This window comes from Rattus norvegicus, chromosome 19, assembly GCF_036323735.1.
Source record: "Rattus norvegicus strain BN/NHsdMcwi chromosome 19, GRCr8, whole genome shotgun sequence".
NCBI classification, from domain to species: Eukaryota; Metazoa; Chordata; class Mammalia; order Rodentia; family Muridae; genus Rattus; species Rattus norvegicus.
In genome coordinates, this window is record NC_086037.1 from 41633920 (window position 1) to 41741260 (window position 107341).

At 45.2% G+C, this 107341-nt stretch overlaps 3 protein-coding genes across 7 annotated transcripts; 1 reads left to right on the forward strand and 2 right to left on the reverse strand.

The window, feature by feature from the left end:
* Positions 1–10824: 10824 nt before the first annotated feature.
* Mgat4d (MGAT4 family, member D) lies at positions 10825–47664 on the reverse strand. 2 transcript variants are annotated; one of them, NM_001025666.1, is made up of 11 exons: positions 47497–47664; positions 42107–42262; positions 40986–41123; positions 38226–38359; positions 36180–36226; positions 31898–32002; positions 28783–28858; positions 26437–26551; positions 25559–25689; positions 15139–15246; positions 10825–10996 (listed from the first exon to the last, which is right to left on the reverse strand). In NM_001025666.1, the coding sequence occupies exons 1-11, from the start codon at positions 47588–47590 to the stop codon at positions 10982–10984; spliced, it is 1119 nt and encodes a 372-aa protein (NP_001020837.1). In that variant the 5' UTR covers positions 47591–47664; the 3' UTR covers positions 10825–10981. The 2 variants fall into 2 exon arrangements, with proteins under 2 accessions (NP_001020837.1, XP_063134029.1); XM_063277959.1 differs by lacking the exon at positions 47497–47664 and adding an exon at positions 46915–47223.
* Positions 47665–56793: 9129 nt separating this feature from the next.
* Positions 56794–76275, forward strand: Elmod2 (ELMO domain containing 2). 4 transcript variants are annotated; one of them, XM_006255303.5, is made up of 9 exons: positions 56794–56941; positions 58099–58246; positions 59950–59978; positions 65536–65633; positions 66615–66744; positions 69395–69528; positions 71090–71158; positions 71910–72026; positions 72347–75782. In XM_006255303.5, the coding sequence occupies exons 2-9, from the start codon at positions 58105–58107 to the stop codon at positions 72360–72362; spliced, it is 735 nt and encodes a 244-aa protein (XP_006255365.1). In that variant the 5' UTR covers positions 56794–56941; positions 58099–58104; the 3' UTR covers positions 72363–75782.
* Positions 76276–79430: 3155 nt separating this feature from the next.
* Positions 79431–87502, reverse strand: Ucp1 (uncoupling protein 1). The gene is made up of 6 exons (NM_012682.2): positions 87196–87502; positions 86336–86534; positions 83531–83731; positions 83338–83439; positions 82052–82232; positions 79431–79639 (listed from the first exon to the last, which is right to left on the reverse strand). The coding sequence occupies exons 1-6, from the start codon at positions 87319–87321 to the stop codon at positions 79525–79527; spliced, it is 924 nt and encodes a 307-aa protein (NP_036814.1). The 5' UTR covers positions 87322–87502; the 3' UTR covers positions 79431–79524.
* Positions 87503–107341: the final 19839 nt, after the last annotated feature.

The window sequence follows — 107341 nt, forward strand, 5'->3', positions numbered from 1 at the left end:
TTTGTATCATATTAATTTGTATGGCCGAATTGAGTCTCTGTAAACGTTCTGTTTTCTGTCCATATTTGTTCACAGTCTGACCCTTGATTTAGGATCTGCCATTTTTTTTTTTTGCTTGACTAAATTTTACTGTGGTTTCAACACAGTAACTTTAACTGTCTTCATTCCTTATTAGGCAAAAGCAATATATATATATTTTTTTTTGTTCTTTTTTTCGGAGCTGGGGACCGAACCCAGGGCCTTGCGCTTCCTAGGCAAGCGCTCTACCGCTGAGCTAAATCCCCAGCCCAAAAGCAATATATTTTTAAAAAAGCGTACACACCTCCCTCCAAGAATCCATGCTAAGATTGTGTTTTATCCAATCACCGTGCTCAGTTACTATGGTACCCAAATTGTTTAGCTGAAGGGAGTGTGAAGTGGAGGTGCTAAGGGTTCTTTGGAAAGTCAGTTGGATGGAGTCTTGCTGGGACAGACCTGTGAAGGAAGGTTTTATTAAAACGGACACAGGTGTAAAAGACTGAGGCTGACTCCAGACGGAACGTTTCACTGAAGCAGACATAGGAGAGAGGATGCTCTGCTAAAGCAAACACGTGAAGGGACACATGATGAAGGATTTTTCCCTCATGACTTACATTTAGTTGAGCTGTATCTGTCAAGACTCCGTAGAGAGAAACACACCAGAGAATCATTGGTAGTGTGTTGTAGCTTTTTGTTGCTTTTGTGGACTTGGGCTGACTGCCAGAGTGATGTTGGCTGAGACAGACGCACATGCAGAGGTGAGACCCGTGGAGGACACATGATGTTTAGAGGGAACATATAAAAGTACTCGAACAGTGACGAGGCTTGCTTATAGAGCTAGCTGTGCAACATTTGTTGGTTTCGAGTCCTCGTTGATCTTTGCTTGGTTGAGAGAGGACTAGTCAGAACTTTTCTTGGCATTTCTCTTGGTCCCTCCTGCTGATTTGAGCCAAGGCTGAGGCCTAGCAGTCTCCACTAGGTTGTGTCACTGCTGTTGCTAACCTGACTCCACCAAACTGGACGGCTGATGTATCTGTGAAGTGTTCGAGAGTGGATCGAGCTGCCACTACTGACCTATGAATTCAACTGCCCATTTCTAGACAACACAGACAGGAGTTCTCCAAAGAACTTTTCTAATTGGTTTATTTTCCCTGTGTCTTTTTTTCTATTACCTCTAGGGTGATGGGGAGGTTAAAGGGTTTAAGAGCCATCATTAAAAATAAGCTTTGAAAAGTTAAAGTTACAGAGTCATCTTCTGGTTACTTCTGGTGGCCTTTGGACATGATCCTATTGTCTCTTAATTGGTCCTTTAAAATGTGCTTTAGATGCAATTTGCTTATGCAAACATCAACACAACAACAACAACAACAACAACACATACTTCCAAAAGCTCTCTTGACCTCATCTCTAGAATCATAGACCTGTGAAATTGCTAGAAACAGCCTAAACAGTCCCCTGCTCTTTAGCCTCATCCACATGCCTAAATCCAAAGATTGCCTCTCCTCGTTGCTTTGTGGTGTCTCCTTGTACTGATGGACAGCTGTTTACAAATCTACTTTTTAAATGGACATTTTTGGATAGTTTCCAGTTCAGGACCATTGTAAATAAAGATGCTGTGGGCATTCCTAGACAAGCCGTGGCCCGTAAGACAGAGGTTCTCCTTCCTCTTCAGTAGCTATAAGCAGAGTGGGTGAGATGCCTGGGATATCTGTGAAGGAAGCTGCTATGTGTTACAGTGTGGCTGTGTGATTTTAAGATCCCGCCAGCAATAAGCAAGAGTTCTGGTTGCTCCACTGTTGTTAAGGTCAATCTTTAATCTGAGCCTTTTGGGTGGCTGATCCACAGTGTCTCGGTTGTTTATAAGCACTGTGTAGCTGTCTAATATGTTACATATGTATCCTGTCAGTTGAATTGTCTCGTTCTTGAGGTTTGGTCTTTTGCTGTGTATTATAACACTAAGTGCGGGCCCCCAAGACCTGGTTGACCCAGAGATAAGAGGGTCTGCTGCAGGTAGACCCAGGTGAAGCTATGTGACCTTACCCCCAAGCTATTTCTGATTGGTAAATAAAGATGCTGACAGCTAATAATAGCTGGGCAGAACAGACATAGGTGTGGTTTAGGATTCCCAAACCGAGAGGGGGGAGGGGGAGAGGGGGAGAGGGGTGAATGAAGGAAGGGGGCACAATGGGTTAGGAGTAAAGAAAGCATAGCCCTGAGCTAGCCAATTAGAGTTAAGAGCAGACCAAAAGAAACATAGTAATAACTTGGGGTTATTGATAGGATATAGATTTTTTTTAATAGCACAGAGGGTCGATATCTGCTGATTCAGGCTTATTGTAAATAATAAAAGTTGTGTCTCTTTTATCCAGGAACTAAATGATCAAAGGTGAGGTAGAAATCCTGGATTGGGATTAAACATTTCTACAACATCTTGTATTTTCACAGGGATTGTAGGAGAGGAAGTTGTTAAAGAAGTACCCGTCCATTGCGAGATCGCCTTTTGTTTTCTGCAGGGTCATGGGGGCTTTTCTATGAGGCTCTGCCCTGAGCTCGCTCTCCGACCTCTTTCATGTCTGCATGGAAACCATGTTGAGTTTTTTTCAAATATCTTGACAGTGTCTATGAAAATAACAAAGTGCTTTTTCTGAAACCAGTTTATTCAATGTAATAACAGGTTTCCTAATAGGTCTCTAGGGCTCATACACCCTAGACATAAACACCAAGACATGATTCTCTGTGGTCTTGGTGAAGCTTGGACAGTTAATATTGCACGGAGGAATTTTAGATCCGTTAGCATTTGTTGGTACAGCATTTGTTGGTATACAGTGTGTGTGTGTGCGCGTTGTGTGTGATTATTATCCAGATTACTGCTATTCTTACACCATAAAAGAATTTGGAAATTTGCTATGATCTGAAACAATTTAGAAATAGTGGAATATAACTGTTTGGGTTTTGAAGCTTTGCCTTCCTTGTGGAGATCCTTGGGTTCAGTACTCGGTGCCAAAAAAATATACATCTGGTCGAACTCTCTTACGTAAGGGTGGGATCACGTGCTTTGTGCTTTTTCACTTCCAATCAACTTTCTATTGTTTTTTGTTTTGTGAAAACTGTCTGGCTTAAGCTATATGTTTGGCATTCATTTTGATGAACTGTATCTTCACATACATACACACACACACACACACACACACACACTTATCTAGACTTGAGAGAAATCTAACATCAGCCATCTGAAACTCATCTCATATAAATGTCTTTATCAGTAATGGCACCAGTGGCTACTAAAATCAACGATGCATCTAAAAATGAATGCAAGTGTTATTTTTAAAATATTTCAGAAACAAAAATCATATTCTCAGGAGAAATAGCTGCCCAGGTTTTAATGCCCAGTCTTTCTTCATTCTTGTCATAATTCAGCCACAGAGTGGAGGTGTTTAAGTTTAATAGAGGGTGTCGGTCCCCTCTACACAAAGATAAAGAGACATCACCACTATTAACTAACATCGATGTGTAAATATTGCATATTGCTAGGTTCTTCACAGATGGGTAAAGCTCTGATCTGGAATGTTCTTGTGAAAGCCACATGTTGCAGCTGTGTGAGGTGAGCCCTGCAGTTGTCAGACAGAGAAGCAAGTCACAGGCAGAGATGAGAAGGGGAGCTCAGTGCAGACTGACTTTGGCAACCTGGCTCCAACTTTGGGAGGGGTCTAAAACCAGGCAACCTTATTGTAGGCGTATTTAAACACAATTTGGATAAGAATCTTCGGGCAAAAATAATTCCCATAATCATTCTGATTCCAGGTGCACAATAAAATAGGCAAGTGTAAGAAAATGATAAGACGGGGCTGGGGATTTAGCTCAGTGGTAGAGCGCTTACCTAGGAAGCGCAAGGCCCTGGGTTCGGTCCTCAGCTCCGAAAAAAAGAGAACCAAAAAAAAAAAAAAGAAAAAAAAAAGAAAATGATAAGACTACCTAGTAGTGGGCCAAGGAAAGGTCATAGCTATTCTCGGCCCGTCAATTTCTGCTAATATTTTTGCTGGGAGCAAAATGGGTATGATATGGCCAATCCCACATAAACCTTTATAGACAATCGTTAGCAATACGAATGCCACATCCTGTTTCCTGTTACAGCTCTGTCTTCTTCTTTTTTTTTTTTTTTCTTTTTTCTTTTTTCGGAGCTGGGGACCGAACCCAGGGCCTTGTGCTTGCTAGGCAAGCGCTTTACCACTGAGCTAAATCCCCAACCCCACAGCTCTGTGTTCTATGGCTCCTGACAAAAGGCATTTGCATTGATTCTGCATTGACATTGACAAGCATTAACATTTCGTATAGTCATTAGCAATATGATTTTGGGGTTAATCCTTGTTTCTCTAAAGTTATGCTCTCCCTCTTAGGATTCTCTTCTGATGGATTTGTTGTATAACCCTCCTCTGTTTGCCTGTAGGAGGTGGACTAGCCATGGAGGCAATGCCTTCTGCCATGGCCTCATATCATGGCTGCTAATTTTTCTTTAAAAACGTAGAAATGGGGAGATGGAGAGGTCATGCGGGTGAGAGGGAAGAGTCTGGAGTGATCGTTCTGGGGAAATTGGTGTGAGGTTTGTCTCTACAGAGAGCAAACAGGTCACCAGGTCATGAACAACTTCCAGCCTCAGCTTTCTGGATGGAATGCAGGTGTTTGGTTTTGTGTCCTCCACGAGGAGACACCCCTGCATAATTAACAGGCCCAGTTCTCTTAGTGTTTCTCTCTGAGTACAAGGCCCTTGTGTCCCCTACAGGTATGGACCCGAGCTTGGTCTATGGAAGGTGGTGGAAATGTTAGAAGGTGGGACCCGTGGGAAGTCCTCCGATCACTGGGACTTGCTGGTAGAAGAACCAGTGGGGCCCGTTTCTTTTCTTCCTGGACCAAGTCTGACCAACTCTGCTCTGCCATAGGTGTACACAGTGATGAGCTGACTTGCCACAGAGATCTCCTGCCTCCTCCCACACCCCAACCATGACTTAGAATCTCCACAGCTGTGGGCCACAATAACCACGTTGTAAGTTGTCTCAGGTGTTTGTGGCAGAGATGGGAAGCTGGCTAACATGGTCTGTAGCAACAAGTGCAGTTGGTGGCTTTTTTTTTTCCTTTTCTTTTTTTCCCCCCGAGCTGGGGACCGAACCCAGGGCCTTGTGCTTGTTAGGCAAGCGCTCTACCACTGAGCTAAATCCCCAACCCCCAGTTGGTGGCTTTGTAATGCCAGTTCTTGAGAGAGGTCTGGACAACAGAGAGAATGGCTCTCCTATTCCCATGGTCTGCAGAGCTTAAGAATGTTCTTAAAACAAAAAAATGCAGCAAATCTGGTTTCTTCTAACCAGACCTGCTGCAATTCATACCTCCTACATATGTACCTTGCAGAGACGTGATTTTAACAACATAGACTCAATGTTACTGCTATAAAGCTAGGGTCCAAGCCACCAACGAAATGCTATTTGTTCTTTTATGGCCCAAATAGGCAGCAAATTCTGTAAGGGTCTCTCCTCCTGAAACACCTTGAGTCTGATCCTGAGTGGTGAGCCAGATCCCTGACCAACTGCCACCCCATTTGTAACCAGTAGAGATGGGCAAGAATGGTTGCCCAGGACAACCCTCCTCACTAGATCTGAAATGCACCCCAAACTTTGTAAATCATCTTTTTAAGAATGGGGTAGGGGATTGGGGATTTAGCTTAGTGGTAGAGCGCTTGCCTAGCAAGTGCAAGGCTCTGGGTTCAGTCCCCAGCTCCGAAAAAAAAGAAAAAAAAAAAAAAGAATGGGGTAGGGCTGGAGAGATGGCTCAGAGGTTAAGAGCACTGACTGCTCTTCCAGAGGTCCTGAGTTCAAGTCCCAGTAACCACATGGAGGCTCACAACCATCTGTAATGAGACCTGATGCCCTCTTCTGGTGTGACTGAAGACAGCTACAGTGTACTCATGTACATAAAATAAATCTTAAAAAAAAAAAGAAGAATGGGGTAACTTTTTGCTTTTTTTTTTTTTTTTTTTTTGCCTGTGTTTTTGTTTCCTTCCTGTTTCCTTCTAGCTCCTGCATGTTCCCAGATCCACCCATGGATCATGTGGTCCTTTCTGAGCACCGGAGCATTAACCCCCAGCCTCACGCCAGATCATCATCAGTGTTTCAGTGCCTACCCCGGAGTAAGAGCCTAATCTTACTCTGCTCCAGTCTTGGATGCTCAGTTTACAAGCCCAGTTAAACACTGTTGGAGGCATGTTGCATCCTGAAAGCAGTACTAGACTGAACTTTGGCTTCTTGTATTTGCTTGGCAGAGGCATGGGAAGACAATTTGGATCAAGCATACGATGTGCATTTATGAATAATAAGTAAAATATTTAATTAAAACACTCCAAAAGGTCAAATCTTAAATTTGGAGTCTTTGGAAGATACCTGTGCCCTCTGTTCTTCTCAAAGGAGCAGAGGTAGTGGATGTGGCATTCACCTTCTGTAGTCTTAAAATCATCATGTGTTCATACTGAGGCAGATGTGCGCTGACTGGCAAGATTGCTGTCACCTGGTCAAATCCATGAGCCCCAGATCCCAGTGAGAGACTTGTTTCAAAAGAACAGGGTTGATGGCTACTAAGGAATGTGACCCAAATTTGATCTCCAGCCTTCACACACAAATGCATACACACACACACACACACCACACACACACACACACACACACACCACATACACACATACACCACACACACACACACCACACACACACATACACACACCACACACACACACACCACACACACCACACATACACACACCACACACACACATACACACACCACACACACACACACATACACACACCACACACACACCACACACACACACACCACATACATACACCACACACACACACATACCACACACACCACACACACATACACACACCACACACACACCACACACACACCACACACACACCACACATACACACACCACACACACACATACACACACACACATACCACACACACCACACATACACACACCACACACACATACCACACACACCACACACACATACAGACAACATACATACACACATACATCACACACTACACACACACACACCACACACACCACACACATACACCACACACACACACATACCACACACCACACACACACACACACCACACACACACCACACATATACACCACACACACACACATACCACACACACCACACACACACATACACCACACATACACACATACCACACACACACCACACACACACACACACATACACACACCACACACACACACCACACACACACCACACACACACCACACACACACACACCACACACACACCACACACACACCACACACACACACATATACACACATACACACACATACAGACAACACACATACACACATCACACCCCACACACACATACACATACATACACATACCACACACACACACCACACAATTAAGTCATAATATTTGGTTAAAGTATAAGAAATAAGAATTATCTTATTGTTCAAAATATATAAAGTAAATGGAATATTTGACTATTGAGTGATGCCCATAAGAAACTGTTGTCTGAGGTAACAAGAACTAAAAAGATTTCAACACCTAAGAACTCTGTAGCCAATAGGCACAAATACTTAAAAGGCATTTTAAAAATTATGTGCATTGGTGTTTTGCTAGCGTCTATGTCTCTGTGAGGGTGTCCATCCCCTGGAACTCACAATTATGAGCTTCCAAACAGGTGTTAGGAATTGAACCCAGGTCATTCTCTGGAAGACCAATGCTCTTAATTGATGAGCCATTTCTCCAGCCCCTTTAAAGAGGCATTTTTAATTTACAAAGCCAACATCCATAAAAACAAGCAAATGCAACAGCTGAAAAGGTGTGCCCATGGGCTGGGGATTTAGCTCAGTGGTAGAGCGCTTACCTAGGAAGAGCAAGGCCCTGGGTTCGGTCCCCAGCTCCGAAAAAAAAAAAAAAAAAAAACAACCTTGCCTCAAAAACAAAACCAGCAAACGAAAAGGTGTGCCCAGGGGTCACACATTCCACACAAATTTACAGGGGTCCCCAGATACTATTACACAGACAAACTCATCCCAACAGCAATGCAGTCAGAAATCAGCAAGGAGAAGATGGAAAGACAACATCTTCCCAAAATAAACTCTCCAAAACAATCCATAGGTCCTTCTGGGATGTGTTTAGAAATGAACAACTATCAAAACCCTCACTCACCAAGGTGTCTGCCTGATGATGGATTCACATAGAGCTCAGTGGAGGCTCGAGAGCTGAAGTACGCTCATTCAAAGACAAGAAGACAGGTGACACGACCAGCCCGGGGCTGAGTCAAATCTATGCTTCCGATTTCTTTGGATGTCTTTCCAAAAGAAATTATAACATACATCTCAGTTACCGTAGAGCCTGCCCACAACAGTAACACGTTTCTGAGCTTTCACTCATTGTGTGGTAACCCTGTTGCCTAAGTCAGTAAGATGTAGTTCTTAAATGTCGGCACTTCTCTAACTTTGCTGTTTTAAAATTTAACACTTTAGTCTGAAAACAGCACTGACAAGAATCTCTACTTTTGACTTAGAATGAGAAGTCACATGACGTATTCAAACGCTCATTGCTTTTTCCTCTTCTAGTTAATCTATTTCCACCCCTCTGACTTCTGAAAGATACCATTAGAAACTGACTCATCAGAACGTCAGGCATGACGTTGTATATTTATTATCTTCGTTATTCCTGAAATAAAAAACGAGAAGCCTGTAGCATCTAGAAAGAACCTTTTCATTCCTAAGGGTGTAATCATTTCTGTGGGAATTTCTTCATGTTACTCAGTAGTTGTGTCACAGCGGAAAACATAACTGGGTACCAACGAAACCTATGCTCCATCGCAGGCCTGAGTAAGCACTGCCAATTCCAGCATGATTATAGCACTAGATTTCTGAGTGTAGACTGCATCTGTAGGGCTCCTGGGAGACCGTGTATGTGAATGATCATTGCAGTTGAAGAAAGGCTATGGGGCTGCCTGAGAGTCACTTCTGTGTGTGTGGCTAAACTAGAAGAGAGACCATGAGGAGGGCAGGGGCCATCCTGAGCAGAGACAGCAGGTGACAGCAAGAACTGGGACAGGGAGAAAAGGGGAGGGAGGAACAGCAGGGTCAGGGCGGGGGCTGGAGGGGGAGGTAGGAGGAGGAAGGAGGCCAGAAAATCTGCATAAAGTGTCATAATAAACCCATCACTTAAAGCCCCTCAAAAGAAAAAGAAGATAGGCAAACCACATTTTATTTTATTTTTTTTTATAGCAGTGTCAGGGTAACAAAGAGTGAAAACATGCATAATACTCCTTTTTAATAAAATACGAAAGTCAGGAGGTTAAATATAAAATTGAATAAAGCCCCAAATTTTAGCTATCAGTATAAAATAATTTATTCATATTTTCATTTTTATTCATATTTCAATTTTATTCATATTCATATTCATATTCAAGTTATTTCATATCATTTGAAAATAATTTTGAATTTTGTGTAATTGAAGGAAAAACAGGCTGCAGTGGGAAAAGAATTATAACTAGTCTTGGGGGAGGATAGTTTTTTCCACCCCCACATTCTAAAGGAAAATTACATATTTTCCCTTGGACATATACATATCTTTACATATAACAGAAAAGAGAAAGCTTAACTGATAGTTTTTAAAGAAAAGACAAAAAAATGTACACAGGTCTTTAATCAAGGTCATGGACAGAGCCTAAGTAATTGTTCAGCTCACACCTTCCCATGGGAGATCCTTTCCTTCTGTCGCATTGCTGCTTGCCAGACGTAACAGCAGCCACTGTAAGGCACACAGCACATACATTCAAAAGCTGTGTTGGGCTGCAGACATGGCTCGGCAGTTAAGAATGAAGAGTGCTGTTCCAGGGGACCTGAGTTAAAGTCCCAGCACCCACATCGGACGACTCAAAGCCACAGCCATAGGTATGTCCAGCTCTGGAGGGTCCTCAGGCGTCTGCACCTGTGTACCTACCCGAGCCTACCCCACCCACTCACACAGGAAAAATAACAGCGGTTAACGGAAAGTAAAATCATACTGGTCGTCAGCAGCACGGGGTGACGATGCCCGCCCAAAATCCCAGCGCTCTGGACACTGAAACAGAGAGATTGGAGTTTGAGGCCAACCTGGACTGTATGGTGGGTTCTTGTCTCAATCAACAATAAAGTCACCACTTCAAAGTCAATGGAGCGATTTGGCCGCATGCGTGCTCAGCACACTGCACCAGAACGAGAACACCTTTCACACAAACACGACGAGTGAATTATACAAACGCTCTCTGCTTGCCCACCAACCGGAAGGCAATTACCTTTTGAGTGTTTCGTAGCAATTCTAAGAAATTACCATTCCATCAACACAAGGACGTTTCGTTATAAATATACTATAGAACATTTGTTAAATTTGAAAACTAAGGTTCATCATTAAAAGCGCGCGCGCGCGCGCGCGTGTGTGTGTGTGTGTGTGTGTGTGTGTGTGTGTGTGTGTGTGTGTTATGAGCTAGGTGACCAGAGATGAAATTATTTTCTTAATAAAACTATAGTGTGGCTCTATTGTACATTTAAGTCTTTTGCTAAAGCATCGTGCCCAATGAGATTTGGGAGCTTAGTTCATATAAAAGCTTTGAAACTCTTAAGTAATAAACATTAAGGGAATTCTAATAAATTTGAACCCAAATAAGACACAGATCTTTCTACAATGTAAGAGAAACACTCTCTGATAATCGTGCAGACAGATCAAATTTTTATACTCACTTTATTACTGAAGGTTTAATTTAAAAAAAAATAGTGTAGTCTCTTCTTCAATGTAACTGGAGAAAATTTGATATTTGCTGTGCCTTTTTCCCAAAAATGAGTCTGGCAATTTTTGGAGAAGTTGTAAGATTTAGGAAAATCCTAGTAGTAATGATCCTGTTAGAAATGTGAAATCAAAGATTAATATAACCACGTTGGTAGAGGGCATTAATATAACACACTTGTAGAGGGCTAAATGGTCACTTAGGTCTGGTTTATGTGCTATGAAGCATAAGATTAAAATGTCAAGATTATGATATCTAAATATGAAATATTATATACTCACTCATTTTAATCAGACATGAATTAACCAAGATTAGATTAAATATCTTAGCAGGTCTTAGTTAGGCTCTCATTGCCGTGAAGAGACACCATGACCAAGGCAACTCTTATAAAGGAGAAGAACATTTATTTGTGGCTGGATTACAGGTTCAGACGTTTAGTCCATTATCATCATGGCAGGAAGCATGGCAGCATCCAGGCAGGCATGGTGCTAGAGGAGCCAAGAGTTCTAACCTTGATGCAAAGGCAGCCAGGAGAAGACTGTCTTCCAGGCAGCTAGGAGGAGTGTCTCAAAAACCACTCTCATAGTGACACACTTCATCCAACAAGGCCACACCTAACAGCACCACTCCTTGGATCAAACATATTCAAAACACCACATTCCACTCCCTGGCCTCCATAGGCTTGTTCAAACACATGCGTCTACAGGGGCCATACCATAACACCTAAACATAGCATGCAAAATACATTTAGTACACATTTAAAGGTCCCCATAGTCTATAGCAGTCTCAACTCTGTTAACAGTCCAAAGTTCAAAGTCTCTTCTGAGAGTCATCCAATCACTTAACTGTAATCCCCTATAAAATCAGAATAAAAAAGCACATCATGTACATCCAACATCACAGGATATACATTACCATTTCAAAATGTAATGGTGAGGAAATACTGGACCAAAGCAAGACCAAAAACTAGCTGGGCAAACTCAAAACTCTGCATCTCCATGTCTGATGTCAAAGCTCTCTCCAGATCTCCAACTCCCTTCATCTTTGTTGACAGCAACGAACTTCTTTCTCCTGGGCTGGGTCCACTTCCTGTTAGCAGCTCTCCTCGGCATGTATCCCACTACTATGGTGTCTCTCACCTCTTGGGTCTCCAAGGCAACTTCAATGTTACAGCTTCGTGTTTCAATGTCTGGGATCCACACATGATCTCCTGGTCTCTAAGGGGTTTGGGTCACTTCTCCAGCTCTTCCCTCTGTAGTGCTCTAAGCTCAGGTTGCCCACTCCACTGTTGCTGCTGTTCTTAGTGGTCATCCCATGATATCCTGGCATCTCCAATGTACTGAGGGTCTTCTGCTGCAACTACGCTTCACCAATGACCGCTCATAGGTGAGCTGTCTTCATGGTGGGAAGCCTCAACTTTTTTTAATGACCCCTTCAGTCCTGGCTGTCAACTGCAACTGAGGCTGCACCTTCACCAGTGCCCTTTCATCATGACCTCTCACAGGGCTGATCCTCAGCTGCTCTTCCTGACTCCATGCCTTCAAAACCAGTACCACCTGGGTGATTTTTCACATCACCAATCCAGCTGCAGCACAAGGTAAAACCTTGGCTATCTCTGGAACACTGCTTCTTTGTGCTCTCAACAAAACACTTTCCAGAAGATTTTACCTCAGTGATGCTGGTCTCTTAGTCACCGTTAATTTCTTAGGTCCAGTTAATCAGCATCAACTGTTCCAGGAGTTCTTTCTATTTTCGATTCTAAAGTCAGAACCACATTGCTGAAGCTTCAGAGTTCTGTTGCTTTCTGGGGATGAAATATGGCCCTCTATTCAATTACCTCTTCGCCAACTTTTTGTTTTCGATAACTTCATTCACTGCTTAAGCTTGGCTGTCCTGGACCTTGCTCTGTAGACTGACTTTGAACTCAGAGATCTGTTTGCCTCTGTCCCTGGAATTAAAGGCCTGTATCACCTTGCCTGGGCCTAACCTTTTCATGGCCAACATTTCTCAAAATTAAGATTAAAAGCCTGTATCTTCAAGATACCAAGATCTGCATCATAAATGTGCCCTCAATTCCTGGACTGTAGTTCATTCCAGGCTTTTATCCAAACAAATAACAACCAGGACTGTAGTTCATTCCAGGCTTTTGTCCAAACAAATAACAACCAGGTAATAACAATGCCTAACGCTGTATAACTCTCCCTCCTACAACTGCAAATGCACGTTTATCTGAGAGGGATCTCGCCCTGAGGTCACCACTCCCTTACTTCCTTTCACTAGCATTGAACACAGTGCAGGGGGCCAGCCCCAGCTGCTCTTCCTTGTTCTTGGCACTTCTTGAGGCAGCCGAGGGGGAAGGACGAATAGGTTGGGGGTTAGACTTGGTCTTTCAAGATAGCTAGGGTTGCTGTATAATAATAAAATGTTAACCTATCTAAGTCACTTTGCTACTGTGGCTGACCTGCCGGAGTCCCTTTGAGGCCAGAAACTGGAGCCTCTACCCTAGCACTTGATCATAAAACAGCAAGAGATTAAGTAAAGGATTAATTGCTAGAGCCTTTTCCCTTTTGTCCAAATGCTCCTTGCTTGTCAGGCTAGGGGGATGTTTGGAGCAATACACTTCTATTGAACCAGGAAAAGAGAATCACACTCATAGAAGGAAAAACTTTTACACAAATAAATGTGGATTAAACTCACATAAATTCATATTATTACTTATGCATATACATTCTTAAATCTCCATTCAAACCATCGGGCCCAGTTTTCAAGTTATTTCATAATTACATACTTAAACACACACACACACACACACACACACACACACACACGCACACATGCACACACACACACACACACACACACACACACACACACACATCCATACTTACATATGCATTTGGAGCAAAAGACCAGTGCAGAAAGAACTCACTCATTCTGGATGAAAAATGAGCTCCAATCTTTATTGCATAGAGAAAGAAAATGCTTCTATCTTTATTGATAAGTGAATTAAAACCAAGTCTGTAAGAAGAAAGCTTTGCGGGGTTGGGGATTTAGCTCAGTGGTACAGTGCTTGCCTAGGAAGCGCAAGGCCCTGGGTTCGGTCCCCAGCTCTGAAAAAAAGAACCAAAAAAACAAAACAAAACAAAACAAAACAAAACAAAACGGCCAGACAGATGTGTGCACTTCCACTTCAGTTGACAAAACAATCCACATAATCATTTCCTTTGTTGTGTGATGATGCCAGTGGTTTTTCAGTGATAGAAGAAGCCTTCTGGATGATTTAAATTCCTGGTGTTATAGGAGTAAGCTAAGCTAAGAGGAGTGTGTGACCTCCCAGGGTCCTATAGCCACTCTGCAGTGACCTGGACAGAAGCCGAGCTGTTTCTTCTTCATCTTGTCACTGTGGTTTAGGAAAACGTCCCCTATGGGCATGTGTACAGAGCTTAGGTCACTGGGATCTGCCACTGCTAGAGTGGTGAAGCCTTTAAAAAATGGAACCCAAGTTGAGGAACCTGGGTTCCTGGGGGGCTGTGCCCTCGTAACGCTGCCCCTTTGTGTGCTCAGTTTCTTTTGGCCCTGTGTTTGCTTCATGATGAATGCACTACCACAAACCCCAGGCAAGAGGGCCGAGCGAGCCCAGGCTGAGCCTCCTGGAACTGGAAGCTGAAACGCACCTGTCCTGCGTGTTAAGTTGGATGTGTCAGGCCATTCTACCACAGTGACAAGAGCACTGTTTCCATAGTTGATACAAAATTTTTTCTTTTTTTTTTTTTTTTCCCGGGGCTGAGGACTGAACCCAGGGCCTTGCGCTTGCTAGGCAAGCGCTCTACCACTGAGCTAAATCCCCAACCCCATGATATAAAATTTAAGATGACTAAACACTAAATGATGCTTTTTCTTTTGACCTAACCAATAACGACTTAATAAAAATTCCAAATACATTTACAGGGACTTTCCTGTTCTGAAATGGTCTTCCTAATAATTTTGATTTTTTAGACTAGAATAGTGACAGCTCCCCAAAACACTTTCTAAGTCTTATTTGGATCACACAGGTAAAAAGAATCGATTTATGAAGACTAAATTCTTTTTACTGTGGTAGATGACAAGTTCTTAGATGGTTGGTACATCCATACACTCCATAACATGGAAGGGACACTGAGGACAGGATCACAGTGTACCTCATGTTTCCTCTTCTTTTCTAAGGTCTCTAAGTTCACTGAGTCTATGCTGCCCAAGTCCATTTCAGAATCTTACCTTGAGGTGCTGTTCTCGTCCTGGAAATGATGAGTGAGTGCCCACATGCTGGAACAGAGATGGTTTGTACTGAACTCGAACTTCCCTCTTTAGCTGCAAACAGCTCCTCTGGGGAAAGGAAAGTGGGATCTTCACAGGGTCCCCAGTACCTACCACACTTACTGTTCATAGAATCTTTTTACATTTGTTTTGTTCTAGGGTTCTGTACCAATATTTAAAATTAGCATAAAACATTCAATTCTGGGGGCTTTCTACTTAAGAATTGTCCAGCAGACCCTTACAGTCTGAACTAGTTCCCTGAGCAGGCTTGGGCGCTGGTTCCACACCTATTCCCACAATACCCAGAGGAAGCCCAACTCCCAGGTGCTCTAACATGCATGCCCAGGATCAGAGGTGCTCTGTAACTCCAAGGATCACAGGATCACAGAATCGTAGAATCTCAGAGACAACTGGACTCTGAGGAGTTCTGACACAATGAGGATCACAGGAGGGACAGGCTCTAGTCAGAGACAGCAAGGTCAGGTAACACCAGAGACAACCAGACAGCAAGAAGCAAGCACAAGAACATAAGCAACAGAAACCAAAGTTACAAGGCATCATCAGGACCCAGTTCTCCCACTACAGCAAGACCTGGATATCCCATCACACCAGAAAAGCAAGATTTGGATTTAAATTCACATCATGATGATGTTAGAGGACTTTAGGAAGGACATAAGTAACTCCCTTAAAGAAACATGGGAGAACACAGGTAAACAGGCAGAAGCCCTTAAAGAGGAAACACAAAAATCCCTTAAAGAATTAAAGGGAAATACTACCAATAAGGTGGAATAATTGAACAAAACCATCCAGGATCTAAAAATGGAAGTAGAAGCAATAAAGAAATCACAAAGGGAGAAAACCCTGGAGATAGAAAACCTAGGAAGGAGATCAGGAGTCATAACATCACCAACAGAATACCAGAGACAGAAGAGAGATATCAGGGGCAGAAGATACCATAGAAAACATTGACACAACTGTTAAAGATAATGTAAAATGCAAAAAGCCCCTAACCTAAAACATCCAGGAAATCCAGGACACAATGAGATCAAACCTAAGGATAACAGGCATAGAAGATTACCAACTTAAGGGGCCAGTAAATATCTTCAACAAAATTATAGAAGAAAACTTCTCTATTCCTAAAGAAAGAGATGCCCATAAACATATAAGAAGCCTACAGAACTCCAAATAGACTGGACCAGGAAAGAAATTCCTCCTGTCATAATAATCAAAACACCAAATGCACAAAACAAAGAAAGAATATTAAAAACAGTACTGGAAAAAGGTCAAGTAACATATCAAGGCAGACCTATAAGAATCACACCAAACTTCTCAACAGAGACTATGAAAGCTAGAAGATCCTGGGCAGAAAACAAATGCAAGCCCAGGCGACTACACCCAGGAAATTCTCAATTAACATAGATGGAGAAACCAAGATATTCCATGACAAAACCAAATTTACACAATATCTTTCCATAAATCCAGCCCTACAAAGGATAATAGATGGAAAACTCCAACACAAGGAGGGAAACTACACCCTAGAAAAAGCAAGATAGTAATATTTCAGCAAGCCCCAAAGAAGATAGCCACACAAACATAATTCCACCTGTAACAGCAAAAACTACAGAAAGCAACAATCACTTTTCTTTAATATCTCTCTCTTTTTTTTTTTTTTTTTGGTTCTTTTTTTCGGAGCTGGGGACCGAACCCAGGGCCTTGCGCTTCCTAGGTAAGCGCTCTACCACTGAGCTAAATCCCCAGCCCCTTCTTTAATATCTCTTAACACCAGTGGACTCAATTACAGAATAAAAAGACATAGCCTAACAGACTGGATATGTAAACAGGACCCAGCATTTTGCTGCACACAGGAAATGCACCTCAGTGACAAAGACAGAGACTACCACAGAGTAAAAGGCTGGAAAAATTTTTTTCCAAGCAAATGGTTCCAAGAAACAATCTGGAGTAGCAATTATAATATCCAATAAAATCGCCTTTCAACCAAAAGTCAAAAAAGGCAAAGAAGGACACTTTATACTAGTCAAAGGAAAAATCTACCAAGATGAACTTTCAATTTTGAACATCCATACTCCAAATGCAAGGGCATCCACATTCATAAAATAAACTTTATTAAAGCTCAAAGCACACATTGCACCTCATAGAATAATAGTAGGAGACTTCAACACCCCACTCTCAGCAATGGACAGATCACGGAAACAGAAACTAAACAGAGACACAGTGAAACTAACAGAAGTTATGAACCAAATGGATTGAACGGATATCTATAGAACATTTCATCTTAAAACAAAAGAATATAACTTCTCAGGACGTCACTGTACATTCTCCAAAATTGACCATATACTTGGTCACGAAACAGGCCTCAACAAATACAAGAAGATTGAAATAATCCCTTGTATCCTATCAGATCACCATGGACTAAGGCTGGACTTCAATAACAACAAAACAACACAAAGCCTACATACACGTGGAAGCGGAACAATGCTCTACTCAATGACAACTTGGTCAAGGAAGAAATAAAGAAATTAAAGACATTTTAGAATTTAATGAAAATGAAGGCACAACATACTAAAACTTATGGGATGCAATGAAAGCAGTGCTAAGAGGAAAACTCATAGCTCTGGGTGCTATGGAACTGGAGAGAGCATACACTAGCAGCTTGACAGCACACCTGAAAGCTCTAGAACAAAAAGAAGCAAATACACCCAAGAGGAATAGACTGCAGGAAATAATTAAACTCAGAGTTGAACCAAGTAGAAGCAAAAAGAACTGTACAAAGAATCAACAACACGAGGAGCTGGTTCTTTGAGAAAATTGACAAGATAGATAAACCCTCAGCCAGACTAACCAGAGGGCACAGAGACAGTATCCAAATTAACAAAATCAGAAATGAGAAGGGAGACATAACAACAGAAACTGAGGAAATTAAAAAAAAAATCAGATCCTGCTACAAAAGCCTATACTCACCAAAACTGGAAAATCTGGAGGAAATCGACAATTTTCTAGACAGATACTGGGTGTCAAAGTTAAATCAGGATCAGATAAACCATCTAAACAGTCCCATAACGCCTAAAGAAATATCCATAAAAGTCTCCCAATCAAAAAGAGCTCAGGACCAGATGGGTTTAGTGCAGAATTCTATCAGACCTTCAAAGAAAATCTAATACCAATACTCTTCAAACTATTCCACAAAATAGAAACAGAGGGAACACTAACCAGTTCTTTCTATGAAGCCACAATTATACTTACTCCTAAACCACATAAAGACCCAACAAAGAAAGAGAGCTTCAGACCAATTTCACTTATGAATATTGATGCAAAAATACTCAATAAAATTCTCTAAAACTGAATCCAAGAACACATCAAAATGATCATCCATCATGATCAAATAGACTTCATCCCAGGGATGCAGGGATTGTTCAATATACAGAAGTCCATCAACGTAATCCACTATATAAACAAACGCAAAGAAAAAAAACCCACATGATCATCTCATTAGATGCTGAGAAAGCATTTGACAAAATTCAACACCCAAAAGTCTTGGAAAGATCAGGAATTCAAGCCCCATACCTAAACACAGTAAATGCAATATACAGCAAACCAGTAGCCAACGTCAAACTAAATGGAGAGAAACTTGAAGCAATCTCACTAAAATCAGGGACTAGACAAGGCTGCCCACTCTCTCCCTACCTGTTCAACATTGTACTTAAAGTCCTAGACAGAGCAATCAGACAACAAAAGGAGATCAAAGGGATACAAATTGGAAAGGAAGAAGTCAAAATATCACTATTTGCAGATGATATGATAGTATACTTAAGTGACACCAAAAATTCCACCAGAGAACTCCCACAGCTGATAAACAACTTCAGCAAAGTGGTTGGGTATAAAATTAACTCAAACAAATCAGTAACCTTCCTCTACTCAAAGGATAAAGAGGCTAAGAAAGAAATTAGGGAAATGACATCCTTCACAATAATCACAAATAATGTAAAATACCTTGGGTTGACTCTATTCAAGCAAGTGAAAGATTTGTATGACCATAACTTCAAGTCTCTGCAGAAAGAAATCGAAAACTACCTCAGAAGATGGAAAGACCTCCCATGCTCATGGATTGGCAGGATTAATATAGCAAAAATGGCCATCTTGCTTAAAGCAATCTACAGATTCAATACAATACCCATCAAAATTTCAACTCAATTTTTCACAGACTTAGAAAGAGCAAATTGCAAATTCATTTGGAATAACAAAAAAACCAGGGCACCAAAAACTATTCTCAACAATAAAAGAACTTCTAGGGGCAATCACCATCCCAGACCTCAAACTGTATTACAGAGCAATAGTGATAAAACTGTATGGTATTGGTACAGAGACAGGCAGGTAGATCAATGGAATAGAATTGAAGTCCCAGAAATGAACCCACACAACCATGGTCATTTGATCTTTGACAAAGGAGCTAAAACCATCCAGTGGGGGGGGGCAAAAAAAATCATCATTTTCGACAAATGATGTTTGTTCAACTGGAGGTCAGCATGTAGAAGAATAAAAATTGATCCATTCTTATCTCCTTGTACAAATCTCAAGTCCCAGTGGATCAAGGACCTCCACATGCAACCAGATACACTCAAACTAAAGTGAAAGTGGGGAAGTGCCTCAAATACATGGGCACAGGGGAAAATTTCCTGAACAGAACACCAATGCCTTATGCTGTTCTAAGATCAAGAATCAACAAATGGGACCTCATAAAATTGCAAAGCTTCTGTAAGGCAAATGACACTGTCAGATTGGGAACAGATCTTTACTAAACCTACACTCGATAGAGGGCTAATATCCAATATATACAGAGAACTCAAGAAGTTAGACTCCAGAGAATCAAATAACCCAATAAAAAAATGGGGTACAGCGCTAAACAAAGAATTCACAGCTGAGAAATATCAAATGGCTGAGAAGCACCTAAAGAAATGTTCAACATCCTTAGTCATCAGGGAAATGCAAATCACCTGAGATTCCACCTCACACCTGTCAGAATGGCTAAGCTCAAAAACTCAGGTGAAAGCAGATGCTGGTGAGGATGTGGAGAAAGAGGAACACTCCTCCATCGTTGGTGGGATTGCAAGCTGGTACAACCACTGTGGAAATCAGTTAGCTATTCCTCAGAAAATTAGACATAGTACTACCTGAGGACCCAGCTATACCACTCCTGAGCATACACCCAAAAGACGCTCCAACACATAACAAAGACACATGCTCCACTATGTTCATAGCAGCCTTATTTATAATAGCCAGAAGCTGGAAAGAACCCAGATGCCCTTCAACAGAGGAATGGATACAGAAAATGTGGTACATCTACACAATGGAATATTACTCAGCTATCAAAAACAATGACTATGAAATCCATAGGCAAATGGATGGAACTGGAAAATATCCTGAGTGAGGTAACCCAATCACAGAAAAACACACATGCTATGCCCTCACTGATAAGTGGATATTAGCCCAAAAGCTTGGAATACCGAAGATACAATTTACAGACCTCAAGAAGAAGAAAGACATTAAGTGTGGATGCTGCAGCACTTCTTAGAAGGGGGAACAAAATACAGGAGGAAATATGGAGACAAAGTGTGGAGCAGAGACTGAAGGAAAGGCCATCCAGAGACTGCCTCAGCTGGGGATCCATCGCACATGCGCTCACCAAGCCCAGTTACTACTGTGGATGCCAAGAGTTTCATACTGACAGGAACCTGACAAATACGGAGGTGGATGCTCGCAGCCAACCATTGGACTCAGAACAGGGTCCCCAATGGAGGAGTTAGAGAAAGGACTGAAGGAGCTGAAGGGGTTTGCAACCCCATAGGAAGAACAACAATATCAACCAACCAGATCCCCCTACCCCCCACCCCCGGCGCTCCCAGGGACTAAACCACCAACCAAAGAGTACACATGAACAGACTCATGGTTCCAACTGCATATGTAGCCGAGGATTGCCTTGTCTGGCATCAGTGGGAGGAGAGGCCCTTGGTCCTGTGAAGGCTCCATGCCCCAGTGTAGGGGAATGCCAGGGTAGGGAGGCGGGAGGGAGTGGGTAGTTGGGGGAGCACCCTCATGGAGGCAGGGTGTGGGAGGATGGGAAGGGGATTCCTGAGGGGGAACCAGGAAAGGGGATAACATTTGAAATGTAAATAAAGAAAATGTGCAATTTTTTAAAAAAAGAATTGCCCAGTAGAAGAGACCGGAAGTGTATGGTTCCATGAACTCACGCTAAGCAAGGCTACATTCTACATGTTCCTCTCTTTTTTAGGATAGAGGCTTTTGTTTTGTTTTTTAGTTGTAGTTGTGGTTTGATTTTTTTTTTTTTTTGAGAAAAGATCTCACTCTGCCATAGCCAAGGCTGTGGAAGAACTTATCATATAGTCTATTCTGAATTTTGAGGTCAGCTTGATCTTCCTACCTTAGCTTGCTGAGTTCTGGGGTTGCAGGCCTGATACACAAAACTGGCTCTTTTCCTTTTTCATTTCAATAGCTTACATGATTTTGGGGGGGGTACTTCCTGTCTATAGGACTCTGTCAGAGCACATGGGGGGGTACTTCCTGTCTAAATGACTCTGTCAGAGCACATGGGGGGTGGTACTTCCTGTCTATAGGACTCTGTCAGAGCACATGGGGGGGTACTTCCTGTCTAAATGACTCTGTCAGAGCACATGGGGGGTGGTACTTCCTGTCTATAGGACTCTGTCAGAGCACATGTGGGGGTGGTACTTCCTGTCTAAATGACTCTGTCAGAGCACATGTGGGGGGGTACTTCCTGTCTATAGGACTCTCTATCAGAGCACATGGGGGGGTACTTCCTGTCTAAATGACTCTGTCAGAGCACATGGGGGGGTACTTCCTGTCTAAATGACTCTGTCAGAGCACATGTGGGGGTGGTACTTCCTGTCTAAATGACTCTGTCAGAGCACATGGGGGGGTACTTCCTGTCTAAATGACTCTGTCAGAGCACATGGGGGGGTACTTCCTGTCTAAATGACTCTGTCAGAGCACATGGGGGGTGGTACTTCCTGTCTAAATGACTCTGTCAGAGCACATGGGGGGTGGTACTTCCTGTCTATAGGACTCTGTCAGAGCACATGGGGGGGTGGTACTTCCTGTCTATAGGACTCTGTCAGAGCATGTCACCACAGCTTTGTCATCTGTATTTAACTGTGCATCAAACTGTGTTTTCCAAAATCTCCTCTTAAGTAGGAAAAGAATTTGATTAAAGCACAAAGTCTATACTATACAAATGAAAGCATTTTAGATAATATCCATGAAGACATGAAATGAATTATCCCCCTTGACTATTCATTAGTGACAGGCCTTGTGAGTCACTTGGGTTCTGGGGACCAAACCCAGGTCCTCTGCAAGAACAAGTGCTCTTAAGTGCGCTCCATCCTGAGCCTTCTCCCCAGTTTATTTAACTGTTGACATTTACAAATCCTTTCCACACTGTGACAGCCATTCCCTAGACACGTGGTTCACAGATCCTCCTCAGAACAGCTCAGATGCAGCTCGATGCAGCTCAACCGAACTCTGCTCTAACCCCGTCCGTTTAAAGTTCTTTCAGTCCTGAATCTTATCACATGACTTTTGCACCTCGATTGACATTAGCATGTGCCTTTTGTTTTGCTGGGAGTTTCTAGATCTTGTTGTGTTGGGTGGCAGGGTGAGTAAGGAACACAGAGGGTCACACATGGTCAGTGAGTGCTCCATTGCTGACTTATTGCCTTAGTCCCTCCTTAACTTTAAATGCACAGAGTATATTGTATCCAACTTTAATTTATTTTAATTAAATTTTAATTCACCATTTTGTTTTTAGTATTGTGTAGTTGACGATTTTTGTATCTATGTTCATTTGGGACTTACTGCTTTTATACTGGTTCACTACCATCAGTGTGTGTGTGTGTGTGTGTGTGTGTGTGTGTGTGTGTGTGTGTGCGCGCGTGCGCGCGTGTGTGTGTGCGTGCGTGCGTGCGTGTGTGTGTGTGTGTGTGTGTGTGTGTGTGTGTGTTTGACTATGTAGCTCAGCATGATCTCAACTTCATTCTGTAGCCCAGGCTGGCTCCAAGTCATGATCTTCCTGCCTTGACCCTCCAAGTGCTCTGTTTCTTTCTGTATGTTCTTTGGGTTTCATGTCCAGCTCCTGCTGGATGCAACTCCTCCTATCCAGTTCTCTAAAACCCTGGGGCTGATGTGTCATAGGTGAGGTCCTGGGTCTAGCACTCAACACATCACTCAAAAAGTCCCACCTGTTTTGGGAGCCATGAATTAACTGTACAGACATGGCCAAGTCCAAGAACCACACCACACATATAAACAATCACAAAAGTGGCACAGAAATAGCATCAAGAAACCCTAGTCACAAAGATAGAAATCCTTTAAGGGGGCTACTACATTCCTGAGGAGCATGAGCTTGGCAGACAAAGCAAAGGCAGTGAGTGCACGTGCAGAGCCTTACATTAAGGCCCTGGTGAAGCCTAAGGCAGCTGGTCCTAAAGGACCCCAACAAGACCCCAATCATCCTGCTTTCCCCGCTCACCCCATGCTAGGGAAGCAGATTTCAGGGTGCGTGGCCAAGGGTTTCAGGCTCTGCCAACCACAGCCCAAGGTCCAAACCAAGGCTGATGCTGCATCTCTGGCCCAGGCTCCCAGAGGGGTCCAGGTCCCTGGGAAGGCTCCATAGGACAGGTTTCTATCTGCCACTGTGATGACAGACGGACTGAAGTGGGGCACCTACATGCTATTCGCAGATAGCCAGTGCTCTGTGCTGCTTTTACAGATAAACCTGAGGCAAGATCTGTTTTTTTTTTTTTTTTTAAGTGGAAGAAGGTAGAACTCATCATACTGTATTCTTTATTCTCTAAATGTTTAGATAGAACTGACACATGAGAACACCCGGACTTGCACATTTCCTTCTCAGAGGACTTTCACTTATTTACTGAATACATGTCAGCTTATTCCGGTTGTCTGCTTCATCATGGGTGAGGCTCGTGAGGCTCGTGAGGCTCGGCACTGTGTGGGGCTTGGTGAGTGGCCGGGTCCTTTCTAAGTGGATGAGGTTACATGCATGTGATTGTAGAATTCATCATCCTGGTAAGGTCTGAGGCTCCTCACCTCATGTGTTTCTCATCCTCAGGCTGGTACCTGTGGTCTTCTTTTTTAATTATTTCATTGGTTAGTAACTTATCAAGATCAGGCCTCTTCTCAAGCTGAAGCCTGGCAGTCCCCAGTGGAACCGTCCAGGACACCTGACTCTCTGGAGCGGCCTCCCTGAACTGTTTCTGTGGCTCTGGGGTCTGCTATGGAAACTGTGCCAGCTACCCAACTTTCCTGGGTGGGTTACTCTATGTCTGGTCTGTCTTTTCCCATCTATGACTTTTAATCTGCATCCTACATTTCGGACAGAAAAATATATACGTAACATTTATTTTTTAAAAATCTGATAATCTGTCTCAGTGCATTTTGACAATTTATGATTAATGGAAATATTGAAATGTCTGGATTTATGTCTTATTGTTTTTCTGTTTACTTACCTCTTTTTTGTTGTCATTTTTTTAAAGATTTATTTTTACTATATGTAAGTACACTGTAGGTGTCTTACCTACACCAGAGGAGAGCATCGGATGCCATTACAGATGGCTGTGAGCCACCATGTGGTTGCTGGGATTTGAACTCAGGACCTCTGGAAGAGCAGTCAGTGCTCTTAACCACTGAGCCATCTCTCCAGCCCCTGTTGTTGTTGTTTTAGCAGCTGGGTTTTTGTTTTGTTTTGTCGCTGTGTCCTGACTTTTCCCAGCATTACTTTGGATCCTCATTTCATTGAATATTATGAAATGTCAGCAAAATTTCGGACACGGGAATTTAACATTTTGTTGTGCTTACCGGATCATTAATTTTCGGTAACATATTGCAGTGATGGTGTGAGAGGATGTTTTCTCAGCATGTCTAGTGTTTCTATACCGGTGCTGTGGTCGTCTGTGTAAGTTTGGCCCAGGGAGTGGCACTATTAGGAGGTGTAGCCTTGTTGGAGTAGGTGTGTCACTGGGGGGTGGGCTTTAAGACCCACATCCTAGCTGCCTGGAAGTCAGTCTTCTCCTGTTTGCCTTCAGAACAAGATGTAGAACTCTCAGCTCCTCCTGCACCATACCTACTGGATGCTGCCATGCTCCAGCTTTGATGATAATGGACTGAACCTCTGGACCTGTAAACCAGCCCCAATTAAATGTTGTCCTTATAAGAGTTGCCTTGGTCATGGTGTCTGCTCACAGCAGTAAAACCCTAACTAAGCCAAGCATTCATGATAGGCTCTCCCCAGATACACACCCCCACCAGGGACACTCACCAGAGGCCCCCCGAAGCTGCACATCCGAAGCAGGGCAATGTCATCTAAAAGCACATCTATGGGCTTTGCTCTGTAGAATATCAAGAAAAAATGCACAAAGTCCATCAGGTCCTTCGATCGAAAGAGTTTCCCTGTGGAAGAAAGCAAACTCATGAGTAGGCATACGGCATAAGCATTGTCTGCGACATTCAAACTTCTGAAAGCAGGGCTATCCTCTTGTTTAGCAGTGATGTATAACACCCTGAGAACTCAAATCTCACAGGAAATTAAGAGATTAGCTTGGACATAGTGGAGATTAGTCACTCAAGTACCACAGCCCTGAAATACTTTTCCTGAAACTCTACTTCTCCGAGAGTCAGCTTTCTCAATTGGTCAGTTGGTTGGTTGAGGTACTGAGATAGGACTTGCAGTCTAGCGTGTGTCGAGCACACACTGTCCAGCGAGGGTACATCCCTCGCCAGTCAGCATTCGTGTCCTATCTCCAAAAGAGAGTACACCTGTGTCATTGAACAGGTACAGACTCACAGCACCCGATTTTACTTTTGTGTAATATGTGGATATATGCTAATTTGCTCATTTATGATGTCTACTAGAAAAAAGTGATCAAAATATGCTAACAGAGAGACAGGCAGGAAAGCAAACCTTTGCTCTAAGGGGAGGATGGTGGCGTGCACCTGTAATTCTAGCGATTGGGAATAGGGCAGAAGAACTAATACTTTGAGGTCCAACCTGGACAAGAGTTTGTGGCCAACCTGAGCTACATAACAAGAGTCTATCTTAGTAAGAAAATGAATAAATACATAAGTACATAAGTAAAGAATGAAAAGAGAAAAGAGAGCTTATGGCAATCTGATTTTCCATGATAGACTATGGCTTACCTATAAATCCAAGGACTGAAAACTCAATATAAAACCAATCTTTTGAAGTGACACTATTTACAAAATCTTTCATTTTTGTAAAATACATCTTTTTTGCTACGATATCATCTTCCAGCTAGAGAAAAGAGCCAAATTTAAAAAAAAAAGCATTAATACCTCCAAATGATACTATTAAACTATATTTCAAAGACAAACAGTACTTTCACTAGAATTCACTGAAGACGTCTCGGATGAGGTAATGATCCTTAGTTTAATTCACTGAGGCTGTTTACAGATACTCAAATTTCATTCTCGAATTATGAGATTAATGAAACCCCAAAGCATCTTCTTTCTCTTCTAAACGCTGACCTTCTGCCTAAGTCTCTGAGAGCCGTACGAACCATCTTAATTCTCATCAATATCTCAGCTTCTAGCTTGAGATTCTCATAGTCCATTCTGGTTTTATAGCAAGATTCCATAGACTAGCTAACACACAACGGTAAAGCTGATTAGTTCTAGTGCTCTTGGATTCTGGGGGAGTCCGGGATGCGTGTGTTCTCACAGAGTGAAGAGGCCTTCTGTATGGAACCATTAATCCCAGTCCTCCGGACTAAGACGCACCCCAGAGTTCTCCATACGGCACATCTAAGGACTAGGACTTCGACATAGTAACTTAGAGCAGAAGCATAAACATCGAAGAGAGTGCCGAACAAATTTGCTCTGAGCCTGAGGTAATGCTGTGGCAGCTCTGCCTGTAGCTACCATGGTCACTGAGGAAGCGGAGGAAGGAGGTAACCATTTCCACTCACACCTCAGTAGTCAGAAGGATACTCCTGGCATCCTTAAAGGGAGGCTTCCCTAGGAAAGGGGGGAGTGCCAGAGCTGTCTTTCTTGATACATGACTTAAGATCCTTAAACTAAGCAGTGTGCCGCATCAGGAGGGCACGAAACAGAACTATTGTTCTGGAGTAGAAGGCTGCATCTGGAGCTCCTTTACTTCACCCCTGACTATGGGGCACAAGGGTTTGTTTTCCTTGCAGTCTTTTTTTTTTTTCCATCTTTATTAAATTGGGTATTTCTTATTTACATTTCAAATGTTCTTCTCTTTCCCGGTTTCCAGGCCAACATTCTCCTAACCCCTCCTCCTTCCCTTCTATATGGGCTTCCCCTCCCCACCCTCCCCCAATTACCGCCTCCCCCCAACAATCACGTTCACTGGGGGTTCAGTCTTGGCAGGACCCAGGGCTTCCCCTTCCACTGGTGCTCTTACTAGGATATTCATTGCTACCTATGAGGTCAGAGTCCAGGGTCAGTCCATGTATAGTCTTTAGGTAGTGGCTTAGTCCCTGGAAGCTCTGGTTGGTTGGCATTGTTGTTCATATGGGGTCTCGAGCCCCTTCAGCTCTTCCAGTCCTTTCTCTGATTCCTTCAGCAGGGATCCTGTTCTCAGTTCAGTGGTTTGCTGCTGGCATTTGCCTCTGTATTTGCTGTATTCTGGCTGTGTCTCTCAGGAGCGATCTACATCCGGTTCCTGTCGGCCTGCACTTCTTTGCTTCATCCATCTTATCTAATTTGGTGGCTGTATATGTGTGGGCCACATGTGGGGCAGGCTCTGAATGGGCGTTCCTTCAGCCTCTGTTCTAAACTTTGCCTCCCTATCCCCTCCTAAGGGTTTTCTTGTTCCCCTTTTAAAGAAGGAGTGAAGCATTCACAATTTGATCATCGGTCTTGAGTTTCATGTGTTCTATGCATCTAGGGTAATTCGAGCATTTGGGCTAATAGCCACATATCAATGAGTGCATACCATGTGTGTCCTTGCAGTCTTAGGGAGGAGCTGGCTTTCAGCCTTTCTCTAGCTTTCTCCTGGCCCTCTACTGACAATTTTGAAAACATCACCAGAGGGGGCATTTCTTTGTGGTGAAGTACATGCTCCTTGTTTGGCAATTGGAAGTGACAGGAAGGAAATGCATAGCCAGGACGGACTCATTTCTGTGCTTCACAAAGGCAGCAGTTCTTTGTGAGAACTGTGCTCCTCACAAAGTGAGAAGAAGGGTGTGGCTGACATCTGGGTAGCTTCCGTGCATGAGCCTGTGGGTTCAGACACGGACACAGGGCGATTTCTAATTCCTCTCAGTAGCCTAAATTTTCTTTTCCGCTTGTGCTTCTTAATTCCCTGTTACAGTAAACACAGCAAGAAGATGAACCTATACTCATCTTAAGCTTCCTTTAGGCATATTGATTTTATAATTATATCCTATTTGCTCGGCTGCAGACTGAGGCAGAGCCACTCAGGGTGAGAGTGAGTAATTAAACAAGGACAGAACGAGGGCTCCTTTTGCTTAAAGCACATGTACATCAAGTCTTCACCTGTAAATAATACGTGGCCTTGGGTTGTGCGTACAACATCAGAATACAAAAATCCAATACTTGTTTTATCTGCCAACTGCAAGTAAACAATAACATTGGTTAATGGTCATGATAGCAGGCATATTTTAGTAATTGAATAGCGTACATTTTCTGATAGAACAGCTCAAAAAGTAAATAAAAGTAAATTTATCTATATTGAAATCATACTAAAGAGATTTTCATCTTCATTGAGGGGGTGGTACCTGACTCTGCTAAACCAGGACAAACACAGACTATGGATTTTGCATTTTATTTAAAAAATTTTAAGGAATAAAGTTGCTATCTGCTGGGGACCAGCCCCTGGCAGTTGACAGGATCCCCATGGAGGAGATATGCAGATAAGCTCTGACCAACTAGCAATCTGGTTGCTTCTTTATTTCTACAGGCTTTTACTTAGTAGGACAGACTAACGATCTTCCGAGAAGTACAGATTACAGCATTTTGTCTCCAGACATGTGTTTGATTTTCCGTTACAGGTCCAGGTTTACAAGTTCAGTCAGAATTAGAAAGTGCAAATAGAACAGATTTCATTTTTATTATCAGCCCTATAACTCCAATTCAAAGAATCTAAAGAAGGTCTCTGCCAAGGCAAACACATTTATTATATGACCGCCTGCTTTTAGGTTGATAGTTTTAAAGTGCCCTAGACAAATAGAAAATACCTGAATTGGTCTTCTATGAAAAACAAGTACTAATACATAATCCATTTTTACATTATTTCATCGTCTACGCTACCCAGTGGGAAATCTAGTCCATCTATTTTATGTGCTGAGTTCTATGTCTTCAGGGATGAACCCTTTGTGGTCCTCTACCTTTAAACTACATTAGAAGAGAGCTAGCTCTAGGCGTATTGTGAAAAGAGGCCTTGAATCTGTTAACAACGCTCCTGGGCAGCTGGAGTTTGTCAGCTATCTCTAAGTTTATCCTGTTTCAATTACACTGATTGGCTTTGCTCAGGCGTAGAGGACACCTCAAGAAGGTCCCTGGAGTAATGGCCTTGTTTAGAAATTCTTAGCTTTGCCCTCATCTCTGCCTATCATGATCTCCAGGATGGAAAGAAGACTTCCAGACAGGGATGGACAAAGTTGCTTTCTGAAAGACAGAAGGGGCAGTAACTTTGGGACATTTCTAAGAAGATTCAGACATAATTTTCTCAGGAAAAGGCATAAAATGAATCATAATGCAGAACTGCCCAAGAATGCAACACGCAGAGACCGAAACCTAAAAGCAGGAGATGGAAAGACAGCAATCGCAGCATTCAGCTCAGCTGTGCTGGAACTGTGTCAAACGGCTGTGCTGGCTTCATGATGTTCTGCCACTTCTAGTGGACATGACTGTGCCAACTATTTATGCTGGTCAGTTTCCTGTCAGCCTGACGAAAGCTGGGCTCACTTAGAAAGAGGGTGGGACTCTCAGCTGAGGAACCACCTCCATGTGATTGGCCTATAGGCTATGGTAGGTGCATTCTCTTGATTACTGAGTGGTGCTGGAGAGCCCAGTCCACTGTGGGTGTTGCCATCCCTTAGCCAGTGGTTCTAGGCCGTGTAAGAGAAGTAACTGAGCAAGCCTTGGAGATGAAGCCAAGAACAAGTATTTCTCTGCTGGTTACTGCTTCAAACTCCTGCTTTGAGTTCCTGCCTCGGCTTCCTTCAGTGATGGTCTGTGATGTGGAATTTTATGCTAAGTAAATCCTTTCCTCCCCTAAGCTGCTTTTGGTCAATGTTTTATCACAACAACAAACGGCAAGCTAAATATCCTTTCTTGATCACATGAAAGTGTACAGAAATCTTAATGTGATTTTTCAGCAAACAGGACAGTAGGCCACATCTTGGAGATACACAGGACACAAGTCAGTTCTTTCCCTGGGCTCTCACAGACTGTTAGGAAAACAAACAGAATTGGGAAAGTTAGAGCAATTAGATCAAGTGCTGGGTAAAGACGTCAAGACCACTGTACAACATGATGGAAAGAGTGGGGCAGGAAGGGCCTGTGTGCCCCATGCCCAGGTCTGCAGTGTCAGTGAGCTAGCCATCTCAGCTACAGAGCAGGAAGAACTGGGTCCAGAGACCAACCACAGTAGGAAAGGTGCCCCATGACTTAAGGGAAGCTTTGGACTTGATCTCATGTGAAATACAGTCTTCTGACACAGAGAAGGCAGCCCAAGCAGAAGTCTGAGCCAGAGCAGGCCTGGGCCAACCCAAGGCTTGGAATTATGATGCGGAATTTCAAGGCAGAGGACTGAGGAAGAAAAGCTGCAGGAAAGTAAAGGTCTATGGAAACTTCCAGAGCACAGAGTAGGACACTAACTTAAGGACAGACAAAAACCCTTACGTAGTTTGAGATTTAAACACACCACATAGGATATGACCATATAAAAGGTTCTCAGGGGAGAAATTTCTGGCAAGCCTTACTCTTTATTATTATTTTTTTGAGAAATCAACTGAATATATTTCCCAAAATACCACATTTATTACCAGAAATATATAAACATTTGGCTACATATAAAGGTTTCAACTCTTTAATGTTCTTTCATATTGTCAGGTTTTATTCTCAAGCTTCTAAATGATCTGGTCTGTCTGCTAAACATACACATCTACAGTGTTTCATTGACTGTATTGGCAAAGTTGAGGGAATGATGGGGAAAAGGGCCAATTTACTTGTCAAAAATGACTAATACATAGAAAAGCTGGGAGTAACTTTTAGGAGCAATGAGTTCAAATCCCAGGCTCCCCCACCAACTCAACTGCGATTCTGCTCATTGCTGTCTGTGAGCAAGAGTTAAACCCCATCAGTAGTGTGAGGCAGGCGTTTACTCGCTAATTCAGAGTGGGGAGGGAGGGTGGAGCTTCCTCATGGATCTTTTGCTCATTTTCATGGGATGATACCATGGCTAATTTCATGCTACCAATGCATGCCATTGCACTGGACTCAGATGGGGATTCAGACAACCCTGGCCAGTCAGCCAGCAGGCTCTGGGTCCTCCACAGCCCCATGCTGGAGTTTAATCGTCGCCCAGATGCCTGTCCCAGGACATCCTCAGGATATGTTCTCTCTCGGATCCTGTCCTTTGACCTACTTTTTTGCATTCTTCGTTGTTTTCTTTTCCAGTAATGTTTGAGGGTAAAAAAGGGCAGGTATTGAAATGACCTCCAAAGCTCCGGACTGTACTTGCTTTCTGAATCTATAAATACAAGTAAAGGCAGGCTGAATACCAACAGAGGTGAATTCCTTAACTTACCGAACTAACATCAATACTTAAAATATCTTCTTTATGCCTGTCACATAGCATATTGATTTGGGTTACCTCACAGGCTGCGATCTGATGCCAATAACATGCAAACACTACTTCCAAGTATCTATAGACTAATGAAAGACATATTAGAAAATTAAAATATGTGGACCAGCAGGATGGCTCAGTGGGTAAAGACCCTTGTCCCACAAACCCAGTGACCCAAGTTCCATCTCTGGAACTCACATCGATGTGGAAGAGGGAACCAATTTCCACAGAATTGTACACTGGCCTTCATGCAGAAACTGTGGCATGTATGAACACAGGAAAATAAATTAAAAAAAATCAGAATTCAAAATATCAAGCAAATTTCCCACAGGATTATGGATACTATGAGCTTTTTTTAAGGTCACAGCCGGAGGCATCCTTTGACTGAGAGGAGAAAGAACAATTACGGTAAGAAAGTAGCTACAAGGAAACGACTGCATCAGGCCACGTTCTCAGTGGATATGTTCTCGTTTACAAAGAGCTTTGTCAACAGCAGTACAGTTTCTGAAGGCGGCTAAATGACTAGCTAGACTTGACCTGACTCTCCTCTACAGCCCGCTGGACTGTGGCTGGTCCTCCCGCCTCTGTCTCCAAAGCACTAGGATTATATGGTCTGCTGCTACACCCCTCTTCTAGTGTAAAACTTGAAAGAATTAATTCTAATATTTCCTCAGAAAGCAAAACTATTTGTATAGGAGAAAAGAATAGGGGGTTAAGCTTAGCTAGGAGTAAAAATAAGTAGCAGAGTATCTAATTTTGAAATGCAATTATATAACTTAGAGGCATATATAGGAATTAAGTAGAGGCAAATTAAAGTCACATGGAATTTCAGTATTCACTCTCATAAAGAGGCTTGAACTGCGGGGGCTACTATGACGTTTAAACTGCAGACAACATCACCCCAAATCCAAGGCCCAGGAGGCCCAATAACGTCCCATTTGGTGACACAGCCCCCTACTGATACGGAGAGATTTAGTCTCCTGCAATTCTGGGTGGTGACAGTTTTCTAATATTTTTTTGAAAGTTTTCTGGCTTCTTTACGTTACATCACAAATCCTTGTGATGACTACTCCGGAACTGACAGTCACCATTATACGTGGACAGTCTTCTTCTTGGTAATTTGTAAATTGCTGTCTGTGCGCAGGTGAGGGCAGGTGAAATATAAGGCCAGAGCCTGTGATTGGACAATGGAAAAAGAAGGCGGGGCTGGGAGTTTCAGAGATGGGACAGAGACAGATGGAAGGGAAGAGAAGATTGAAGAAGATGGGCCTGATCCCTGTGGCTTGGAAGAGTCACAGGTAGCTATGGATACCTTAGAAGGGCAATAGAATGATATAGGGCACATTTGTCCAATCTAGGTGTGCAGCTTGTATTAATATCAATTGAGTTCTGAGTTCTTTGTGTGGGCATTTTGGGGATTTACTATTATAAATCTGACTGATAAATTATAAGCCTCGAGGGTCTTCATTATAAGGGACTAGGGGCTTTGAGCCAGTGACCACCAGTCTTGGCAGGCTAGCCACAGGGGAAGGATGGCTTGGGAAATGTGAGCGTTTCCCTGCAGGCTAACTGAGGGAACCTGAGAGGACTTTGGCTTGCAGCTCCCAATGGGGGAGGGGAGACTGCATTGCCAGCGAGTAGCCAGTGTTAATGTGGATTTTATTTTTTTAAATAATTTCACGCTACAGTAATATAATATGTATGGGAAAACCTTGCAGTAGTATGTTTTGTATAAAATGCAGCTATATTCAGTCCCAATAAAGTATTGTAAAACAGTGTTGCTATATAATGACAAAGCTGTAAAACATTGGCACTTGAAAAATTATTGGGCGGTCCCAAATTTATGATCACTACAAATCTATAAATCATTACCCAAGGAGCAGTGAACAAAGACTTTAAACTGTATGAAACTAAACACTATTGAAAACCTACACGTCTCCATTAACTGACATATGATAGCTGAGAGACAATCACTTAGAAAACATGTGGTGTTTGGGACTGAACCCAGGACTGCCAACAGAATACACCCACGTCTCATCACTATCTCTTTGAAATCACTTACTGTATACTGTGTTGTTCTGACATGACAGATTTGAGCTGGGGAGATAGTTCATGAGGTAAAACTGCAGGCTCTGCATGCATGAGGACCCATGCTTGCATCCCAGAACCCATGCTAAAAGCCAGGTATGGCTGTGAGAGTCCTGGTGACCCTGGCACCACTGGAGGGCAGAGACAGAAGCATTCCTAGGGCTTGCTGTCTGTCTGTCTAGCTCCAGGTTCAGTTAGATCCTGTCTGAATGTGAAAGTGAAGAAGACCATCAATGTATGAGAGCCCTCGGGATTCGCTCTGTAGTTTCAGGGATAACATGAGGGAGGGCTGCAGAGAGGGCGCAGCTGGGAACATGAGCGAGGCAGAGGTACTTGACATCCTCCTCTCATCTCCACGTTACACGCGTGCACACCGAATACAAATCCATCACACTTACACACATACTCACTCTTCCCCCACAAAGTCAAATAATTGGGTTGTCGAATTGTCACAATTTAAAAAGATTATTCAGAATGCCCCGCATTAACATCAGGACCACCCTTTTCCCAGAGTCTCACTTACCTTTCTTTCTTACAGATTTGGCCGTGAGCCTCGCCTTTAACAACTGAGCCATCTCTCCAGCCCTCACATACGTTCCTTAGTCTTCATTTTCAGCCGTAAAGTATAGCAATTTCTGAAGCCAGTGATTTTTATGTGTCTATATGTATCTATTCACATTCCTATTCGTGATGGTTTGCATGTGCTTGACCAGGGAGTGGCACTATTAGAAGGTGTGGCCTTGTTGGAGGAAGTGGTCACTGTGGGGTGGGCTTGGAAACCCTCCTCCTGGCTGCCTGAGCATGCTCAGTCTGTTCCTGGCTTCTTTCAGGTAAAGACGTAGAACTCAGCTCCTCCTACACTATGCCTGCCCGGATGCTGTGATGCTGCTATGCTCCCGCCTTGATGATAATGGACTGGATCTCTGAGCCTGTAAGCCAGCCCCAATTAAATGTTGTCCTTTATAAAACTTACATTGGTCATGGTGTCTGTTCACAGCAATAAGACCCTAAGATGCTATGTCATGTGTAGAGGCCTGGGGTTGAATTTAGGTCTCTCTCTACCTTCTGTACTGAGGTGGGCTCTCCCGCCTCCTTTAGAGAGCTCACCAGCTCAGTCTGGTCAGCCAGCTCGCTCAGGGACTCCATCTCTGCCTCCCATGCACTGGATTACAGATGGGATGCCAGGATACCTGGCTTTGTCTTTTCAATGTGGGATTTGAGCTCTGGTCTTCAGGCTTGCAAGACTCCTAAGCGTTTTGTTTTGTTTTGTTTTGTTTTGTTTTTACCAGCTAAGCCATCTCTGTAGCTCCCAGTTACTTTATCTCTGCAACTATATAGCAAACCCTGAGTGTTCTTGTACATTGGATAATGGTTTTTCCCTCACTTGTGAAGTGCCCCCCCAACACACATACTTTTTTTTTCCTTATCCACTTCAACTACTGAGCAGGGTAAACCAAAACATAATACATTGTTGCTCGATACACTCAGCTAGACTCAGCTCAGTTCTGAAGCTTTTGGCCCTTGTCCACAGGACAATGCAAATTCCCTAGCTTGGTTCAGAATCTCACCATGGCCTACGATACCTTTCTACTTAACCTCAGACATCTGTGCTCCAAATGCACTTAAAGTTCCCAAAGTCGTACCCATTGCCCTTTGGACCCCTGTGCCTTCCTGGCGGATTCTATGCCTGGCACGAGTTCTCTGGTTGTATCTGCCCCAGGATGCCTACTTTTACTGTCAGATCAGCTCGACTTTCTCCCTATGCAGGTGGAGTCAGATATAGCAAGAAAATATGAATTCTAATAAGCAGTCTGTGGGTCTTCTGTGCTATACTTTATCACAGATTAGAAAGGGCCACAGGCTCATCTCCACCTCAGAGTCACTCATGAGACTATGATAAGTAAATAAGTAAATAAATAAATAATACAATTGGAAAAAGCCGAACATAAGAATCAAGAGTGGCTGATGGTGAAATTTATCAGAAAGTTCTTACCTGGTTTTAACCATGTGAACAACAGATTTTAAATAATTTTCATCAGTCTGAAAAGAAGAAGAGAAATTACTGAAACTCAGGATGCCTCGAATACTTTTGCCCCATGGAATTTGTGTGAAATGTCATCGTGGCTTAATATGCATTCATTTTAAAAACTTACTTGTGTACAGAACATACTGCATAGTTTCCATGTGCCCAAGTATGAATGCTACTACATTAATCATACTTATATCACCAACCACACATCTAAAATGAAACTCCTCAGAGTGAATGTGTCTGGCACTTGTTCTGAGTCAAGCCACACTCTGAGCACAGACATGGGAAGCACATTAGCCACTGTCAGCCTCAAAAGTCCTGCGGTGTAAAGAACAGGACCACCCCAAATTTATAGATAGAGTGGGGCACCAAAGAGCTCCTGTGGGGTTGGGGATTTAGCTCAGTGGTACAGCGCTTGCCTAGGAAGCGCAAGGCCCTGGGTTCGGTCCCCAGCTCCAAGAACCAAAGAACCAAAGAACCAAAAAAGAAAAAAAAAAAAAAAAAAAAAAAGAGCTCCTGTGGCAGGAAGCAGCACACAGCTGTTATTTGGAGGATGACCAGCACACAGGCACAGTGTGTGTTCTTGATTAGCTCTGTGTGTTCCCATACTGCCACTGTGTTCAGACTTAAGAGATCCTAAGGACGAGTTCCTAGAAATTGAACTTTAAAATGTGATACACGCTGTCAACTCCTCTCGCCAAAAGTCTACGGCACTAATGCACAATTCTTTATAGTTTTGCTCAAATTTTCAAAAGGGAAGAGTGGTTGGGGATAGTGCTGACCCAGGTCTGTACCAGGTTCTCTGTGTACATATTTAATGTTTTTATAGGATCCTGAGTGTGTGAATGCATGGGTCTATGATTCTTGTGCCTTCTTTTGGGCTGTTTTCATTTTCTTGGTTTGTTTTGTCCAAATTTGATGTGATATGTTTTGTTTTATCCTATCATGTTTTATTTTCTTATATATATTTTTAAATGAATGAATAGATGGATGGAAACTTAGCCACTAGGGGAAAGGTCAGCAACTGAACTGTCACTTATACTTGCTGGGAGAAGGACAATCAGTTTTCTCCAGTTGAGTGACAGTGTGTGTCAACCACTCCGGGGCAGTTCACATGTTCAGGAGGGGTAGTTGACCAACGTATAATGGGCTAAACAGGCTTTGTGTATGCGTATGTATGCAGATATGTGTGTATGTGTGTGACTGTGACTGCACATGTGTGTATATATGTATGTGTGTGAGCGTGTATGTATGTGTGTGTATATATGTGTATATGTGTGTGTGTTGAGGAGTGGTGATGGTGGTGGTGTTTAATTTTGTTTTTTCAGTTCTAGAGGGTTTGTTGTAGAAACCTTAAGGGTAGAAAAACCTTAAAGTGGAGTAGGTAGGGGAGGGGAGAGGATCTGGAAGGACTTGGAGGAGGGAAAAATTTCATCAAAATATATTTAAATTTAAAAATTGTTTTTAAATAACAAATGAAAAGGAGGCAGGTGCTTTTAAAAATACATAAAGTCAGGTGGTGAGACCTGCTTCACAGAGGTAGTGGCAGGCTATACACAATGTCTAAAAGATTTCTCCGCTGCCCCTCAGCCCAGGAGCCTTTGGCTAGCAGTCGTTACTGGCACTTAATGACTCACAGAGCAGCCTTTATTGAGCCTGGCAGATTTTATCAGTAGTGGTTTAATAGCCTGTTTGAAATGTGTTGTTACAATTGAACTGGTTTTATAATTATCTTTAATAATTTTTGTATCTTGCCGAACGCAAGCATCTGATGTTAAATGCAATTCAGTTTCAACAATCTTATGACTCTCCCGTAAGATTCATGTTTCCATATGTAGTTCCTGGAACCAACCGAGTACTAATTGTTGTAACCTAGACTCTCTTAAAGGCATCTGTGGGGTTTTTTTTTTCCTTTAAATGAAGAAAAAATATTCCTAATGGAACAGGGGCTACCACTGAGGGGACTTTGGAGGTTATGAAGGGAGGAGGGAGATTGTTTCCCATACATACATCAGCCACAGAGACGATCACCACGGAGTCCTCCTCTTCTTCAGGAGTCATTCTGGAGAGAACAGAAGTCAGCGTTTGCTTCAGGTAGGTGTGATTCCCTCTGTCAATGGTGGTGATTCCCAGTGCAAAAGAGACTGCAGACGGGCACAGATGCGGAACAAGCTGTGGTTTGCCATCGGCTCGCACTTACCCTGTGAGTGAGTTGACTTCGTCCTTGTCAAGAAGAGCGTTTGGAGCCGTACTACAAAACACTGCGCAGTGTTACTGTATGCCCTGGTTTTCATTTCCCGTCATTTGCAGTGGGTCGTGAATAAGTGCACTAGACTCCAAAGTGTTCTTTCTTACGTTTTGTTGTGGTGAAAATAAAATAAAACATTTCCGTGTGTTAATACAGCATTTACCTATCTAACTCAGTACACATTGCCCCAACAAGGGCTGGCTCTCCTTCTGCTTTCTGAAGAGGTACTGGAGGCCTAAGCAGAAACGAGGCCGACTGCCTGTGTGGGAAACATGAATGGCATCACTTAGGGCTCCACGTGATCTAGATGTGGTCACTCTGGTGTGTAAGTGCCACACCAGCCTTCTGAGCTCTGGTTTCTCCACCATTTATATTTATTTCTATTTAGTTTGGGCTACCTTTATTCTTCAGCCTAATGTCTAATAGTTCCTATGTACTTTTTCCTGTTGTCTTTCAACTTCTGTAAACTATTGTTTTCATACACACCCACACACAACGTTCAAAATGTTCTGATAGTTAGAGATATTTACAATGTGAACTCAAAAGATCCCTTTGTTCGCTCTCAGTCTCAGTTTCATGGATAGGGAAAAACAGGGTAGACAGATGGCCTCACTGCCCTGGGTTCTGGGGATGAGGCAGGACAAGGCAAAAACAAGAGTTTAGGTTGGGGACACAGTAGGAATGTAGTAGATGCCAAATGGAGTCCCATGGCACCACCATCTTGCACTGCTTTTTCCCAAGGCATGGTCTCATCCAGAGATTGTCGAACCTCTTCTGTCAGACAGTACAGGTTTTTGGCTGTTGGGCCATGCTGTTTCTGTCACAGTGACCCCACTCTGCACTGTAGTGCAAGGCAGACCTACATGAACACGGTTCTGTTCTAACAAAGCCCTATGTCCAATTAGGCAGCACAGGAGTCTGACCCTGGGGCACCCACTCACTGGACAAACAAGATTTAGGGAAGGTCAGACATCGTCGGACCTGGCCCAATGCCTGAGCTTCTAACTGCAGAGCTGTGTTTCGTCTGTCATGAGAAGTCTGAACTCATACATACTTCAAGGCTTAGCGCAAATGCTCCTTTTTCTTCATGGAGTAGTGATACATGGCTATAATCCCGGGCGCAGGGACAGAAGCAAAAGCATTATGAGTTCAAGGTCGGCCTGGGTTACATAGTGAGACCCAGTCTAAAAAAGAGAAGACTAAAATTATAAATAAATAAATAAATAAATAGCCCCAACCCTCCTCTCTACAAAAAAATTTGCTGATATTGGTCATGAGAATGTGGGAGAAAAAAACCAGAATGATCTCCAGGTAACACCAGGTTTATCCAAGCAACAGAAAACGATGGTCACACACTTAGCAGATGCTCCATGTGTACTGACAGATGTCAATTGGTTTCCCATGCATCTGTGATGAAATTGAGCTTGAATTCAGGTCACTACATGGATTATTTTCTCCAAATTTTATAACCGATGGCTGGAAGTCTGCACAGCAGCATCTTACAACATCAAACTTAAAAACTAGACTGTGAAATCTAGAGGGATTTCTTGGAGGAAGTGAAAGGTGAGAGCCAGTGAGAAGTGGGGTGGGGTGGGGATGAACAGGAGAAGGTAGTGAGAGGACCGATATAATAAACACATGCATGCACACACGATCACACACATGATGACACACACATACATGCACAATGACACACACACAATGACATACACATATACATACAATCACACACCATGACATACACACATACACAATGACACATACACATACACACACAATGACACATACACATATATGACACACACATATGATGACACACATACAATGACACATATGATGACACACATACCGAATGACACACATACATACACATAAAATGACACACACACATACACAATCAATGACACATGCACATGCACATACACACACAATGACACACACACATGGTGACACACATACAATGACACATATGATGACACACATGCATAATGACACACATACCGAATGACACACATACATACACATAAAATGACACACACACATACACAATCAATGACACATGCACATGCACATGCACACGCACACAATCACACCCACCGTGACATACATACACATGCTAACACACATACAATGACACATATGACACACATACCCAATGACACACATACACAATGACACAAACATACACAATGACACAAACATACACACATGATGACAAACATACATTGACACATATGACCCACATACCCAATGACACACACACATGATGACATACATACAATGACACATACGATGACACACATACCCAATGACACAAACACACACACAATGACACACACACAATGACATACATACACAGTGACACAAACATACACATATGATGACACACATACACAATGACACACACACACACATCTTACAATGAAACCCATCATTGTGTATGTTAACTGAAAATTTAAGATATAGATTCCCCCAAAGATCAAAACACTTGAATTCAGTTTTCCAGTTCTAACTGTGCTTACCGCCTGCTCTCTGTCTGCCAATGGCTATATCCGGGTAAATGTTCCCTGCTGTCCTTAGGTGAGGAAGGAAGAACTTTAAGACTTCAAATTGGTTAAAAACTGTTTCATCCTGATCCAACATGTTCACTTTCTTCTCAACTGGAAGAGACAAAAAGGAGGGCCCTGAGTTCACAGGAATATGTTATTTCTTTGGCAGAGATGCAATCTTTGATTTTGAAAGGTGTTATTTGTAAGGCGGTGGTGGGGGTTCTCAGCCTAGCATGCACACATGTGCTAGGACCTGCTAGTGCCTTAAGAGGGGACAAGATCCCCTGCTGGAGTCACAGTTCCTGAGGTGAGTGTTGGGAAGAGAACTCTGGTTCTCTGGGAGGAAAAGAGGCACTCTGAACTACTGAACCAACTCCCCAGACACTGATACAGCTTTTCAAAAAACAGTATGGGATAGTAAATCCATCCACAGGCCTAGTGTTCAAGGAAATATATGCAAATTATTGTTATCATAATTCTTTCCTGGTATAGCTCAATGGTTATTGATGAGTATAAGGCCCAGCTCTGTGAGCTGTACCAGAAGCCGTGCGAACTGCCAGTCCCAGACAGAGGAGCATGGATAAAAAGTGCCGTGGTTGGTATCCTTGTTACTTTGATTGGGGATCCCTTCATTAAAATTTGTAACTTTTAAAAATGCCAGCATTCAGCAGCTCTATTCACACCATCCCTAAGCAATCCCTTCTACAGTTTTGGGCAAGATAAACCAAGTGGGGACTCATACTAAAGGTACAGAGGAGATGAAGGATGCCCCTCAGATGCATGGGACATGATTGACAGGAGGGTACGCAAGGGGAGGGATGAGAGAGGATGCCAGGGCTTCTGGCTGCTTCTGGTGAATTGATCACACATGGGGTAGAATTCAGAGAAAGGATGGGGGAATCAGGATCACGGTGGTGATGAGGAAAGCGATCACCCATGTGTCTTGCCTGAGTTCTGCATGTCTCAAAATGAAACAGCCAGTGTTAGTTCGATTGTCTAATGGGGAAAAGTGACCTAGAGTCAGATGCACTAAGTCTACACATCCAAGTTTATGTAAATGGATGAGTGTTCACAAAGACAAAACCAGCACGCACGGATGCTTCCTGACGGCTTCGCTGGGGCCACTTTATGCTTCAGTTGATGGAGGACTTTCACTAGATTTTGGTGATTATTTTCACTTTTGTTTTTTAAACGTAGCATAGTTTCCTTGAACTCCAAAACGTGGTTTCTGCAGTTAATTAGCTGATTATCTGCAAAGGGAACAGAAATAAATAGTTTATGCCTGTAGCAGGTAAAATGATGTTTGCAGACCACAAAGGTGCTGCGTATAGCACGACATGTGGGCTTTACGTACATGGCCCTATGGATGACAGTGTACGTATTTGGCACTATGTGTGGGGCTATACACATATGGCACTTTTTTAAAATAATAAGACTGTAACCCAAACCTGAAGGAGAGCCTTCCTCCTCTAAGTTGCTTTTGGCAGGAGTGCCTAAGCACAGCTACAGCCATCAAACTAAGCCAGAACCATGAAGCTGAGGTATTCATATCACGGTTTCTTTTCCTCCGATCATTTCTAGCCATCAGTACAGATTTGGGGAAAAGAACACCAGGTGTCATCAGGGCAGAGTCAACACGACCAGGCATGTGCTCTTTCTAGACCCTGTGCTTAAAAACGGGGCCAGACCAATAATTTCCCTTCCTCTTTGTAGCAGTCCCTCTGGGCTATTGTAAATATGGGTGACTCACACTGGGCCATCAGCTGAGGACCGTACCCCGGGTCAGAGGGTCAGTTTGAAAGGCATTCAGAGCCACCGGTGAAGCTAGAGAAGAGGTTCTCTTGGGAACCTCTTTATCTTTTCTTCCACACTGTTAATTGGCCTTTTTATTGTTTTTTTTTTTAATTGATGGTCCCTTATGGTCCTGCTTCCATGAATGGCCGAGATGAAGGGAAAGGGGAGGGCCAACAGCTGGTGCAGAGAGGGCCATTTCTAGATCTCATTCACACACAGGACTAAACAGACAAGCACAGAGTCACTACTGTGGTTGGAAGTTGGCAGCATGGAATGGGGAGGACTGAGGAATAGGGGTGTCGTTAAAAATATAGGCTCCCCCTATTAAAAAAAACTATTCATCTTCACCGGGCAAGGCATGGTGTGCACCCCTCTGAACTCAGCACTCGGGAGGCAGAGGCAGGGGGATCTTTGTGAGGTGAGTCCAAGCCAGCCTGGTTTCTACATGCTGAGGCCTTGTCTTCAACAACCATCGCTGAGCGCTTAATGTCTCCAATATACGATCCAGGTGTAGATGACAGTGCGTGACTCTGTTCCTCATCTCTGAGCGCTTAATGTCTCCAATATACGATCCAGGTGTAGATGACAGTGCATGACTCTGTTCCTCATCTCTGAGCGCTTAATGTCTCCAATATATGATCCAGGTGTAGATGACAGTGCGTGACTCTGTTCCTCATCTCTGAGCGCTTAATGTCTCCGATATATGATCCAGGTGTAGATGACAGTGCGTGACTGTGTTCCTCATCTCTGAGCGCTTAATGTCTCCGATATATGATCCAGGTGTAGATGACAGTGCGTGACTCTGTTCCTCATGTAGCACTACACACCAGGGAGGTGATTCACTGAGTGGTTTGTTATATGGATTTCAGTGATAAAGAAAACAATGCCCCCTTTTCTTTCTGTCTTTTCTTTCTTCCTGTCTTTTCCTTCCTTCCTTCCTTCCTTCCTTCCTTCCTTCCTTCCTTCCTTCCTCCCTCTCCTCTTCTCCTCTCTCTCTCTCTCTCTCTCTCTCTCTCTCTCTCTCTCTCTCTCTCTCTTTCTCTCCTTAAGATTGGCATGATGGCTCAGCAAGTAGGGAGAGTTCTTTAGACTGTGAGTGTGAGAACAAGACGCTTGGGGTTTGAGTTTACGGAATTCCTTATATCTGAAACAATGACCTCCCTCAGCTCTTACACAGACAGATGAATGAACCAAATGGATTAATAAGTGTTTAAAACTGATCTTTAGCACCTTTTAAAAAATTGACAGAATTTTTATTTTTTTTTATTTTTCCATTTATTTATATATTCATTCATTTATTCATCCATCCATCCATTCATTTTACATCCTGATCACAGAGCCCCTCCCCCTCACAGAGGCCCTGTCCCCTTTCATTAGGGTCAATTGTGACTTAGTGAAAAGAACTAGAACCTCAGATAAACCTCCAGTGCTCATTTTGTGGGTATGGTCTGAGGCGTGGCCACGGTGTGCTCTGTATGTGAGCAGGGTTTCCTGAATAATGGTCTGTCTGTGCACTAACGAATCTTGTGTTGGGGTTGCTACCTCTCGGGTGACGCAACCCACCTGGTACAGTCCCCGATGGACCAACCTGGCACACACGAAAGGAGAGTTTTCTCCCGAGAGAGCTCTAGTCACAGAAAGAGGCACACAGAAGTGTTCCCAGACATAAATGAGATTCAGCCCTTCTCGCATGGACTCCGGGGTGTGACCAGGTGTCCCCACTATGTTTCAAATGCTCGAGTTGCTTGTACACTCACTCAGGCATTGAGTGTGGACAATGCGATATAAAATCAACGTGATTATAAGCATTGATTTGAGCATCGCTGTGCCACTGTGAAAACAAAACCCAGTCCATACATGGAATGGACTAAGTGTCTTTTGGGTCTTTGTTTTTGTTTGTTTTGTTTTTTTTTCTTTTTTTTTTTTTGAGGGGATGGGGGAAGAGGTTGACACAGACTCTATCTATGTAGTCCTGGTTGTCTCAGAACTCTGTAGACCAGCCTGGCCTTGAACCTCTAACTCACAGAGATCTGCCTGCCTTTTCCTTCTGAGTACTCCAATTAAAGGTATCCACTCCTATGCCTGGCTAGTGATTTCTATCTATTAAAAACAAATTAAAAAATATTAAAAAAGAAAACACTCCAAGGGGCTGGCAGAATGGCAGGAACAGACCTTACCACCAAGCCTTATGACCTGAGTCTGACCCCTGAAACCTACACAACATAGGAAGAGAACTGACTCCCAAAAGTTCTCTGATCTCCACTCCCTGCCTCCCCAGTAAAGATAAATACAAAAGGTTAAATAAATGGCCCCTGGGCTGGGACCTCAGCTCAGTAGTAGATGCCTTACCTAGAATGATAAACTTAAAAATGCAAAAGCCTCCTGCTAGGGTCCTGAGTATCAGTGATTCTCACTTCCGTAACAGGGGTACGAATTACGCTCAGATTTTAAAAGTTGGATAAAACTAAGTGTGGGAACATACTGTCAGCACCCTGGAGGCAGAAGCAGGAGACTGTTCTAGCAAGACTGTCTCAAACAGGAAAAAGAGGGAGATCCATGTCTGTTTGTTTACATTTTCTCATAACCTCACTTTAAAGGAGAAAATGAATGAAAGAGATTTTACGTTTCAATGGATCCATTATATCCAGATGAGGTTTCAATATCGAGGATAATCGATGGGATAGCTATTCCTTTTTAGGTAAGTCTCAGCTGTGTGTGAGTGTGTGTGTGTGAGTGTGTGTGTGTGAGTGTGTGTGTGTGTGAGAGAGAGAGAATGTGTGAGTGTATGTGTGAGTGTGTGTGTAAGAGTGTGTGAGTGTGTGTGAGAGAGTATGTGTGAGTGTGTGTGAGTGTATGAGTGTGTGTGAGTGTGAGTGTGTGTAAGAGTATGCGAGTGTGTGAGTGTGTGAGTGTGAGTGTGTGAGAGAGTATGTGAGTGTGTGTTTGAGTGTGTGTGTGTAAGTGTGAGAGTATGTGTGTATGTATGTGTGTGTTGAGTGTGTAACTGTGTGTGAGTATGTGTGTGTATGTGTGAGTGTGTGTGTGAGAGAGTGTGTGTGTGTGTGTTTCTTACCTCACATTGTCACTATTCAGATGCTGAAAATGGATGACAGACACCTCCACACCCAAACCGGCAAGCTCTGCTTGGCAGAGAGGTAGTCTACAGGACTTCAGACATTAAATGTAAACGGAAACTACTTAAGGTTAAAGGAAAAGTGAGGGTCTCGGTCTAACTGGCCGCAGGTCACACTGCAGGACCATGGGGCTGCAGTGCCAGACAGACAGAGCCTCCGCCATTGCTTGTGAGGTTGTTGGGGAAGGTGTGTCTTAAGCCTTTCACCCCAGCCTTGGCCACATCAAGGAAGGAATGATAAGCTGGGAGACCCCAGCACGACCCTAATGTAGCCACAAACAACCCCAGCAAAGAGCCAACATTGGGTATCTGCCACAGAAGCATCACCCAGAGAAACCAACCCACCAGGAGCCCCCACCCCAAGCTCTTCCCACGTTTATCCGCAGGGAAGCACCGCAAAGGTACAGAGGGTATTTGCCGAAGGTGGCACAGTGGTGCCTCTCCATCAGAGGTCGTCTGCCATGTGATCTCATCCTCCGTGCGCCACCAAGGGGCTTCAGCTTCTCCCCTCCTTGGACGATGGGGCATTTTACCCTGTGCCGCCTCCCTAAGTTTGGTCCAGCTGGAGCCCGGGGTACTGTCCCCTTCTGTCGCCACCAACATTCGAGCTCGTGCTGCAGTCCTAAGCTTCGGCTAGATTTGTTTCCCCCCCATAAGCATTGTGGAAACTCCATGGAAAGGGGGATTTTCTGTCCCTGTCCTCTTGATCTGTTACAACAGGACAGCTACTGATTCATTCACTCATTTACCCGATCAGTTATTTTTAAAAAAATGGCGTGTTTGTTCTATGCCATACATTTTTTTCTGAACACTAGGTTCACATCAGGGAACAAAATAGATAAGAACACAGAAGCAGCCTCCTCCTCCTCCTCCTCCTCCTCCTCCTCCTCCTCCTCCTCCTCCTCCTCCTCCTCCTCCTCCTCCTCCTCGAAAAAATATTCTCGTACAAATCTATTATTAATCCCACGAACTTACAGAAAAACCAAAAGGCTATCTGCCCTTCTTGTTTTTTTAGACAGGGTCATACTATGTAGCTCTCTGGCTGGCCTGGAACTCACAAAGATCTGCCTGCTTTTGCCTCCTGGGTGCCCAAATCAAACATAAGCTAATTTGTATAGGGAGAAAAGAGTGGATACTAGATCTGGCTTTCTGTAAGTGCTCTCAAATTCTCTGAAAATATTTAAAACTGTTGAGAAAGGAGAAAGAAAGTCCTGGAGCTCTTGTGATGTATGGACGAGACCTGGAGGAAGGATGAGCAGGAGAGGAGAGGGGCAGTTTTGGAGGGACCCGAGAGCGCGAGGCCAGCCAGCCGATTCAGCGCGTGTCCGCATCCCACAGTGTCTGTGAGGGCCGGTTACAGCCCAACGGCCACCAGACGCGGGTGTGTGCACTGCCCCGGGGCAGGGGACTGCCAGGGTCTCCCTTGTTTCCTTTTCTTGGGTCTTACAGCCACAACGCCTCCCACTGGTGATGGGGCTCCGGAGAGGCAGGACGGAGAGCACCCCCATTTCCCTCGCTCCTCCACTACCGCCCCCCCCGCACCCCACTCCCACTTACTGGTTTGGTTCATCCTGGAGATGCAGAAACACGAGAAGCCAAAGAGCAGGACAGCAACGAGAGCGAAGAGCAAGTTAACGTTCTTGGTCTTCATTGCGCTGGCGTCAGAGCCAGTGGAGGTGAACAGGTGTCACCGCCAACTCCAGGCTTCACACCTAGGCTGTCCAGGCACAGCGCCTGCGTCCTGGACCCCACGTGCTTGCTCCCCCTCCCATAGGGCCGTTGCTACAGTCCCCAGCACTTTCGCCCAGTCACATCGTGGTCCCCTCTTGAGCGCGCTTTACAATCCTCTGGCAAGGACGTGAAAAACTGTGGGTAAGCCCTGGGCTGCTTGGCCCTGACCAGACGCTGTCAGCTTATTTTCCTGCGAGAATTCATCAGATTCTGATTCAAAGGTGTGAAACACATGGCACAGCTCCTTTATCCGTGTTTCCCGTTTGGCCTTTACACTCTGATCTCTCTTGGAGACTCAGGGGCAGTGTTTGGGTGATGCACAATCTCTCTCCTGCCAGGGCACCCAGTTTCTGGCCCCTTTGAGAGCTTTAAAAGATTAGGACACCCACCCTCTTGAGAATGTGGCGCTGAATACTAATGGACAGGAGTTGAGTGGTGAGAGCCTAGGAGAGGGAGGCAAAGATAGCTGACAGCTACTTCACCTTTCTGCTCATCCAGTCCCCACCCCCACCCCGTTTCCCAGGGGTTTGCTGAGCATGCTTGGAAGCCGCAAGGCAAGAAAACCCTGCTGAGACAGACAGACACACAAACCCACTTGCTAGGCTCTGAAGCAATGGAGAAAGTCCTTACTATAAAGAACCAAGGGCTGGGGATTTAGCTCAGTGGTAGAGCACTTACCTAGGAAGCGCAAGGCCCTGGGTTCGGTCCCCAGCTCCGAAAAAAAGAACCAAAAAAAAAAAAAAAAAAAAAAAAAACCAAGAGAAGGAAGGTTTCATCAGAAGAACATCATGGCGGCTTCTCTGTGTTGATTGGAGCACCAACTAATTGGTTTTCATAGCCTTTTGCTTGCAAGTCTCACCTCAGTATGGCTAAGCCTCTCCTTCAAGCTCTATATTGCCAGAGCCCCTCAGTTTTATCAAGGGCTTTAGGCCCATCTGACTGCTGTTAACACCCACGATTATAAAATGTTTACAGTCCTTCTTAGGGACATATTTCTAGGCCCCGGCTTCTGCGGTAGCTGCTCTGACACCCACGTTGCTATGGTGACATCCGACTGGTGTCATCCTCAGCTGTCCACACTTCATCCGATAAGATGGTTTTCCTAGAGCACTATCTGCCTATCACTCCTGCTTAGTAGCTCCCATCTTCCTGTCTTCCTGTCTTCCTGGTCATCATTGTAAATTACAACACAGAGCAACACCAAACTGCTAGCGTCTGACATGAGCTCAGGCTCCCAGGTCATGGCTTACCGCGGGTTACTCAGTTTTCAGGAGAAAGGGCTGAGGGCCTTAAGATCAAGTGGAGTACAGCTACATTCCAACCACATGCGTGGGGTCCAGGAAGGAGTGAGTTAGTCGTTCCTGGTCAGGCCACATGATAGGAAGTGATGTGTGTTATATTTCCCTAACACACACACACACACACACCTCACACACGTACACACACTTTACACATCACATCACACACATACACATGACCTCACACACACACATCACATACATACACCTCACACACCTCACACACACACCTCACACGCATCACACACACATACACACACTTTACACATACATCACACACACGCACGTACACAAACTTCACACATCACACACACCCACACACCACACTACATCATATGCACATCACACAAACATCTCATACGCATCACACACATCACACATACCTCACACATCACACACACAAACCTCACACACACATCACATTACACACACACACACAATTTTCAATAGTCTGGTGACTTGATCAGCAATTTTCTGGGTCCCCCAAATGAACTATCAATCTGAAAAAGTTTGTCTGGTGGGAAAGAGAGAATTTGATCAGAGCACCATTGCCTGCTTTACTCTGACCCCTAGCACCCACGAGTGCTTGGGAAAATGTTTTCCACTTACCAGCCCTGAGGTGTGGGCAAAGTGTGCTTTCCTCTAGGTGAACCAGCATCTCTCACAGCCTGATACTCTGTTTCCAGTGATGTGTTCTGTCATCAGTTGGACAGCTTATCCCCTAGGTACACATCTTGCTGGGATTCTCTGGTTTTGAGAGAAGGCAAACGAATGGCTGTGTACAGGCCCTGAGAGTACATTGTAGTAAGGTATTCAGGAGAGCCAGGCTGTAACGCAAAACACTATTCTAAGACCTCCACTGTGCTGTAAGCTCGGGCTTTAGCTCAAGATGAACTAAGGGTTAAACTTCCTAGAGTCCTCTTGGGGATTACATAGTAATCCCATATGTTCACGGGGACTTATATTTAGATCTCTGTGCACAGGAGCTCTCCACAGGGTTCACATTAATCAGGTTCTTACTATACTGAATTAGTGGCTTGGGTAAGGGTCAAATATATCTACTAAAAGTAACTAGCTGCCTGGGCAGTTACATTAAGAGGTCTCCAGGTAATCAGTTTGGAATTATGTTTACCTTTCAAAAGAATCTTGTTTTCACCCCGGTCATCTGTGTGAGTTCCTGTATCGGTCCCTTGAAAACCCTACCTGGTCTCCCAAGAGCACACCTCTCGCCCTATGGTATTCAGAGCACTCATCAAGATTTACATATTCTTGTCAACACGGAATGTTGGTTACAGCCCACGACTCTGTAAACGTTTAAAGGTTGCCCAGGACAAAGAAGTAAGAAATTCCTCCACTCTCAATGGGTTTGGCCCATTATGTGCAACTGGGTTTTTAATTACCCAACAGGCAAAGGGTGGCAGGTTTTTATGCTTGTATTACTATAACGCAAGGATTCTTATGGATAAACCAAGACACTTGTTCTGTCTTGGTGGAAAGTGCATTGAGGTTTTAGGTCCAGGTTCCGTGACCGCTGAGCAGCAGAAGCCAGTGAGAATTCGTCCTTGAAAAAAAGATGGAATACCTGTTTGGTTTATCTGTCACAATTCCTCAGAGACGCCTCTCATGAGATGAATTATGGAGGTTTTGTGGTATAGCTTCCTATTTATAGCAGCATCTTTTTGATGTTTCTAGTGACATAACAGGCAATTCCTACTGTAGTATGGTTTTCTTTTTTTTCTTTTTTCTTTTTTTCGGAGCTGGGGACCGGTAGTATGGTTTTCTACTCTTAAGATAGAGGGTATGTTCTTGTGAGAGGGCTGGATAGCATGCAGGCTAACGTTTTCTCTGTGAGGAACTTTTAAAGCACAAATATGCCAATGACTGCCACAAGGTGGCAGTATTATGTTTCAGCCAAAACATTTGAATGAGTGAAGAAAATTTCAAAATCCTTTGAATGTGCTGGAACTGTAGGCTCCTATAACACATTTAAATCACTGACCGTATACATTTCCATAGCTTGTCAAACAGATTCTTCTTAAAAAATTTTTTTTATTGATTCTTTGTGAGTTTCACATCAGACACCCCAGTCCCACTAATTTTCCTGGTTCCCTCCACTCTTGCAACCTCCACCTCTCCCCCCCCCCCAAAAAAAAACACAAAGAAATAAACTAAACAGCATAGGAAACATCTCATGGTGGAAGCTGTAAGCTGTAGTATGTCCCACAGTGTATCCCTCTGTCTACACATCTTCACTTGCGAATGTTCATTGCAATGAGTCATTGGTCCGGTCTGAGATCTCTGGCTTCTGTGACACCATCGATATTGGATCCTCACAGGGATTCTTCCTGGTTATCCTATTGTTCTGTGCCATGGAGATCTGCAGCTTTGGGTCAGCAGGATCAGCCCTTTCACATGCTCCAACTTAAAGACCTGGATCTGGATGTGGGTAGTGGGTGGGCTGGTCAGCACACAGCTCTCCCTTATTTGCACCACCAAGGAGAACTCTCCATAGTGTTCAGCTAGGCCACCCCATGAAGCAGAAGGCAGGGTGAGCTCTCCTCTCCTGCCCTTGGGCTGGCTCACCTGCACCTACACCACCAGAGGCAGTTCCACTATGTTGCCCAGTTGAGGCACAGGGCCCACTTTGCCAAGTGCTGCAGCCTGTGAAGGGCCGGGCCAGCTCTCCTGCTCTCACACCCTTGGCTGGCTCACTCGTGCCTTTGCCATCAGGGCCAGCCCCACTGTGTTGCCTAGGACAGATGCAGAGCCCACTCTCCTACCAGTGAGAGACAGGGCCAGCTCTCCCAACTACCACAGGTGGCGAGTGGGGAGTTGGGGAAGGGGATCACCCCACACCCACTCCACCTCATGGCACATGAGTGGTGGGGCCAGCTCTCTGTGCTCACACCCTCAGCCAGATTTACCGTGCTTCCCAGGTGTCTTAGGGTTTTATTGCTGTGAAGGGACACCATGACCAAGGCAACACTTGTAAAGAAAACATTTAATTGAGGCTGGCTTACAGTTTCAGAGGTTCAGCCCATTATCCTCATGGTGGGAAGCATGGTGGCATCCAGGCAGGCATGGTGCTGGAGGAGCCCAGAGTTTACATCTTGATTCATAGGTGGCAGAAAGGGACAGTTTTCTACAGGCAGCTGATTCTTTATCCGGTGGAGCTTGAGCACTGCCCTCACAGTGACACACTTCTTTCAACGAGGCCATGCCTCCTAATAGTGCCACTCTATGTGCCAAGCACTCAAACACATGAGTCTATGTGGGCCAAACCTATTCAAACCACCATACCAGGCAAGGTGCAGGGCCCTTCATGATGCGTGGACAGCTATCCTGCCCCTTTTCTGTCCTGCCTGGCTTTGAGTATACTTTGTACCGTCATTGTGGTCCATACAATCACTGAAAAATGTTTCTTTCCATCCTCTCTGGCTCAGTATTGACCATATCATACACCTTGGACTAGTCACACAAAGTTACATTTTCTTGTCTTAATTTACAGTACACATTACAGTGAACACCTGACCAAAAGAAAAAAAAAAGAAAAAAAAAGAAAAAAAAAAAGAAAAGAGAAAGGCTTGTTCTGGCTTATAGTTCCAAGGGGAAACAGACCATCTTGGTGGAGAAGGCATGTCTGTGGAAAACAGTCTTCTCCTGGCTGTCTTCAGATTGAATTGTAGAATCATGAGCCTGTGAAGGACATTTTACCACGACTTTCCTCCAAGTCCTTTTACCTATATGAGATGAATTGAAATTACTGGAGCTGAAGAAATGGCTTGCAAGTTAAGAACAATGACTACTTTTGCAGAGGACCTGGGTTTGATTCCCTACAACCACATATTGGCTCACAACTATAACTCCAGTTCCAGGGGATCTGATGCCTTCTTCTGGCTTCTATGGGCACCAGGCATGCTTGTGGTTCACAGACAGACATGCAGACAGAACACTAATACACATAAAATAAAAAATTTAAAGTTGTAAAATCCTTGCCTGTGCTAAATAAATAGGCCCTCTCTGCTCTGAATTTGGCATCTGTGGCTTCAAAGAAATGTGGATAGAAAACCTTTGGGAAGATGACACCTGGACAGTATAGACTTTTGCCGCATGGCTAAAACAACTCGGTATAAAAATTTATATACTGGGTTGGGGATTTGGCTCGGTGGTAGAGCGCTTGCCTAGTAAGCGCAAGGCCCTGGGTTCGGTCCCCAGCTCCGAAAAAAAGAAAAAAAAATTATATACTATTTGCGTTCTAGGAGTAATGAGATCTGTAAAGGTCACTCATGGTGCAGTAATATAAGCTGCAGGTGGCAGGTGTCTGTGCATCACACTATTTTACATCGAAGACTTGAGTGTCTGTGGACTTTGGTTCTAGGGCCAACCCCTCATAAATACCCAGAGATGGGACCATCCTGAGTCATGCACGAGGGCATGGTGCTGCTTGAGCCACAATGAGTAGATGGTAAGTAGTCAGGTCAAGCAGCTCTCACCTTTCAGCAGTCTCTCCAATCCAGTCTTAGAGGCTTTTTTAATCTTAAGAAATGGAGATAGAGCAGTGTGACTAAGAATTATCAAGGGCTGGGAAGATGACTCATGGGTGCTCATGTCAGCAGGGATACCCGAGGTTACACCCCAACAACTATGTAAATCCCAGTGCATCAGCATGCACTTTACAGTCCCACAGCTTGGGTGGAATATGAAGATCCCATGTTTGGTTAGAGACCTCATCTCAAGAAATAACATGGAAGAACAACTGAGGAAGACACACACACACACACACACACACACACACACACACACACACACACAGTAACCAGACTTTATTATAATGCAGTCTTTGGTTTTCTTTTATGTATCTGAAGAGCACATGGTTTAATAGGAGACCTACAGAGCAGATAAAGAAGGCCCCATTTTCCCCTGGGAGGCAGAATCTCATCTCAGTACGTCACTACTTCTTAGGTGGCTCCACAGAGAAAGCCAGCCACAGAGCACGTGATAAGCACCTTTTCCTGGGGATAGGGAGAATTTAAGATATTAATATATACTATAACAGCTGCAAAAGGAAACAAAAACCCGGCTGAGCAAAATTCCTTGGCAGAAGGAAACTGGCAGCCAGGGCCTCCTCAGGGAAGAAGCTAGCCAAGATCCAGGCAACCAGAACCAGAAAGAGATTTCATTTCCCTACTCTAACAGAGGGCTGTGTACTTGACTGTGAACTTTTGCTGGGCTCTGGACTCATCTCTCCCCCCATTAGATTTGATAACTCTTCCTTGACCGATTCTGAATTCTAATTCTTCCACTTTTGGGGCATACTCATTTTCAAGATTTGCCAATAAGGGCCTGCTTGGTAACCTATAAGTTTGGACACTCAGAAGCTGAGAGACAGAACAGCTTTCTGCAGGAGCATATAGAAGGAAAGTTGTCTCCATCACTCCCAGGGGATGGATTCTTTGGAGGATCCCTTGAGTCTCCTCTAGGATATGACCAGCAGCCGAGGCAGAGCAATTCATTCCTCCAAGAGTACGCAATCTGGCTAAGAAAGGGATCGTCTCTGCAGCTGCTTCCAACCTCAGTCCCACTGTTTCTGACACCTACTCTGCTGGAGACTTCCGGATCTGCAGCCTCAGAGCCTGGAGGCCTCAGGCCTTGCCATCCTGCTGGAGCTGAATACTTTCAGGAGCTGTGAAAGCGCTACGGAGAGTTCAGATGTCTCTGAATAGTAAAATCTGTTTAAACTAGTTTTTATCTTGCACAGGCTGTTAATCCCAGAGTGACGATAACGTGTCTCTGCTGTCTGCCCACCCCATTCTTAGAGGAGGGCTGGACAAGAACTTGATTGGGGATAGGACGGAAATGGTCTCCGCCAAACATTTCACGTCTATGGGGAAAGGTGGTGGTTTATTCTTCTGTCCTTCCATAAGTAGAATCTACCTTTAAAATGGAAGAGCCTGTCTGCTCACGTAATATGACCTAACAAGGAGATGGATGGGGCATCGACAAACACTGGCTTGAATATTTCTGGAAGTGTAAGGAACTAATAGTGGTTGGTCCTGACAAGGGGAATCAATCTCTCTCTCTCTCTCTCTCTCTCTCTCTCTCTCTCTCTCTCCATCCATCTAGCTATCTACATTTTTAGACAGAACCTTAAGTAGCCTTGAACTGCAGATCTCCCTGTCCACATCATCCTCCGGCTGGGATTACAGGCAAGCATTAGCATGTACAGGAATTTCCTTTGTTTCATTTTATTTCTAACATCCTTTGTATTTATATTCAGCCTTCTCTCCACTTGGCTCTTTCTTTGCCAACCCACCAATCCCCTTATTGTCCCATCAGCATTTTCAAAAGGTCCCTAACCCAAGATCTCTACACTTATTGTCACATGGATCAGTCTTCCTCCCGAATCTGTCACAGCATATTCCCTCGCCTCCTCCAGTAGCGCTTATCCTTACTTTGCTGACTCTGCTGTATGTAATGAGCTTTTCCCCTACCCCTAATCCCCTTAATAACTTCGTTAGGCTGCTTCACCTGATACTATGCTTTTGCCGGTTGGTTTAGTATGAGTCCATTGTAGAAAGACCTCCTGGCACATACAAGCCTTTTAAGTTTTTTTTGTTTGTTTGTTTTTGTTTTTGTTTTTTTTTAATTAACTTGAGTATTTCTTATATACATTTCGAATGTTATTCCCTTTCCCGGTTTCCGGGCAAACATCCCCCTCCCCCCTCCCCTTCTTTATGGGTGTTCCCCTCCCCATCCTCCCCCCATTGCCGCCCTCCCCCCATAGACTAGTTCACTGGGGGTTCAGTCTTGGCAGGACCCAGGGCTTCCCCTTCCACTGGTGCTCTTACTAGGATATTCATTGCTACCTATGAGGTCAGAGTCCAGAGTCAGTCCATGTATAGTCTTTAGGTAGTGGCTTAGTCCCTGGAAGCTCTGGTTGCTCGGCATTGTTGTACATATGGGGTCTCGAGCCCCTTCAAGCTCTTCCAGTTCTTTCTCTGATTCCTTCAACGGGGGTCCTGTTCTCAATTCAGTGGTTTGCTGCTGGCATACACCTCTGTGTTTGCTGTATTCTGGCTGTGTCTCTCAGGAGCGATCTACATCTGGCTCCTGTCGGCCTGCACTTCTTTGCTTCATCCATCTTGTCTAATTGGGTGACTGTATATGCATGGGCCACATGTGGGGCAGGCTCTGAATGGGTGTTCCTTCTGTGTCTGTTTTAATCTTTGCCTCTCTATTCCCTGCCAAGGGTATTCTTGTTCCCCTTTTAAAGAAGGAGTGAAGCATTCACATTTTGATCATCCGTCTTGAGTTTCATTTGTTCTAGGCATCTAGGGTAATTCAAGCATTTGGGCTAAAAAAAAAAGTGCACACATTATTCCTCCAGTAGAAACGATAGTTAAGAAATGAACGTTTGATGAATTAATTGTTCCATGTTCATTTTTCAGAGGAAAAAGTCGCAACTTCTCATGCACATTAGTCACGCAAGTTCTTTTGCGCCATCCATAAGATTCCTTCGAGCAAAGTTTCCTTTGTGCCTCATAAAGATGGGAAATAATCACTTCGCAGATTAGGAAATGTAGGGGAAAGTGCTGCTGTCACGCCCGCGGTGGAGGAGTCTCCGAAAGCTCTGAGCAAAGTTTCAGGCCGCTTCCATAGGGACCACGTAGGCGCTGGGCTGGGAGTGGCAGCCGGCAGCCGTTGCTAGGGAAACCGTCCGGCGTCTGGCTCGCTGGTCCGCAGGCCCCTTCTTCCGCACCAGTGATAGGCTGAGAGCGAGCCAATCCGAAGACGACGAAGAGGCGGGGCGCAGAGCCAGGAGACACCCCGCCCCCTCAGCCTCCGTGCGGACTTCCGGGTCGCGGCGTTCGCTGGGAGCGCTCCGCGTAGAGCGTCGTTTCCGTTGCCGGTGTTTGCAGCTGGGGGAAACCGAGGCAGTGCCAGCTTCCCCCTAGTTCTTCCGCTTCTGTGAGGTGGCTGCTGTTTTATTTTTCTCTCACCCCGAGTTGCTGGCGTGCGGTTGCGCCAGCCTCGCAGTCTTCCCGCGGATAGTCCGCAGGGTGCCGAGGCCGTCGGGGCTTTGTGCAGTGTTCCCGCGCGCGAGAGGGGCGGGACGGCGCGGTGCCCTCGGGGCTCGCACTCGGTTTCCCGAGGCCCTGGGGCCCGGCGGGACGGCCTGCGGGCGCCTGGCAGTTCTGCCGCCTTGGTCCCGACAAGCGCCGAAGGGATGACTCATTTTAAAGACCCTGATCTGCGCGTCCCGCACCGACCCCCGGTGCCCTGCCCTGCGGGGATTTCGAATTTGACAGCTCCCTCGGCCGGGCGCAGAGAGGGTGTGTCTGCGAATCCCAGGACTGGAAGGCAGGGGAGGAGGGCTTTCTTTTCGGTCCCCCTCATCCCTCCTCCCCTTCGTTTAGCACTCGAAGAGTTTTCTTTTAAGATCCAGTTATATCAAGTGTATAGGTTTTGTGGGTTTAAAAGAAAAAAAAAAAAAACTCTTGGTGTCTCTGCCCTTCACCTACTGACTGGAAAAATCAAATTGGTCGGGATGCCATCTGCTCGGCTTCCAACCTGTAGGCTTCAGTTTGTAAGCCACTTGTAGTGTTTTCATTTGTTAGAGTCAGCTGACTGGGACAGCTGGGCACGCTCTCAACCAAGGCTAAGAAGAGCTCTTTCTTTGGGAAACCACATCTGATGTGTGATAGATTTGAAATTGTTGCTTGGTTGGTCCTTTTATTCTTGAACTTCTTTGTTCCAAGTTTCAAGGGATGAAAAGCGGAAGTAGGAATCCAAAATATTAAATATAATTATTTGGCAAAAATGTAAGGTGGTTATTCTTTTAATCGATTAAATAATTTGGCCAGTTTTTTTTTTTTTTGCTCCTTTTTTACTTTTTAAAAAAAGTGACCATTTAGCAAAGAGATAAATTGACCATTTGGCTAATCATTATTTAAACTGTTGTATGTTATTTCTTTGCCTAATAGATTAAAGAGTCACAAAATAGACACAGTTGAATAATGGATTTCATTATAATTTGGGGAGTTGGATCAACCTAATTTACTTTTCAGTTTTACCATTCCAGTTTGAGACCACTAAGCTTGCGTTTTTATATCCTTTTTTTTTTTTCCAGGAAAACATGTTCCTTTCTTTGTGGGAGTTTTTCTATGGACACTTTTTCCGATTTTGGATGAAATGGGTTTTACGACAAATGACTGGAAAGTGTGAATTGCAGCGAATTTTTGACACCTATGGAGGTGCACAGAGGACCTACAGAATAGGTAATGTCCTTCAAAATCAAAAAATTCAAGATTAATTGAAACATAATTGTCTATTTACCCCATGGTAGTTTGATTTGAGCGAGTCACTGCAACTGAATTTATTAAACTTTGTAGTCTTTGAGTTCTTTTCATTCTACTATTGACTATTGAATCAAATATCAAATAATTGTATATAAAAAGAAACTTCATAGAACATCTCATATGTACCCAAAGAATGAGCCTCTTGAATTTTTAAAAAACGTATCAATTATTATTCAGATTGTATTTGCAGTTGTTAACTAGAAAATTATTCTCTCTTCCATTTGAGATTTTTGCACAGATGTATGAGGTAAAGATTGAAGAGTCAGTTATCTGGTTTCCTACTTTGAGGCCTCATTAATCAGTCTTCTCACTTCTCACCCTTATTTCTGAATGGGCAGACTGCTCATTGGTACTAGGAAAGATTTCTAGAACCTGCCTGGTCCAGGCTCACAGTGATAGCCACATGGTTCTGAGTACTTGAAGTATGGAGTTGTGTTGTGCTGTGCTGTACCATACCCACTGGATTTCAAAGACTTTATATGAAAAAACGTAAAGATATATGATAATTGTATTTGTAATACATTGAAGCGATAATATTTTTGTGTTAAGTTATAACAATAAAAATTGCATGCGTTTCTTTTTAATTTAATATAGCTGGGGAAATGTTTATGGTATACATGGGGCTCAGTTTGGCTTGCATTATATTTCTGCCAAATAACAATTTTTCAATGTTTAATTGAAAATATTGTTCTGAATTCAAACTCAGATGGTTGAGAAATGTGGTTTCAAGTTACTTTAGGCATGGTAGGAGACATGGGCAGGGCCACAGCTCATGATGCTGTGTTAAGTAGAAAATCAAGAATTAACCAGCTCCTATTTTGTGTTGATCAAAATGCCTTGAATGAGGAATGGATGCCTTTAGGGCCAAGGGAGTGAGGTGTGGACGGCAGACCCTGTACCCAGGATTGTTGGAAGAATGGTAGAGCATCTTGTGGCCTCTGGTTGGATGAAGTATAATGCACAATTCTTGACGCACACACACCCCTGCATACACACCTGCTCAGAAGAACCAAGTGCCTCTTGACGCAGACCTGTGCAGTCTGTGTTGGTTGGCACTTTACAGTATGAGGAAAGAGCATATTCAAAGCTTTACTTTGAGGCAAAAGCCGTTTTCTTACAATTCTCAAAAGGAGAGTAGTATTCTTAATATACCAGAAACATTTTTTTTAACAGACCAATACAAATGCTGTTCTTCTTGGGTCAGAAACCAGGAATATAGAGGCTGTTTGCCTGATAAGAGGAGAGTTGGCCAGACAGTCTCTGTTGCTTTGTTCTTGTGCTGGTCACTTGCTTAGGCTGACGATGAAGAGAGTGGAGTGGAGAATATAGTCTGCAGATGAATTTCTGATATTTGAGCAGTGGCAAACACCCCCACTCTGGCGGTCTACACAGAAACAACATTCTGGGAAAGTTAGAGTGCCACTGGCTTGGTACCACATTTGGGGAAAGATGGTTCTACCTTCTCTGTCTTGTAAGATTTTGAGATGATTGTTGTGTTGTTCATGTGGAAATTGCACCTTAAACTGAAGAAATGATTTATCACTGCTATTATATTTTTGCTACTTGATTTTGGGTAATTCAGAAAATGTGTTCAAGTGGTAACTTTTTTTTTTTAATTTCAGAAAATTCCTTGACATATTCCAAGAGTAAGGTAAGGGCACATTAAAGTGCTAATTCTAGAAAACTTAACCTAAATGTATTTTTTTCTTTAAAAGGAACACTTTGATTTTAGGATTATGTTTACTGCCTTTGCTATAAGAAACCGAGTTACATTTTCTCATTTTAGAACTTGTAATTCTGTTTTCAAAGTACTTTGTGTGTTTTGATGGATAGAAGAGTATTTGAACTCTGCGCCTTGTTCAGAGGTGTGTTATTATAGACGGGGATCTTGCCTGTTTATTCTGCAGCAGCTGTGGTAGCTTTGGGGACCAGCGTGGTAAGAAAGCCTTTCTGAAGACTGTGTCCACAGGGAAGGTTGTGTGAGAGAAGAGCCAAGCAAGCGTTGATCCAAAGCGAGTCCTAGCATGCACTACATAGCAGTCAGCATTTGCTGAATTAGAAACAAGCGCAAATCTGCAGGAGCCTCAAGCAGTGTTATTGTGTGGTCATGTAAAGGCCTCTATCTAGTTGGTGTCACTGTAGGTCACAGGTGCGGGATTCGGTGGGCAGCTCTTGATGTTAAGTGGGAAACCAAGAACTAACCAGCTAGAATTGACTGTAAGGTCACAGTGTTGTCTGTGTAAGAATTACTGGTATCTATTATTGTATGACATTTTCAGTTTAGTTATCTGTCTGCACATCTGTATTTTAATATCCATATTATGTCTGCACTCGGTCATAATGCAAAATAGGATTCACAATGGAGACCGTGGACATAATTTGGTCGCTAGTGTTGATGAGAGTAGCTGACTCACACCGGGGTCAGAAGGGTGTTGGACTGGGCAAGCTGACACAATTCGTTCTGAAGAGCAGTATCTATAGAGGGAGGGTGCTTGTTATCTTGGGTACAGTCCTTCATTTGTGAGTTATCTATGTGAGACTGACTCGCATCCACACAATGGACACTGGGCAGGGTATAGAGTTACCTTTGTTCAGAATCCTAAACTGTAGTTTGTTTTCTTCATGAGAATACGGCATCCGAAGCTTCGAAAGCTTCTGCCCTAATTCTTGTCTAATTGAACACATGTGTGGTACCTGCTACTGCACTGTAGCGGGCCGCTCCCCACAGCAGCCTTGTGATTGTAGGGACCTGCCTGGACACGTTTTATTTCAGAGCTGTTACAGCAGGTCTCAAACTCAGGAGCCCCAGATTCTCTGGAAGCTTGGTAGAGTGTAGACACTGGGTTCCACCCCAGAGGTCCTGCTTCTGTTTCTGACGTGTTGGTTCCCCAGTGATGCTTGTTTTCTGTAGGTCAGGGCCGTGCTTGGAGGGACAGCCCTGTGTTCTGACTGTTCTACTCTCTCTGTAAGAAGCCATGTTTTCTCCACACAGACTGACTGATGTAAATCAAGTTGTGTTTCTTTGTGTCATAAATCTGGGGATATTTGAGAACGAATTGTCCTCTGACAGGTGCTTTCTAGTGGCCTGGGAACTATATTGTAAAAGTGTTACAGTTCCTTATACCACACCCACAGACCCAGCACTTATATGTCCTCTCCAATGCTTTGAAACCTGCCTGCACACTGTCAGTGCTGCCCCCAGAGCACCCCCAGCCCCTGGTTGCTCTCTGTTGCGTCTAGCATTGCTCTTGTCCTGTGCTGCTGCTCTAAACCAGAGTGCCACCAGCCATCAGGCCTGTGTGCCACTAGGGCCAGAGTGTTCGTTCTCCCTGCTAAAAGTTTGTCACATCACCTCCAGTTTCATCCCGTTCTGATCTCATGAGCTCCCGGAGCATTCTCTACTTAGAAACGTAAGCGCGCCCCCCATCCTTTTGCCTTCTTTCTTTTACAGTATTTTACTTCTTTATTTCTCCATTCTCTCCTGCCCCAAAGAAACAGCACAAAGCATAGTGTCTGTCACTTATGTCCATGTCCCCAGAGCCTGCCCCAACTCTGGCAAGTGACAGTACTCTGAGTGTAAAGAAAACATAGATGAGTGGCGGGAAGCCCTGGCCCCTTCTCCACAGGAGCGTGTGGTACCTGCCCCTTTCCTAGTTCTGGTGGAGAAGGGACAGAATCTGAACTCAGCACCCACACATCAGCGGAATGAGGACAGGCTGGAGCAGCGTCTGTGGTCTCAGAATTTATTAGTGGGATTTTATATGTGGTAAAATTAAGCTAAATGTAAGTAGTACAGGGGATCAGATTTGGTAAAATTTCAACAAGGATTGGGTGACTACTGTGTGTTCAGATTCTACCAGGGTTTTCAGTACTTGTAGAAGTAGTAAATTGATGATGGGTCGTTATCAGTAGGAGACAAAGAGTGATACAGAGAAGGAGGGACTGAACATGACTCAGAGCAGTGGCCTCAACCTTCCCAGTGCTGTGTACTCTTCATGTGCTGACCCCCAACCATGACATCACTTCATTGCGACTTCATAACTGTAATGTCACTACCGTGAATCATAATGTAAATATCTGATGTGCAGGGTATCTGATAATGCCACCGCTGTAAAAGGGTTGTTTGACCCTAATGAGTACTGACCCACAAGTTGAGAACTACTGGTTACAGTGTTTTGGGACTCAACAAGAGTGGATTAAGTTAACAGAAAACAATATGCTAATTTTTCAATTATTTAGTAGCTATTTAAAAATCTCACTTGAAAGGTTAATATTAAAGTTGTATTCTTATGATGTCGCCATTAAAAAAGGCAATTACTGATGGGTTTTGTTACTCTATAAAGAGAATAACTACCAGTGCCTGAGACGAAGTTAGATCATAGCTGCCTTGTTGTCTTGAAGCCTAGAATTGAAGCGACTTTGTCAATACATAGAGGTGGGCTGTCAATTTAAACATGCAAGTCGTGCATATCATTCTGGTGTTGTGGTATTTCCATTGAGAATCTCTGTATTTTATTACATGAAAAGAAGTCTGGAAATATTTTTGATTTTATTACTTCCTGTGTGTTTGACTTTGTGCAAGTTGTTTGTCCCTCATCAATACCTGTGTGGTGATTTTAAGAAGGCAACATAAGAGAATGCATGTTGATAATATTGGTGATAATGTATTAAGCCAGTAAACACTGTGAGGATTTGAGAGAGAGCACCCGTGAGACCTCGTACATATTTAAACACTTTGCACTTCCGATGGATGCTATGCTTGCTTATCCCTGGCAGCAATCTCAGAGTGTGGCTGTGTTGGCTTGTAGGCTCTTGGACAGTTGAAATTCCTTCTTTGTTGGTTAAAAATTAAGTCTCCTTTCCTCAGTTACAGACTAGGAACTATTTATAACTTACGTCCAATGGATGCTAAAATGTGAAAGTCTGTGGTATCTGGACTATAAATATTGCAGTAACCCCAGTGGGTCAGAGAGGAATTTGATGGGAAATAGACAAAGAATATTGACCTGGAAACACAACATATCAACATTTGCTTAGCTCACTAAAGCAGATTTTAAAAGCCTGAACCAGTTGAAGGTACGATCTGTTTGTACCTTTAGAAACCTGAAAAGAAACTGAGCCCAAAGTAAGCTGAAGAAGTTATAACGCAGAAAAATCAAAGAATTAGTAAAATAGACAAACGTAGACATTGCACCAAACTCAGAAGCCCATACTTTAAAAAGACTAGTGATGTCAGTAACCTCCAGCCACTGATGAATTAGGAGAGAAAGCCAAGAGTCCCAGTCTGAAGAAAGGTAGAGCGTAAGTGAGCAGCCTCAGGATAGTAAACCCTGAAGCTCATGGGAAATGGGAAAGTAGTTTATCCATTAATATGAAAATAAAAGAATCTAGGTTGCCACATATTCAAGAAAAGAAATAAAATCTCTAAAATATTTGCAAAACTCTCCAGCATTGGCCTAATTAATCCTCTTTTAAAAGATGTTCGAACTGTTGTATTTCTGAGTGTTGGCCTGTATGCATGTCTGCGCTCTGTGTACATATCTGGTGCCCATGAGGTAAGAAGAGGGCACCGACTGGTAGGTGGTGAGCTGTCAGGTAGGTCCTCTGCAGAAGAAGCCAGTGCTCTGTGCCATTGAGCCTCTCTCCAGCCTGGCTTTAATTCTTACCAAACACTCGTGGAAGAAGGAACTGTCAGCAGAAAGTCCTGGGAAATAGAGGGAAGACACCCACCCCTCCTTTTGAGTGTACACTAAAACCAAAGACATAAACGTACAACTTAGTGTCCATTATGAATGTGATATAAGAGTTCTTATAGAACAACTGATCCCAGTAACACATAGAAAGGATAATATATTCTGATTAAATACAGAGAGTATAATTTATTACCACAGTAACTAGTCAGAAAACTATGGTCATTTTGATAGATACTGGGAATTCTGCTCATGATTAAAATCTTTCCCGACTAGAAAAGCAAAAACTCCCTCAGTCCATTAAAGACTGCCAGCAGACAATGTGTAGCTGGCATCACAGGAAACATTCAGCATTGAAGGTTTTGCCGCATGTAGTTGAGAGCATGACAGAGATGTTTAGTTTCTCTGCTTCTGTGCAGCATTGTGCTGAAGTCCTGGGCTACAGTCAGCAAGAAAACAAAACAAAACAAAACCCTGAGACATAGTTGGCCAGAAAGAGCTATGCGTATTATCAGAGATGCAGCCTGAGAACATAGACGAGACGACACTGGGTCCTTGGAGGCTGCTGCTGTGTGTTCTTGAGTGAGCTGAAATACTCGGCAGCAGTATTCTGTCTGTAGTCGCAATGCACTGTGGATCATCAAAGAGCAGTGCCTCCTGCCACAGCAGCCAGAAGTGCGAAACGTCCAGGGAGTTTTAGTTCAGTCCTAAAACCTATGGAGAAATGTTTTTTTGGGGGAAAAAGCCTATATTCATCAATTAAAAGACTCAGTGTTGCTAAATATGAATTCCAAATTTGACCTATGAATTTGTGAAGTTTTAATCAAAATCTCATTGAATATGTTGGAAGACATTGACAAGTTCAGTCTGCAAACTTTTGCAGAAGTAAGAGTGGCCTGTGGTAGCTCAAATGGTTGTAGAAGAGGGCCATAGTCAGCATGGGCTCCTAAACAGATAGAAGATGTCATCAGACAGACCAGAAACAGACTGCATGGAAACATCACCTGAATTCTGGCACAGGAGACTGCAGGAAGGGAAGCTGCCAGCACTGAATGCTGGAGAACTGGATGTGGCAGGGATAGCAGGGTGGGGCTTGGTGAGGAGGTTGCACAAAAAGACAGCTCTTGGAGCCTGTTGCTACTCCTCTTTTTAAATTATTTTAAAAATGTTAACTTTTTTTTTTTTTTGGACAATTTCACAGTTATGTAGTGTTCTGCAGTTGTATTCTCCCTCCTACCCACTCTGCCTCCTGTATATGCTGGCCTCCTTCCCAACCCTCCCCACTTTCATGACTCCATTACCTATTTGGTTAGCTACATGTGCTTTTCTGAGTGTGGTCGGAGGTTTTTAGAAAACCACAAATACTTATACGATTCCAGCTTTGGGGGAGATCTGAAGTAAGTGTGATTTTTTTTTTCATTTTAATATCTTCTTTGTAAAATTGCTTAAATGTCTTAAAACAGACTTCTATATCAGCCCTTGGAGACTTCTCTCATTCCACTGTATCTCCATAACTAGGTCCTACAGAATGCAACACGAGTTGCCGAGAGCGACCTGGACAGGTGCATAGTGGACATCATGAAGGAAAAGAAGATCTGCCCCGAGAAGGACAGCAGGTGTGCTGCTCCCTCTGTGACTAATGTCGCCTGCTGTGCAGAGCTCTGCACAGTTGGGCTGTGGCGGGGAAGGCTTGTGGAGGAGACAGCCCAGCTCTGTCATCCCCTGAGCATTGAGGCCCAGACTGCTGATAACTGCACAGGGCTGCAGCCACAGGGCCAGGCCTTCCCACTCAGTCCCTGAGGTTAAATAGCCGGCAGCTGGTCTTCCTGCCCTTCAGAGTCTGGTGTCTATGTGCTGTTCAGGTCAGACCCTCCCATGTCCCTCCAGTGTGTGTCACACGTTCTGCCGAGTCCTTACAGTGTTTTCTGTCCCTCATGAACAGGCTGCTCTGGCCATCTGTAAGCCGTGAACTCTTGTTCTACAAGAGCCACCAAGTAGCTGGCTAGACACACACAGATGACTAGACGTCTTCTGTGTTAGAATAAGTGACATTAGTTGATACATAAGTAAGGGAGGTGAAGAGTGGCTTTGGGGAAGACAGCAGTTAGGAAATGAATTCTTGAGGTAAGAGGCCACAACCCCAGCAGGAGTTGGTGCTGTGCAATTGGTCTGAAGGGCATGTCATAGACAAGGTGAGGCTTGAAGGTCTTCCAGACTGTTGATGGATTGGGATTTGTCATGCCCTGGCTTGGGAACTAAAGATTCGTGTGCTTCACTATGGTAGAGTCACTATAAACAGCATGTCGGCCAGGGAGAGCAGGCTACTGTACCCGGGGAGACTGGGATAACTCATCCTGGGTTGTTTGGGATACACTTCAAGTTATTAGAGATGCTGCAAAGTGACAGTAAAGAATTGGGGATGTGTGGACATCTCAGAAAATGTGATGAATAAGTTCTAATAATGGAGCTCTTGTAATGCTCTTGAGTTAAGTCAGAAGTGACAAACCACTTCCTACGTAGATGTGTGACACGCCCTCCCCCAGGCCTCGATTTATTTTATAAAGAGGTCTGACTTAAACTAATAATTTTATCCTCAGTTTTCAAATCTGCATGAGGACATGCTTACTGCAGATCACTGGCTATAGACAGCTCTACCATGACGTAGAAAATGTGAGGAAAAAGCCCTACGATTCTGCCAATGCACAGCATGAGAAGCTGCTCCTCAAGGTAAGGCTGCCTCGGTTCAGGGAGCGAGCTTCTGCTGTGAGAGCTGCGCACTCTTCCGGCTCCTTCAGTTGGAAAAGACTGTTGGCCAGCAGCTCTTACTTGATAAGCATCTTTAAAAATACAGGAGCTCTCGGACTCAAAGCATGGACACCCAGGCCTCGGAGCCTCTGTTTATCTAATTTGCTTGTGGAGACTTGGCTTTCTTTCAGCAGCACTGAAGCTGTGAAGTGCATGTCCGTTTGTTCAGGACTGTGTCTCTTCTGGGACCAGCCCAGCATGAGTTGGCAAATACTGCCATGGTAAGAAAGAAGAGGGGGAGAGAGCACCTTTTGCCTCCTGCTTCTGTTGTGTAAGTGTGCGAGCGTGGTAGGAGCACCCATCTCTACAGGTTGAGGCTTAGAGAAATTGCTAGACTGTCCAGGGTAGGCCTTCACTGGAGGAAAAGGATTCCCGGCCCAGGGGAGGTGGGGGACTTGCACTAGAGCCAGGAGGGTGCTGCCTCCTGCCCATCCTCTGCTACAATTCACACTCTGGAGGAGGAGTAAAGGTGTGACTTCAAACTTTTCTTTCATTCTCTCACACTCTTTTCTCTCTTTCCATTCTGCTCCTCTCTCCCTCCTCCCCCTTGTCCTCTCTCTCAGTCCTCTCTGGTCTCCCTCCTCACCATCTTCATAAAGTACCGGTTTCCGGATGACATTTCATGCATCCTTAGTTCTGGTTGTCTCTCCCTACGTGTCCCTCCTCTCTGCTGCCTCCCTGCTCATACTTTCCTCCCCCTCGGCTTTATCTCAGGTGAACCCACTTATCCTTGAAGCACAAGCGTGTATTGCACTTGGAGGTAGTACTCGATATGACCCAGTGTTCTATGGAAAGTCTCCTGGGACATCTGTGTAAGATAAAATGCTTAAAACTGCCAAAGTGAGGCTGCAGAGGTGGCTCAGAACTGCAGAGTGCTTACTGCCATTGCACAGGACTTGGGTTCAATTCCTAGCACCATTTGTAGCTCCAGTGCCAGGAGCTGTTATGTGGACTGAGCTCATATTTGAGTGACTTAGAGCACGTAGGCTCACAGTCTTCATCCACCTTAGCTGCCAAGCCTTCTGTTAAACCTGCTGTCAGGAAGGAGTAAGACATATGTCCCAGTGCCCAGTCCAGGGACCTTTGTCCTGGCTGTCCACCACGAAACTCAGCTCTGGTGGTAGAATGGTGGCGACTGGAGCACACCGCTGAAGTCTTGCTGGGAAGAGAGCTGTGGAGTTGAAGTTGTTTGAGTATAAGCAAAGACGTGTTCAGCAGCTCTTGTCAGGGTCTAATCTTTAGATCTGAACTTCACCTTAACCTTATGAAATCAGTGTCTCCAGGCTGCAGCCCATGATGGATATTAAACCTTGAGTATTAAAAGCTGAATATGATGGGATGTTTCTGTAATCCCAGAATTTTGGAGATTGAGGCAGGAGGATGGGAATTCAAAACTCCTCTGGGCTGCATAACAAGACCCAATCTCCAGAAACAAAGAAGCAAACAAATGAATGAAAACTGAGGAGTTGGGGCTGGGGATTTAGCTCAGTGGTAGAGCGCTTGCCTAGCAAGCGCAAGGCCCTGGGTTTGGTCCCCAGCTCCGAAAAAAAGAAAAAAGAAAAGAAAAAAACAAAAAAAAAAAAAAAGAAAGAAAGAAAGAAACTGAGGAGTGGTTCTCCACTGCAGCCCACACATCTGAAGCCTTAGTGCTCTGGTCACATTCCTCATCAGTAAGCTCCTGGGCTGCTCATAAGAGAGTGGGCAAGATAAAGCCCAGTCTAATAACTGGAGCTAGCTTGAGGCCAGACACAAGGAAGGCCATAGTGTTGACATCTTGTTAGGGAACAGGACACCCTCACTCCACAGTGCCCACTGTGGTGACGAGATGGGGAGGAGCACACATTTCTGTTTTGCAAAGCTTTTCAGTTTTTTATTCAGTATGTACAAGTATGTTTTAGATCTTGAAAATGACCAATTTTTCTTAATTATTTTTCATTGACTGGTTTATTACTACCTAACAAAGGGAAAGATTGTTAATCAAAATTTCTTACCTGATAACAACTTCAGTGGTAAAGATTATATTTATTTAAAATCAAATCATCTTTTTTCTCTTAAAAATGAAAATTTATGAAATAATCGCACACACCCATTTCTTGTGTTATATTAATATTATTCCATGGTCCCTCCTCAGAATTAATTTCTCTTTATTTCTTTCCCTCCCACCTCCCTCTCTTTTCTTTTTATTAAAGATTAACCATCCAGCATTACAGCATAGCCTATTCAAGCTGAATATGGGTCCATTGACCTGACTGTTCTTCTCAAACAATATATATGCATACACACACACACACACACACACACACACACACACACACACACACACATTAGTAAACACAGGTCATTGCTCTAGATTTCTGTAGTGTTTTTTAAAAATGATTCTTCACAACAGCCATTCTGGTTGGAATAGATATACTGTGTTTTGAATACAGTCCTTGTTGGTCTTAGAATCTGCATATAAAAATTGTTGAACTTCAAGTATTCAATTATGAATTAGATAAACTAAGAAAAGGAGAATGTCCCAATAAGCCAAGAACATTACTATTATTTGTAACACAAAAGCGTATTTGTGCAGCTTTGGAGTCTTCTGATGCCAACGAAAAAGTTGAAGGCCCGGATCTCCAAGCAGTGGGCAGACATTGGTTTCCAAGGCGATGATCCCAAAACAGACTTCAGAGGCATGGGCATACTCGGACTGATCAATCTTGTGTAAGTGGCGACAAATTATCTTTTCCTTGACTGAACAAAATTCTGCAATTGCTTCCTGTTAACTCGATAAGTTTTCTTAGGTATAATGTGCATGTTTGCTAGTGTGCTGGCAACATTCAAAGACCTGTGTGTGTGTGTGTGTGTGTGTGTGTGTGCTTACTAGTATTTCCAGTGCCTTTCCCTTCTTCTGTCTTTCCGGCCTTACTTCTGACATCTGCTTAAGAGTCATGAACACCTCTTTCTAGTTTTGCCTTCTTGTTTCCACTGTGCAAGCTCTGATTCCATTTGGGGAAACAACCAGGTTAGGTGACATCTCCTAACTACCCCTGGCTGTTGACCTGAACCACCACGTGTCATGCTGTAACAACTTGCCTCTTTCCCTTAGTGCTTAGGCTCTGTGCATGCGATCCCAGATATGCCATAAAGATCACAACTGATAGTCAGCACTATTCTAGTAAGGGACTGGAAGGTGAGTTCTTAAACCAGTGGTTCTCAGCTTGTGGACTGTGACCGCTTTGGGGGCGGCATATCAGATGTTTACATTATGATTCACAACAGTAGTAAAATTGTGGTTATGAAGTAGCAGGGAAACACTTTTATGGTTGGTGTCGAAGCATTAGGAAGGTTGAGAACCACTCTGCTGTATAGATGTGCAGGTATACAGACTGTAGTGTTTATCTGTAGACTGTGGCTTACAGACTGTAACTAGTGTTGAGAATGGATGCCAGTAATTTCTATGGATACTTCTTAATGTGAAAACAATCTGAACTGAAGTAAACTAAGTTAATACTGAGGAAATGTTTAGGTCATGTGGATAAAGCCGTGGGAGGAGGGATGCGCCATAATGAGATTTCAAGACCTACATTGTTCACATCATAGATGCATGTATGTTTTGGCAATGCCTAAAGCTGTATGAGTTTTATGTAGTTCTGCTTCCTGAAGATAAATCACACAGTAATCTTTAATGAACTTAAGACTTCCCTGCCTCCACCGGAAGAGAATCCTACTGAGCCTGGAGTTTAAGTAACTTAACAGAGTCTGACTCTAGACTGTGCTGTGGGGCCTTGGTAGACCTCTAATGACGTACAGTTTCTTCACTATGTGTAGAGCATAGGCTGATGTGAAGGTGGCCAGGACCCACATCTATCAGTCATGGCTTGCTGGTCAGCGCCTGTCAGCTGTGTGTTCCAAGTGCACACTCCAGCCTGGCAGACAGGACAGACAGTGAAGGAGGGCGGCCCAGCAGCTGCACTTTTATTGGACAGGATGAGAGGTCGCAGATTTCAAAACTCGGGACTTTCTTCATTTGTAAGCAAATAGGACGTCCCTTTGTAGGCGACGATCTCCCTGCTGACATAGTCTTGCCAAGAGACAGTCTGTGCTCCTTATTTAATAGGCCTGATTCTTTAGGATTAAATTTGGACTCAGGTTCCTTTCTGAGCATCGAGGTGGCTTGAGGCGGAGTGGCTGTAGCAGCAAGGGCCATCGGTCAGACAGTGGCGGTTGCCTGCTCTGCGTCCGGCGGACATTTCACTTCCTCGTTTTCCTTGAACTTGTTTAGGTATTTCAGCGAGAACTACACCAGCGAAGCACATCAGATCCTCTCCCGCTCAAATCACCCCAAGTTAGGGTAAGCTGGGCAAACATTTAAAAAGCTAGACTCTTGAAGTGAAAAGGACTATGTATTTCAAAATGTATCCTAAAATGATATCATTTTAATGATTGTAACTGCAGAAAGAATAATATAAACTATTTTAAAGAAAAGTGATCATAAATGTTCTATTTCCAAAGTAAATTTTATCACATGTTGTAGTTTATAAAACAAAGATAGGGGCTCATATTTTTTTTTTCAGGAATATTTAAAAGTAGAAGGAGAAAGTAACAATGAAATAGGAAAATGAGAGTTAGCTTTGAGAATGGTAAAGGAAAGGCTAACTGAGCCCTTGTTATTAGCTTTATAAATAATCACTAGGACAATAAAGCTCGGTGTGTGTGGGTGTCCCTTCCCTTAGTGTTCTTTTTTTTTTTTTTCTTTTTTTTTTTTTCTTTTTTTCGGAGCTGGGGACTGAACTCAGGGCCTTGCGCACCACTGAGCTAAATCCCCAACCCCTCCCTTAGTGTTCTTAAATGTCGCATGGTCAGAACTTTTATTTTTACTTCTTAGCTTCTGTTCAGAAAATTAACAGCCTTCAAAAAACAAGCACTTTGATCTTCCTGACTGAGTTTAGCGAGGTCACTGCAAAGGGAGTCCTGTGAGAAGCACAGTAGAGACAGTTTGGGGGACTCTAGTAAGCTCTGCACACACTGTAAGCCTCTGTTCCAAGCCATCGGCTAGCTGTGTAACTGGCGGTGTTTGTGACGTAGGTATTCTTATGCAATAGTTGGGATCAATCTCACCGAGATGGCTTACAGCTTATTGAAGAGCGAGGCGCTGAAGCTTCATCTCTACAACTTCGTCCCTGGGGTACCCACAATGGAGCACTTTCACCAGTTCTACTGTGAGTATCGGGCTCAGAGCCAGACCCGCCTCAGAGCACTGCGGACTCCCAACAAGGCAGAGTATAGAGCTTTTACCCTAATGCCTGTGAGGTACAGAGCTGGCGTTTGTCATTTTATTGCTTAAGATCCTTGCTGTCGGGAGAATAGCGGAAGATGATCTCTCGTGTACTCTCAGCACTTCTTTCATATTTGAGTCAGATTGTCTGGCTTGCAGGCCAAGCGGCCTCATCCCTGGCCCCAGATGCACGTGTACTTTCTAAAGATGGTCTAAATAGATAATTACTCCTGTGGACAATGTGTGTATGCTTTTTACTTCCAGGTTACCTTGTCTATGAATTTGACAAGTTTTGGCTTGAAGAAGAGCCAGAAAGCATTATGTACTTCAACTTGTACAGAGAGAAGTTTCACGAGAGGATCAAAGGACTCTTGATGGATTGCAATGCTGTGCTCACTCTGAAAACATGAACACCACTTATCTTCTCTTTCTACCACCTTTTGCACACAAAACAGAATTTATATGTTATTATAGAAATTATCTGATTAACTACACTCATATAATTTCCTACAAAAATACTTCAGAAACTCTATTTAAGGAAGCTAGAGGACAATCAGTGTGTGTTTACATTCGTTTATACCCTGTTCTCCAAAGAGCCACACCGTCCAGAGCCACGCCAACTACAGTTTGGAGCTTGGGTCTAGCCTCTTAGTTTCAAAAGTATAAATCAGGTATATTTATATTTAGCCAACTGATCAAAATGTGCACAAGTCTGTTCTCATTTTGTGTGCTGTGCTCCCGTGCTGGTGTCATTTAAGACCTCTGCAGGGTCCCTGTTCACTCTGGAAGTGGCTTCTGAATGCTCTTGGTCTTTTATCTCTAGGCAAATCAGCACGGGGTATCGTCTGAGGCTTTCTTTGTGTCTCTAGCTCTTGTCAAGAAGTCCTATCCTTAGAGCAGAGAGAGCGAGGCTCTGTCAGGGAGGGTGAACAATCATGGCGTCCTTTGATTTCTCCGGTGCCTGACTAGCAGAAATGAGAGGATGGCGGTGCTGGTGACTAGCAGCTTCTGTAGAAGTAGCCCACGTTGGAGGTCTTATTTTAAGGACTCTAGGCATTTACTCCAGTCCAGTATTTTCTTTTATCAGCTGTAGAAGGAACCTTCCTCAGAGCCCCACTGGAGGCCTGTGTGTTTAGAAAGGAGGTGCCTCTGCTGGGAAAATCTTGATTGCATTTGAAACATAGCTTCTTTTTCGATTAAACTCTCTTTGAAACACAAGAAGAAAACTTAGAGCTTTTTAGACATCTGTTCCCGATCATTGGTGTATTTGACTTGCTGTTCTCTTTTGCTTACCCTTGCTTTGCCTCTGGTGTTTCTGGCTGATGTTGTAGGGACCGGGTTAGCAGCCTGTGGGGTGCTACCATAGCCCGGATCATGACTGTGCATTTTTGTATAGCTTTATTCTCCAAAATCTCAGGAGGGCAGCAAGTACTGTGGAGGGTTATACGTGAGGAGATTCTGATGGGGCGGTACCCTCTTGGCATGTGTTAAGAGATTTATTCCCAGAGCCAAACTAAAAGAGCTTAAAGACTGGATGAGAAACACTGCTGAGTTCCGTGGAAACCAGTTTATGACATCATAGTTTAACCTAATACATGGTGATGTTTTGCACATCTTTTAATATCAGGTATGTAATGACTAGCTTGTGTGATAGAGGGAAGTTTGCTGCTTTCCCACAATTGTTCGTGTCTTCTGACAAGCCTGTCTTCACACTTGTCAGAGAGTGAGAGAGCGAGGGAGCACGGGACGGGTGTCCTTAGGAGAGCCACAGCTGTTGTGTTGTGTAGGCTGCATTGCAGAGCATGGGTTCAAACTGTTTCCTTAAGGAATATGAAACTTTATTTTTAAGTAGGTTTGCTTTATAATACTAGAAAGGATTTAACTTTTCAGTATTATAGGAATTTAATAATTGATTTCTTATAGGGGATTTGTCAACCCTGGTAACATAATTTCATTTTTAAAAAATCTTGTCGTCCAGGGTTTATGATATATTGTGTCGCCAGACCCTAACAAGGAGCACATGTTTACCGTTATTGTTCACTGTATTATAGTGTGAAGTCTTCCATGGACAGCAGCTGTATTTGTCTGTAACTTTTGTGCTAAAAGTACTTGTGCATGTATGTTAATCTTTCAGCAGCCAGATCTTGGACTGATTTAACTCTTTATCAGCATATGTAATAAAACGACTACTTGAAGTATGAAAGAGGAAATAATAATTAATAATAATAAGTAATTATTTCCTGACAGAAAATAACTCTATAATGATGTGAAGAACATATTATCATAGTTAGGTTAATGTCACAGTCTTTAAATCCTCCTTTGTACATTACAGATATTGTTTGTTTGGTTTTTTTTTTGTTAGAATTATCATTAGCCATTTCATATAATTATATAGTGAACTGATCTGTAAGCCAATTCCAGCTTCAAAGTTCTGCTATTCTGGAAGCTTGACTGTCACTAGTTGTACACGAGAATTTAACAGGAAGCCCCAGACTGATGGGCTAGGTGTATGCAGGAAAGGAACAGCACAGTCAGTTCCCCTTACTTGCAGCAGACATCAGAACTTCATGCAGTTTTAAAGCCCATGTTTAGATGCTCACCTGTGTCTAGAACTATTAAAATTACAATGTAGCAAATTGGTAGTAATGGCATTGAGTAGCAAGAAAGTTATGTTACTTTTAGATTAAATAAAATAGAATCAATGTGGAGATGAATTCTTGTATATGTGAAGGTGAAGAAATTTTACCGGTGACAAGAGTAGCATAAAATATATAAACACAACATTTAGCAGTTCAAATGCTCTGAAAGACAATCTTTTTAAAAATGGGAGACACTTAGTTATCTCACAGAACCTAGACCAGGCTCTTTGTAAATAAATGTAACAGTACAGCTAGGTATAAAAATGATTTTAAACTGGCACCGTTTACAGTTCAAAAATCAAATTTTTTTTCTTAAAAATTTCTATCCTGTTTTTTCCTTCTATTGTAGAGCTACTAGGATTTGTATTATTTTTCTATGAAAATGTATGCAAAAAAAAGACTAAAGAGTCTTCCCTCAGTGTTGGCTATCATATCATTCTGTCCATTGAGAATATTCAGTGAAAGGGATTTTGATTAAAAGTTTTGCTCAAAGAAAAACGATTACTTGGGTGTGAAAAGCAGCTCTTCGTTTCTGCAGCAGAAGGGTATCAGCCAAATAAAAGATGGAGTTTGCCCGGGAGGGTGGGAGTTTATTCTTGTGCTCATAACTGGGGACCAGCAGCTGCGTCCTCAGAATAGGTGCTCTACTCTAACCCAGGAAGGGCGGTGCTTCTGGGGAGGCTTTGTCATGTTCACATGTGAGTAGCCTCTCCACACAAGCAGCTGTTAAATGAAGATGAGGGGACTTGTTAACACTCTGAGGAAAATCATGATGTGTATTTTTGGTTTTTTCTGTCTCCAGTTTTTTGATGAGATAAAATTTTTAAATGTAATGTAGGTAGGACCCAACGACCACATTGACTTTGGTAGGGTAGTTCTGTGTTTTGTTAAAGTACTGACCAATATTTAAGCTGTAGTGTTCCCTGGAGGGAAAGTACCCGTTGGTAACTTTGTCTATTTTGCATCAAGCATTTGAGTTTCATGTAAAAGCAGTAGTGTGAAATGTGATGTCCTTTTGTTTGTAATGTTAAGTGAGAGAATAAAATCACAGCTGAAACTGTTGTAAGCCTTTCCATGGATGCTTGGGCTGCCGTTGTGTCCTCCACCCCTATTTAAGTCATTTGAATTCTGGAAACAATACTTAAATTACAGGTAAGTTGTGAGACTCTTTTTTTTTTTTTAATTTTTATTTATCTAATGTATATTACAGATGGTTGTGAGCCACCATGTGGTTGCTGGGATTTGAACTCAGAACCTCTGGAAGAGCAATCAGTACTCTTAACCACTGAGCCATCTCTCCAGATCCCAAGTTGTGAGACTCTTAAGTCACCTTGTAATTGTATAAGGTGTTACTGACTGAGAGTAAGTGGCTCTGAGACCAAAAGTATACTTCGTTTTACAAGAAGCCACCATTTCACCTGAACTCACCGCATTCCACCCAGTTTTCACCAAGGGTAGAAGTGATTCATGCTGCTCATCATTTTCTTACACTGTCCTCGTTCTATTTACATACTAATACTCGATTTTTTCAGTTTCGTGGCATTCCAGTGTGTGTGTGTAATTGACTTCATTTGTTACTGCCACAGGGGAAACAGGATGAAGCAAATAAACAAAGTAACATGTTTTCTGTTTGTGATCCAAGATACTGTAAGGTTTGGGATTCCTTCAGAAGCCAACCTGAACAAAGGCTTTTTGCAGCCCCGTGGAAGGTGATCCCAGCAGACACTAACAGGCCCTGGGAGGCTGAGGAAAGCTGAAAGGGTCTTCTATTAAGCAGAAATGCCACTGTATGCCATCGTATGTCACACTGGAGTGTGACGGCCAGTGGCATTTTACCCAAGAGTTGGCAGGAATGAGGAACCGACATAGCATCCCAGTTCCTCACCGCTCAAAGCTGTGCACATGAGTGTACTTCACCCCGCACTCAGGTGCAGTGCACAGGCAGGCAGTGATGACTCCAGAGGGGAAGACCCTAAGAAGTGAGATGCTCACATAACAAGAAGTCAGGTCTTAGCACGCCGGAATGGGAAGAGCGGCCAGAGCAGTGTCGGGAGAGACGTTAAAGCACCCACCACAAAATTCTCCTGTTGTTAACAAGCGAGGAATGGTGGCGATGGCGTTGGGTGTGGCTATTCCTCTTTTTCATGCACTACTGGAGTGATCCCTGGCATTGAGAAGGTGGAACATGAAAGGGTGGGCTGGGGCAGGTAATTAGGTCCTAGGAGATCCCCATTTATGAAAATATTAGTGCTGGTCTGGAAGGAAGGTCTATATCTCTCTGAAGATGGGCTACTATAAAAAGAACAAACATCTCCTTTCCCTGAGACATAAAGGAGACTCTGCTCTCCCTAGGGTAGGGCCCTGAGCAGGTGTTAAATGTTAAAATCACTATTTGTGTTACTATTAAGGTCTTAGGTCTTTGCCCGGAGCTTGCTATCTGGGGCTCATTTTCCCATGAGTAAGCAAAAATGCTGAAGGATGAGACAATGGGATTCTGATCAGCAGGCATCCTTTGGACTCCTCCTTGCTTTCCACAGTAGCTGGATAACCCTTGTGTAAATGTTAGCTGTTTTGAAAACTCCATGAACGCCTTGTCAGAAATACACAAAGAAAGGCCCTGATTGTTCCAGTTCCTGAAGATACAGCCTGTCATGAATGTTTCAAACCATCCACCTGTGCCAGAGGTTTTACTCTCAGAAGCCTTGGTGAACTCTAGACAACCTTGTAGTGAGCATTGGAGTTTGGGCTTCTTTAAAAAAAACACAGAAATCATTTAAGAATATGTTTTTGTTTTAATTGCAGATATGGGATATGGGGTTACTTCAGACTGTCCACAGCAGCTGACTATAATTTTCCTCGTGCTCCGGCAGGGGCGTGATTTTGCCAGTTGCAGATGGTTTCTGCCATTATGTGACGTTGGGAATTCTGGGTATTATACATGCTAAGGCCCTGAGAAGCTTAGTGGGTTGTTGGTTGGGTTGTTAGTGGTTGTGTTGGTCGAGATTTGTATAAAGAAGAAACAACAAGAAATTGCATATCCTGATGGTGAAGATCAGACATCCCCAATGAACTCAATGCCTCTAATCAGCAGGAAGTAATCTAAAGATAACGTATACCCACCCCTTTCCAACCCCTGACTTTATTCAGGGAATGCTTTCCTTAAGCCCCCTCTATCTTTTTTTCTCTCTTATCTAGGTTAGGGGGATGAAAGGGGAAGAGAAAGGGTGGAGAAGAGTGGAAGAAAGAAGAACCCACAAAAAAGCCAAAGACATGCTGTACAACCCTCCAACCATTTCCACACAGGCCAGGGGAGGAGCCCCTCTGGTGGTCAGGCCCAGGAACTGCTGTGATGAGTGCCAGGAGGTGGGGCCTGTCGCGTAAACATGTTCTCATTTGCATATGACGTGCTGTGCTGTGATTGGTGCAAATGTCCCTTCTCTGGCCTTTGGATCAGGCTGCCCCGGCTCACTGAGGGAATTAGCTAGGAAGTGGTATCTGTCCTGCCTCCCCTGACATTGCAACATTGAGTTGAATAAAAGGTTTCTCTCAAGGGTCTTCCTCCAGCTCTGTAACTTGCAGACCAACTCAGAAGTCTCAAACAACCTGGCCAGTAGCTGTGACACTGGTTAAGTGAGACATAGAAATCTCTTTTTCTATACCTACACAAGAATTGTCATACGGTCTGCCATCAAGAGCTGAGGTACTCTGATGCCTCGGTGCATCTGAAAGCCACAGCACCAGTCACAGCCCAGGGCTGCAGAAGAGAGTGGAGACAGGTAGAATTAAGTGTCCCGCACACACACCTGCACAGGGACCACACAGTTTTGCCTCCACCTCTGCCCCAGCTGTTGTCCTACACGGATGGACACAGAATGAACACAGAAGCCACCGAAGACCAGCATGAAGAAAAGCTCCTGTTTACCTACGATTTCTATGTGGGTGGAGCAAAAGGACCCACAGCAACACCACAGCAGTATGAAGCCCAGGAGGGAACTTGCCGAAGACAACACATCCTGAAGGGACTAAAACAGGAACAGGGCACCTGACTGCCTCTGTCTGCTGCCCCACCCTCAGTTCGTAAGAGTGGGAAACAAAACAACCCAAATCACACTGTGCTCCTGCTGACCATCTTCCAATTGGACAGACAGTCAAGATTCACCAATGATAACATCTATGACGAAATGAATCTCGTGTCTCCAGGTGTAAGATATGGACTCCAGACACCTGTATGAACAGAGTTAGTTTGTACTTTTGATTCTGCAGAACTTCTCTTGCTCTGGGGACAATTCTGTATTCTAGCTGAGCCCCTACTCTTAAATTGAGGCTCCTCAAAAAGACAAATCGTAGATGGAATTAACAGTACTTTATTGGGTATATTAGCTGTGAATAAATAATAATAATAAAATGAATTAGCAATATTTTCTTTGATAGCTTCTTTTTTAAGTGTTGATTGATGTAAAGTGTTTTAGGTTTAGTTTTTCCTTTCCACTAGTTTGAGCTGTAATTAAAATTATTTATACCCCATCAGACACTCCCACCCAAAGACCAGATAAATACAGTATCTTATATCGGTATTATTTTGACAGGATATTACTGGATGCTATGCTCTAACGTCCTTAAGACAGTGAGAATAAAAATTATGTGTATGTATTAGTTTTCCCTTTAAAGAAGTTATCTTTTAATGTAAATAAAGTGAGCAGAGCTGTTCGTCTGATTTCTTTGGTTGGTTTTATTCGTGGTCTCCCAGCATAGGAGCCCAGCATAGGAGCCCAATGGTGTTTAGCATCCCTTTCTCCAAGTCGCCTATGTGGTGCAGTCCACTGTCTGCCGGGACTTCATCAGCTCTTTCTTCAGCTGTTCAAAGCACACAAACATGATGACGTTCCAGGATCCGAGTCGCAGAAAAGAAGGCGCAAACCTAGGGAAGTACACGGCACCATCCCGTTAGCTCTTTGAAAGTCATAAAGCCGTGGCGGTGGCAGCTTACGTGAATCATAAACTACACGAAGCAAGATAAAAGTAACGGAGGGGAGTTGGGGATTTAGCTCAGTGGTAGAGCACTTGCCTAGCAAGCGCAAGGCCCTGGGTTCGGTCCCCAGCTCTGAAAAAAAAGAAAAAAGAAAAAAAAAAAAAAAGTAACGGAGGATGCTTATCTTTCCTCCGCGGACGATCACGTTTCCTCTAGGTGTCTCTACTGCTTCAAAGCAAGAGCCCACTCAGACCAGTCCTACCTGTCTCCGGACCCCACAGAGCTGAAGTGACAGAGTTACCAAGCAATACTTCCCTCCTTTGCAGGGGAGAGGAAGTTTTTGTTTCATGTTACTTCCTAAACAGGAAGTAGAAAACTCCTAAGAGAGGAAACGAGGGAAGAAGCAAAGTGCTCAGCCTGCGCGGATCACATCCAGGTGAGGGGGTGGGGTGATGTCGTCTTCCCCTGGGACAGCTCTAAGAGACTCAGTGTCTCAAGACGACTCAGTTCTGGGTTTAGGGAATTGCACCAAATTCCACAGAACGGCTTTTATACCAACCATTGCTCCAGAAGACAAATGAGTTAGTTGACAGTTAAAGCTGCTTTGAATATATTTTTTTTAAATCAATTTTGTGTGTCTGTCTGTTTTACCTGCTTGTATGTCTGTACACCGTGTGCATACCTGGGCACAGGAAGGCCAGGGGATATCTGATTCTCTGGAAATGGAGTTGTGTGGATGCTTGAAAGTCCCCATGCGAGCACTGGGAATCAGACCCAAGTTATCTGGAAGAACGGCCAGCGCTTTTAATCACGGAGCCTTCTCTGCAGCCCTGAATAGATTTTTCTTTAAAAGAAGCCTCCCCTGCAAAAAAGTACCTTCCAATTTGCTTTGTTTGTTTTAGTTTTGGGAGTGGGTCTTGCTATATAGCTCAGGGTAGACTCTGCCCCCCTGGCTAGCTTCAGACTATTAGCAACCAATATTTCTGACCCTGTCTCCCCATCGCTGGGACTACACCTGTGCCAATATATTTCTCTTGACTCCCAGATGCATGGTGTGTGTGTGTGTGTGTGTGTGTGTGTGTGTGTGTGCGAGAGAGAGAGAGAGAGAGAGAGAGAGAGAGAGAGAGAGAGAGAAGATTTAAATAGCACTTACTTTGTAGTATTAAGTGTAGTATTTAATGTGTAGTAAGCATTGGACTCCATGGCATTTAAACACTAGCTCCCCACTGCCCAGTCAAAGTTAACCTTGGGTGTTCCTCGGCATGGCTGTCTTCTTGAGACAGGGTCTCTCCTGATATATGAAGCTCAAATAATCAACCAGCCTGCCTGGCCTGTAAGTACCAGGGAACCCCATTTTTCTGCCTTCCTAGTGCTGGGTTGCAAGCATGCGCCCTCATGCCCAGCTTTTACATGGGCTCTGGAACTGGACTCCAGTTCCCGCGTGCGTGTGGCAAGTGCTTACAGACTTACCCTGTCCTGGTTTGGTTTGGTTTTGTTTTTGAGGCAAGGCCTTGCTATGTAGCTCTGGCTGGTTTTGAACTCGAGGCAGTCCTTGTGCCCTTACCTCCCTTGTTTTGGGCTTATGAGCATGTGCTACCACAGCAAACTCAGTCTGTTTAATTTAGTATCTGTTGTTGAGGTTAACACTAGAAAATATTTTAAAAATTGAAAAACAACATTTAAAAAATTAAATTTTGAAAATATCAAATTATGAAGTGTTAATAAATAATTTATAAGGGCTACGTCCACTTTAAGATAGTTTCTTACAACGTATATTATTTTACTAATGTATCGCAGGAACAGATAGACTTGAAATTTTATATAATATGCATGATACATTCATATTTTAGTTTATAAATTGTGGGGTATAGCTTTGCAGTTCAAAAGGTTATAAAGTATTACTATTTCATATTATTGTAATATTTGTTGAATATATTTTTTAAAAACTGGGTCATATTGTACTTTAATAGGAAAGTGGTTTCCAATATAATACGCCAGCACTTTGTGGGAAAATGTAATCTATTTCTCAATAGGACTTTCAAAGTGAATGCAATTTTCGGTGCTTTTGCTTTAATAGAAAAACTTTAAATTAGATGGAAGGCACAAGACTCATTGTCTGGCATGTGCAAGGCCCTGGGTTTGATTCCTCTCAAGTGCTACCAAAAATAATTAATAAGCTTTTACTTTGTGGCATGACAGAATGGGTGGATCGAAGACATTTATGAAGAGGCAAAGACAGGTGGAGGCCATTGTAAGGACGAGGTCTGGAAGGCTAAATGCCAGTTGTCTTGTTGAGACAGTGCCCCAGCACACACAGGTACCTTAAACACAAATTTATAGACACAGGATGTTGTATCCTACCCTTTGAAAAAGGCTGCCGGTCCTTCCTTGGTGTACATGGTCATTGCACAGCTGGGTACACTTGGGTACTGTCCTGGTAGAGAGTTGATGAATCTCGTTTTTACCACATCCACCGGAGAGGCCAGGAGTGTGGTGCAAAACCCGGCGACAAGAGCTGACAGTAAATGGCAGGGGACGTCATCTGAAAGTGACCAACAGCAGACTTTGAGGTACATGTGGTTGTACTTACCTGTCAGATACTTGCAAACCTATTAGTAGCAGGAGGTTAATAGGATATATCAATAAGTTAATAAATATGTTAACATATAAGAAGCAAGCATGTACTTGTGTAGAGAAACATGGATGCTGGTACACGCTAATGACTGCAGAGACATTTACAGATTTATTATTGTAGGCTAGCACTGTTTTCTTTGAGCCTTGGGTCTGGTAGAATGCCTGATACACAAGCCCCTAACACCATTAGATTGCATTCAAGTAGTCGAAGGAGAAGGTCCATGATGTGGTTTAGCTGAAATTATGATTAACTCTGTATGTAAGCTGCTCTTAACAGCCTCCTGATTCTGCAGTCCTAAGAGGAGAATGGCCGGAGACGTTTGCTTCTTGTTATTAATGGAGAATATTGGAGCAATCTCCTTTTGTACTTTTACAGAAAAGCTGAAATACAAACTTTGTCTCCTTTTGTACTTTTACAGAAAAGCTGAAATACAAACTTTGTTCTAACACAACTTTTAAATTTTATGTCTTTTTTGCTTCCTAAAAGATTACTTTTGTTAGTTGTGGAGGAACACACTTTTTTTTTGCCACTGTATTTCATTTTATTAGTCTATTGATTATACAATATAGTGAGTTTAATATCACACTTTTCTACATTAACTTAAGCTGATCAATCCATAGCTATCCTTTGCTATGCAACCACCCCTCGCCCATTTGTCTGCTTCTCTTCTTGTTCTGCAATTGTCCCCCTAATTTTGCTTTTATGTGATTTAGAGTAGAATACACTCTTTAACGCAGCATATGGTGACCAGCCTGGTCTATATACCAAGTTCCAGGCCAGCTCGGGCTATATTCTCTCTCTCTCTCTCTCTCTCTCTCTCTCTCTCTCTCTCTCTCTCTCATACACACACACACACACACACACACACACACACACACACACACACACACACGACACCCCTCTCAAAAGAGAAGTCTACTAGAATCAAGCAATTCAATACAGTGTGGCTTTAGAAACTCTAAACTGAGATTGGAATGGTGCAAACATACTCGTGGTATTAACTGGGACGTACCTGCCAGTATGTGGTGGTTCACAAGGGCCCCCTTCATGAGGTCATATGTCACCAGCTCTGTACAGTTGATGATGACATTTCTCATTAGATTAGGAGTCGTCCCTGTAGAAAAACAAGGCGGCATTTAATAAATGAGGTGCCGACTGGGTTTTGTGCCTTACGAACCGTGGAAGTCCTCTTGGCAGTTAGCTACCTTTCCACAGTGTTGACAAGCTTTCTGTGGTGGCTATAACTCTGTAAGCATTGTAGGTCCCAGTGTAGCGGGGTTTGATCCCGTGCAGATGGCTTTGTGCTTGCATTCTGACCTTCACCACCTCTGTGGGCTGCCCAATGAATACCGCCACGCCACCCGTCATCAAGCCAGCCGAGATCTTGCTTCCCAAAGAGGCAGGCGCTGTCCAGGAAGAGTAAAAAGATGGTTAAGAAAAGAAAAATCAAGGGTCCTGCCCCCACCAAGGCAATTACATATTTTAAAATTTTTGTGGCTAACCATGTGGTGTGTATCTGTGTGTGTGTGTGTGTGTGTGTAGTGTGTGTGTGTATGTGTGTGTGTAGTGTGTGTGTAGTGTGTGTATGTGTCTGTGTGTCTGTGTGTGTGTCTGTGTGTGTATGTGTGTATGTGTAGTGTGTGTGTATGTATATGTGTGTGTGTCTGTGTGTGTGTGTGTGTGTGTGTGTGTGTTGCACCAGAGGACAAACTCTCTGCCCATGCTTCTTCTGGAACATTATTTTGCTCTTTTGAATTAGAACTCTTGCTGGTGGGCAGCTCACCTCAAAGACTGGCCTAGATGGACACCGCGCCCCTGCACCATCACATCTGGATTTGGGGCGGTGGAGAGAGTTCTAGGACTCAGGTTCCTGTGCTTACAAAGCAGGCACTTTACTGACTGGGCCATCTCTCTATCTCTAGGATGTTTGCACCGTGTCCTTTCTTCTTCCCAGACGCTCCATCAGATGCTGGACCAACTCATAACACATAATAGTACTAGAAAACTTGAGTAGCCTAGGTTTTTGTTTTTCTCCTCCAAGATGAAGACTTCCAAAGAAAAAGGGGGGGAATGTTTATTTCAACAGTGGCTTGGGCCTTTCTGAACTTAGCGTTGTCCTTTCCTGTGCTTAGCTGCCATCTTACTATTTCCCAACTGAGAGAAGGCACCTGGTCACCACTGATGCTGCTTACCCTGTGGATGACAGTGTTTATTAAAGTTGTCCTGGGGAAAACCCTGTGGGCAACTTCTTTAATGTAAGACATCAAATGACATCCAAAAGGGACAAAAAATTAGTACAGAGAAGCCTTTGTCTTAAAAATTTAGAAAAAAAAAGTCTTTTGATGAAAACAGACATCATTTAATAAAACCTCAGTGAATCCTGAAACCCAATACCCATTCTATAGCAAATAAAGTTAGGGTTCAAGATTGTTCACTTATTAAGGCCTTTCCTTCATCTTCCCACTTCTGCCTCCAGTCTGTGAGACAGGGAGGGTAACACCAACATCCCGCTCACGGGGCCTGAGTTCAGCCTGACACAGTTCTCAGCACACAGAGAGCACACCAAGGTGACAGCAGCTCTCTTCTCCACCAGGTTTGATCAGCTGTGTGTTTTGAAGTATTCTGATCCGTGCCCTGATTCTTCTTGCCTGTATTCGATAGTGCACACCACACAGACTTGTGATTTCTTATTTACACATTCTTACTGCTGCCAAGGTAATCCTTCAAAGTGTAAATGTGTGCGTCTCACTTGCTTCACTTGTGTTTCACGCTGAAGATTGAACCCAAGTTCAACCACTGAGTTCTAGGCCTGCCTGGCTATTTATTTACTGACTTGAGACAGAACCTTTGGAGTTGGCTCAGGCTGGCCTTGAACTCTTGATCTTCACGTTTCTATCTCTGTAGCTCCGAGATTCCAGGGACAGGCCACCAGGTGTGGTGGCCTGCTTAGCATATTTGCAGTGATTTCCTATCACCATACGGGCAGAATTCCTTAGCGTGAACTGCAAGGCCCTTTGTGACCAGTTCCTGCTTTTCCTGAACTCACCTGTCCCTTCTCGCCAATGTGCCTGCCCTCTCTGCTCTGCAGGACAGCTCTTCACTCAGATTTTGTGCACAGTCTTCACTTGGCTGGAAAGGACTTTCCTTACCACTTTGTTACTGGCCCTCAAAGTCCCCTACAACCCTCTCAAGAGTCGATGCAGATGCTAACTCTTCACGACTCCTGCACGATCGTGCCTCTTCACTGCGCCCATTCTGTGGTGGCCGGCAGCATCTGCCACAGTCGTGCAGTCAGCTGAACTGGAGGCTCCTGTCTAGAGCGGCAACTCTCATTGGCCAACCTAGCAGTTTCCCGCCCAGGACAGTTCAACAAAGCTTCCTAGATCAACGGAAGAAGCAGAATGCAGAACGAGGAACACTCACAGAATAGATCTGATTACTTTGGAGCCTGACATAACGGTGATTGATTAAGGAACTTGCAGAAAGTCACCTGCTTCGTTAGCTCTACCGATTTGACAATGTGATGTTCTAGAAGCATCCAGACCTGTGTTCTGCGTGGATGAGTTTTACTTAGACATTAATGTGTGGAGCGTGGTGGTTTCGTTTTGACTTTGCACAAGCTCTTTAGGTTTCTCTGGGACTCTGCCATTTGGGAAAGTCTGCTCTGGGCATTGCTGTGTAGCCCACCCACATTCCCCACGAGAAACACAAGCTTCCCTCCCTGGCCAGTTGTTTTACATGCGAAGAATGGACATGCACATCTCCTTTCCTTCTAGAAGAAAAGAGAGGGTACAAATATTGTCTTTTTTTTTTTTTTTTGACAGTTTGTTATGAAGGCCAATACTCTTTGTGTGACTTTGGGTGAGTTGAGGCTTCTGGGAAGGGAACCCAGGGTCTAGCTCATGCTAAGCAAACATACTACTACTACTAATTATTCAGGTTTTGAATAGAGCCTCATCTGGGGCATAGCTGCCCCACCCCCAGCCCCGCCCCCGGTGGCCACTCCTTACTTTCTCTCCCTGAAGAGAAGTACTCTTGGACCGTATCGTAGAGGCCAATCCTGAGGGAAGCAAAGCTGATTTGCCTCTGGATGCCAGCAGGCAGACCGCTGTACAGTTTCGGCAATCCTTCTGTCTTGGCCAGGGTGGTGATGGTCCCTAAGACACCTTTATACCTAATAGTACTGGAAGCCTGGCCTTCACCTTGGATCTGGAAATCAGAAAGTCGCAGGTCAGAGGGGAGTGGCTGTCCATTAAGGAAGGGGGTCCTACCTGGGTGGGTAGGGGACTAAATAAGACTGGTGCATGCTCTAGGTAAGGCTCTTTTTATAAATTTCCTTTCTTACCAACCTCTCCTGTATACCACTCCATATTTGCATCTCTTTCCCTCTGTCTGTGTCTGTCTGTCTGTCTGTCTGTCTGTCTATCTATCTATCTATCTATCTATCTATCTATCTATCTATCTATCTATCTATCATCCACCCAACTCGGAAGTGAAGCTTGCTACAGTGCAGGCTCTGAACACCTAAACAAGGTACCCAGGAAATCTCCAGAGCCCCTAAAAACAAGATGGGACAGTGCCCTCAAAGAATCAAATTAAGGTAAAAGCACCAGGCTTGTAAACTCTGAGGGGTTTGTCCCCATCTGCTCAGGACACCATTGCCTTATGAAGGGTTTGGCAGAGGTCACAGTTAACCCAGCACCCGCGGTTCTTCAGCCAGTCCGAGAAAAGGGCCCTTTCCTTTCTGATAGGACCCATCCCAAGACAGAGCCACCCTGAGAAAGAGCAGTTAAAGCGCAGCACAGGTCACTGAGATTCCCACAGTAGTCGCTCTGCTTGTCGAACCCTCGGCAATGTCTCTGAACTCTACCTGAAGGCGGACTTTGGCGGTGTCCAGCGGGAAGGTGATGATGTCTGCTAGGCAGGCAGAAACGCCGGCTGAGAAGATCTTGACCCCCATGGTGGGTTGCACTTCGGAAGTTGTCGAACTCACCATCTTGGCTCGGAGGGCAGAGACCAAAAGGAATCAGCCCTGAAGACAACAGTGGCACTGTTGCCTGATGTGGGTACCGAACTCTCAACTTCGAACTTCTGTGGCAGCCACCAGGGCTATTTGTGGAGGAGCTCAAAGGTGAGCGTCCCTTCCTCTCGCTCTTTAAGCCCGGATCGCCCGGCACTTCTGCGCCCTGACTTGGAAGAGCTTTATAGCCCGATTGCTGGAGGAGGGGCAGAGCCGGCCCAGGTCCCCCAAGACCTGCTAGTGGGAATCGGCAGGGGCGTGCCCTGGGCGCACAAGCCTCCCAGACGCGCGTCACTCCCAAAGCCCTGGCCAGCACCTCTGCTTTGGCACTAGTTCCTGATGATGCCTGGAGGACACACGGAGGGGCTTCGCCCCGTATCCACAACATGGTGCCTTTTGTCACTCTTCACATGAGGAGCCTCCACCAGGGCGCAGAGCAGGGCCTGGCTCCTTTGAATAAGTGCGATCTGATTTCTGAGATGTTGCTGAAAAGTTCCACAGCTTTCTTGTAGGATGAACGTCCCAGTCCCAGGCCCTTCCCTGGCTGGCATCTGCCTGCCTACCCTTTCTTCCCCTTTCAGTTCTGAACGAGCCTTTCTTTACATTCCTTTCCAAATGTCACCTTCAGATTCCGATGGGGCGCGGGTGGGGGTGTGGGAGGGGGGGAGGAAATCCGTGCAAAAACTAATAACGCTCTAAACTTTCCCCAGAAAGTGAGTGCTTTGTGTGGTCACTTTTATTAAGGAGATGTCAATAGAGCTCAGCTAGCAAGCCTTGTGGATCTCTGCAGGGAAGGCTAGCCTTTGCTTCTTTGGATAGCTCTTAGCAGGAGCCCTAGAAGGGCAGAGGCTTGGCTGCAGACACAACTAAGCCATCTGACCAGCTTCGTGACCCCGAGAAAGTCCTCCAGCTTTGGTTTGTGACTGTGCCAAATATAGTCCCAGATTGAAATCCTGTTACCCCTAGTGCCAGTTCAGACATTGCAAGGTGGGTGTATTGGTAAGGGAAAGTTTTTCTTCCTTCTGTCTTTGAGCAAAGATTTACATTTGAAAAGCTTTTAAAAATACTCGGTAAGAAACTGTGATGAGAAAGAGAGCTGGCTGGGTCCAGGATCCCCCAAAGACACCAGCGAGGCACATTATCCACATTCTCCCTCAGTGTCTAGGTTCTGCTCTGCAGCATGGTTCCCGGGAGAGTGAAGGCAAGTCAGACTCCTCTCAGGAGTACAGCATGTAAGACACAACACCCCTACTACATGTAAAGGGAAAGTGTGCACAATAAGCAAGAACCCTGAGGCAATAACACACACACACACACACACACACACACACACACACACACACACACACACACACACACACCTGGAGCTTGACCCAGAACCGCAGTGATGAGTAACAGAGACGGGCAGTGACATGTGTGAAGACAGAGGCAAGCAGAATGCCTTTTGTTGGCCCAGTGGCTGGGAAACTGAGTGATGGGGAGAAAGAGGGATAGGGGCAGGAAGCTGCTAAGCTATGGATGAACAGTGTAATACACAGCCAGGTGGTGGTGACACACACCTATAATCCCAGCACTCAGGAGGCAGAGGCAGGTGGGTCTTTGTGAGGCCAGCCTGGTCTACAGAGTGAGTTCTAGGACAGCCAGGGCTACTCAGAGGAACCCTGTCTCAAATAAACTCCAGAACAGCAGCGGCCACTGTGTAATGGCCGTGAGCACCCTTTCTGCGTGTGGGTTCATCTTCTTACCCCGTGTAAGGGGCTTGGGCTTGGCAGACTGTAAAGTGGTCTTACACGAACGACTCATCTCGCCAGCTAACACAGCTTAAGAAAGGGGTACTATGGAGTCAAACATTATTAGAAGATGACTCTGCATTCGAGAGGATGGTCGCGGTCTTGGCGATGTTGCCACTCAATTGTCCCAAAGCCGTTGGCAGGTGGCTTTTAGACTCTTCATAAGACGACAACTTTCTGTCTTAGGATTGTTAGGAGAAAACGTCATTGGTGCTTTGTGAGAAGCTCCCATAGAGAAAGTCATGCTACATGCAGAGAATGGAAACTGAGAGGTGCTCGGAAGTCGTCGTCGGTGTGGGGGGAAAGGAAGTAGGAACTTTCTGTGGGAATGAGCACAGTGGGATTGAGAACGAGGCAGGGAACAAACCGTAAGGAAACACAGCTATGGTCTAAGAGGAATGGCACTTGGAGCCCTGGGTCACTGCATAAAAAAACAAAGTCAAACGTCCTTGAGGGTGTCATGCTTGAGAGGCACCTTGAAGGCACCTCTGTGGTTCCTCACCAGGGTTCCAGCCACCCTGAACTCTTCAGACACTCAGCTCAACACACCGTGTCGTCTCTGCGGTGCCAACAGGAAGACTCATCACCTAGCGGCGAAGGCTTTCATGAATGCTGACCCCAGAACGTGGCATGTGGCCAGATGAAAACCTCACTCAAGGGGGGCCCTGTGATGTCAGCTCAAGACAGGGAGTGGTTCTAGATTCCAAAGAAAGGGCTGACCTTGCTGCCCTCAGAGCCTCTGAGAAGTGGGAGAAAGTTTGCCTCAGTAGGGGTGAGGCCGGTATCCCCAGAGAGCCTGATTCATGCTCTGGCAGGAAGCGTGGAAAGGTGAAGACTGGTGCAGTGTGATCAAGGGTGACTGACCCACTGTGACGTCGCAAAGGAGCGGCAGCAAGGTTCACTCGCCGCCCAGTGTCCTAGTTCTTCTCTTAGGATGTAGAACACCGTTTACGGGGCACCTGCTCGCTGTGTGCGCTGTGTGCTCACAGGATCAGTGAACGAACTCGTGCCTTCAGTGCTCTGCTGTGAGCAGGGGTCTGAACCCTCCCAGCATGACCTCTTATCTGTCTCCAGCAGGAAAGGTCAGGGCGTAGTTATCCAGATAAATGTCCAAATGACAATATTGTAAAAGAAGAAATAAAGACACTAGTCCCAGGAGAAGATACATTTAACCACACTAATATAGAAATATACAGCTTTCGTCTAATAGAACCGATCTCTATCACTCTTACAATTAATATCACGCACATTGTAAACTTAGCATTAGGGGTAAAATTAAATAAATTATTCATGTAATTGAAACTCTGAGTACTCTGTCAGCGATGTTGTTATAAATTGTCATGATTATTTTGAGATGATTTGGCAGTGTGCACGGCGCTATGAAGACGCCTTGAGATACAGTTCTGGGTATGAATACTTTTAGATTTGTACCCTAAAGTAATTATCCCAGACGTGGAGAGAGTCGCCACAGCTTGATATTTTAAAAAAAACAAGACGAGTGCAAATGCTCGCTTCCTTTTGGGATCCAGACATACATCTCTAGGGTCGGCTAAGGTGCTATGCGTTTTCTGGTGAGATGCGATACCATTAGAAATTATACTGAAGTTAGAAAGAAGACTCTCCTAAGGAGAGGGAGGCAGCGAGAGATCGGGGTTGGGTTTCATGATTTTTTTGGTCCATCCTAAAAAGAGAGACTCAAACCCAGGGTGAGAGGGAAAGAAAAAAAAATCCCATTTCAGTTCTGATTAACACTGCTCAGCAGAACAAGACGCCTGCGATCAAAGCTACTTGAGTTACTGACAGACAGCTTTGAATCTCTTGTCTTTTCTGAAGCTAAAATCCTTTACTTTGGGGGCTAGAGAGTTGGCTTGGCAGTTATGAGCACTTCTTGCTCTTCCAGAGGACCAGGGTTCGGTTTTCAGCACCTCTGATGGACCGCTCACAACTGCCTGTGGCTTTAGCTCTAGGGGATCCTATGGTCTCTTCTAGACTCTGAGGGCACCTGCATGCACTAGACATAGACAAGCACAGATATGCATGAGGTTTTTAAAAAGTATTTGCTTTGGCAAGGCATATTCCTGCATCCGTGAGACTGTTTTTATAAACAAGCTGTTTGATGCTAAGTACCTGATGTACAAAATACATCCAGTGCTCCAACTGGTGAAGCACATCTCCTTTTAATGCATTCGAACAACCCCTTCTATAGCACTGTAGCAAGGCCAAACACCATCTGCAGGGCCTTACAAACTCTAGCACAGTTTCCACCGTACGCCTCTGATTTATATGCTGATGCTATCCCACTGCACAGAGTGGGAAAGTTGGGCACTCAGAGGCAACCAAGTGCCTTCTCTTGGGGCTCTCTGACCACCAGATTCGACACCATGCTGTGTCAACTGTTTGCGGGATATGTTTGTGACATCGAACTTTCCTACGATTTGAAGATGTATAATAATTATTAGGACTCCTAATATATCTTTCACTAAGTCATATCCCATGTATATTTTTATTTGATTTCTCTATATTTCTAAGAAATTTGCAAAGGCCACAAAAGACAAAAGAAAAGCATTTTTTAATATCTTTACAGTGGGACTGGACGGAGACATGGTGCAGTGGTCAAGAGCATTTGCTGCTCCTGAAGAGACTCTGGCTTTGGTTCCCAGTACTCATGGCCCCAGGGGTCCCAATGCCTTCTTCTAGCCTCCAGGGGTAGCCTCACACATGCGGTGTATATATATATACAGAGTCATATATACTTATATATGACTAAAAACTTCCTCAGTGGCACTTGATGAAAAAGACAGAGGAGCGACATACACAATTTAGGAAAATGAGGCTTTGAGGCCAATGGAGAGGAAAATAAATCAACATTTAGAACAGGACATTTCTGTCCCCGGATCCAGTGGGTGGGGGAAGATTTGTTTGCATGGAATTCAGGGGAAGAATCAGGGCAGAGGAATGTCACTAGAGGTGGGCTGACCACCATTAAGCATAGCTGGGGTGTGTTGGGCAGTGGCCTGAGAAGGGACGGAGCTGAGCCTGCATTGTCTGTCTGTGAGGACTTGGGCAATCTCTCCAATCTGTGTACGCTTCTCTGTTCTCGTCAGTGAAATGGGACGGTAGGCATAGCTGCAGCCATACGAGGGGGATTCAGAGAGAGAACACTAGCAGTGATTTATCACAGTAAAGACTCGATGTATCCAGAAAGGGGTGAACAAATGGTTATTATAATTACACTTTCTTTTGTTTCTCTGTAGCTCTGGCTGTCCTGGAACTTGTTCTGTAGACCAGGCTGGCCTCAAGCTCAGAAGATCTGCCTGCCTCTGGCTCTTGAGAGGTGGGATTAAAGGCTTGCACCACCACTACCTAACTGTAATGCCATGTTTAACTAATAAGTTTGATGCCAACTTAGTAGGCTGTAGGGCACGTAAACATTGAACTTAAGGTTTCAACTGACACACTTTACAGCCCTCTCACTCTGGTATCCTCTGGTTGGGGTTCTGCCCACCTTTAGATTTGATCTTAGGTAGGAGAAGCAACCCAGCTCCCACATTGCCTTATTAGAGCAACCGGGAACAACTAGGAGGTGAACTGGGGACATCCAGCTAAAAGTCAGCTCTCGACCTCTTTGTGCTCAGTGGTTCCCATTCAAATGAGGCCGTGCTTCTCAGGTTAGAGGTCACAGATCTGTTCCAGGACTCTCTTCTTCCACTGTCCCTCCTCTGTAGCTCCCAGACAACTGGAAGTTGCCGAATTGGTGCATTCTGCCTGGTGGCAAGGACTTGGTAAAAGGTGAGGGGTTGCACTCCGAGTGTGAACGTGACGGGCAGTGGGTGAAGGAGCAGAGAGGAATTAAGGTGACACCGGGAATGTTCTTTGCGGCATCTGTGTTTGTTGGCCTATTTCCAGCCCTATTTGGCAGTCTGGGATGAGCCAGAAACCCGCCCCTGTGAACCAATTCTGCAGGAACTTGTGTGACCGGTTAATGATATAGAGTCTAGGACTTCCCCTCTCTCTGTCTCTGTGTCTCTCCCCTCTCTCTGTCTCTGTGTCTCTCCCCTTTCTCCACTATTCGCTTTCCTGATAGAATTGGGCAAGTCTTTTAGTCCCTTCTTTTATCAGTGGTAACAATAAACACCTCTCGTGTAGGGCTTCTGTCAGAAGAGTTAGGAAGAATATGTCACATGCAAAGCTCTTGGCCAACAGCAGCCTCAGCAGCAAATGGAAGCTATTGGTTTTGCTACAGGTAAGCTAAAGGCAGGGCGAAGCAACTTATTTCACAGAACTGTGGATGGAAACAAGTGCTAAGAAGTGAAGAAACCAAGACAGAAAAGAATCACCAGTGGCCAGAGGTGGTTCCAGTAGTGGGCCACTGAAGAACCAAAGTCTGGGACAAGTTAGTTACGGAGGATTTAGGGGGTCATTGGCCTCTCAATGCTGCCTGAGTTTTCTCTTAGGTGTCTAGACACCTAGGTAGAGGTCTGCTACTTTTCTACTCCAGTTGCTCTTGCTATAGGTCAGGACTCTTGCCTCTGAGAATGTCTGACCTTCCCGAGTACTGACTCTCCAAGGCTGTCCACCTCCTCTCGCTGCTTCTGAGTCTGCAGGGAGGATGGGCTGAGGGGAGGCCATGATAGTCAGGCTCCAAATAGTGTGGTAACTGTGGCTAAGTTTACAAATCCTTTTGGGATTTCTCAAACCTGCTAAAAAAGCAGCTAGCAACGATGACCTTGCAGAAAGGGTCAACAATCTTTGTCTCCATATGGATCGACCTGCTCTGTTTTTCTTTGTTTGTTTTTTGTTTGTTTGTTTTGTTTATTTTTGAGAACTTCCTCCCCTGGTGTTTTTCATCATGACTTCCTTTGGAATCCAGTGCTTATGTTTGGTTCTGTTTATGAGCCCTCTGCTTCTACTACATCGAGCTAGTGTTTTATCAGGCCTCACGGATCCCAACCACTGTAGCCTCAGTGGTTAACAGCACCGACTACTCTTCCAGAGGTCCTGAATTCAGTTCCCAGCCGACATGGTGGCTCACAACCATCTGTAATGGGATCTGATGCCCTCTTCTGGTGTGTCTGAAGACAGCTACAGTGTACTCACATACATGAAATAAATTTAAAAAAAAAAAAAAAAAGACTGCGCTGGCTTTTGAAAGCCCTCTGCATTTATTTTAGAACTGATTTTTAGAACTTATTTGTGTGCCCGCTGAAACAAAGCAATAAAATTAGATCAATTTAATTAGAGCTTCATGTAATTAAATAAAATTGGAAAGTAAACATCTTTGCAATAGTGAATCTTACCATTTAGGAAGGTAATATGTCCCCTCGCTTACCTCAGCTTTTCCTTACTTGCCCTTAATAATGTTTTAAAATTAATGGGGTAGACATTTGAGCTCATCTTTTGCTGGGCTTATCCTGAGGTTTATGATGTTTTCGAGAGTATAATAACTGGTGTGATGATATTGTGCACATGTGTATGTAGATGCCATGTATTGTGCACATGTGTATGTAGATGCCATGTATGTGGAGGGGGTAAGTGCACACTTAGATGTGTGTGCAAGAGCAAAGGACAAACATGGGTATCATTTCTCAGGTCTCATTCACCTGGGTTTTTGGAGACAGGGTCTCTCAGTGCTCTGGAAATCATGGAGTAGCTGGCTGGTTGGCATTATTATGTAAGCGTTATACATACTATGATGTAGGAATCAATAATTATGTAGATTGGCATGTGCTTACTTATCAGACCTTCTTGCACTTTTAGAAGAAAAATCTCGGGAGTGTGGCAGGTAGGTATGTGCGTGCGTGTGTGTGTGTTCATGCTCGCACAAGTGTGTGCAGTGTGTGCGTTTGTGCATGTGCACTAAGCTAGAGGAGGACGTCAGGTATCCCTTGAAACAGGGTCTCTTGCTGAACCTAGAGCTAGCCCGGAAGCTATTGAGACTCAGTTAACCTCCCCTCTGCGCCCTGTTCCCAGAGCACTGGGGCTACAGGAGTGTGTGGCCCAGTGTGGCTTTTTTTCAGGGCCTTGTGCTTGCACAGCAAGTGCTCTTTATCACTCAGCCATCTTCCAGCTCCTTACTGCGTTCTTACCTCTCTATTCAGAAATCATTATGCATTGTCAATTATTACAACATTGCAATAATTAAACTCGCCCCTCTATTTTGGGCCTGCATTATTTTAGCTTGAAGCTCCTGTTGGTCCTGGGAGTTCATAAGCATCTGGGCAGGTGGAGCACTTCCTACACATTTCCTGCTTTTGTTTGCATCTGTGAGACAGCCCCAGTTAGAATCACTTATCAAAACAAATGGGTTGAATTTTGCATATATAGGCTTATATTTTGGTGCCATTTAATAAAACTGAACGACTTTCCCTGCAAAGTAACAAGAAAAAGGACACCACCACCACCACCACCACCACAACCATGACTACCAGGACCACCTCCACCACCTCGACCTCCACCTCCACTGCCACCTCCAACACCACCACAACCACCTCCACCTCCACCTCGACTTCCAGCACCTCCACAACCACCACATATACCACCACGTCCACCATCTCCAACACCTCCACCTCCTCCACCTCAACCACTTCCACATCCACCTCCACCTCCATCTCCACCTCAACCATCTCCACCACCACCACCACCACTAAATCCACCTCCACCACTTCAACCTCCACCTTCTCCACTTCCACCAACTCCACATTCACCTCCACCTCTACCTCCTCCACCTCCACCATGTCCACCTCCACATATACCACCACCTCCACCTCCACCACCAACTCCTCCACCTCCACCACCACCACCTCCACAACAACCTCCACTACCACCACCACCTCTACCATCTCTACCTCCACCTCCACTTCCACCTCACCTCCACCACCACCACATCCACCTCCACCACATAAACCACCTCCACCACCACCTTCACGACTTCTACTACCTCCACCTCCACCTCCACCACCTCAACCTCCACCTCAACCTCCACCTCAACCTCCACCCCCTCCACTTCCAACTCTACCTCCACGTCCACATCTACCAACTCCATATCCACCTCCATGACCACCTCCACTTCTACCCCATCCACCTCGACTACAACCACCTCTACCTCCTCCACCACCTCAAAGTCCACCACAACCTCCTCCAAAACCTTCCCCTCCATCTCCACTACCACCACCACCTCCTCCTCCACCACCTCCACCTCCAACTCCACCTCCTCTACTTCCACCACCTCCTCGTCCAACACCACCCCCTCCATCTCTACCTTCACCTCTACCCCCCGACCTCCACTTCCACCACCACCTCTTACACCACCTCCACCTCCTCTTCTTCCACCTCCACATACACTACCTCCACGGCCACTACCACCATCTCCACCTCCACCACGACCTACACCACACCCACCTCTAATACCACCTCCTCCACACCCTCCACATCCACCTCCACCTCCACCTCAACCACCTTGACTTCCACCACTACCACCTCCACTTCCACTTCCACAACCACCTCTACCAACTCCATCTCCAACTCCACCTCCACCACCTCCACATCTATGTCCAACTCTTCAACTTCCACGAGCACCACCACCTCAACCTCCACCTCCACCACCTCCACTTCCAACTCCAACTCCACGTCTACATCCACCAACTCCATATCCACCTCCACGACCAACTCCCCTTCTACAACCTCCACCTCGACCACAACTACCTCCACCACAACCTCCACCACCACCTCCTCCACGTCCACTACTCCACCTACACGACCACCTCCATCTCCTCCACCTCTACCACCACCACTTCCACCTCCACCACTACCCTCTCCATCCCCACCTCCACCTCTACCTCCACCACATCCTCTTCCACCTCCACCTCCACCTCCACCACTTCCACCTCCACCTCCTCCACCTCCACCACTTCCACCTCCACCACTACCCTCTCCATCCCCACCTCCACCTCTACCTCCACAACCTCCAACTCCACAACCACTTCCTCCACCACCACCCCCTCCACCACCTGCACTTCCACCTCCACTTCTACATCCACCTCCTCCACCTTCACCTCCACCTCCTCCACCTCCACCACATCCACATCCACCACCACCTCGGCCTCCACTTCCTCCAACTCCACCACCTCCAACTCAGCCTCCACCTCCTCGACCTTCACCACCTCCACCTTCACCACCACCTCCTCCACCACCTGCAACTTCACTTCCACCTCCTCCTCCACCTCTACCTCCACTTCCAACTCCACCACCTCCACCTCCACAACATCCACCACCATCACCATCACCACCACCTCCACCCCCACCACCACCTCCCCCACCTCGACCTCCACCCCCACCACAACCTCCCCCACCTCTACCTCCACATCCACCTCTACCTTCTCCTTCACCATCTCCACCTCCACTTCCACCACTTCCACTGCCACGTCCAATCTTAAAATTCTACCAACACCACCTCCACCTCCTTGACCTCCACCACCTCCACCTTCACCACCACCTCCTCCACCACCTGCAACTTCACTTCCACCTCCTCTTCCACCTCCCCGTCACCTATGCGACATCCACTTCCACCTCCACTATCTCCACCTCCACCAACACTTCCTCTTCCACCTGCATTTCTACCTCCAACTCCACCACCTCCACCACCACCAACTTCACCTCCCCCTCCACCACAACCTCCACGACATCCGCAACATCCACTACCTGCACCACCTCTTCCACCACCCACAACTCTACTTCCACCTCCACCTCCACCAGTTCCATCTCCACCTCCTCCACAACCTCCACCAGCACCTCCTCCAACACCTGCACCTCCACCTTCACCTCCACCTCCACGACCTCAACATCCACCTCTACCACCAACTCCACCATATCCACCTCAACCTCTACCACCACCTCCTCCACCACCTGCACCTCCATCTCCACCTCCACCTCAACCTCCACCTCCACCTGCACCCCCACCACCACCTTTACCACATCCAACACCTCTCCGTCCACCAGTACCTCCTCCACCACCTGCACCTCAACCTCAACTTCCACCTCCACCTCCACCTCCTCCACCACCTCCAACTCCTCCTCCCCCTCCACCTCCACTGCCTCAACCGCCAACTCCACATCCACCTCCACCTCTACCTCCTCCACCTAGACCTCCACCTCCACCTCCAGTACCACCTCCACCTCCTCCACTCCCACCACCTCCACCTCCACCTCCACCCGCATCACCTCCACCACCACCTCCACAACCACACCCACCACCTCCTCTTCCACCACCACCACCTCCACCTCCACCTCCACCACCTCCACATCCACGTCCACCACCTCCACATCCACGTCCACCACCTCCACCTTCACCTCCACCTCCACCACCTTCACCTCGACCACCACCTCCACCACCTCCACCTCCACCTCCCATCTCCAATACCACCTCCTCCACCACCTGCACCTTCACCTCGATGTCCACCTCCATGACCTCAACCTCAACCTCCACCACGTCCACCTCCAACTCTACCATCTCCACCTCTACCACCTGCATCTCCACCTCTACCTCCTCATATACCAATACCTCCACCACCTCCACCTCCACCACATCCACCACCACCACCTCCACCTCCACCACATCCACCACCACCACCTCCACCTCCACCACATCCGCAACCTCCACCTCCTGCACCATCTCCTCCACCACTCACAACTCCACTTCCACCTCCACCTCCATGTCCACCTCCACCACCACCACCAACTCCACCAGTTCCACCTCCACCTCTACCTCCAACTCAAGCTCCACCACCACCTCCACCACCTCCACCTCCATCTCCTCCACCCCATCACCTCCACCTCTGCCCACATCCACAACTTCCACCTTCACTTCCACTACCACCTCCACCACCTCCACCTCCACCACCACCACCTCCACCTCCAGTTCTACCGCCTCCACCTCCACCACTTCCACCTCCACCTCCACCACCTCCATATCCACCTTCACCACCTCCACCACCACCACCTCCACCTCCAGTTCTACCGCCTCCACCTCCACCACTTCCACCTCCACCTCCACCACCTCCATATCCACCTTCACCACCTCCACCTCCAACACCACCTCCACTTCTACCACATCCACCACCACCTTTTCGACCTCCACCACCTCCAGTTCCTACTGCTCCTCCACCTCCAACTCCACCATCTCCATATTCACCTCCACCTCCACCACAACCTCCTTCACCACCTCCACCACCTCCTCCTCCACAACCGCCACCACCACCACCTCCGCCTCCACCTCCTCCTCTTCCAATTCCACGACAACTTCTACCTCCACCTCCTTCACCTTCACAACCTCCACCTCCACCTCCACCTCCATCTCCACCTCAACCTCCTCCCCCTCCGCCATGTCCACCTACACCACCACCTCCGCCACCATCTGAACCTGCACCTCCACCTCCACCTTCACCACCTCCAACTCCCCCAGCTCCACCACCACCACCATCACCTCCACCACCTCCACATCCACCTTCACCATCTCCACCTCCACCTCCAACACCACCTCCACTTCTACCACATCCACCACCACCTTTTCGCCCTCCACCACCTCCACTTCCTACTGCTCCTCCAACTCCACCTCCACCATCTGCATATCCAACATCACCTCCACCTCCACAACCTCCACCTCCACCTCTTCCAACACCTGCACCTCCACCTACACCTCCACCTCCACGACCTCCACCTCCACCTCCACCACAAACTCCTCCACCACCTCCACCTCTATCACCTCCTTCACCACCTCCATCTCCACTTCCACCACCTGCACATCCACCTCCACATCCACCTCCACCACCAACTCCACCATCTCCACCTCAACCTCTACCACAACCTCCTCTACCACCTGCACCTCCATCTTCTCCTCCACCTGGACCTCCACCTCCACTACCTCCACAACCACCACCTCCACCTGCACCGCCACCAACTCCTCCACCATATCCAACACCTCTCCGTCCACCAGAACCTCCTCTACCACCTGCACCTCAACCTCAACTTCCACCTCCACTTCCACCTCCACTTCCACCTCTACCACTTCTACCTCCACCACCTCCACCTCCACCACCACCTTCTCCACCACCTCCAACTCCACCTCCAACTCCTCCTCCTCCACCTAGACCTCCACCTCCACCTTCACAACCACACCCACCACCTCCATTTCCACCACCACCACCACCTCCACCTCCACCACCACCTCAACCACCGCCACCTCCACCTCCACAACCTCCAGCTCCACCTTAACCACTTCCACTTCCACCACCACCTCCTCCACCACCTGCACCTCCAACACCTCCACCTCCATGTCCCCTACTTCCACCTCCACTACCACCTCCTCCCCCACCTCCACCTCCATCACCACCACCTCCACCTCTACCTCCACCACCTCCATGTCCACCAACTCCACCACAACGAACACCACCTCCACTTCCACCTCCACCTCCACCACCTCCACGTCCACCTCCACCTCCACATCCACGTCCACCACCTCCACCTTCACCTCCACCTCCACCACCACCTCCACCACCTTCACCTCGACCACCACCTCCACCACCTCCAACTCCACCATCTCCACCTCTACCATCTGCATCTCCACCTCCACCTCCTCGTAAAGCAACACCTCCACCACCTCCACCTCAACCTGCACCACCTCCAACTCCAACACCCCCACCTCCACCTCCATTTCCATCACCACCACCACCACCTCCACATCCTCCACCTTCCCCATCTCCAACTTCACTTCCACCTATACCTCCTCCTCCACCTCCAAATCCACCAGCCCCACCTCCACCTCCACCTCAACCTCCACGACCTTCACCTCCAGCTCCATCAATTGCACCTCCACCTCCTCCGCCTCCACGAGTTCCACCTCCAACTCCAATACCACCACCTCACCCTCCACCTCCACCTCCTCCACCTCCACCTTCACCACCACCACCTTCAACTACACCTCCACCTTCACCTCTACAATCTCCACATCCATGTTAACCACCACCTCCACTTCCACCACCTCCACCTCCTTCACTACCTCTTCAACCACCTGGACCTCCACCTCCACCACCACTTTCACCATCCCCAACTCCACCTCTACCACCCCCACTTCCACCTCAACCACCTCCTCCAACTCAGCTCCTCCAACTCCACCACCCCAACCTCTACCTTCACCACCTCCACCTCCACCTTCACAACCTCCAACACCACCACCACCTCCTTCACCACCTCCACCTCAACCACCTCCACCTCCACCTCCACCACATCCACCTCCACCTCCACCTCCACGTCCACCTCCACCTCCTCGACCTCCCCCTCCACCACCAACTCCTCCACCACCTTCACCTCCGCATCCATTTTTACCTTCTCCTCCACCACCTCCAACTCCACCTCCACCACTCCCACCTCCACAACCACTTCTTCCACCACCTCCATCTCCACCTCCACCACCACCTCCACTGTCCTGCGCTGTCTCTCGCCAACAAGAATACACGGGGACACACGAATCCTTGCTGCAGCTAAACGTTTATTGAATCTTAAGGAGAGGCCACGCGCGCCGGCATGGCGCAGCTTATATACACCCTAGCATGGTGCATCCACACCTGATTGGTCGCTTACCCATGATCTCATTAAGCATGCCCCGGAGTGGGCAAAGACCTGGCACGAAGGCACTCTAGCACATGCGCACACAGTTAACTTCCTGAAAAGAAGTCGGCTGGCGCAGCAGAGGCCAGCGCCATCTTGTAATGGCGAAACTAACTCGGCCTTCCATGTGGGGCGCAGTGGAAGCCAGCGCCATCTTGTGGTGGCGAATGTTATTGCGGCCCTCTACACTCCACCACCCCTACTTCCTCCTATACCTCCACCACCTCCACCTCCACCTTCACCAGCTCCACCTCCACCTCCACCTCCACCTCCACCTCCACCTTCACCTCTACCTCTACCTCCACCACCTCCACCTCCACATCCTCCACCTCCACGTCCACCTCCATTTCCTCCACCTCCACCACCACCACATCCACCTCCACCACCACCACCTCCACCTCCACCACCTCAACCTCCACCTCCACATCCTCCACCTCAACCTCCACCTCCACCTCCACCACTAACTCCACCACCACCACCTACACAACTTCCACCTCCACTTCCACGTCCATTTCCACCAACTCCAACTCCACTTCCAACTCCACCACCACCTCCACCACCTCCAAGACCTCCACTTCCACCTCCACCTTAACCTCTACCTCCACCTCCACCTCCACCTCCACCACATCCCCTTACACTTCCACCTTCTCCACCTCCACAAACTCCTCCTCCACCACCCCCTCCATTTCCACCTCCACCTCCACACACACTACCTCCACCTCCACCACCACCATCTCCACCTCTACCACAAGCTACACCACCTCCATGTCCACCACCACCTCCTCCACATCCAAGACCTCCACTTCCACCTCCACCTTAACCTCTACCTCCACCTCCACCACCTCCACCTCCACCACCACCTCCTCCACCACTAGCACCTCCACGTCCACCACCACCACCCACACTACCACCACCACCACCACAACCACCAACACCTCCCACAGCTCCCCCCTCTGTATAGAGCTATAATTGACAGAGAAGTTGGGATTTCCATTGTCAGGTGAATCCCCTCATTTCTTGGGAAATTCGCAATGTATAACCCAGAGAGAATTTTCCACTCCCATTCACTGTCTCAAGTTTGCTAGTAAAACACTCAGGACATGTCTTCTGAGAGGAGGGACAGGTTGGCATTGTCTTTTGTCAGGGTTGTATAGAAATGTTCTGTGAAATCCTGGACACTGGACGGAGATCAAAGTACAAATAAATTCTCAGACTTGCCTTTATTCTATAAAACTAAGTTTAGATAAAAGTCCCAAGTTCCCTAAAAACAAAATTGTAAATTTGGATTAAATATTGCCTGATACAGTTAGAAACATAAAGACATTATTGTGTAACTATATATAGCTTGGGGATCAAGGCCACCATGGCTGTGTGGCAGTCAAGTAGATTCCATCTTCCTGATGAAAGGGTCTTGCTCTCTTAATTATTTGGGGCCAAAGTCTAAAATTTGGAGGAATCTGAATTGTCTACCAAACACTTTCAATTGCCTGAGGATGCTCTTTCAGGCAAAATAGTGAGGACCACGAGTAAAAAGCCATGATTGGAGTGAGAGCAAACCTCCCAGAACCAAGAAAGGGCTGAGATGAGAAGTTATGTGCTCAAGTCGTGAAGGAAAAACTTGTCAGGCCAACCCTACAGGATTGAGAATCACCATGGAAACACACCTCTGTGTGTCATGCTACTTCTGTAATGGCTTAACTGGCGTGCTAGGCCCAACCGTGGGTGGGGGCTTGGACTAAGACTACAGGAGAAAAGAAGCTGAGCCCCAGTAGTCACCTCTCCCCACTTCCTGATTGCAGATACCACGTGACCAGCCTCCTCATGCTGCTGCCCCGTGTCTGCCCTGTTGATGGGCTGCACCCCTGTGCCCCTGAACTATGAGCCAGAGTAAACCCTTTCTGCCATGGCCTTTGTAGGGTGTTGTGTCACAGCACAAAGGAAAGTATCAAATACACCTGGGCGTCACAGAAGGGAGGCAGAGACCAGCACTGGTCTTCTAGAAAATACAAACAGCACAGCACTGTAGTCTTTAAACATTCTTTAAACTCTCTGTAGTTGTTCTCCATCTAGAGAAGGGGGCGTCTATTCTGAGCAGGGCTAACAGTTAGCACTGTGCGACACCCTGGATCCTGCTCCAGTCCTGGGCCTGGCTGACCAATCTTAGCACTTACTGTTCATGAATCCAAAGGCTCTCCCAGGCCTTATGGATGAAATATGCAAGCCTGGATTTAGAATGTGAAGAACCGTGTCTGGGACTCTTGTCTCTAGTGGAATAGGGACACCATTTGGGATGTGACCCCCTGAACAGGTTAGAACCACTGACTGCATGCCTCATGGTCCCAAGCCTTAGTTCAGGACTACACTTTTCCCAGCTTCCCAACACGTGCTGTTCTGAGTGAAGGGTTGCCTTATAGACCCCTTCATATAAGGAGTTAGTCATTTTCCTGGCTCTCCCTCATTTTTGCTTCTTTTAAAACAGGACTGCATGAATCCTGAACTGTCCTTGAATTTGCTAGGTAGCCAAGGATGGCTCTGATTCCAGGCTTGCCCACGAAGCATAATTTTAATAATTGTAATTGAAGAAAGATTTTTAACTCAAGTAGAGTTAAACCACGCATTTTTTGGCTGTGGGAAGAGTACACAGGGGTGGGAGTGCTCACCACTACCCTTTTATCTGACCTCTGCCTTCGCTTATTTACTAACACTGACTGGCCTGGCAATGAGACATCCATCCAGTTTATACACAGAGGCTCAGTAAGCAGTCTTTGCATCAGTAACTCTTGTGAAGTCTTCTGTCCACATATAGAACTCTGTGTCTTCTATTCATGGCTCTGCTCTTGGGGGCATGAGAGGAAGACTGGATATCTCTAAAGTGACCCAGAGCAGCATGGGGAGGACAATGGTGGTTTCCTGGGTACTGGAATGAAGTCTGAATAGAAGCGATCATAGCTCTCTTGATCAGCCTTTCGGGAATAGGTATGTGCATAGTTATTCTGAGGGGGTGCACAACACAGGCCTGGTGAGACAGAACACCCATGGGCCATACCTGAGGACAGCACTGAATCCAACTAGCTCTCTGGTGGCTGGGGTTTTGGGTTATCATGTAAGTGAATATTTGGAAAATCGGACAGAATGAAAAACAGCTGACAGGGCAGAGCCTGCTTGTGGCTCCATTTCACTAAAACGTTTCCGGGATTTTCTCCTTGCCTTACAGGACCCCAGTGCTCACTTAGACCCTGGACTGGCTTTTCTAATCACATCTGTCTCAATGGCAGCTGCCACCAGGGAAGAAGGGAAGCAAAGAGACAGACAAGCGTCAATCAGGCCAGGGCAGGGTCTCTGTGGAAGACAGTGTTTTCCCGTCAGAGGGGTTCCAAAACTCGGGGCACTGAGGAATTCCTTGATACACATCTCATTTCCTTTCCTCCCAGCTGTCAGATCCACAGACTCTCTGCCCACTTCCGGGCGTGTGCTTTCTCTGTAATGGGGGGGGGGGACCATGAGAGCACATGTAAACGAAGTTTCCTCCTGATACCTGGTTCAGCCAACGCTGTGTCCTACCCCCTTAGTGCCGTGGATGTCATCATTAAAGGTGTCATTTGGGAAGCTTGAGAGAGAGCTCAGTTGCTAAAGTGCTGTGTGTACAAGCATAAGGACCCAGCTTCAGCCCCCCCAGCACCCATCTGAGAAGACGGTGTGATGTCGCATGCTTGTAATCCCAAATGGCAGCTACAGGTTGAATCCTAGGGTTCACTGCCCAGGCAGTGTAGCCTACTCAGGGAGCTCCAAGCTAATTAAAGACCCTGTCTCAAAACTCAGGGAGGGCACCTTCTAGGGAATAACACGTAAGGTTCACTGATGGCCTGCATGTGCACGTGCACATAAATGCACATACATCCACATGAGCACATGCTCGCGCACACGCGCACGTGCGCGCGCACACACACACACACACACACACACACGCACACACGCACACGTGCATGCACACATACTGTGGTGTCCCAATGTTTCTGACATTTAGCTTCACTATCCTGCTCTGAGCTCACCTTTGATCTCATCCACATTGTCTCTCTATTTCAGGATGAAAGTGACATCATTTTGTCTGTTGGTGACGTCACCTGTGAGCGTTTCGTGGAAGGCTCACTCCACATCCCGTCTTTGATATTTCAGGCTGCTGTATGTTCAAAGTCACACCCTTGAAACATTCTATGGCTTTGTCCATTTAATTTGGATCCTTTAGGCATTTCCTTCAGTTTCCTTTAGTCCGTGTTTGTATATGTGTGTGTGTGTGTATGTGTGTGTGTGTGTGTGTGTGTGTGTGTGCGCGCACACGTGCGTACGCGCACCCACGAGCGTGCACCTGTGGATGTTCATGTATGTGCAGGGCACAGATATATGTGAGTACACTTGTACATGTGTGCTTGAGTGTGGAGGCCAAAGGACAACCTTGGTGTCTTTTCTCAAGAAATCATTCATGTATTCTAGCTTTTTTAAAAGACAGGGTCACTCATTAGCCTTTAACTGGCTAGACGGGCTGGCTGACGGGCCCCAGGGATCTGTCTGTCTTTCCCTGCTCAGCATTGGGATTAAAAGCCTTCACCCAGCTTTTTTCTTTTCTTTTTATGTAGGATCTGGGGATCCAAGCTCAGGTCCTCCCACCTGCCTGGCCAGCACTTTGCTGGCAGCGCTGTCTAGGTTCTCTACTTGGTTTCTGAGAGGGTAGCTGCTGCCCTCTTCTGCAGAGGAAGCCGAGCGGGTCCTCAAATGCAATGCTCTGAGTGAGCTGCAAGATCCTTCAAAGGTCAAAGGTTGGCCTTCCCGCGTTATGCGCATGATTACAGAATTTGTAGAGGAAATTTTGCCACAGCTTACCACTGTGGTTCTCAGTGAGCCGGAGGTGGTCAGGGAGGCCACCAGGGAGCGTCTGACTGAGTGCTGGCCAGCACACTGATGGGAGCGGGTTGCTGTTGGCTGCAGAGGAAGGCTTGGTGACTAACGTGGTTTATTCTGGCAGAGATGTAGCTTTGGCAGGTCCTGGGAGGAGGGTTGCCAGCTTAGAGTCATAACCTCGGAGGAAACTACACGGCAAGCTGAAAGAAAACCCTGTGGAAATATTTAACGGCAGGTAACCTGGGTTGTTTGTGGTGCCTAAGGAGTCCAGCCTGGAGCAGGATCTGTCCAGCCTCCTCCTGGTAATATTTCCATCACTCTTATCCAGAGCTCTGTTTCCTCTTCTGCCCCAGTTGTCTGCAGCATGAAGGGGTGCGGCACGCCAGAGAAGTAAGACTTCAGCTCGGATGTATTTCATGTGGGCTTTAATTCTAGTCCCAGGGAACTTCCTTTAACTCAGCGTTACCTCTCCTGGGAGAGTAGAATGGGTGTTATGGGCTTGCGTGGGACACGACAGAACGGACAGAACTGGAGGCCCCTGTTTGAGTCTTCCCTGTGGCAGACACAAGGGGGTGAAGTTCAGGTGACATCGTGCTTGCCTGGCACACACATGACACACTGGGAAGGTAGAGGCGGGAAGATTGTTCTTGGCTGCA

What these genes read in the sequence shown, in the direction of transcription:
- Mgat4d (NM_001025666.1), bottom strand. Translation starts at nt 47,590, where the DNA reads ATGAAGACCAAGAACGTTAACTTGCTCTTCGCTCTCGTTGCTGTCCTG. An exon ending in TGGCAGACAGAGAGCAGGCG is followed by an intron (nt 38,360 to 40,985) that starts GTAAGCACAGTT and finishes GCCCGTCTGCAG; the next exon opens with TCTCTTTTGCACTGGGAATC. An exon ending in ACAACGAAGAATGCAAAAAA is followed by an intron (nt 28,859 to 31,897) that starts GTAGGTCAAAGG and finishes GTTTACTTGCAG; the next exon opens with TTGGCAGATAAAACAAGTAT.
- Elmod2 (XM_006255302.5), top strand. Translation starts at nt 58,105, where the DNA reads ATGTTCCTTTCTTTGTGGGAGTTTTTCTATGGACACTTTTTCCGATTT. An exon ending in TGCCCCGAGAAGGACAGCAG is followed by an intron (nt 65,634 to 66,614) that starts GTGTGCTGCTCC and finishes TTTTATCCTCAG; the next exon opens with TTTTCAAATCTGCATGAGGA. An exon ending in TCAAATCACCCCAAGTTAGG is followed by an intron (nt 71,159 to 71,892) that starts GTAAGCTGGGCA and finishes TTTGTGACGTAG; the next exon opens with GTATTCTTATGCAATAGTTG.
- Ucp1 (NM_012682.2), bottom strand. Translation starts at nt 87,321, where the DNA reads ATGGTGAGTTCGACAACTTCCGAAGTGCAACCCACCATGGGGGTCAAG. An exon ending in CCGCCAAAGTCCGCCTTCAG is followed by an intron (nt 86,535 to 87,195) that starts GTAGAGTTCAGA and finishes TCTGATTTCCAG; the next exon opens with ATCCAAGGTGAAGGCCAGGC. An exon ending in CTTCTCTTCAGGGAGAGAAA is followed by an intron (nt 83,732 to 86,335) that starts GTAAGGAGTGGC and finishes CTTCCTGGACAG; the next exon opens with CGCCTGCCTCTTTGGGAAGC.